Source organism: Mytilus trossulus, unplaced genomic scaffold (assembly GCF_036588685.1).
Source record: "Mytilus trossulus isolate FHL-02 unplaced genomic scaffold, PNRI_Mtr1.1.1.hap1 h1tg000164l___fragment_2___debris__unscaffolded, whole genome shotgun sequence".
Taxonomy (NCBI): domain Eukaryota; kingdom Metazoa; phylum Mollusca; class Bivalvia; order Mytilida; family Mytilidae; genus Mytilus; species Mytilus trossulus.
This window is the reverse complement of record NW_026963305.1, coordinates 1,122,035-1,250,000: the sequence shown is the minus strand read 5'-3', so window position 1 is coordinate 1,250,000 and position 127,966 is coordinate 1,122,035. Positions and strand designations below refer to the sequence as shown.

The 127,966-nt window shown below is 35.1% G+C and overlaps 4 protein-coding genes and 1 long non-coding RNA gene across 5 annotated transcripts; 2 read left to right on the top strand and 3 right to left on the bottom strand.

The window, feature by feature from the left end:
• Positions 1–6,362: 6,362 nt before the first annotated feature.
• Positions 6,363–56,438, top strand: LOC134700604 (glucose dehydrogenase [FAD, quinone]-like; the record flags this gene model as incomplete). The annotated part of the gene is given in 14 exon segments (XM_063561979.1): positions 6,363–6,552; positions 7,655–7,783; positions 8,340–8,461; positions 9,468–9,635; positions 10,209–10,359; positions 11,254–11,402; positions 12,719–12,893; positions 13,801–14,023; positions 14,189–14,201; positions 49,360–49,510; positions 50,152–50,207; positions 51,362–51,446; positions 52,662–52,824; positions 56,149–56,438. Coding segments are annotated over 14 exon segments (1,992 nt in total), but the record flags the coding sequence as incomplete, so codon positions are not given.
• A 1,451-nt stretch (positions 56,439–57,889) lies between these two features.
• LOC134700612 (WAP four-disulfide core domain protein 1-like) lies at positions 57,890–74,579 on the top strand. The gene is made up of 8 exons (XM_063561982.1): positions 57,890–58,205; positions 67,900–68,113; positions 68,576–68,617; positions 69,527–69,568; positions 70,057–70,194; positions 71,968–72,076; positions 72,660–72,708; positions 74,317–74,579. Exons 1-7 carry the CDS (start codon positions 58,074–58,076, stop codon positions 72,697–72,699), a joined length of 717 nt encoding a protein of 238 aa, XP_063418052.1. The 5' UTR covers positions 57,890–58,073; the 3' UTR covers positions 72,700–72,708; positions 74,317–74,579.
• Positions 74,580–85,180: 10,601 nt separating this feature from the next.
• LOC134700603 (uncharacterized) lies at positions 85,181–86,941 on the bottom strand. Its single transcript, XM_063561978.1, has one exon. It carries the CDS (start codon positions 86,939–86,941, stop codon positions 85,181–85,183), a length of 1,761 nt encoding a protein of 586 aa, XP_063418048.1.
• Positions 86,942–90,161: 3,220 nt separating this feature from the next.
• LOC134700621 (carbohydrate sulfotransferase 9-like) lies at positions 90,162–94,548 on the bottom strand. The gene is made up of 2 exons (XM_063561991.1): positions 94,512–94,548; positions 90,162–91,327 (listed from the first exon to the last, which is right to left on the bottom strand). Exon 2 carries the CDS (start codon positions 91,241–91,243, stop codon positions 90,242–90,244), a length of 1,002 nt encoding a protein of 333 aa, XP_063418061.1. The 5' UTR covers positions 91,244–91,327; positions 94,512–94,548; the 3' UTR covers positions 90,162–90,241.
• Positions 94,549–96,986: 2,438 nt separating this feature from the next.
• On the bottom strand, positions 96,987–99,964 carry LOC134700614 (uncharacterized). The gene is made up of 4 exons (XR_010103941.1): positions 99,866–99,964; positions 99,601–99,649; positions 97,773–97,835; positions 96,987–97,094 (listed from the first exon to the last, which is right to left on the bottom strand). It is a non-coding gene; the product is annotated as an uncharacterized LOC134700614 (long non-coding RNA).
• Between the last annotated feature and the right edge of the window lie 28,002 nt (positions 99,965–127,966).

Genomic DNA, 127,966 nt, shown 5'->3' with positions numbered 1-127,966 from the left:
CAAATCTGACCGCCACAAAAAAAGCCCAATACGCGGTGTTTAAAAGTGGCGTCAAACACAATAATTGTAATCAAATTAAATAGTTAAAGCCGTCATAGGTCATGTTTACTGTAAATCAAAGTAATTGGAATTTTGTTATGAATAACTATAAAGTGCTCAACAGAAAATGTAAGACCTGTATCAATAAATCATGTTAATGGTGAATCGCTGATTGTCAAACCAAATATTTTGAAATTCGTAGCCAACATTACAAGATCAAGAGCGAATGGAATCATATGCGTGCGCATTGAATGACCATACGGTATTACTTGTCTTCGAAGCTAAGATGTTTAAATTCTCTAAGATCATTTATAAGACAACCATAGTGTAGAGAAAATTCCACGAAAGCTGTTACAACAAACAAAATATACCATTAGAAAGTATGCAGATAATTATATAAGATTTCCAATTAGAAAGAAATATTAAAGAACAGAAAACAGATGAGTAAAACAAACAAGATAAATAATAATAATATTTTTTTATTCGAAAGCAATACAGCTTATAGAATATTAAGGCAACAGTACTATACCGCTGTTTAAAAAATCGTAAATCTATGAACAAAAAACAAAATAGGGCTAACAAACTTAAACTGATGGAAACGCATTAAATATAAAAGGAGAACAACGACACAACATTGAAATGTAACACACACAGAAACGGACTAAGCATTAGACAAAATCCGATGAGAATAACAAATATAACATCAAAACCAAATACATGAATTTGGGATTGACAAGTACCGTGACACGTCTTATAGAAATGTGAATATCTCAAATATAAGTGAACATAAACGACACAATGGAAACACAGTGTTACAGTGTAACACACATAGAAACGAACTATAATATAACAATGACCATATTCCTCACTTGGTACAGGACATTTTTAAAGAAAAAAATTGTGGGTTGAACCTGGTTTTGTACCTCGCACTTTAATGCCAATGTTAAAAGCATGCAACATATTGAGAAAAAAAAACGACAAAAATAACTAAACGGCATATATTGGGAAGCATAGCATTTTCAACAAAGTGTTGGTCCATTAGTGTAAACGTCCAGAATCTAGCAAAGTTATTAAACATTTAACAAAAACAATAAACGTCTCATCAAACTATAAAAATATCTGACAATGACCGTCAAACAATAATTACCGACAAAGGCCGGACATGGAATTCGAATAGTCGCAGGAAAAATCGGCGGAGTTAAACATGACTTGAAGGAACAATACCAACACTATCCCCTATCATTAGCTACGAAACCTAAATACGTTTGAACAGTCTACGAAGTATGGTCACAAAACGGCTACCTTGGGTTATATATTCACAACTAGGAAAATTATGCGATTGTAGTAGTATGAATATGTCATATTATTTACTACTTATGAGAAATAATATCCCTTTAGTATCACCTCGCTTTTGCATTCTTTTTAGTTCACCTGGCCCATAGGGGCTTCGCGTTTAACTTAACTTTTATAAAAATCTCCTCCTCTGAAACTACTGGGCCAACTTTAACCAAACTTGGCCACAGTCATCATGTGGGTATTTAGATTAAAAAATGTATCCGGTGATCCGGCCAACCATCCAAGATGGCCGTCATGGCTAAAAATAGAACAAAGGGGTAACATGTAGATTCTGGCTTATATCTCTGAAACCAAAGCATTTAGAGCAAATATAAAAGGTAAAATTATTCATCAGTTCAGGATCTATCTAACCTGAAATTTTCAGATTATTCGGACAACTAGTGGTTGGGTGACTGTCATTGAATAAGTAATGTTAAAGAAATTTTGCCGTTTTTAGTTATCATTATTATAGATAGTGATAAACTGTAAACAGCAATAATGTTTAACAAAGTAAGATCTATAAAAATCAAAGTCAGTTGATTGTAAATAGTTATCAAAAGTACCAGGATTATAATTTAGTACGCCAGACTCGCGTTTCATCTACATACGACTCATCAGTGACGCTCATATCAAAATATTTATAAAGCCAAACAAATACTAAGTTGAAGAGCATTGAGGATCCTGTAAGGACTTAGTGCCCTTTACAGTCAATTTTTTTTACAACTTTCATAAATTTTGTAAATTTTTGTAATTGTTTACAAAATATTTACCGTTATCACTACTGGACCAAATTCATTATAGATAGAGATATTCATTAGCAGCAATAATTTTCAGTAAAGTAAGATCTACAATCACACTACCATCACCAAAACACAAATTTGTCATGAATCCATCTGTGTCCTTTGTTTAATATGCACAAAGACCAAGGTGAGCGACACATGCTCTTTAGATCGTCTAGTTTAAATATTAAAATAAATCTTGTTGAGGTACCTAGTATACTATTTCTTGTATAAAGTAAAATCACAAAAATACTGAACTTAGAGGAAAATCAATTCGAAACCATATAAATCACATGGCAAAATCAAATAACAAAACGCATCAAAAACGAATGGACAAGAACTGTCCTATTCCTGACTTGGCACAGGCATTTTCAAATGTAGAAAATGGTGGATTAAACCTGGTCTTAAAGCGCTTACCTCCTCACGTTATTCGTTTCATTTGTAAAAATGGAAATAAAACTCTCATAACCATTACATATATGCACACAGCTATCAGCCGCTGCTGATATAAACAGAAACGAATATATACAATGATAGCAATACTATTGATATAAAACAATGATTCTTACTTATCTTATCAAAAATAACCCAAGTACTTCTTCGATTTAATCTTTTCATTAGGTTTAATCATATCGCACACGTCAGATAAATGTATACGTTCGAAGGGCGTTACATTTTTTGCACAAAACAACGCCACTATAATTGTCGTTTATTAAACTATCACGTGTTGATATAAAAAAAGAAATACAAATGTTATTATGTTACCCATTTCGCCTCAATTGCAAATTCCTCAATAGTCATCCACATCTATATATTTTCATATTTGCGGATTTTTTCTCTCACCTCGATCACAATTTTAAAGAATAGGATCATGCAAACTTCTCATACCAAGCCGGCAGTCAAACAAATGCTGTAATGATATCCGTTAATATATATCATGATGTATAAATCCTGTCGGTTGGAATGGGGTCTTTTAAATCTAATGGAACTTGTTTGGAGAATATCATGATCTTTGTCGTTTGAGAACCATATACATAAACGTTGTCGTTGTATAACCATATACATACACGTTGTTGTTTTATAACCATATACATAAACGTTGTCGTTTTATAACCACATTATTACATAACGTTGTCGTTTTATAACCATATACATAAACGTTGTCGTTTTATAACCATATACATAAACCTTGTCGTTTTATAACCATTTACATAAACGTTGTCGTTTTATAACCATATACTGATATACATAAACGTTGTCGTTTTAGAACCATATACATAAATGTTGTCGTTTTAGAACCATATACATAAACGTTGTCGTTTTAGAACCATATACATAAACGTTGTCGTTTTAGAACCACATACATAAACGTCGTCGTTTATGAACCACATACATAAACGTTGTCGTTTTATAACCATAAACATGAACGTTGTCGTTTTAGAACCACGTAAATAAACGTCGTCGTTTTAGAACCACATACATAAACGTTGTCGTTTTATAACCATATACATGAACGTTGCCGTTTTATAACCATATACATAAACTTTGTCGTTTTATAACCATATACATAAACGTTGTCGTTTTAGAATCATATACATAAACGTTGTCGTTTTAGAACCATATACATAAACGTTGTCGTTTTAGAACCATATATATAAACGTTGTCGTTTTATAACCAAATACATAAACGTTGTCGTTTTAGAATCATATACTTAAACGTTGTCGTTTTAGAACCATATACATAAACATTGTCGTTTTATAACCATATACATAAACGTTGTCGTTTTAGAACCATATAGATAAACGTTGTCGTTTTAGAACCATTTACATAAACGTTGTCGTTTGAGAACCATATACATAAACGTTGTCGTTTTAGAACCATATACATAAACGTTGTCGTTTTAGAATCATATACATAAACGTTGTCGTTTTAGAACCATATACATAAACGTTGTCGTTTTAGAACCATATATATAAACGTTGTCGTTTTATAACCATATACATAAACGTTGTCGTTTTAGAATCATATACATAAACGTGGTCGTTTTAGAACCATTTACATAAACATTGTCGTTTTAGAACCATATACATAAACGTTGTCGTTTAAGAACCATATACATAAACGTTGTCGTTTTAGAATCATATACATAAACGTTGTCGTTTTAGAACCATATACATAAACGTTGTCGTTTTAGAACCATATACATAAACGTTGTCGTTTTAGAACCATATACATAAAAGTTGTCGTTTTAGAACCATTTACATAAACGTTGTCGTTTTAGAACCATATACATAAACGTTGTCGTTTTAGAACCATATACATAAACGTTGTCGTTTTAGAACCATATACATAAATGTTGTCGTTTTAGAACCATATACATAAACGTTGTCGTTTTAGAACCATATACATAAACGTTGTCGTTTTATAACCATATACATAAACGTTGTCGTTTTAGAATCATATACATAAACGTGGTCGTTTTAGAACCATTTACATAAACATTGTCGTTTTAGAACCATATACATAAACGTTGTCGTTTAAGAACCATATACATAAACGTTGTCGTTTTAGAACCATGTACATAAACGTTGTCGTTTTAGAACCATATACATAAACGTTGTCGTTTTAGAACCATATACATAAACCTTGTCGTTTTAGAACCATATACATAAATGTTGTCGTTTTAGAACCATATACATAAACGTTGTCGTTTTAGAACCATATACATAAACGTTGTCGTTTTATAACCATATACATAAACGTTGTCGTTTTATTGCCATATACATAAACGTTGAATGACAAGCTGGTGGCTGTCTGTATGCGAATTGTCATTTTTGTTCAGGGACGATTAAACATTTCCACCTTCATTACAATTTACCAATTATACAGAACTTATGTTTATTTGTGTTCATCCTGATATGCATGAACGATTGCACTAGGACATTTAGCAAGCACAGACAATAACTAAGTTAAAATATATCCATGATATATTTGCTACTGGAAATTAAGCAACAGTCCTGCAGAATAAATTTCTTTCAACAAGAGCAAAGTCAATTCTGACCCTCAAGTAATAACATTTTTTTCGTTAATCCATTTCTGAGACGTTGATATTGATATAAAGTATTAATCTTGACAACACTATAGATAAACAATATGTCTATGCCTACTACTTGTTTTTTCCCCTTCATAATTTCTGTGTTCTGACGTACAAGTTAACATAACTACGATTATCTTGGATTTACGTTATCTGATTCAGTATATCCGCTTGTTTAAAGTTGCACATGAAATAACAACATGGTTGTGTAATGTGAAAAGTAAAATAACAAAAATACCGAGCTCCGAGAAAATTCTAAACTGAAATTCTTAAGCAAATCGCAAAATATAAAGCTCAAACACATCAAACAAACGGATAACAATATTGTCATATTCCTGACTTTGTACAGGCATTTTCTTATGTAGAGAATGATGGATTGAATCTAGTTTTACAGCTAGCTAAACTCTCACTTGTATGTCAGTTGCATCAAATTCCTTTATACTGACAACGATGTGTGAATAAAACAAACAATCATAATAGGTAAAAAATGTCAAAAAAAAAAAAGGGGAGCAGCAGTGGAGTGTTGTGTTATTTGCAATCAAATCGCATTTTCCTGGGGTTTTTTTAAAACAATATCAATCCTGTCAATCTTAGTGTAGATTGAATAATTAGAATATTCACTTTCACTACCATGCATAATAGAAAATTGAAAGGATTATTTTCTTTCTGCAAAATTTGTTGCAAACACTAGTAACGGTTTTTACAACTGCAACGGTCATTTTAATCTGAACAACTTTTAAATGTCTGAGCGTACTGCAAGAAAATATCAAGATCTTTTTGAGTTGTCCAGCACACTTACTATTGCGATTTAGCACCAATCGGTATTTGTTTGTTCAGGTAATTCAGGAAGAAAAGGCTAGCGTGCAATGCAGTACTGTTAAGTACATTTTTGTTTACGTCATTTCACCGATAAAATAGTTGTTTGAGCATTTTCAGTAGCGTTCAGAGCTAAGTACATTTATTAATTTGGACATTAAACAGTTTGTGCACATTCAAAACGGTTGTCTCCCTTTATGCAAGGTTCTTTATGCTCCTTGAACATTTTTTGCTTTGAAAAAAAAACCGCCAATAGATTATCGATTTTTAAACCATATTTCATTACTTTGTCTTTCAGAAATGTCACTTGCCTCAAGGGCGTGTGATAGGAGGATCCAGTACATTAAACAGAATGTTATATTTAAGAGGTAGCCCTGCAGTATATAATAACTGGGCAGAACATGGAGGGTTTGGTTGGAGCTACAAAGACGTTATTCCATATTTTCTAAAGTCTGAGGATCTACAGATTGAGGACTTGAAACTAAGTGGTATATTTTAAACATTTGATGTAGATATAGATTTCATATGATGCTGGCAATATCATGATTGTGCATTCTTGCAATGTGAATTACACACTAACACTCAAAATTATTCGACATGACCAAATTCAATTAATCTACTTTGAAAAAAAAGATTGGTGTGTACTGTTTAGAACCAAAACGTTGTTTTGAGGGTTACATTAAGTTTTTCGTGGTTGTTTTGACAATTTGAAATATAAGATATTGTTTTTCTTTTAAACTTCAAGGATGTGTATTTCTTTGAGTGTAATTATCGTTTTAGTTTCCAATTGAAAGATTTAGAGTTTTATTTTACTTCAGTTTCGATAAATGAAAGTAAGATATCGAAAAACCTTTTTTAAATCATTGCAAAAATAAATAAAAAAAATAAAATGATGGTAAACGAAATTAGCTAAATTTAATGCAATAATAGGAAGACATGTATGTTTGTTTAAATAGTGAGAAACCGTGTGAAATTTAATAATTGAAGATTGAAGTGATTACATATAAGAAAATCTATTTAGAGATGTTTCAAGTTTTGTACCATTTCCAGAAATATGATTATTATTCAGCCCTAAAAATGTTTTTTTTCTGAAAATCTTCTTTACAAAGAACACACAACACATGGTTACGCTTTTAACATAGTTTTGGTAGTATATTTAGAAGGGAAAAAAAGTAAAATCACGAAAGTACTGAAGTCGGTGGAAAATTCAAAACGGAAAGTCCCTTATCAAATGGCAAAATCAAAAGCTCAAAAACATCAAACGAATGGATAACAATTGTTGTATTCCTGACTTGAAGGCCGTACGGTGACATATAATTGTTAATGTTTGTGTCATTTTGGTCTTTTTTGGATAGTTGTCTCATTGGCAATCATACTACATTTCTTTTTTATATTGGTAAAGGCATTTTCGTATGTAGAAAATGGTGGATTGAACCTGATTTTATATCTAGCTAAACCTCTCACTCGTAAGAATTTCGCATCAAATTCCACTATATTGACAAAGATCCGTAAACAAAACTTACAGACATAATAGGTAACAATGTCAAATATACAGCAGTCAGCATTGTTTTCTTTCGATTCATTTATTAGCCTATCATTCCACTGGTGGTCCTCTGACAGTAACAGATGGATCTCATCCACAGCTAACTTCTATAATGCAAATTGGAGCAGCACAGCTAGGGTATAAATACACAGACTGCAATGGAAAAGATCCTGTTGGTAAAATACAATATTCCAGTTTTTAATAAATTATTATATATATATACAAATGTACATGTAAACAAGCTTGCACATGAATCGGCTGTGAAATAGAGTCAAATTCCATAGAAGAAACAAGACCGCTCAAATGCGTTTACAAGACGACATCTTTGCTAGACAATGGATATAATCCATGATGATCTGGTATTTTTCTTTTTAGCGAATATTACCAGTCAAAAGTATAACCAAAATACAGAACAAGTACCTGTCGTAACGAAAATACGCAACGTAAAATTTTAAAAGCTAAAAAAAAAAAAAAAAAAATTAAAAGAAAAGAGAATTTCTCAATGTTACTTTTAGAAAAGTGCAACAAAGTACAATCATTTATTGTTATTTAAAATTTTGAAAAAGCACAAACAAACAGTTGATCTATCGTGCATTATTTTTATTTTTTAATTCACGAACAATTTAAACGACACAACTATTTGAAAGATGATTGAAAAAACAAAAATTTAAAAAATGATTGAAAAAAATACATTTACGATAAACGTCAGATTACAAAACTACAATTTTACAGGTTTTTGTAAAAACCAAGTGACGATTAATAGAGGAGAGAGGCTTCATACAGCATCAGCTTACATACGGCCAAGTATGAAGCGTAAAAACTTACACATAGCTCTTTACTCTCACGTAATCAAGGTAAATATGTCATTTACACCTGTTACTGTTTATATGTTGGAAAAAGACAAGGAGCAGCTTTACTCAATAAATACTAATTTTAAAACCAAGTATATGTTAACATCTGTTTTATTACTTTTAGTTGCACCAATTGTTTGACAATAATTGTTTTATCAACCGATTTGTGATATATTTTGTTTGTACCGATAAAAGCAGTTAGGTTTTTTTTTTATTTAATGTTTTGAATAGTTATCAAGGTACTCGGTTTATAATTTAATACGCTATACGCACGTTTCGTTTACATAAGACTCATCAGTGACGCTTAGATAGAAATAAGTGTAAAGCCAAATAAGTACAAAGTTGAAAAGCAATGAGGACCTAAAACTCCAAAAACCTGTGCCAAATACGGCTTAGGTAACCTTTCCCTGGGATAAAAAAAATCATAAGTGATTCGAAAAATTCATACTTTTGTAAGCAAGAAATTTATACAAATGACCATATTATAATTGATATTCATTTCATCACCCAAGTGCTAACTACTGGGCTGGAGATACCCTTGGGAAAGAAACGTCCACCAGCAATGGCATCGACCCAACGGCGTAATTAGTTATCAAAGGTACCAGGTTTATAATGTAATACGCTGGACATTGAAACTGCATTTCTACTGTAGAAATCATTCGAGGTTGCGCGACACATTTACACTTCTACTTCTTTTCTCTTCTCTGTTGAACACTATTCTTCTACTATTCATTTCTCTCTAGTATAGATATATTGATCGCTAGTTTTTTTTTCTAAAACGTCATATATACTATACATGACTGTAATACAAGTGATCGAGATGTTAAGCTAAACCAGGTTTAATCCGGTATTTTTACATAAGGAAATGCCTGTACTAAGTTATGAATATGCCAGTTATTTTCAAATCTTTTGATACGTTTGAGCTTTTAATTTTGGCATTTGATAAGGGAATTTTCCCTAGAGTTCGGTGTTTCGATAATTTCTTTTCATATATACTCCAATTAAACAGATACTTATTTCGAATGGTAAAGCTGTGGGAGTCGAATATTTACGCAATGGTAGAAAAGCAACAGTTGGTGCGACAAGGGAGGTTATTTTATCAGCAGGTCCGATATCATCGCCACATATACTTATCATGTCTGGAATAGGACCGGAAAAGCAGCTACTTGATTTGAAAGTAAGTATTAAATTCAAAACTGTCAGCTAATATCGAACAACCTGAAATCAAATGATTGTCTAGATAAAGAAATATGTCTGGACTACGTTAAAAACACAACACACCATAAAATACTTATTAAATGGCAAATGAAATTATTCAATGATATTAATTAAAGAAAAGAAAAATTATATTGATTTTATAACAAAAAAAACAATCGTTTTCACCAATAGTTTTTTTACATAAACAAAGGAAGCAAAATTGAGCATCAGGCAAAACCAGGAAAAGAACGTGAAATTAACATATACAAACATAATAAAGACAAGTAGTATGAGATTGTAGGAACCATGAAGTAGATACATGGTTTTCTTAAATAAGAAGATTAAAACTGAAAATAAAAGTTTTCAATGCCATGATCGCATCATTTGATTTTTTTATAGAAACATACGCTTCTAAATACATAATATCATAATGAAATTAAAACACAAATATAGGGAAAAAAACAAGTAGCATAGCCAATAACAAATTTCGAATTATACAAAAAACAAAATATTTTATACACTCTTATACTATTTTAATTTTATTTTAATGCAGATTCCTCCAAAAGCTATATTACCTGTTGGCGAAAATTTACAAGATCAGATAATATTTCCATTAACATTCCATATGAACGAAACATATACAATAACACCTGCCAGATCTACAAGTATTATTAATAGATTGAAGTATAAACTTACAGCCAAAGGTAAGATTAGAAAGTTCAACTTTAGTATAAAGGAGAACAATGATAGTTGTAGCTGGACGCATGAACAGAGTTGCCAGAATAGTGGTAAACGTCATTGATAATCAATTTACACATCGAAATACCGAAAACAGTACCAAGAATCAGTACTAGTAACAATAAACAGTAACAGAATCACGCACCCATAAGCGATTTTAAAAATGTTCGATTAATACCAAAAAGAAGGTTCAACATATTTTACTCCTGCCCCACGGACGAAAGTTAACGATTTTTTGGGGTATTTGTTTTTAATTGAAGCCTTGACATTATTTTAATGTTTCGCATCTATGACTTATGGTCTGAAGTGTAGTTAATGAAAGTTTCAAGTATTTTAAGTATTGATGAGTCTATTGTAGAAAAAAAAACGTGTCTGTCGTTTCTCAATTTTGATACTGGTACACACCATGTATCTATGAAGAGTTTACTTTACATTTTTAAATATATATCTCTGATGGACATTTTTTGACAATGACTACAGCTTGTTAAATAAGTCTGTGACATAAACTTTTTGCAATTTCCTAAAATATTTGAATACCTATTTGAGTGCTATATATCCAGTTAAAGGACAAACATAAAACCTCGCATAAATAAATCGGGATTTTCTTCCTTTTTTGAAGATCCTTATAGTCAATAGAACGCAAGCGGTAATTTACGTACTACAAAGTCACCTTATGCTCTTAGATAAACGAATTATGATCTCTAAATCTATTTCTATATCTACTAGTATATCTATATTTTGTTTAACAAAACATAACTTTGACTAATACTTTAATTTTCAAATAATTATTGCCGCAGTTTTATGATTCACAACTTTGGCCAGTATTCAATTCCTTACAAATAAATATTTGATTTTAATAGGTATGTTGGCATCAAACGGTGGTATTCTTGGTCATCTGCTACTGGACACCACGAATTCATCTTCAGCTAACAAACAGGCGGACGTCATGATAAGTATGGCCGCCATTTTATCACAAAACTGGGAAAGTTCAGAAACAACTGAACGAATGGTATGTATGATATGTACATATTCGAATATACTGAAGAGTATATAAAAAAGAAGACAATAAAACTACTAGATAGCTGCCAACATAACAATCAATAGAAAACAAAATTTGAGCAATTCGAACTCAAAAACACAACCCCCCTAACTAAAGTAAAAAGATGCTTCTATACCAGCTTCGATACGATGATTCAAAAACTGGCTCAAACACCAATCAATAAGTTTCTAATACAACACTTGCCTGGTCAATAAAAATACAGCTTTATTATATCTTTTCGTGTTTGATTATAAGAATTTGACATTTTATATAGAATATTTATTTCAATCAAAGTTTGGAAAGGTTCAGGAGTTTCTAAAATTTCAGAGCCCCGGGTGTATTATTGGTTCTCTGTCTGGTTTAATAGTGTAGATACTCAACTGCATTGTGATAATTTCTCTTTTCGAAAAATTAAACCTAATACTTACATTAGAGAGCTGATAAAAAAAAGAACTAGAGGCTCTCAAGAGCATGTGTTGCTCACCTCATTCAACTTTGTGAATATCATATAGAATAGATTAAAATTATAAAAAATAATCACAAGCAGAAGAATTTTGAAAAATTTACAGAAATTACCAATAAATTCATTGGAATTGTAGAAAATTACTTAAAAATAAATAAAAATAAATAACTCCAACAAGATAGCAATTGCCAATTGCTCCTGTTGTCTTGTGTGTTTATTTTCTTTTTTTGAATTTTTAGCAATTATCAGTATATCTCAATCTATAAGATACATTTATTAAAATTTTCATCAGCATCTTATAAGGACTATTTATGTAATGGTTGGCTTCATTTCATTCTGTGTTTCTTCATGAAGAAGAATGTGTATATATTTCCCATAGAGTTTTGTGTCAAACTAAGTCCTTCTTTGTTGGCTATCTTGGTAGTCAGCACCTTATATCGAACAAACATGTCATACATTCATAGGTTTTCTCACAAAATGCCGTTGCATGTTTTGTCTGTAATGTCCTGTATTAAACCAAGACCCACGCTGGCGGCCATCTCATATGATGGATAAGCTATATACACTTGGTCAACACCGCATCAGGAACATTCATGCCATACTTGAATTCATTCCATTCGGTGGGTCTATAGCTAAAAGGGGTTCAAAATGTAAAAGGTTAACTACAACGACGACGGATGCCAAGTGATGAAAAGCTAAAAAGTACTCAAAGGAAAGCCATATGCTTCGTCTGTGGTCTCTAAGAATATGATTTTTATTGTTTTATTGTGAACTAATAAAAGTATTAACAGATTTTAGTTGTTAAACATTTCGTTTGTTTTAGATGCAAAATGGACAAGGTAATGGAAAAGTAACAGAAGGATTTACATTGTATATACAGTTACTATCGCCTGCTAGTAGGGGCAATATGTCAATTACAAGTACCAATCCATTTGATCAACCAATCATAGATCCACAATATCTAACAGATGAACAGGACATCAAAGCAATCATATATGGTATGTTGTATAGTTCAATATAGTAATAAGGTTACATGGAATCAGTTTATTGACGCGTAAACTTAGCCGACTTACTCACTTTTCTCCGCAATTTTTGTTAAAGTATGAGGTATCTTTGATGATAAGGACATCAAAGCAATAATGTATGGTATGTTGTTTTAGTGCAATATAGTAATAAGGTCATCTTAATTGATTTTAATGATGTGTAATCTTGCATACTCACAAGCTGAAAAAATCCTCTGCAATTTATGTTATGGTATAAGTTAAAAGAGCTGGGAATCTGATGATTTTTTTCCAAATCCTTCTTCTGGTAAGAGGGATAGAACCCACACTTGAAAAGTTTTTTAATTTCTCAGTTTAAATGTATAAAAAGTAGACATATACTCAAATACAATCTCAAAGGATCAATGATGATAGAAATATGGTTATCCCGTTCCGGAGCAAACTTTTTTTTAAAGTTAGACATCTCGTGTAGGAGTAAAAAATTTCGAAAGTATGGTATTTTTTCTGCTAAGTGGGATGTATGAATACGCTGCCACGTTCGCACGGAACATGGGCACGATACTGTTACCCCGTTTTGCGACCTCTGCAAGTACAATCCAGCCAATTCAATAACAGAAGTAAATATAATTTATTTAACTATTCGGACGTTTCTCTGTTAGAAATATTTGTCCTTTATTTACCGGTAAAGAAAAATGCATTCAAAAGGAAGCTTTATAAACATGTTGTAAAGAATCTCATGAAATTAATACTACGGCTAAGTTCATTATCAGGCAAAACGTATTTAAGATGACAAATCTTAACGTGACCAGAGTTAGCCACTTAACCCAAAAGATTTTTGTTTTATTATTTAGACATCTGGGCATTGTTGGATAAAGTAATGATCTTTGTTTATTTGTATTTGCAGGTATAAGAACTAGTATTAAGTTGACGAAAACAAAAGCTTTTAAAAAGATTATACCAAGATTTCCACCTCATTTATATAAAAAATGTAGTGGCCACAAACCAAACAGCGATGCCTACTTTGAATGTGTAATTAGATATACTGCAATACCAGCAAGTAACATTGTAGGGACTAACAGAATGGGAGGTAACAATGATAACACATCCGTAGTTGATCATCAGCTCAGGTAATAAGATAACTCTTAAAAGGCCCAATATATTCTCGGACACTGCCGTTACATCTCTGCTAACTGTAAGACTTCCTCCCTTATTTTTTTTTAAGTTAATGCATTCAGATTCTATAAGGGTATTACTCAAGTCATTTATACTTAGATGCCCAATAATTTTTTTAGATTCTCACGTATCGTATATATACTTTAATAAGAGCGAGTAACACAACAAACACTAGACGGATCTCTATCAGATAAGATGATAGTGATTGGTTTCGCCTTAGATCTTTATGACGTCAAGGCTGGTCTTGAAAAATCGTAATGCCCGAACTTCGTCGATCCCATAGCGAATTCCATGTTAATAGATATAGGAAGATGTGGTGTGAGTGCCAATGAGACAACTCTCCATCCAAATAACAATTTAAAAAGTAAACCATTATAGGTTAAAGTACGGCCTTCAACACGGAGCCTAAGCTGTTTGTTCGTTTGGTTGTGTTTAATTTATTTATACAAAGAACGGCAGGGCAGACATAAGACTTCATTGTCGATGCCTTATCTTGTACGATTGCTTTGCTCTACACGTTACATACAACCTTTACACCTAATCTTTTAACTATAGGTGGTCCATCGAAAGGCAAAATACCTGCTACTTTCCAACATTCTGCAACACTCCAAGGGCAGTCCTTTCATTTCGATCGGCTAACATTGCAGACTATATTTACTCATGTTACTGGATGTACTGAATTGTTAATTTGTTCTCGTCTGAAAATAAATATGCATGAAACAGTTTCTCTCTTACTATTGTTAACAAAAACCAATAATTCTTCACGAACGGTCGAAGAGTCAACTAAAAATATGAAGAGTGGCGTGTTTTTACTGCTCCGCAAAGCAGAATGTTTTTCTTGATACGGGCCACCTTTGGATTGTCAAAGAGTTGTTTTAAAAGCTATAGATATACTAAGATGTGGTATGAGTGCTAATGAGACCACTCTCCATCCAAGTGACAAGTTGTAAAAGTAAACCATTATAAGTCAAAGTAAGCTCTTTAACACGGCGCCTTAGCTCACACCGAACTACAAGCTATAAAGGACCACTAAATAATTAGTGGTCTAATCTATATACAAAACGAGAAACGAGAAACACTTATGAACCCCATCATCAAACTTTCATCCATCCATTTATTCATTATTCAACGTTCAAACCATTAGAATTTATCACCAGACTCAAGCTGGCAGCCACTTTTATCGGCCAATCAAGATAGCAGCCACTTTTTTCCAGCAGCCAATTTTGACAATATGTCTAAAAACCAAAAAATTGCATAAGACTCAAACGTTCCAAAAATCGCTAAATCTTAGTTAAATATAATTTAACAGCGGAATTCGACAATTTCGCGGCTTGTACTTCATATAAAAGCATTTCATTATGTTTAAAATATGTATGTGAAGTGAGCTGCCGGTTTGTTATTCGATATTCAATATCCGACGGTTGGTAGCAGTCGGTTCAATATTAAAATTTAGTTGAAAATCATTAAAACGTATAATTTTCATTGTTAACAGGAATGAAAAATTACGCCGCAAATAGTTTATGACCCCTTCAAGCTGTCCTAAATTCTCGTTGTCCTCGAATATAAACCCTTATATAAACTGCATATTTGTCTTTATGTAATATCGATTTTTATCAATAAAACGACATCAAAGATTCATCAAAGATTTAATTTAATATATAATATATAAAACTAAAACTAAAGCCGGCCACTATAAAAAACATTCAGAAATATAAATAGAAATATCTATGGAAAGCCAAAAAAGAATAAATATACTAGTATAGTGAAACCTACGGGAGACCACTCAGGTGACAGTGAGAACCCTGGTGTTTCAATATTCCAAAATGCAACGATATTATAGACTCTATAGTATATAACATTGGGTGTACATATAAACGTGACTAAAAAATCTTTCGTTATGGGTAAATGGGCAACTTTGAACCTCTGTGGTGGCCAGACGGGCCCGGATCCCAGAAAAATATTTAAGTGGGGAATAGCTTGGGTCAATACCTTTAAAATGAGCTAGGTCCGGTTCGGAACTTTGCCGTAGGGATATACCGAAGAGTACCGAATGTGTGATTGATATGAAACATACGTAAATGGGCAACTTTGAACCTCTGTGGTGTCCAGACAGGCCCGGATCCCAGAAAAATATTTAAGTGGGGAATAGCTTGGGTCAATACCTTTAAAATGAGCTAGGTCCGGTTCGGAACTTTGCCGTAGGGATATACCGAAGAGTACCGAATGTGTGATTGATATGAAAAATACGTAAATGGGCAACTTTGAACCTCTGTGGTGGCCAGACGGGCCCGGATCCCAGAAAAATATTTATTTGGGGAATAGCTTGGGTCAATACCTTTAAAATGAGCTAGGTCCGGTTCGGAACTTTGCCGTAGGGATATACCGAAGAGTACCGAATGTGTGATTGATATGAAAAATACGTAAATGGGCAACTTTGAACCTCTGTGGTGGCCAGACGGGCCCGGATCCCAGAAAAATATTTATGTGGGGAATAGCTTGGGTCAATACCTTTAAAATGAGCTAGGTCCGGTTCGGAACTTTGCCGTAGGGATATACCGAAGAGTACCGAATGTGTGATTGATATGAAACATACGTAAATGGGCAACTTTGAACCTCTGTGGTGTCCAGACAGGCCCGGATCCCAGAAAAATATTTAAGTGGGGAATAGCTTGGGTCAATACCTTTAAAATGAGCTAGGTCCGGTTCGGAACTTTGCCGTAGGGATATACCGAAGAGTACCGAATGTGTGATTGATATGAAAAATACGTAAATGGGCAACTTTGAACCTCTGTGGTGGCCAGACGGGCCCGGATCCCAGAAAAATATTTATGTGGGGAATAGCTTGGGTCAATACCTTTAAAATGAGCTAGGTCCGGTTCGGAACTTTGCCGTAGGGATATACCGAAGAGTACCGAATGTGTGATTGATATGAAAAATACGTAAATGGGCAACTTTGAACCTCTGTGGTGGCCAGACGGGCCCGGATCCCAGAAAAATATGTATGTGGGGAATAGCTTGGGTCAATACCTTTAAAATGAGCTAGGTCCGGTTCGGAACTTTGCCGTAGGGATATACCGAAGAGTACCGAATGTGTGATTGATATGAAAAATACGTAAATGGGCAACTTTGAACCTCTGTGGTGGCCAGACGGGCCCGGATCCCAGAAAAATATTTAAGTGGGGAATAGCTTGGGTCAATACCTTTAAAATGAGCTAGGTCCGGTTCGGAACTTTGCCGTAGGGATATACCGAAGAGTACCGAATGTGTGATTGATATGAAACATACGTAAATGGGCAACTTTGAACCTCTGTGGTGTCCAGACGGGCCCGGATCCCAGAAAAATATTTAAGTGGGGAATAGCTTGGGTCAATACCTTTAAAATGAGCTAGGTCCGGTTCGGAACTTTGCCGTAGGGATATACCGAAGAGTACCGAATGTGTGATTGATATGAAAAATACGTAAATGGGCAACTTTGAACCTCTGTGGTGGCCAGACGGGCCCGGATCCCAGAAAAATATTTATGTGGGGAATAGCTTGGGTCAATACCTTTAAAATGAGCTAGGTCCGGTTCGGAACTTTGCCGTAGGGATATACCGAAGAGTACCGAATGTGTGATTGATATGAAAAATACGTAAATGGGCAACTTTGAACCTCTGTGGTGGCCAGACGGGCCCGGATCCCAGAAAAATATTTAAGTGGGGAATAGCTTGGGTCAATACCTTTAAAATGAGCTAGGTCCGGTTCGGAACTTTGCCGTAGGGATATACCGAAGAGTACCGAATGTGTGATTGATATGAAAAATACGTAAATGGGCAACTTTGAACCTCTGTGGTGGCCAGACGGGCCCGGATCCCAGAAAAATATTTAAGTGGGGAATAGCTTGGGTCAATACCTTTAAAATGAGCTAGGTCCGGTTCGGAACTTTGCCGTAGGGATATACCGAAGAGTACCGAATGTGTGATTGATATGAAAAATACGTAAATGGGCAACTTTGAACCTCTGTGGTGGCCAGACGGGCCCGGATCCCAGAAAAATATTTATGTGGGGAATAGCTTGGGTCAATACCTTTAAAATGAGCTAGGTCCGGTTCGGAACTTTGCCGTAGGGATATACCGAAGAGTACCGAATGTTTGATTGATATGAAAAATACGTAAATGGGCAACTTTGAACCTCTGTGGTGGCCAGACGGGCCCGGATCCCAGAAAAATATTTAAGTCGGGAATAGCTTAGGTTAATACCTTTGAAATGAGTTAGGTCCGCTTCGGAACTTTGCCGTGGGGATATGCCGAAGAGTACCGAATATGTAGTTAATATGAAAAATACCTAGTAAGTGGGCAACTTTGAACCTCTGTGGTTGCCAGACGGGCCCGGATCCCAGAAAAATATTTAAGTGGGGAATAGCTTAGGTCAATACCTTTTAAATGAGCTAGGTCCGTTCGGAAATTTGTCCCAGGGATATGCCGAAAAGTAGCGAGTGTGTGGTTTATATGGAAAATGCACTATAAAGGCGACTTTGAACCTCTGTGGTGGCTAGACGAGTCGGGATCCCAGAAAAATATTTATGTTGGGAATAGCCTGGGTAAATACCCTTAAAATCCATAGAATATAAATGTGTCTGTTATTGACAGGTTTACCTTCAGACAATTTTTTCCACACATACAAACAAAAGTGTCCACAAACATTTGGTGCTTTTATCTCAAGTTAATCTGAGTTGTAGTAGATCTTAGGTTTCAAGAAATTTGCCATTATGTATGGACGGAAGGAAGTGTTATGGTCGGATTGTTGTCTCTTTGACACATTCCCTATTTTCATTCTCAACTTTATTTGCTAGTTGTCGTCCAATGGGTTACATGTCCCATCATGGTAGGATTAAAAGGTTTGGAAGGTAGGGTAGCCCGCATTAACAAACTTCTTAAATTTGAAGAGTTTTAACTGTTTTCTACAATTTCCCGTTGAGAGTGTCTTGTTTGGAAGTAGTATGTTGTGTACACGTAACATTTATTTTAAGTTTTAGAGCCTCCAAACGGGCGCGAAGTTGCAATAATCTTTCAATATCACCCGTAGGTTTCATAATGAATGTTGTACATTAAAATCTTTGATATGTCTAAGATGCATGCTCCCAAGTACATAGGCTTGTCAAATTTGCGTTTGTTTTTTCTTCATGTGTACTATTACCATGGACTCGTTAAAAATAACGCAACGGTCACAGTTGGATTGGGCTATTAATTTCAACGATTGTTTCACAGTAGTCTCTTATTTCATATTCATCCGTTAAAGTATTTTTACCAAGGTATTTCCAAACTTCATCATTTTAAAAGAAATATCTTTTCAGGTGGATATGGTTCAGGTAAATGATCATTTTAAGCCAACATGATTGCTTTAATTTTAACACACGATACACTTTTGTTAATACCAACTCATTGGAATAACTCTGTTTCAAATTTCTATTATAAAGAACATACTTTACACTTTACACGAATTTAAATACGGTACAAACTTATGAAACTTGTTCATTTCTGTTTCCATGTAAAAAAGATAAATCGTTATGATTATCGAAAAGGTCGACTGGGTAACCAAATCCCATTCAATTATGTACCCAACCTCATCCTCCTTTTTCCACATGTCAATGAATTCAAAGGCGTCCACCAATTTTAAACCATAGTTGGCCACGGTTCAGACATGGCCAACACATACAAATAGTTAGTACCTAAGTATTCCAAGAAAGTCGTTGGGAAGGTTTCGGAGGGTCGCATTCACTCATTTTTTTGTTGTTGGCCACCCAATGTCGATGGCTTATTTAAGCACAACCCCCTCTCGTGTTGCTTATTCAAACAGAAGTACCATGTCTGGGTCGTGTAACAATTGTGATCTAACTTTGCTTATTTTTAACGCCAAATCGCAAGCTATCCCTGATGACGTGTAATAATGAAATACGTCAAGGCCCGTAAGCTTTTAAACAAAGATAACTAGTTTTCAAATATATCATCCAGTTGTACAACGTTTCCTTTCAAGTACAAATCATGGTAGTCTTGTAATGTTTTACAATTAAATCTAGTTAACACATGTTTCGCATGAGCATATTCAGCCACACTAATGTGTTCATTGTTAAGTCGGTTGTAAAACTGGTCAGCAGATGGTAGTTGAATTTTCTTCTTTTTATGAGGACCCTTCGTCAAATCGTAAGGGTAAACGTTTTATCGTTCATTCAAAATGCTCATAAAACAAGACTTCAATACCTTACATTGGTTCAGCTTTAAATTGCTAAATATATAAGGTGTCTTACGAATTTAACAGAAACCTACACTAATCAAGAATGGAATTTCGTACCCATCTACTTTTTTAGAAAGACTAATGTTCTTTTCATCGGTACTTAGAATACAGTTCACGTCAAAAGCAGTAAACCCCAATGCCTTTACGAACAAGTGTGCGTCATACCTTTTTAAGTTGTGAAATATAATGGAAACATAGATAAGTACTAGTAACTTTAAGTTACATTAATTATCTGTGCTGCATCACGACACTTACGACCAAGTGGTCGTGATCACGTAATTTGCCTTGAAGTTCCCCTAATTCATCATCGCACATGTGACAACTTGAACTCGCTTTAAAACACTGGGGATCATTTTCAGCCATCACCAGGTCTTTTTATCCATGTACATGTCTTCAATGTCCTTCATCTCCTCTCCCTTACAAGCCACACATATATAACCATGTCACCCCCTGGGTACATTTTTGTTTCTTTGTTTTTTCCACCATCATACCTGATGCGGTAGTAAAAAACCTGAAGGTGTATCTTGTTGGTAAGCATTTTGTTTGCATGTGTATATATGTTCTAAGTAACATTAAACGCCAGCAAATTAACATAAGGAAATCGCATTTACGTTTACATCTGTATATCTTATAAAGGTATCTTCTTCAGTATCTTGATTTTCACGCCAGTCCTCTAATCCCAATACTATAAATGTTCGTCTAAAATGTCTTCTATCGAACAGTGTTTCATACACTTTCGACAAAAAAAACACTACTTTAACATTGTAGATGACACTTGGGCTCTGAACAAATGTGATAAACTTTTTTTTTTTTATCTAACAGTAATGTTGTTTAGTTACATGTCTGCGTGGGTTCTGCCCTTTCCGATGTTCTTTGAAATCTTTATCGATTTTTTTTTAATCGTTGTTGTTTATTGCAACACCATCATACCCAAACACGTTCATAGAAAAGGTAGTTCTAGTATTAAGCCTTTAAAATTGGTCAATGTGTTTCAAACACATGGGGAAAACTAAACCCTTAGGGATCAACTCGTTTTCACGTTTTTTTTGTATTGACGCTCTTTGTGTGTACTTTTCTGATTCACCTCTTTATATTGTACTTTTGATAACACAGCTCACGTAAATAATGGCCTTCTTTTGTGCTAGTTTTAGTGAAAGGCGTATGCAAGACTTACCCTTCAGGGTACAATTTATCCATATGAAGGTGTAATTCTACAATATGACTTAACCGTCAACCCCTTCAATCACGCATGCAATATGCTATATTTTCATTATTGTTAACGTTAGTTAAGTGTCTTAGTAGGTTGATTCAGTAAAAATAACTTGAGTTGACCAAAAAAATGGGACCACTTTCACCTATTGCGGGGTTTGTTTTTACCAAATCTACTCGAAGCATCTACTGTACCTTCGATGCCGTCTTCACTTTTGTGCTTCTGACATTTTACTAATCAAATGTATGCACAGCACTTTAACTTGCCCTAAAAAATGGTGTAATGGTCACTGTGGTACTTTGATATCATCTTTCACCTTAATAACAGATTCCTTTGATATGTCTTGTTGAAGTCGTATTTCCTTAATCTAGATGTATAAAGTATACCACGTTTTTGTTGCTTGTAGTATAAATTCATTTTTAGGAAACACTTCTATACGGGTTAACACATGATGCGTTATGACTTCAATAAAAGAGGGACGAAAGATACCAAAGGGACAGTCAAACTCATAAATCTAAAACAAACTGACAACGCCATTGCTAAAAATGAAAAAGACAAACAAACAAATAATAATACACATGACACAACATAGAAATCTAAAGAATAAACAACACGAACCCCACCAAAAACTAGGGGTGATCTTAGGTGCTCCACATGTGGCACCCGTCGTGTTGCTTATGTGATAACAAATCCGGTAAAGTCTAATTCGGTAGGTCACATTCATGAAAGGGAAGGGGATTGTAGTTACGATGAAGGGACATATCCGAAATCATTTGTGAAACGGTTATTCCATAACGGTCAATCAACTTGTGATGGCGTCAGTAAAATTTACGAAGGGATGATTTAAAGTTCACCATTTGGAACTCTTGGTTTAATAGTTTCCTTTTGAGCAGCAACCCTCTATCAAGAAAATCATGATAGGAAATGCAAGCACGGGAATATCGTATCAATTGGGAGATATATAACCCGTATGCAGGTGCTGCTGGAATGTTGCTCCTTAGAAACTGAAAGTTCACAATTGGAAAGCTGTAATCATCTCTTTTGTCGTAAAGTTTTGTTTTCAATTGACCCTCATTGTCAATTTCTAGATATGAAGCCGACTTAACTGTATCTGTAGTATCCTTTATCTCTAGTTCAATGGGATAGATGCGTTCCACATAGTCACCAAATTTTGAATTCTTTAGTGAAAGAACATCATCTATATACCGGAAAGTAGAGTTAAAGGATATTGCTATCTTTCGTCCTAAGAAGTTCCTGTATAATAATAAAGGAATAAGTCAGCAATTTGAGGGGCACAGTTTGTTCACATTGGAATGCCGACAGTCTGTTGAACAACACGTCCTCCGAACGTAACATATATGTTGTCAATCAAGAAATCCAGCATCTTCATAAAATCAGTTTCAGAGAATATATTGTTTGAATCAGAATGGTCCTTTACAAAAAAGGATTTATTCCTCCCTAAGACAAGATACTGGTATCTACGTTGGCCATTTTTTTTTATGAAGCAAAGCAATACCAACTCTTTCAATTTGTCTTTTAGTTTAGAATGTGGAATACTTGTGTAAAGAGTAGAAACGTCAAATGTTTTAATACTGTCACAATATAAAAGATAGTTAGATTGTTTGTACTCTAAAAGATCCTTGGAATTTTTAAGTATCAACATCTGATTCACGCCACCTCTAGAATAGGCAGTTTCACAAAAAATATGAAGCCCGTCTTTGATTGCTGATAAAATAGATGCTAATAAATTAGAAAGATGTTTCGTGGAGCACTTGGAAGACCCAGCAATATACCGTTGTTTGTAAGGACAATTATGTAGTTTAGGTATCCAATACAGTGATGGAAGATCCAGTTTTTCATCTTTGGTTGAAATTCCAAAGGAACAAAGAACAGAATTATGATTATATATGATTTCCTCTTTGGTAAGTGTCTTGAGGGTATATGTTGAGTTTCCAAGTGAATTGTCAATACCTAATTCGTTTATCAAGCAGTTTATGTAATGACGTTTACATACAAAAACGGTGTTATTTGGGGCTTTGTCTTCGGGGACAACAACATATTTGTCATGTAGGTCGGATAGGTATTTTGCAACGTTTGGGTCTTTAAAGATTGACGTAGCATGGGCATTTATAGACCCATTCAGTTTCTTAATTCTGATTTGTATAAACGACCTCACTGCCTTTATCCATTCGGAAAGTGTGTCTACGTCTTCCTTCTCGCGCTCACCAACACGTCTTTTGGTTTTCTACTTTATCCTTTTAACCCAAAATCCTTTGCAAAGAGGGTATCCGTTTTAAGTAATAAACTTCTAACCTGTAGGGAATCACTAGCCCTTATGAGACGTTGGGAATGATTTTCTATATGATTTTGTGGTGAATACCTACTCCAGAAAATATTTATTTTCTTTATATTATTTTCATGCAAAATGTGACTAGTATACCCAACTCAAGGTGGTCTTTGAAAAGTTTATCTTATACATATTCCTGCAAATTCAAAAACATTCCGAATTGTTTTTTTTTAAATGATTATACCCTTTTGACTTGGTATTCAAGCAGTCTGCAAAGTACTCGCTGTCATACCGTATCTAATGCAAGTTTTTTTTTCTCAAAAGTTTGTTTATTTCTTCAACCCAACATACACTTGTATATTCTTTACAGAAAAAAAAATACAATAATTTCAATTGTAAATTCTCTTGAAAGGGTTCTATAAAAAATATGACTGTTTTATTAGCTAGGTATGACATCAGTTTGAATCGAGATTTTGTCATTTTATCTATTTTTTTATATCCTGTATTGATGCAATAAACTTACAGAACTTAGTGTAAAACAACAGCAGTCAGAATGTAACGTTGAATATTATCCTTGAAGTTTAAAGTTACATCTTAGCAAACGTGCAATATTTACAACACATTCGGCTCATTTCAATGGTATAGACCTGGACTACTCTAAGCTTAAATATTTTTCTGGGATTCGGGCACGTCGGGCCATCATAGGGATTCAAAGTTGTATTTTAATTTCAACCACAAAATTTGTACTCAACGACATATATATACTGCAAAGTTCCGAAACGAATCTAGCTCATTTCGAAGGTATTGACCCAGGCTATTCCCCACTTTAATATTTTTCTGGGATCCGGGCCCGTCTAGCCACCACAGAGGTTCAAAGTCGCCCATTTACGTATTTTCTATACCAGACACACATTCGGTACTTTTCGGCATATACCTACGGCAAAGTTCCGAACTGGACCTAGCTCATTTCAAATTTATTGACCCAGGCTATTCCCCACTTTAATATTTTTCTGGGATCCGGGCCCGTCTAGCCACCACAGAGGTTCAAAGTTGCCCTTATGGCAAATTTTCATTATTAATCCCACACTCGGTACATTTCGGAATATCCCTACGGCAAAGTTCCGAACCAGACCTAGCTCATTTTAAAGGTCTTGACCCAGGCTATTCCCCACTTAAATATTTTTCTGGGATCCGGGCCCGTCTACCCACCATAGAGGTTCAAAGTCGCCCATTTACGTATTTTCCATACCAGACACACATTCGGTACTTTTCGGCATATACCTACGGCAAAGTTCCGAACTGGACCTAGCTCATTTCAACGGTATTGACCCAGGCTATTCCCCACTTTAATATTTTTCTGGGATCCGGGCCCGTCTAGCCACCACAGAGGTTCAAAGTTGCCCTTATGGCAAATTTTCATTATTAATCCCACACTCGGTACATTTCGGAATATCCCTACGGCAAAGTTCCGAACCAGACCTAGCTCATTTTAAAGGTCTTGACCCAGGCTATTCCCCACTTAAATATTTTTCTGGGATCCGGGCCCGTCTACCCACCATAGAGGTTCAAAGTCGCCCATTTACGTATTTTCCATACCAGACACACATTCGGTACTTTTCGGCATATACCTACGGCAAAGTTCCGAACTGGACCTAGCTCATTTCAAAGGTATTGACCCAGGCTATTCCCCACTTTAATATTTTTCTGGGATCCGGGCCCGTCTAGCCACCACAGAGGTTCAAAGTCGCCCATTTACGTATTTTCTATACCAGACACACATTCGGTACTTTTCGGCATATACCTACGGCAAAGTTCCGAACTGGACCTAGCTCATTTCAAATTTATTGACCCAGGCTATTCCCCACTTTAATATTTTTCTGGGATCCGGGCCCGTCTAGCCACCACAGAGGTTCAAAGTTGCCCTTATGGCAAATTTTCATTATTAATCCCACACTCGGTACATTTCGGAATATCCCTACGGCAAAGTTCCGAACCAGACCTAGCTCATTTTAAAGGTCTTGACCCAGGCTATTCCCCACTTAAATATTTTTCCGGGATCCGGGCCCGTCTACCCACCATAGAGGTTCAAAGTCGCCCATTTACGTATTTTCCATACCAGACACACATTCGGTACTTTTCGGCATATACCTACGGCAAAGTTCCGAACTGGACCTAGCTCATTTCAAAGGTATTGACCCAGGCTATTCCCCACTTTAATATTTTTCTGGGATCCGGGCCCGTCTAGCCACCACAGAGGTTCAAAGTCGCCCATTTACGTATTTTCTATACCAGACACACATTCGGTACTTTTCGGCATATACCTACGGCAAAAATCCGAACTGGACCTAGCTCATTTCAAATTTATTGACCCAGGCTATTCCCCACTTTAATATTTTTCTGGGATCCGGGCCCGTCTAGCCACCACAGAGGTTCAAAGTTGCCCTTATGGCAAATTTTCATTATTAATCCCACACTCGGTACATTTCGGAATATCCCTACGGCAAAGTTCCGAACCAGACCTAGCTCATTTTAAAGGTCTTGACCCAGGCTATTCCCCACTTAAATATTTTTCTGGGATCCGGGCCCGTCTACCCACCATAGAGGTTCAAAGTCGCCCATTTACGTATTTTCCATACCAGACACACATTCGGTACTTTTCGGCATATACCTACGGCAAAGTTCCGAACTGGACCTAGCTCATTTCAAAGGTATTGACCCAGGCTATTCCCCACTTTAATATTTTTCTGGGATCCGGGCCCGTCTAGCCACCACAGAGGTTCAAAGTCGCCCATTTACGTATTTTCTATACCAGACACACATTCGGTACTTTTCGGCATATACCTACGGCAAAGTTCCGAACTGGACCTAGCTCATTTCAAATTTATTGACCCAGGCTATTCCCCACTTTAATATTTTTCTGGGATCCGGGCCCGTCTAGCCACCACAGAGGTTCAAAGTTGCCCTTATGGCAAATTTTCATTATTAATCCCACACTCGGTACATTTCGGAATATCCCTACGGCAAAGTTCCGAACCAGACCTAGCTCATTTTAAAGGTCTTGACCCAGGCTATTCCCCACTTAAATATTTTTCTGGGATCCGGGCCCGTCTACCCACCATAGAGGTTCAAAGTCGCCCATTTACGTATTTTCCATACCAGACACACATTCGGTACTTTTCGGCATATACCTACGGCAAAGTTCCGAACTGGACCTAGCTCATTTCAAAGGTATTGACCCAGGCTATTCCCCACTTTAATATTTTTCTGGGATCCGGGCCCGTCTAGCCACCACAGAGGTTCAAAGTCGCCCATTTACGTATTTTCTATACCAGACACACATTCGGTACTTTTCGGCATATACCTACGGCAAAGTTCCGAACTGGACCTAGCTCATTTCAAATTTATTGACCCAGGCTATTCCCCACTTTAATATTTTTCTGGGATCCGGGCCCGTCTAGCCACCACAGAGGTTCAAAGTTGCCCTTATGGCAAATTTTAATTATTAATCCCACACTCGGTACATTTCGGAATATCCCTACGGCAAAGTTCCGAACCAGACCTAGCTCATTTTAAAGGTCTTGACCCAGGCTATTCCCCACTTAAATATTTTTCTGGGATCCGGGCCCGTCTACCCACCATAGAGGTTCAAAGTCGCCCATTTACGTATTTTCCATACCAGACACACATTCGGTACTTTTCGGCATATACCTACGGCAAAGTTCCGAACTGGACCTAGCTCATTTCAAAGGTATTGACCCAGGCTATTCCCCACTTTAATATTTTTCTGGGATCCGGGCCCGTCTAGCCACCACAGAGGTTCAAAGTCGCCCATTTACGTATTTTCTATACCAGACACACATTCGGTACTTTTCGGCATATACCTACGGCAAAGTTCCGAACTGGACCTAGCTCATTTCAAATTTATTGACCCAGGCTATTCCCCACTTTAATATTTTTCTGGGATCCGGGCCCGTCTAGCCACCACAGAGGTTCAAAGTTGCCCTTATGGCAAATTTTCATTATTAATCCCACACTCGGTACATTTCGGAATATCCCTACGGCAAAGTTCCGAACCAGACCTAGCTCATTTTAAAGGTCTTGACCCAGGCTATTCCCCACTTAAATATTTTTCTGGGATCCGGGCCCGTCTACCCACCATAGAGGTTCAAAGTCGCCCATTTACGTATTTTCCATACCAGACACACATTCGGTACTTTTCGGCATATACCTACGGCAAAGTTCCGAACTGGACCTAGCTCATTTCAAAGGTATTGACCCAGGCTATTCCCCACTTTAATATTTTTCTGGGATCCGGGCCCGTCTAGCCACCACAGAGGTTCAAAGTCGCCCATTTACGTATTTTCTATACCAGACACACATTCGGTACTTTTCGGCATATACCTACGGCAAAGTTCCGAACTGGACCTAGCTCATTTCAAATTTATTGACCCAGGCTATTCCCCACTTTAATATTTTTCTGGGATCCGGGCCCGTCTAGCCACCACAGAGGTTCAAAGTTGCCCTTATGGCAAATTTTCATTATTAATCCAACACTCGGTACATTTCGGAATATCCCTACGGCAAAGTTCCGAACCAGACCTAGCTCATTTTAAAGGTCTTGACCCAGGCTATTCCCCACTTAAATATTTTTCTGGGATCCGGGCCCGTCTACCCACCATAGAGGTTCAAAGTCGCCCATTTACGTATTTTCCATACCAGACACACATTCGGTACTTTTCGGCATATACCTACGGCAAAGTTCCGAACTGGACCTAGCTCATTTCAAAGGTATTGACCCAGGCTATTCCCCACTTTAATATTTTTCTGGGATCCGGGCCCGTCTAGCCACCACAGAGGTTCAAAGTCGCCCATTTACGTATTTTCTATACCAGACACACATTCGGTACTTTTCGGCATATACCTACGGCAAAGTTCCGAACTGGACCTAGCTCATTTCAAATTTATTGACCCAGGCTATTCCCCACTTTAATATTTTTCTGGGATCCGGGCCCGTCTAGCCACCACAGAGGTTCAAAGTTGCCCTTATGGCAAATTTTCATTATTAATCCCACACTCGGTACATTTCGGAATATCCCTACGGCAAAGTTCCGAACCAGACCTAGCTCATTTTAAAGGTCTTGACCCAGGCTATTCCCCACTTAAATATTTTTCTGGGATCCGGGCCCGTCTACCCACCATAGAGGTTCAAAGTCGCCCATTTACGTATTTTCCATACCAGACACACATTCGGTACTTTTCGGCATATACCTACGGCAAAGTTCCGAACTGGACCTAGCTCATTTCAAAGGTATTGACCCAGGCTATTCCCCACTTTAATATTTTTCTGGGATCCGGGCCCGTCTAGCCACCACAGAGGTTCAAAGTCGCCCATTTACGTATTTTCTATACCAGACACACATTCGGTACTTTTCGGCATATACCTACGGCAAAGTTCCGAACTGGACCTAGCTCATTTCAAATTTATTGACCCAGGCTATTCCCCACTTTAATATTTTTCTGGGATCCGGGCCCGTCTAGCCACCACAGAGGTTCAAAGTTGCCCTTATGGCAAATTTTCATTATTAATCCCACACTCGGTACATTTCGGAATATCCCTACGGCAAAGTTCCGAACCAGACCTAGCTCATTTTAAAGGTCTTGACCCAGGCTATTCCCCACTTAAATATTTTTCTGGGATCCGGGCCCGTCTACCCACCATAGAGGTTCAAAGTCGCCCATTTACGTATTTTCCATACCAGACACACATTCGGTACTTTTCGGCATATACCTACGGCAAAGTTCCGAACTGGACCTAGCTCATTTCAAAGGTATTGACCCAGGCTATTCCCCACTTTAATATTTTTCTGGGATCCGGGCCCGTCTAGCCACCACAGAGGTTCAAAGTCGCCCATTTACGTATTTTCTATACCAGACACACATTCGGTACTTTTCGGCATATACCTACGGCAAAGTTCCGAACTGGACCTAGCTCATTTCAAATTTATTGACCCAGGCTATTCCCCACTTTAATATTTTTCTGGGATCCGGGCCCGTCTAGCCACCACAGAGGTTCAAAGTTGCCCTTATGGCAAATTTTCATTATTAATCCCACACTCGGTACATTTCGGAATATCCCTACGGCAAAGTTCCGAACCAGACCTAGCTCATTTTAAAGGTCTTGACCCAGGCTATTCCCCACTTAAATATTTTTCTGGGATCCGGGCCCGTCTACCCACCATAGAGGTTCAAAGTCGCCCATTTACGTATTTTCCATACCAGACACACATTCGGTACTTTTCGGCATATACCTACGGCAAAGTTCCGAACTGGACCTAGCTCATTTCAAAGGTATTGACCCAGGCTATTCCCCACTTTAATATTTTTCTGGGATCCGGGCCCGCCTAGCCACCACAGAGGTTCAAAGTCGCCCATTTACGTATTTTCTATACCAGACACACATTCGGTACTTTTCGGCATATACCTACGGCAAAGTTCCGAACTGGACCTAGCTCATTTCAAATTTATTGACCCAGGCTATTCCCCACTTTAATATTTTTCTGGGATCCGGGCCCGTCTAGCCACCACAGAGGTTCAAAGTTGCCCTTATGGCAAATTTTCATTATTAATCCCACACTCGGTACATTTCGGAATATCCCTACGGCAAAGTTCCGAACCAGACCTAGCTCATTTTAAAGGTCTTGACCCAGGCTATTCCCCACTTAAATATTTTTCTGGGATCCGGGCCCGTCTACCCACCATAGAGGTTCAAAGTCGCCCATTTACGTATTTTCCATACCAGACACACATTCGGTACTTTTCGGCATATACCTACGGCAAAGTTCCGAACTGGACCTAGCTCATTTCAAAGGTATTGACCCAGGCTATTCCCCACTTTAATATTTTTCTGGGATCCGGGCCCGTCTAGCCACCACAGAGGTTCAAAGTCGCCCATTTACGTATTTTCTATACCAGACACACATTCGGTACTTTTCGGCATATACCTACGGCAAAGTTCCGAACTGGACCTAGCTCATTTCAAATTTATTGACCCAGGCTATTCCCCACTTTAATATTTTTCTGGGATCCGGGCCCGTCTAGCCACCACAGAGGTTCAAAGTTGCCCTTATGGCAAATTTTCATTATTAATCCCACACTCGGTACATTTCGGAATATCCCTACGGCAAAGTTCCGAACCAGACCTAGCTCATTTTAAAGGTCTTGACCCAGGCTATTCCCCACTTAAATATTTTTCTGGGATCCGGGCCCGTCTACCCACCATAGAGGTTCAAAGTCGCCCATTTACGTATTTTCCATACCAGACACACATTCGGTACTTTTCGGCATATACCTACGGCAAAGTTCCGAACTGGACCTAGCTCATTTCAAAGGTATTGACCCAGGCTATTCCCCACTTTAATATTTTTCTGGGATCCGGGCCCGTCTAGCCACCACAGAGGTTCAAAGTCGCCCATTTACGTATTTTCTATACCAGACACACATTCGGTACTTTTCGGCATATACCTACGGCAAAGTTCCGAACTGGACCTAGCTCATTTCAAATTTATTGACCCAGGCTATTCCCCACTTTAATATTTTTCTGGGATCCGGGCCCGTCTAGCCACCACAGAGGTTCAAAGTTGCCCTTATGGCAAATTTTCATTATTAATCCCACACTCGGTACATTTCGGAATATCCCTACGGCAAAGTTCCGAACCAGACCTAGCTCATTTTAAAGGTCTTGACCCAGGCTATTCCCCACTTAAATATTTTTCTGGGATCCGGGCCCGTCTACCCACCATAGAGGTTCAAAGTCGCCCATTTACGTATTTTCCATACCAGACACACATTCGGTACTTTTCGGCATATACCTACGGCAAAGTTCCGAACTGGACCTAGCTCATTTCAAAGGTATTGACCCAGGCTATTCCCCACTTTAATATTTTTCTGGGATCCGGGCCCGTCTAGCCACCACAGAGGTTCAAAGTCGCCCATTTACGTATTTTCTATACCAGACACACATTCGGTACTTTTCGGCATATACCTACGGCAAAGTTCCGAACTGGACCTAGCTCATTTCAAATTTATTGACCCAGGCTATTCCCCACTTTAATATTTTTCTGGGATCCGGGCCCGTCTAGCCACCACAGAGGTTCAAAGTTGCCCTTATGGCAAATTTTCATTATTAATCCCACACTCGGTACATTTCGGAATATCCCTACGGCAAAGTTCCGAACCAGACCTAGCTCATTTTAAAGGTCTTGACCCAGGCTATTCCCCACTTAAATATTTTTCTGGGATCCGGGCCCGTCTACCCACCATAGAGGTTCAAAGTCGCCCATTTACGTATTTTCCATACCAGACACACATTCGGTACTTTTCGGCATATACCTACGGCAAAGTTCCGAACTGGACCTAGCTCATTTCAAAGGTATTGACCCAGGCTATTCCCCACTTTAATATTTTTCTGGGATCCGGGCCCGTCTAGCCACCACAGAGGTTCAAAGTCGCCCATTTACGTATTTTCTATACCAGACACACATTCGGTACTTTTCGGCATATACCTACGGCAAAGTTCCGAACTGGACCTAGCTCATTTCAAATTTATTGACCCAGGCTATTCCCCACTTTAATATTTTTCTGGGATCCGGGCCCGTCTAGCCACCACAGAGGTTCAAAGTTGCCCTTATGGCAAATTTTCATTATTAATCCCACACTCGGTACATTTCGGAATATCCCTACGGCAAAGTTCCGAACCGGACCTAGCTCATTTTAAAGGTCTTGACCCAGGCTATTCCCCACTTAAATATTTTTCTGGGATCCGGGCCCGTCTACCCACCATAGAGGTTCAAAGTCGCCCATTTACGTATTTTCCATACCAGACACACATTCGGTACTTTTCGGCATATACCTACGGCAAAGTTCCGAACTGGACCTAGCTCATTTCAAAGGTATTGACCCAGGCTATTCCCCACTTTAATATTTTTCTGGGATCCGGGCCCGTCTAGCCACCACAGAGGTTCAAAGTCGCCCATTTACGTATTTTCTATACCAGACACACATTCGGTACTTTTCGGCATATACCTACGGCAAAGTTCCGAACTGGACCTAGCTCATTTCAAATTTATTGACCCAGGCTATTCCCCACTTTAATATTTTTCTGGGATCCGGGCCCGTCTAGCCACCACAGAGGTTCAAAGTTGCCCTTATGGCAAATTTTCATTATTAATCCCACACTCGGTACATTTCGGAATATCCCTACGGCAAAGTTCCGAACCAGACCTAGCTCATTTTAAAGGTCTTGACCCAGGCTATTCCCCACTTAAATATTTTTCTGGGATCCGGGCCCGTCTACCCACCATAGAGGTTCAAAGTCGCCCATTTACGTATTTTCCATACCAGACACACATTCGGTACTTTTCGGCATATACCTACGGCAAAGTTCCGAACTGGACCTAGCTCATTTCAAAGGTATTGACCCAGGCTATTCCCCACTTTAATATTTTTCTGGGATCCGGGCCCGTCTAGCCACCACAGAGGTTCAAAGTCGCCCATTTACGTATTTTCTATACCAGACACACATTCGGTACTTTTCGGCATATACCTACGGCAAAGTTCCGAACTGGACCTAGCTCATTTCAAATTTATTGACCCAGGCTATTCCCCACTTTAATATTTTTCTGGGATCCGGGCCCGTCTAGCCACCACAGAGGTTCAAAGTTGCCCTTATGGCAAATTTTCATTATTAATCCCACACTCGGTACATTTCGGAATATCCCTACGGCAAAGTTCCGAACCAGACCTAGCTCATTTTAAAGGTCTTGACCCAGGCTATTCCCCACTTAAATATTTTTCTGGGATCCGGGCCCGTCTACCCACCATAGAGGTTCAAAGTCGCCCATTTACGTATTTTCCATACCAGACACACATTCGGTACTTTTCGGCATATACCTACGGCAAAGTTCCGAACTGGACCTAGCTCATTTCAAAGGTATTGACCCAGGCTATTCCCCACTTTAATATTTTTCTGGGATCCGGGCCCGTCTAGCCACCACAGAGGTTCAAAGTCGCCCATTTACGTATTTTCTATACCAGACACACATTCGGTACTTTTCGGCATATACCTACGGCAAAGTTCCGAACTGGACCTAGCTCATTTCAAATTTATTGACCCAGGCTATTCCCCACTTTAATATTTTTCTGGGATCCGGGCCCGTCTAGCCACCACAGAGGTTCAAAGTTGCCCTTATGGCAAATTTTCATTATTAATCCCACACTCGGTACATTTCGGAATATCCCTACGGCAAAGTTCCGAACCAGACCTAGCTCATTTTAAAGGTCTTGACCCAGGCTATTCCCCACTTAAATATTTTTCTGGGATCCGGGCCCGTCTACCCACCATAGAGGTTCAAAGTCGCCCATTTACGTATTTTCCATACCAGACACACATTCGGTACTTTTCGGCATATACCTACGGCAAAGTTCCGAACTGGACCTAGCTCATTTCAAAGGTATTGACCCAGGCTATTCCCCACTTTAATATTTTTCTGGGATCCGGGCCCGTCTAGCCACCACAGAGGTTCAAAGTCGCCCATTTACGTATTTTCTATACCAGACACACATTCGGTACTTTTCGGCATATACCTACGGCAAAGTTCCGAACTGGACCTAGCTCATTTCAAATTTATTGACCCAGGCTATTCCCCACTTTAATATTTTTCTGGGATCCGGGCCCGTCTAGCCACCACAGAGGTTCAAAGTTGCCCTTATGGCAAATTTTCATTATTAATCCCACACTCGGTACATTTCGGAATATCCCTACGGCAAAGTTCCGAACCGGACCTAGCTCATTTTAAAGGTCTTGACCCAGGCTATTCCCCACTTAAATATTTTTCTGGGATCCGGGCCCGTCTACCCACCATAGAGGTTCAAAGTCGCCCATTTACGTATTTTCCATACCAGACACACATTCGGTACTTTTCGGCATATACCTACGGCAAAGTTCCGAACTGGACCTAGCTCATTTCAAAGGTATTGACCCAGGCTATTCCCCACTTTAATATTTTTCTGGGATCCGGGCCCGTCTAGCCACCACAGAGGTTCAAAGTCGCCCATTTACGTATTTTCTATACCAGACACACATTCGGTACTTTTCGGCATATACCTACGGCAAAGTTCCGAACTGGACCTAGCTCATTTCAAATTTATTGACCCAGGCTATTCCCCACTTTAATATTTTTCTGGGATCCGGGCCCGTCTAGCCACCACAGAGGTTCAAAGTTGCCCTTATGGCAAATTTTCATTATTAATCCCACACTCGGTACATTTCGGAATATCCCTACGGCAAAGTTCCGAACCAGACCTAGCTCATTTTAAAGGTCTTGACCCAGGCTATTCCCCACTTAAATATTTTTCTGGGATCCGGGCCCGTCTACCCACCATAGAGGTTCAAAGTCGCCCATTTACGTATTTTCCATACCAGACACACATTCGGTACTTTTCGGCATATACCTACGGCAAAGTTCCGAACTGGACCTAGCTCATTTCAAAGGTATTGACCCAGGCTATTCCCCACTTTAATATTTTTCTGGGATCCGGGCCCGTCTAGCCACCACAGAGGTTCAAAGTCGCCCATTTACGTATTTTCTATACCAGACACACATTCGGTACTTTTCGGCATATACCTACGGCAAAGTTCCGAACTGGACCTAGCTCATTTCAAATTTATTGACCCAGGCTATTCCCCACTTTAATATTTTTCTGGGATCCGGGCCCGTCTAGCCACCACAGAGGTTCAAAGTTGCCCTTATGGCAAATTTTCATTATTAATCCCACACTCGGTACATTTCGGAATATCCCTACGGCAAAGTTCCGAACCAGACCTAGCTCATTTTAAAGGTCTTGACCCAGGCTATTCCCCACTTAAATATTTTTCTGGGATCCGGGCCCGTCTACCCACCATAGAGGTTCAAAGTCGCCCATTTACGTATTTTCCATACCAGACACACATTCGGTACTTTTCGGCATATACCTACGGCAAAGTTCCGAACTGGACCTAGCTCATTTCAAAGGTATTGACCCAGGCTATTCCCCACTTTAATATTTTTCTGGGATCCGGGCCCGTCTAGCCACTACAGAGGTTCAAAGTCGCCCATTTACGTATTTTCTATACCAGACACACATTCGGTACTTTTCGGCATATACCTACGGCAAAGTTCCGAACTGGACCTAGCTCATTTCAAATTTATTGACCCAGGCTATTCCCCACTTTAATATTTTTCTGGGATCCGGGCCCGTCTAGCCACCACAGAGGTTCAAAGTTGCCCTTATGGCAAATTTTCATTATTAATCCCACACTCGGTACATTTCGGAATATCCCTACGGCAAAGTTCCGAACCAGACCTAGCTCATTTTAAAGGTCTTGACCCAGGCTATTCCCCACTTAAATATTTTTCTGGGATCCGGGCCCGTCTACCCACCATAGAGGTTCAAAGTCGCCCATTTACGTATTTTCCATACCAGACACACATTCGGTACTTTTCGGCATATACCTACGGCAAAGTTCCGAACTGGACCTAGCTCATTTCAAAGGTATTGACCCAGGCTATTCCCCACTTTAATATTTTTCTGGGATCCGGGCCCGTCTAGCCACCACAGAGGTTCAAAGTCGCCCATTTACGTATTTTCTATACCAGACACACATTCGGTACTTTTCGGCATATACCTACGGCAAAGTTCCGAACTGGACCTAGCTCATTTCAAATTTATTGACCCAGGCTATTCCCCACTTTAATATTTTTCTGGGATCCGGGCCCGTCTAGCCACCACAGAGGTTCAAAGTTGCCCTTATGGCAAATTTTCATTATTAATCCCACACTCGGTACATTTCGGAATATCCCTACGGCAAAGTTCCGAACCAGACCTAGCTCATTTTAAAGGTCTTGACCCAGGCTATTCCCCACTTAAATATTTTTCTGGGATCCGGGCCCGTCTACCCACCATAGAGGTTCAAAGTCGCCCATTTACGTATTTTCCATACCAGACACACATTCGGTACTTTTCGGCATATACCTACGGCAAAGTTCCGAACTGGACCTAGCTCATTTCAAAGGTATTGACCCAGGCTATTCCCCACTTTAATATTTTTCTGGGATCCGGGCCCGTCTAGCCACCACAGAGGTTCAAAGTCGCCCATTTACGTATTTTCTATACCAGACACACATTCGGTACTTTTCGGCATATACCTACGGCAAAGTTCCGAACTGGACCTAGCTCATTTCAAATTTATTGACCCAGGCTATTCCCCACTTTAATATTTTTCTGGGATCCGGGCCCGTCTAGCCACCACAGAGGTTCAAAGTTGCCCTTATGGCAAATTTTCATTATTAATCCCACACTCGGTACATTTCGGAATATCCCTACGGCAAAGTTCCGAACCAGACCTAGCTCATTTTAAAGGTCTTGACCCAGGCTATTCCCCACTTAAATATTTTTCTGGGATCCGGGCCCGTCTACCCACCATAGAGGTTCAAAGTCGCCCATTTACGTATTTTCCATACCAGACACACATTCGGTACTTTTCGGCATATACCTACGGCAAAGTTCCGAACTGGACCTAGCTCATTTCAAAGGTATTGACCCAGGCTATTCCCCACTTTAATATTTTTCTGGGATCCGGGCCCGTCTAGCCACCACAGAGGTTCAAAGTCGCCCATTTACGTATTTTCTATACCAGACACACATTCGGTACTTTTCGGCATATACCTACGGCAAAGTTCCGAACTGGACCTAGCTCATTTCAAATTTATTGACCCAGGCTATTCCCCACTTTAATATTTTTCTGGGATCCGGGCCCGTCTAGCCACCACAGAGGTTCAAAGTTGCCCTTATGGCAAATTTTCATTATTAATCCCACACTCGGTACATTTCGGAATATCCCTACGGCAAAGTTCCGAACCGGACCTAGCTCATTTTAAAGGTCTTGACCCAGGCTATTCCCCACTTAAATATTTTTCTGGGATCCGGGCCCGTCTACCCACCATAGAGGTTCAAAGTCGCCCATTTACGTATTTTCCATACCAGACACACATTCGGTACTTTTCGGCATATACCTACGGCAAAGTTCCGAACTGGACCTAGCTCATTTCAAAGGTATTGACCCAGGCTATTCCCCACTTTAATATTTTTCTGGGATCCGGGCCCGTCTAGCCACCACAGAGGTTCAAAGTCGCCCATTTACGTATTTTCTATACCAGACACACATTCGGTACTTTTCGGCATATACCTACGGCAAAGTTCCGAACTGGACCTAGCTCATTTCAAATTTATTGACCCAGGCTATTCCCCACTTTAATATTTTTCTGGGATCCGGGCCCGTCTAGCCACCACAGAGGTTCAAAGTTGCCCTTATGGCAAATTTTCATTATTAATCCCACACTCGGTACATTTCGGAATATCCCTACGGCAAAGTTCCGAACCAGACCTAGCTCATTTTAAAGGTCTTGACCCAGGCTATTCCCCACTTAAATATTTTTCTGGGATCCGGGCCCGTCTACCCACCATAGAGGTTCAAAGTCGCCCATTTACGTATTTTCCATACCAGACACACATTCGGTACTTTTCGGCATATACCTACGGCAAAGTTCCGAACTGGACCTAGCTCATTTCAAAGGTATTGACCCAGGCTATTCCCCACTTTAATATTTTTCTGGGATCCGGGCCCGTCTAGCCACCACAGAGGTTCAAAGTCGCCCATTTACGTATTTTCTATACCAGACACACATTCGGTACTTTTCGGCATATACCTACGGCAAAGTTCCGAACTGGACCTAGCTCATTTCAAATTTATTGACCCAGGCTATTCCCCACTTTAATATTTTTCTGGGATCCGGGCCCGTCTAGCCACCACAGAGGTTCAAAGTTGCCCTTATGGCAAATTTTCATTATTAATCCCACACTCGGTACATTTCGGAATATCCCTACGGCAAAGTTCCGAACCAGACCTAGCTCATTTTAAAGGTCTTGACCCAGGCTATTCCCCACTTAAATATTTTTCTGGGATCCGGGCCCGTCTACCCACCATAGAGGTTCAAAGTCGCCCATTTACGTATTTTCCATACCAGACACACATTCGGTACTTTTCGGCATATACCTACGGCAAAGTTCCGAACTGGACCTAGCTCATTTCAAAGGTATTGACCCAGGCTATTCCCCACTTTAATATTTTTCTGGGATCCGGGCCCGTCTAGCCACCACAGAGGTTCAAAGTCGCCCATTTACGTATTTTCTATACCAGACACACATTCGGTACTTTTCGGCATATACCTACGGCAAAGTTCCGAACTGGACCTAGCTCATTTCAAATTTATTGACCCAGGCTATTCCCCACTTTAATATTTTTCTGGGATCCGGGCCCGTCTAGCCACCACAGAGGTTCAAAGTTGCCCTTATGGCAAATTTTCATTATTAATCCCACACTCGGTACATTTCGGAATATCCCTACGGCAAAGTTCCGAACCAGACCTAGCTCATTTTAAAGGTCTTGACCCAGGCTATTCCCCACTTAAATATTTTTCTGGGATCCGGGCCCGTCTACCCACCATAGAGGTTCAAAGTCGCCCATTTACGTATTTTCCATACCAGACACACATTCGGTACTTTTCGGCATATACCTACGGCAAAGTTCCGAACTGGACCTAGCTCATTTCAAAGGTATTGACCCAGGCTATTCCCCACTTTAATATTTTTCTGGGATCCGGGCCCGTCTAGCCACCACAGAGGTTCAAAGTCGCCCATTTACGTATTTTCTATACCAGACACACATTCGGTACTTTTCGGCATATACCTACGGCAAAGTTCCGAACTGGACCTAGCTCATTTCAAATTTATTGACCCAGGCTATTCCCCACTTTAATATTTTTCTGGGATCCGGGCCCGTCTAGCCACCACAGAGGTTCAAAGTTGCCCTTATGGCAAATTTTCATTATTAATCCCACACTCGGTACATTTCGGAATATCCCTACGGCAAAGTTCCGAACCAGACCTAGCTCATTTTAAAGGTCTTGACCCAGGCTATTCCCCACTTAAATATTTTTCTGGGATCCGGGCCCGTCTACCCACCATAGAGGTTCAAAGTCGCCCATTTACGTATTTTCCATACCAGACACACATTCGGTACTTTTCGGCATATACCTACGGCAAAGTTCCGAACTGGACCTAGCTCATTTCAAAGGTATTGACCCAGGCTATTCCCCACTTTAATATTTTTCTGGGATCCGGGCCCGTCTAGCCACCACAGAGGTTCAAAGTCGCCCATTTACGTATTTTCTATACCAGACACACATTCGGTACTTTTCGGCATATACCTACGGCAAAGTTCCGAACTGGACCTAGCTCATTTCAAATTTATTGACCCAGGCTATTCCCCACTTTAATATTTTTCTGGGATCCGGGCCCGTCTAGCCACCACAGAGGTTCAAAGTTGCCCTTATGGCAAATTTTCATTATTAATCCCACACTCGGTACATTTCGGAATATCCCTACGGCAAAGTTCCGAACCAGACCTAGCTCATTTTAAAGGTCTTGACCCAGGCTATTCCCCACTTAAATATTTTTCTGGGATCCGGGCCCGTCTACCCACCATAGAGGTTCAAAGTCGCCCATTTACGTATTTTCCATACCAGACACACATTCGGTACTTTTCGGCATATACCTACGGCAAAGTTCCGAACTGGACCTAGCTCATTTCAAAGGTATTGACCCAGGCTATTCCCCACTTTAATATTTTTCTGGGATCCGGGCCCGTCTAGCCACCACAGAGGTTCAAAGTCGCCCATTTACGTATTTTCTATACCAGACACACATTCGGTACTTTTCGGCATATACCTACGGCAAAGTTCCGAACTGGACCTAGCTCATTTCAAATTTATTGACCCAGGCTATTCCCCACTTTAATATTTTTCTGGGATCCGGGCCCGTCTAGCCACCACAGAGGTTCAAAGTTGCCCTTATGGCAAATTTTCATTATTAATCCCACACTCGGTACATTTCGGAATATCCCTACGGCAAAGTTCCGAACCAGACCTAGCTCATTTTAAAGGTCTTGACCCAGGCTATTCCCCACTTAAATATTTTTCTGGGATCCGGGCCCGTCTACCCACCATAGAGGTTCAAAGTCGCCCATTTACGTATTTTCCATACCAGACACACATTCGGTACTTTTCGGCATATACCTACGGCAAAGTTCCGAACTGGACCTAGCTCATTTCAAAGGTATTGACCCAGGCTATTCCCCACTTTAATATTTTTCTGGGATCCGGGCCCGTCTAGCCACCACAGAGGTTCAAAGTCGCCCATTTACGTATTTTCTATACCAGACACACATTCGGTACTTTTCGGCATATACCTACGGCAAAGTTCCGAACTGGACCTAGCTCATTTCAAATTTATTGACCCAGGCTATTCCCCACTTTAATATTTTTCTGGGATCCGGGCCCGTCTAGCCACCACAGAGGTTCAAAGTTGCCCTTATGGCAAATTTTCATTATTAATCCCACACTCGGTACATTTCGGAATATCCCTACGGCAAAGTTCCGAACCAGACCTAGCTCATTTTAAAGGTCTTGACCCAGGCTATTCCCCACTTAAATATTTTTCTGGGATCCGGGCCCGTCTACCCACCATAGAGGTTCAAAGTCGCCCATTTACGTATTTTCCATACCAGACACACATTCGGTACTTTTCGGCATATACCTACGGCAAAGTTCCGAACTGGACCTAGCTCATTTCAAAGGTATTGACCCAGGCTATTCCCCACTTTAATATTTTTCTGGGATCCGGGCCCGTCTAGCCACCACAGAGGTTCAAAGTCGCCCATTTACGTATTTTCTATACCAGACACACATTCGGTACTTTTCGGCATATACCTACGGCAAAGTTCCGAACTGGACCTAGCTCATTTCAAATTTATTGACCCAGGCTATTCCCCACTTTAATATTTTTCTGGGATCCGGGCCCGTCTAGCCACCACAGAGGTTCAAAGTTGCCCTTATGGCAAATTTTCATTATTAATCCCACACTCGGTACATTTCGGAATATCCCTACGGCAAAGTTCCGAACCGGACCTAGCTCATTTTAAAGGTCTTGACCCAGGCTATTCCCCACTTAAATATTTTTCTGGGATCCGGGCCCGTCTACCCACCATAGAGGTTCAAAGTCGCCCATTTACGTATTTTCCATACCAGACACACATTCGGTACTTTTCGGCATATACCTACGGCAAAGTTCCGAACTGGACCTAGCTCATTTCAAAGGTATTGACCCAGGCTATTCCCCACTTTAATATTTTTCTGGGATCCGGGCCCGTCTAGCCACCACAGAGGTTCAAAGTCGCCCATTTACGTATTTTCTATACCAGACACACATTCGGTACTTTTCGGCATATACCTACGGCAAAGTTCCGAACTGGACCTAGCTCATTTCAAATTTATTGACCCAGGCTATTCCCCACTTTAATATTTTTCTGGGATCCGGGCCCGTCTAGCCACCACAGAGGTTCAAAGTTGCCCTTATGGCAAATTTTCATTATTAATCCCACACTCGGTACATTTCGGAATATCCCTACGGCAAAGTTCCGAACCAGACCTAGCTCATTTTAAAGGTCTTGACCCAGGCTATTCCCCACTTAAATATTTTTCTGGGATCCGGGCCCGTCTACCCACCATAGAGGTTCAAAGTCGCCCATTTACGTATTTTCCATACCAGACACACATTCGGTACTTTTCGGCATATACCTACGGCAAAGTTCCGAACTGGACCTAGCTCATTTCAAAGGTATTGACCCAGGCTATTCCCCACTTTAATATTTTTCTGGGATCCGGGCCCGTCTAGCCACCACAGAGGTTCAAAGTCGCCCATTTACGTATTTTCTATACCAGACACACATTCGGTACTTTTCGGCATATACCTACGGCAAAGTTCCGAACTGGACCTAGCTCATTTCAAATTTATTGACCCAGGCTATTCCCCACTTTAATATTTTTCTGGGATCCGGGCCCGTCTAGCCACCACAGAGGTTCAAAGTTGCCCTTATGGCAAATTTTCATTATTAATCCCACACTCGGTACATTTCGGAATATCCCTACGGCAAAGTTCCGAACCAGACCTAGCTCATTTTAAAGGTCTTGACCCAGGCTATTCCCCACTTAAATATTTTTCTGGGATCCGGGCCCGTCTACCCACCATAGAGGTTCAAAGTCGCCCATTTACGTATTTTCCATACCAGACACACATTCGGTACTTTTCGGCATATACCTACGGCAAAGTTCCGAACTGGACCTAGCTCATTTCAAAGGTATTGACCCAGGCTATTCCCCACTTTAATATTTTTCTGGGATCCGGGCCCGTCTAGCCACCACAGAGGTTCAAAGTCGCCCATTTACGTATTTTCTATACCAGACACACATTCGGTACTTTTCGGCATATACCTACGGCAAAGTTCCGAACTGGACCTAGCTCATTTCAAATTTATTGACCCAGGCTATTCCCCACTTTAATATTTTTCTGGGATCCGGGCCCGTCTAGCCACCACAGAGGTTCAAAGTTGCCCTTATGGCAAATTTTCATTATTAATCCCACACTCGGTACATTTCGGAATATCCCTACGGCAAAGTTCCGAACCAGACCTAGCTCATTTTAAAGGTCTTGACCCAGGCTATTCCCCACTTAAATATTTTTCTGGGATCCGGGCCCGTCTACCCACCATAGAGGTTCAAAGTCGCCCATTTACGTATTTTCCATACCAGACACACATTCGGTACTTTTCGGCATATACCTACGGCAAAGTTCCGAACTGGACCTAGCTCATTTCAAAGGTATTGACCCAGGCTATTCCCCACTTTAATATTTTTCTGGGATCCGGGCCCGTCTAGCCACCACAGAGGTTCAAAGTCGCCCATTTACGTATTTTCTATACCAGACACACATTCGGTACTTTTCGGCATATACCTACGGCAAAGTTCCGAACTGGACCTAGCTCATTTCAAATTTATTGACCCAGGCTATTCCCCACTTTAATATTTTTCTGGGATCCGGGCCCGTCTAGCCACCACAGAGGTTCAAAGTTGCCCTTATGGCAAATTTTCATTATTAATCCCACACTCGGTACATTTCGGAATATCCCTACGGCAAAGTTCCGAACCAGACCTAGCTCATTTTAAAGGTCTTGACCCAGGCTATTCCCCACTTAAATATTTTTCTGGGATCCGGGCCCGTCTACCCACCATAGAGGTTCAAAGTCGCCCATTTACGTATTTTCCATACCAGACACACATTCGGTACTTTTCGGCATATACCTACGGCAAAGTTCCGAACTGGACCTAGCTCATTTCAAAGGTATTGACCCAGGCTATTCCCCACTTTAATATTTTTCTGGGATCCGGGCCCGTCTAGCCACCACAGAGGTTCAAAGTCGCCCATTTACGTATTTTCTATACCAGACACACATTCGGTACTTTTCGGCATATACCTACGGCAAAGTTCCGAACTGGACCTAGCTCATTTCAAATTTATTGACCCAGGCTATTCCCCACTTTAATATTTTTCTGGGATCCGGGCCCGTCTAGCCACCACAGAGGTTCAAAGTTGCCCTTATGGCAAATTTTCATTATTAATCCCACACTCGGTACATTTCGGAATATCCCTACGGCAAAGTTCCGAACCAGACCTAGCTCATTTTAAAGGTCTTGACCCAGGCTATTCCCCACTTAAATATTTTTCTGGGATCCGGGCCCGTCTACCCACCATAGAGGTTCAAAGTCGCCCATTTACGTATTTTCCATACCAGACACACATTCGGTACTTTTCGGCATATACCTACGGCAAAGTTCCGAACTGGACCTAGCTCATTTCAAAGGTATTGACCCAGGCTATTCCCCACTTTAATATTTTTCTGGGATCCGGGCCCGTCTAGCCACCACAGAGGTTCAAAGTCGCCCATTTACGTATTTTCTATACCAGACACACATTCGGTACTTTTCGGCATATACCTACGGCAAAGTTCCGAACTGGACCTAGCTCATTTCAAATTTATTGACCCAGGCTATTCCCCACTTTAATATTTTTCTGGGATCCGGGCCCGTCTAGCCACCACAGAGGTTCAAAGTTGCCCTTATGGCAAATTTTCATTATTAATCCCACACTCGGTACATTTCGGAATATCCCTACGGCAAAGTTCCGAACCAGACCTAGCTCATTTTAAAGGTCTTGACCCAGGCTATTCCCCACTTAAATATTTTTCTGGGATCCGGGCCCGTCTACCCACCATAGAGGTTCAAAGTCGCCCATTTACGTATTTTCCATACCAGACACACATTCGGTACTTTTCGGCATATACCTACGGCAAAGTTCCGAACTGGACCTAGCTCATTTCAAAGGTATTGACCCAGGCTATTCCCCACTTTAATATTTTTCTGGGATCCGGGCCCGTCTAGCCACCACAGAGGTTCAAAGTCGCCCATTTACGTATTTTCTATACCAGACACACATTCGGTACTTTTCGGCATATACCTACGGCAAAGTTCCGAACTGGACCTAGCTCATTTCAAATTTATTGACCCAGGCTATTCCCCACTTTAATATTTTTCTGGGATCCGGGCCCGTCTAGCCACCACAGAGGTTCAAAGTTGCCCTTATGGCAAATTTTCATTATTAATCCCACACTCGGTACATTTCGGAATATCCCTACGGCAAAGTTCCGAACCAGACCTAGCTCATTTTAAAGGTCTTGACCCAGGCTATTCCCCACTTAAATATTTTTCTGGGATCCGGGCCCGTCTACCCACCATAGAGGTTCAAAGTCGCCCATTTACGTATTTTCCATACCAGACACACATTCGGTACTTTTCGGCATATACCTACGGCAAAGTTCCGAACTGGACCTAGCTCATTTCAAAGGTATTGACCCAGGCTATTCCCCACTTTAATATTTTTCTGGGATCCGGGCCCGTCTAGCCACCACAGAGGTTCAAAGTCGCCCATTTACGTATTTTCTATACCAGACACACATTCGGTACTTTTCGGCATATACCTACGGCAAAGTTCCGAACTGGACCTAGCTCATTTCAAATTTATTGACCCAGGCTATTCCCCACTTTAATATTTTTCTGGGATCCGGGCCCGTCTAGCCACCACAGAGGTTCAAAGTTGCCCTTATGGCAAATTTTCATTATTAATCCCACACTCGGTACATTTCGGAATATCCCTACGGCAAAGTTCCGAACCAGACCTAGCTCATTTTAAAGGTCTTGACCCAGGCTATTCCCCACTTAAATATTTTTCTGGGATCCGGGCCCGTCTACCCACCATAGAGGTTCAAAGTCGCCCATTTACGTATTTTCCATACCAGACACACATTCGGTACTTTTCGGCATATACCTACGGCAAAGTTCCGAACTGGACCTAGCTCATTTCAAAGGTATTGACCCAGGCTATTCCCCACTTTAATATTTTTCTGGGATCCGGGCCCGTCTAGCCACCACAGAGGTTCAAAGTCGCCCATTTACGTATTTTCTATACCAGACACACATTCGGTACTTTTCGGCATATACCTACGGCAAAGTTCCGAACTGGACCTAGCTCATTTCAAATTTATTGACCCAGGCTATTCCCCACTTTAATATTTTTCTGGGATCCGGGCCCGTCTAGCCACCACAGAGGTTCAAAGTTGCCCTTATGGCAAATTTTCATTATTAATCCCACACTCGGTACATTTCGGAATATCCCTACGGCAAAGTTCCGAACCAGACCTAGCTCATTTTAAAGGTCTTGACCCAGGCTATTCCCCACTTAAATATTTTTCTGGGATCCGGGCCCGTCTACCCACCATAGAGGTTCAAAGTCGCCCATTTACGTATTTTCCATACCAGACACACATTCGGTACTTTTCGGCATATACCTACGGCAAAGTTCCGAACTGGACCTAGCTCATTTCAAAGGTATTGACCCAGGCTATTCCCCACTTTAATATTTTTCTGGGATCCGGGCCCGTCTAGCCACCACAGAGGTTCAAAGTCGCCCATTTACGTATTTTCTATACCAGACACACATTCGGTACTTTTCGGCATATACCTACGGCAAAGTTCCGAACTGGACCTAGCTCATTTCAAATTTATTGACCCAGGCTATTCCCCACTTTAATATTTTTCTGGGATCCGGGCCCGTCTAGCCACCACAGAGGTTCAAAGTTGCCCTTATGGCAAATTTTCATTATTAATCCCACACTCGGTACATTTCGGAATATCCCTACGGCAAAGTTCCGAACCAGACCTAGCTCATTTTAAAGGTCTTGACCCAGGCTATTCCCCACTTAAATATTTTTCTGGGATCCGGGCCCGTCTACCCACCATAGAGGTTCAAAGTCGCCCATTTACGTATTTTCCATACCAGACACACATTCGGTACTTTTCGGCATATACCTACGGCAAAGTTCCGAACTGGACCTAGCTCATTTCAAAGGTATTGACCCAGGCTATTCCCCACTTTAATATTTTTCTGGGATCCGGGCCCGTCTAGCCACCACAGAGGTTCAAAGTCGCCCATTTACGTATTTTCTATACCAGACACACATTCGGTACTTTTCGGCATATACCTACGGCAAAGTTCCGAACTGGACCTAGCTCATTTCAAATTTATTGACCCAGGCTATTCCCCACTTTAATATTTTTCTGGGATCCGGGCCCGTCTAGCCACCACAGAGGTTCAAAGTTGCCCTTATGGCAAATTTTCATTATTAATCCCACACTCGGTACATTTCGGAATATCCCTACGGCAAAGTTCCGAACCAGACCTAGCTCATTTTAAAGGTCTTGACCCAGGCTATTCCCCACTTAAATATTTTTCTGGGATCCGGGCCCGTCTACCCACCATAGAGGTTCAAAGTCGCCCATTTACGTATTTTCCATACCAGACACACATTCGGTACTTTTCGGCATATACCTACGGCAAAGTTCCGAACTGGACCTAGCTCATTTCAAAGGTATTGACCCAGGCTATTCCCCACTTTAATATTTTTCTGGGATCCGGGCCCGTCTAGCCACCACAGAGGTTCAAAGTCGCCCATTTACGTATTTTCTATACCAGACACACATTCGGTACTTTTCGGCATATACCTACGGCAAAGTTCCGAACTGGACCTAGCTCATTTCAAATTTATTGACCCAGGCTATTCCCCACTTTAATATTTTTCTGGGATCCGGGCCCGTCTAGCCACCACAGAGGTTCAAAGTTGCCCTTATGGCAAATTTTCATTATTAATCCCACACTCGGTACATTTCGGAATATCCCTACGGCAAAGTTCCGAACCAGACCTAGCTCATTTTAAAGGTCTTGACCCAGGCTATTCCCCACTTAAATATTTTTCTGGGATCCGGGCCCGTCTACCCACCATAGAGGTTCAAAGTCGCCCATTTACGTATTTTCCATACCAGACACACATTCGGTACTTTTCGGCATATACCTACGGCAAAGTTCCGAACTGGACCTAGCTCATTTCAAAGGTATTGACCCAGGCTATTCCCCACTTTAATATTTTTCTGGGATCCGGGCCCGTCTAGCCACCACAGAGGTTCAAAGTCGCCCATTTACGTATTTTCTATACCAGACACACATTCGGTACTTTTCGGCATATACCTACGGCAAAGTTCCGAACTGGACCTAGCTCATTTCAAATATTGACCCAGGCTATTCCCAATTTAATATTTTTCTGGGATCCGGGCCCGTCTAGCCACCACAGAGGTTCAAAATCGCCCGGGTTTAACCTTATTTAAGCAGTCCTCGGTAGGTTTTTACTATACATTTCTGTTTTTTGTATTTTTGGCTTTCCAGACATATTTATTATTTTTATTTTTAAATGTTTCTTGAGTGATGGTTTTTGTTTTTGTTTGTTATATAATATATTAAATTACATCTTTGGTGTCGATTTATTGATAAAAATCTATATAAAATAAAGACAAATATGCAACTTATATAATGGTTTATATTCGAGGACAACGAAAATTTACGACAGCTTGAAGGGGTCATAAAACAATTTCCGGCGAAGCCTTCCCTCATGCTTTTTAATGATTTTCAACTAAATTTGAATATTTAACCGACTGCTAGCGGCCGATTGGACATTGAATATCAATTATCGAATAACAAATAATGAACGGACTGCTAGCTTCACATACATATTTTAAACGGAATGAAATGCTTTTAGAACCAGTACAATCCGTGAAATTGTCGATTTCCGGTGTTAGATAGCATTTAACTAATATTTAGCGATTTTTGGAACGTTTGAGTCTCATTCAGTTTTTTGGTTTTTAGACATATCCCCAAAATTGGCTGCTGGAAAAAAGTGGCTGCTATCTTGATTGGCCGATAAAAGTGGCTGCCAGCTTGAGTCTAGTAATAATGAAACATATTTCTTACATATTACAAAATACGATGAATATGTGAAGATAGGTAATGGACGATACATTTTTTTTTATTTCTAGCCAGAAGGTCCTAATTCCACCATCTTGGATCGCCTGGATTATCCCGTTGTACATGTTAGTTACCATGATGCCAAAGCTTTCTGTGAACATTATAAGAAACGTATACCATTGGAAGTTGAATGGGAGTATGCAGCACGTGGAGGCTATTATGGTATACATTCATTTTACTTACTAAGGATGAGGACATTAAAAAATAAAATCTAGAATTTAAAAATGGTAATGTAAGTCAGAAGAACATAAGATGAGGAACGAAATAAACTTCAGGGGCGGATCCAGCCATTTTAAAAAGCGGGGTTTCCCAAATCTGGATTAAGGGGGATTCCAACTATATGTCCCCATTCAAATGCATTGATCGGCCATAAAAAAGGGGGGCTTTAACCCCCTCCCCGCCATGGATCCGCCAATGAGCTTAACATATTGATGGGTTTTTACATTCCTTTTTCAGATTTTGATTTATACAGTTTGAGGAGAGTGACGCGAAACACCAGATACTTCTCGCTCACACTTAAAGATCGTTATCTTAATCAAAACGCAATTCGTTCATTCAATATTTCATAATATTGTGTTTAACATTTGATGAAGCACTTAGGTGTAGTTGAATCTTGTAACAAATGATGCATTTTATAACAGCTGCAAACTTTTAAAGGAAGAAAGTTTGGATATAATTAAAGCATTGGGTGTGAAAATGCGTCCGTTGTGAAACCCATTTGTGTAAACTCTTTAACGTATACATAACAAGTATCATCACTTGAAAGAAAAGTTGACTAAGGGACCTATGCATTTGTTTTTCAGCAAAAGATTATCCCTGGGGAGACAGATATCAAAAGAACAGAGCAAATTTGTGGCAGGTAAAATATAATTTCATATTAACACATCATGAGGATAGACATTGCATACTAATCTCAGAAAAACGGGCGTTCTAGTCTATTACGGATTTTGATACTGGGCGAGAGAATTCCAGGCATACCAATATGAATCATGATTGAATCATGAACGATTACAACAGATAGGGATAAAACAGCTACAATACATCTAAACCCATCTGTGATTTGAGAGAGCTCTTTAAAGCTGATCAAATCATTACTTGTCTTGTCTCTGTATGAGCCTTCTTTAAATAGGAGCACCACCATGAGTTATGGCGTATAAAGAAGGACATTTGGAGCCTGTATCGGTACAGATTAATGTGAGCATTTGCCTACCCAATTCCCCAGCCAGGCCGTGACTGGTCTCATTACCAGAAAGTTCACCTCCCCAAACATAATACAATGCAATAAAATAAAACATACGAAACTCACATATGATCCCAGTTAGGATTTCGGTTTTTATTTTAATTTAAGGATTTAAACGATACCCTAAATTTTGCAATACTTTTTATGTCAAAACGCACACAAATTTTAGTAATAGGAAATGGGAAATAACTCGAAAAAGAAACAGAAGAATAATTATGCTGAAATAAAGATTAAATAAACAGTATTTTGCTTATTCTTTTCTCCGGTATATTGTAACAATGATATAAAAAGAAAGAATGACTTATCTTTGATCAATAGTCTACAGCCAAGGTATCAAAAAAGGCACCAATGGATTGCTTTTAATTAGAAGCGTAATTTGAATTGAAAATAAGAGGCACTAGCTAATATAAAAAAAGAAAATGTGGTATGATTGCCAATGAGACTACTGTCCACAAGAGACCAAAATGACACAGACATTAACAACTATAGGTCACCGTACGGCCTTCAACAATGAGCAAAGCTCATACCGCATAGTCAGATATAAAAGGCCCCGATAAAACAATGTAAAACAATTCAAACGAGAAAACTAACGGCCTTAATGATATAAAAAAAAGAACAAAAAACAAATATGTAACACATAAAACAAACGCCAACCACTGAATTACAGGCTCCTGACTTGGGACAGGCACATATTTAAATACTAGTATGTCTTTTGAACAGACATCTATATTCCACGTACATGTTTTAATATATGCTGTTCGTTAATGTTGCAGGGAAAGTTTCCAAATGGAAATACTAAAGCAGACAAGTGGGAAGGATTGAGTCCTGTTCATGCATTTTCTGCACAAAATGATTTTGGTAGGTATGCCAAAAAAAGTCAAATAAAATTGAGAATGGAAATGAGGAATGTGTCAAAGCAACAACAACCCGAACATAGAGCAGACAAGCACCGAAGGCCACCAAAGGGTCTTCAATGTAGCAGGAAACTCCCTCACCCGGATGATTCTTTCAGCTGGCCCCTAAACATATTTGCATACTAGTGCAGTGATAATGGACGTCATACTAAACTCCGAATTATACACAAGAATCAAAGCTAACTTTATAGACTTCGTAACTTCTTACAAGCTTAGAAAAAGGAAAAAATAGGCAAAAAAACAACAACAATACTTTATATTATATTATAAAAACAAATACAGTGTATTAGAAATACACGATACAGCTCAATGTGATATTTGTGAAGCTCCCCAAAAAAAAACCGGAAGAAAAGTTGGGCGAAAGTTTTCACCCTAGGTCTTTTTGACGTATTAACGGGAAATATTTTCTACCCAATTTTTTTTTGACAGAATGACGTGCAAAATTTTTCTCACCAAGGTCTTTTTGACGTTTTGAAGGCAAACATTTTCTATATACCTAAGGACTTTTTGACGTTGTGGTGAGCAAACGATTTCAACCCAAGGTCTTTTTGACGGAATGATGGGCACCCGTTTGTTTACCTAAGGTCTTTTTGACGGAATGGCAAATAATTCAAGCGGGAACCTTACACACTTTAACACAGGTTTAAATGCCCAAAGAAAATACAAGTGATCTTTTTGACATATTGACGGGCAAAGTTTTCTACCCAAAGCCATTTGATGGAATGACGTGCAATTTTTTTCTCCTAAAGGCCCTTTGGCATATTTAAAAGGGGCATTATTTTCTACCTTATAAATGTCTTTTTGACGTATTACGGGGAAAACTTTTCTACCCAAGGTCCTTTTTAGACTGAATGACGGGCAAAAGTTTTCTACCCAATGTCTTTTTGAAGGAATGCCGGGCACATCATTTTTACTCAAGGTCTTTTTGACGGAATAACAGATTCAGGCGGTTATCTAACACACTTTAATCGTTGACGACACAAGTTAAAATGCCCAAAGAAAATACAAGACTTTAGTGATCTATAACAATACAAATTTCAATAATTGAAGAAAAGTACTTCACAAAATTGCAGAATGTTTCTTGAACGGTTCTTTTGATAACTTTCATTTCACGTTTATATGCACGATGAAAGCATATTTAACTTAATGTATTTTTCAGGATTATATGATATGCAAGGCAATGTATGGGAGTGGACAGACACTAGATATTATGAACGAGTAGTACCCAGACACGTACAAGATAGGATGTATGTTGTCAAAGGTTGCTCCTTTGTGGATACTAGAGATGGTAGATCTAACAGCATAGTTAGAGTTGCCCAAAGGTAAAATCTACGATACAAATCCATTGAACATGTTTCATTCTTATTGAATGTGCTTTAAGCCCCGGTCACACCTTTATACGTTTTGAAAGCGTGGAGAAACGGGAATATACGTAACAAAGCGTATCGAAATGTTGTGATCCTTTGTTCAAAATTCAACAACAAACGTAGCGAAAATTGAAACGAAGTAGAAACCTAGTAAATACGTATCAAAGTCTGGTGGAACGTAACAAAACGTGCTAACTAAATGCAGCATTTTAAATTCACGCAACATTCCCCCTAGTCTCTTTTAATTCTAGTGTGTAGAGGTCCAGTAAGATCGGGAGGCATCAATCATTATTGGATATTGCTGTTTCTATTACAAACAAGCACTCAAACCACAATGCAAGCTGTAAATGATGTTTGATATGCGTCAACGATAAATATAATGAAAAGACAATCTGGACTTTTCATGAAGAAATCAGCAGTACTACATAAAAAACCAAAAGAAATGACACACATCAACCAACGCTTACCAGTAGATAACATTTTCCTGGAATGGGACCAAAACACATACCTCATATTCCTTTTATTTAAATGTGTTCCAAACATGCATGTTCGTCCATCTCATGAGTAAAGCGTTTTTCAACTGATTTTTATAGTTCGTTGTTAACTTATGTTGTACTATTATACAACTGTCCCAGGTTGGGATCCCGCTAACATGTTAAACCCCGCCACATTATTTATAGATGTGCCTGTCCCAAGTCAGGAACTTGTAATTCAGTGGTTGTCGTTTGTTTATGTGTTACATATTTGTTTTTCGTTCATTTTTTTTAATATAAATAAGACCGTTAGTTTTCTCGTTTAAATTGTTTTACATTGTCATATTGAGGCCTTTTATAGCTGATTATGTTGTATGGGTTTGCTCATTGTTGAAGGCCGTAAGGTGGCCTATAGTTGTTAATGCCTTTGTCATTTTGGCCTTGTGGATAGTTGTCTCATTGGCAACCATATCAACCTCTTTTTTCAGAGGTGTTTTTGTTTGCAATTATGCCTGAACTTTACGTTCGTAATTTTGTTCATCCCATTAAAAAAATCACCAAAACTTAAGCCACGGTCACACCTTACTGGATAGCTCGAACGGACGCCTAACGGATAAAATGTCCGTTGAACGTCCGTTTGGCGTCCGTTTTGTATGGTACTCGTCCGTTTTGTTTCCGTTTTGTATCCGTTACGTTATACATCCATTGGAGATCTGGGAAGATAAATTCACAAGCAGACTTTTACCGGACGTTTAACGGATGAGAAACGGACTTCTACCGGACGTGTAACGGATAAAACGGATGATGAACGGATCTGAAACGGATAAATGCCAATTGAAAATTTCACATTAGAAATGCCAATTTTTGGTATGTCAGATTTCTTAAGGTTCATGAATTCTTATTATTCATATTAGATCTTAGAATATAGGCACGTCTTCACAATCAAGTAGTTCTTATTCAGGCCAGACACTGTCCTATGGTGGAATTTTGAAGAACACGTCAAAACCAGTTACACAGAAACATTTTGAATAATTTTGCGATTAACATGTATTATTATTGTCGCCTTTGATTTTTCCGTTATTCCGTATATCCGTATGTTCATCCGTTTTATCCGGTACGCTTCCGTCAGGTGTCCGTTTTATGCGTTACTCGTCCGTTGGATGTACGTTAGACGACCGTTCTGTCTGGTACGTGTCCGTTTCTCGTACGTTGCATATCCGGTGTGTGTCCTTTATGCATCCGTTACATGTCCGTTTTATTCGGCCAGTACATCAACGGACTCGCAACGGATAACAATTTTGTCAACGGACAACTTTTATTTTCGTCCGTTAGGCGTCCGTTCGTGACCAAGGCTTTACATCAAGAATTGTTATAGTATAAATGGATAAATTGAATAAATGAATTATTAATGTACACTTCAATCTTTTTGTTGAAATTTTCATCTTTAATACCAATACTGAATGTGATAGTATCAGATTATAACATGGCAATTTTCATATCGCATGTATTATCAGCCCTAGGTTCAATATCAGACCAAGAGCCGCATGGCTCGCGGGCTGATATTTACCGAGGGCTGATAATACATGCGATATGAAAAATGACATGTTATGATCTTTTTATCATATGCTTCAACAATGGAGAAAAATAACTGCTTCGTATATTGATCATTTTACGTGGTTCTGTTATAGAAGTTCAAAGATTGAAAGGTTCACGGACGTCGGACCTCAAATTCAGTACATTTGATATGATTTTTTTCTATCATTTGCCTCAACAGAGAAGAAACACAATTTCATATGGACGAATCGACAAAAACAAACAAAAATTAACAATACCAAAATGAAGACGGTTTGGCAACTTTTTTAAAGTAACTTTCTAAATTATGTTAACTTTGAACTTTTAAACAAGGCATTTATTTAATAATTAGTTTTTTTTTTTTTTTTTTTGTTTTTTTTTTATATATATATTTATTATTTCACAAAATATACTGTCCAGTATCCATTGGGCAAATGATAGTTTTGTACACTTCTTTGTAATGGTTTTCACTAAAAACGTAGCATTGATGTGTATTTTCCGGAATTTGCCGAGTATCACCGGAATGCCATGTGATAACGTAGCGGCATGTGATAACAATCGAAGCATGTGATAAACTTTTCATATCAGCCCGCTAAGGACCGATTCGAAAAATATGGAATTTACGTTAATTTAAGGGTATTATCATACAGTAAAAATCATAATTATGTTATTTAGTCTAAGTATATGATAGTTGTATTTATCATATACTTAGACTAAATAACATATGATTTTTATCGTATGATAATAGCATTAAATTATAGTATTTTCCATATTTTTCGAATTGGTGCTTAGCGGGCTGATATAAAAAGTTTATCACATGCTTCGAATGTTATCACATGCCTTTCCGTAACGTTATCACATGGCATTCCGGTGATACTCGGCAAATTCCTGAAAATACACATCAATGCTACGTTTTCAGTGAAAAACATTATAAAGTAGTGTACAACACAATTATTTGAATACTGGAAAGTATATTGTGTAAAATGATTAAATTGAATTAAAAAAATATTAAATAAATGCATTTTTCAAGTTTTTCTGAAACATAATTTAGAAAGTTACATGTGTACATTAATAAAGTTGACTTTTCCAAACAATGTTCATTATGTATATTGTTCAATCATGCGGCTCTTGGGCTGATATTGAACCTAGGGCTGATAATACATGCGATATGAAAAATGCCATGTAATAATCTGATATTATCTTATTACACTAAGAAAACTTGTATATATTACAGAATGGGTCTTGTACCGAGCTATACAGCACAAAACGTAGGGTTTAGATGTGCCAAAAGTGCAAAGCATTATTGGAAACCACCAGTCGCTCCACCGAAGAAGGTCCTACCAATGGATAGACCATCAGGACCGAGACATCATCTAAGATCGGAAATGGCGGACCCGGATTTAGCAGAAAAATTAAAACAACAAAGATTGAAAAGGAAAGAAGAATTATGATGAAATGAGATACTTATAGACACTTAAAATTACTTAATTCATATTCAATGCATACTTAATAAGAACATTGCAGTCTTGCTCGTTTAGATTTTTTATATTAAAAGCATTTCTGAAAAAAAATTAGTGTCGTCTCATCTTCGTGTTTGTCATTTAATTAATAGAAAATATTTACTTTGTATACCCCCACTCTTATAATTATTGCACACACCATGTGTATAAACGACCATGCGTCCAAAAAATATTATCATTATTTTTTTTAATAAACTACTAGACACGGATAGCATAAATTCATATTAATTACCAGCTGAACAATGACGAGTTGCTCTTGTTTCTCTGAAACTTTCGAATGTTGAATGAAGTCAAAATTGTCACCACACCTGTCTCAGAATAATGTGAACAGACGGAAGTCATATTTTGTCAGCAGGTTTACAACTTAGTGATTTGTCGGAATGTGTGCTTTTAGAATCTGCTAGACATGCCTTTTCTATTTTTCAATACTTTGAATGACGATTGTGGTATGTTCAGAGCGACAACGCGTGCATTCCTGTAGTCTATATAGGGAATTGATTTGATATTTCTCTGTTTCCTCGTGCCATTTATTATTGATATGATTAACAGCAATAAAATAAAAATCGACGAACTTGGTCTTTTTAAGCATTATGCTTTCATAAATGACCGTAATCAGTTGTAGTTAGTCTTATTTCATAATGAAATAATTTCATTTTGTAAGTTTAAAAGAGGGGTAAAAGATGCAAGAGAACCATTTAAACTTAAAAGATAGAAAATAAAATGACAACGCCATGGCTTAAAAGCAGATCCAACATACTAACGTACGACCTTCACTGAGCAAAACTCATACTGCATAGTAAGTTATAAAAGGCTCCCGTATGACATAATGTGAAAGAATTCAAAGAGAGAAAAACAACTGCCAGATCCATAACAATAATGCAAGAAGAACCAAAACAAATGGCACACATCAACCAACGATAAGAAATAGAATACATTTTCCTGGCGGGAAAACAAGACATTTACATGAACTGCACAAGTCGTTTCATTTATCTTAAGTTTTTTAAAGTTATTTTCAGAGGGCTTTTTTGGTTTGAAAAATGTGTGTTTTTTAATTTATTTGTTTCATTCAAAGATCACCAGTAAGAACTAAGTTACTTGATATCAGATTATTTATAAAATCTGAAGTTTGAATAATTGCATTCAATTCCATTTATTTAGATTTTCAGTTTTTCCAATCTCTAATTCGTGAAGTTTCTTCCCATGAAACAAATTACGACCAAAAAAACTCAGCAGTTTTCAGATAAATTTGTCATTTAATCAAATTCACGTTTTAAAAAACATCAGAAAAATCAAAGAAAGATAAAAAAAAAAAAAATGATTTATTAATGTTTCAATTCTACTATGTATAACCCATTATAAATAGTTCAGGTAAATTAAAGAATTTCATTATCTCCCACGTGTAATGCACGTGTAGAGAATATTACAAGACTTGTTAACAGGTTGTTGTATATTGACATTAATAAATCGAATGTATACCAATAGTTTAAGATGATTAGCTGCATGCTTGGCCCCTATACGAATTGACCCATCAATTAAAACAGATATGTGATGAAAGATGTATCTAGTGAAGAGAGTTATTCTTAGTAAACTACTGTCTGGGAGCATATTGACATATAGATCATTTTAACAATTAAGGAGCATGGCTTCTATTATTATCAAAATGTTGACATTCAATGTAGTTGCAGTATTTTTATTCGGAGTTTCTCTAGGGAAAGTTATTTATGATGTCGATTTTGACGATGATGACGGAAAGTGGCTGTCTGATGATGAGGTAAGATTGAACTTTGTAAAAAAACAAAAAAACAACATTTAATTTTCAAAGGCAGTAGTTTTTGAACATGTCTAAATGAATACAGCATTAAGAAGCGAAGAAGATTCAAATGAGGTAATACAGGCATTTAGATGGAAGCTTTTAAAATATTTTTTTTCAACCAAAAATGAGTGTTAAGGGAGTGTTTTTTGATGTTTTGTATTTTTTGTGTACAATTATCCATATACTTATGAAAATTTGGGCCCACGGTTTTTAATCGTCACTTCAAAAAGTGTATTTTTAATAGAAATAACAGCCCTGTATAAGCATACCTACGAAACCCAAAAAGTTATTTAAAGAATTCTACAAACAGCGCACAAAGTGCATGACAAGAGGTATCGGATTAAAAGTTTCCGTTCCAACTGAACGTTATCGTGTATCTTGCTTGTTGAGTGGTTTCCTCCCATGGTATAATTAGGACCATTCCTATATCTCGGAGCACCTGCCAAAATTATTTCTTTAATGACAATTATAATAGAATGTAATTTAAAAAAAAATGGTTGACATGAATGCATCGTATTTAGAAAAGTTTTGACCATAAAATAATTGCTGTAAACTAAACGACCATCACTATTGTCAATAACTATTATATTTAGAAACCAATGAAATATACATGTTCTGAATTTATAGAAAGAAAACTGTGAAATTCGTATCTATTCATTACAAAAGAAGATTCCAACTTTTAAACAATTCCGGCATGAAATAGTTAAATTAATTAAGACATTTCCGTACGATTGTGTGTTCGTTTATTCATTTGTGTTGGCAATTAACTAATTTAGTATGAATAATTGAAAGTCTGCAATAACATTTTACAATGTTTTATAATTCAATCATGTTTATTTAGTCGACATTGGTTTGGCTCAGTTACAATATACATATTAAAAGACGTCTTTAAATACGACGTAGACTATACAAATAATTCTTAAATTAGAATGTTGAGATGCACAAAACATAATTGGTTTTAATGGTAATTAGATTTAAATATAATCTTTATAACTTCCCAGTTATGTAATAGCGCTTATTTAAGTATGTGAAATATTAAAGAAAATAAGGCTATTAATAACAAATGTTTATTGTTTGTCTTGAAATCCTTCAACTCATACAAAATCAAGATATTTATTGGTTTAGATTGAAAATGGAATAATCATACAATTTGCAAATTCTAATTTTTTTTTAAATCGCTCACTTCGATGAAAAATACAATTTCAAATAAAAATGAGCTCATTTGTTACAAATGAAAACAAAAAAGAGATTCAGATAACATGACATGTGTCCCTAATGAAGCAGGATCTAGATTAATCCTGATGCGTTCGTTTGTGAAATAAACCGTAGTTTCTCCTTTCGTCTGATTAGCATTGACCATGGATTAACCATAGATGTGATATGAGTGCCGATGAGACAACTCTCCATTCAATTATCAATTTATAAAAGTAAACCATTGATGGTTCAGGTACGGTTTTCAACACAGAGCTTTGGCTCACACCGAACAGCAAGCTATCAGGGCCCCAAAAAATACAAGTGTAAAACCGTTCAAATGCATGGAAAACCAACGGTCTAATCTATATAGAAACGATAAACGTGAACCACATAAACAGATAACAACCATTGGACAATTGAGATGTCAGCTTATATTTTGTTTTCCTGCTTGTCCACTTTTGAATGTTTAATTGAGGTCACAATATACATTATGACCTTTTACGGTTTCCAATTCTTTAGAATTGAGGAGTTATTTAGACTCATAAAATAAGGCTAGATTAGGTACAACATAAAAACATAAAAACATACATAATCCATATAACATTTGCTAATAAAAGACGCGTTCTTCTGTTCTTGCACTTTGAACATGTATAAGCTCACAAATCATTTTCGACAATTCATAGAACGTGCTAGAAAAAAGTGATAGGATAGTGTTTCATGACTATATAAAAAAGAAGATGTGGTATGATTGCCAATGAGACAACTATCCACAAAATACCAAAATGACACAGACATTTAAAATAACTATAGGTCACCGTACGACCGTCAACAATGAGCAAAGCCCATACCGCATAGTTAGCTATAAAAGGCCCCGATAAGACAATGTAAAACAATTCAAACGAGAAAACTAACGGCCTTATTTATGTAAAAAATGAACGAGAAACAAATATGTAACACATAAACAAACGACAACCACTGAAAGACGTTGAAAAACGTGACGGCTTACACTCGTTGCTACTGCTTCGTTTTGTATGGTCACGTGTAGATCTTCAACCGTTTTATATCTTTAAGAAATTTACCAAGTAATTCCTGATTAAAAATGGCTGTAATATTGTTTACTGGGCATAATATCATATTAATTAATGAAGATGGTGTACGGATAGCTGAAATACATTGAAAACACGCATGTCTGGGTTTATCATTTTGCATATCACAGAAGATTCGTAAAATTCAAACCGACGGCCAAATCCATAGATTTAGTAATATCCATACAGGACTGAGGCCGAATTGCCTATGGATATGGATAACTCTCTCTACGTCCAAATTGGTCAGTGATGAACTATATAATGAATTTGTCGCACACAGGACTTTTTCTGCCAAGATTTATATAAAATAAACTTTGAAATACAAAATCAATAATATAAGATGTGTTATGAAATCTGCTGACCCTCCAAGAATTCACTGGATCACTACGTGACGGCTTTAAACCATGCAATCACCTCGCCGCAACAGTATAGTTTATAATTAACTGAGGTGCGATTTAATCTGATAGTAAATCTTTTCTAAAGAAGAGCGTAGAACATTTGACTATGTTGGATACCACACCATGTCTTATTGGAATTAAATGCGATGATTTCTATCTATCCAAGCAGCCTTTGTCTTGCAATCTTATTCTGCAACTATTTTACTTAATATTTTGTATAACTTTCGCATCTATATAAAATTAAGCATAAAATGTGTAAAACTTATAATTATGTGCATATGCAGGTAAAAAGACCAACTTAAGAAAAACCCATAAATATCGATGCCTATCCTGAATTAGTCCGAGATTACTCTGACGTCTGACGGCTGTTTAGCAAGACAAGCTGGGGCCGTGGGACGTCAGAGCTTGTCCCATATCAAAAAGTGGATATTTGCCCACCCAAAATAGATGGGCTACTTCCTCGCTTCTGGAGCCGACTGAGGGCCTTGGAATTATATAAATCGGGCATCAATCTCTTCAGTTTTCATTTATCTCTTCATTTATGTAAGTTTCACCTACCTGCCAAACCTTTAATTTTCTATATTTCAACATTTTTCACAGAGACCCATGATTTCTCCATGTTGCCTTTCATTTTCAAAGATTATCACGTGACCACGAGAAAACAGTGCAAATGACCATAATGTAAAACCTCGTTCATTTAGGCTGTAAGTTACCTAAATGTCCGAGAGCTGCCGATTGTTATCGTGGTCGGAACTAAATGCTAGTTACCGATCTCCTGTAATGGAGGTGAAAAAACGTGGTTGCTTCTAAATGTTATTCATCGATCTCCTATAAAGGAGGTAACAAAATATAAATATTTTCATATTTGAGTCTCGAGGCCACGAAATCTCTCGTAACTTGACATCCATTTGAAAGTGAAAGTCAAAAATGCAGAAATCATGGGTCTCTGTGAAAAATGTTAAAATATAGAAAATTAAAGGTTTGGCAGGTAGGTGAAACTTACATAAATGGAGAGATAAATGAAAACTGAAGAGATTGATGCCCGATTTATATAATTCCAAGGCCCTCAGTCGGCTCCAGAAGCGAGGAAGTAGCGCATCTATTTTGGGTGGGCAAATATCCACTTTTTGATATGGGACAAGCTCTGACGTCCCACGGCCCCAGCTTGTCTGGCTAAACAGCCGTCAGACGTTAGAGTAATCTCTGACTAATCCTGAATAAACAGTGCAACGCGAAAAGGATTTCTTGCAACAATGTATTCTGAGGGATGCGTTACGGTAGGTGGCATGACTACAGGGACACTCTTTTCTCTTCTACCCAAAATATAATCCTTCTTAATTTTTAATCTTTTATCCAAGTCGATCATCTTTATCGGATCTCCCTTTTTTTAACTTGTTTTTCGTCTTCAATAAACATGAAATACTTGCAACTTGACTTTATGCATTAACTTAATCGTTTCCCTTGTTTAATTCGTGCAATGATCGTTTTATTATTTGCTTCCATTTTAAATTATCTGTTTTATTCCGATCCTCTATATTTTAAACCACAAGAATTCATGTTTCTATGTAATCTATCGTTATCTTTTAAACTATGACATAACGCATTAACTTCAAAGAAATCCGTTTTTCATGTCAGCACTTTTTATTCAGTCTTTGCATCATTTTTTCGTTAATTTCACAGCGCGATCAGATCATTATTTTACAATGAGAGATATAAAAATAAATCTAAACACATTTTTCCTGATTAATTTCAACATTTCATTTCATTTGTAGATAACATCAAAGCTACTAAATTCATTTCTTTTCTAATGATCTACCTCCTACCTATATCGCCCAACCTCTAACATCATCACGGAGATACAGACATAGTTTTTTGTTTGATAGTTGATTAAGTATCTAGCATTTTGTGCGATCTTTGTTTTTAACTTTTCGAGCAGTTTCAATTAATCCTCATTATTTAGTCAAGGACAACCCCTAAGGTGGTACCCAACACTTACACTAATTAAAATTAATTTGGCTCGTTTAAATTTCATAAAATTTTGTCAAAGTACTTACTTTGACCCTTTTATCAAAATATAACAATTTCAAAAATTTTGAACCAACCTTTTTGTCAGAAAAATTACACAAGTTATATAGCAGTTTGACAAACACTTATTTTGATCATTTAGAAGCTTAATATTCCAATTACAACACAACGTCATTAAAACGTTTAGCTGATTTTACAGAGTTATCTCCATGTAGTGTAAGGCACAACCTTGAAATAAGTCTACCTACATGTAATCGTCACACGTACGTGATTTTTTTTTATTAAAGGAGGCTCTTTTTTTTATTTCGATATTACCGCTTTTTCTCCTATTATATAGTTCAACAGATAACAAAAACATTTACAAAAATGTATGCTGCTTTCGAAGGCGTATTGTAAGCGTAAATGAACGGTGAACCCATTTTTTTAAATCACTTTTCTGTTAAGTATAATTAAGATAAAGTTAATTTATAGTAAAATATAGAGAAATCCTATATTAAATTAAAAAAAATGATTTAGACACGCGAGCCCCCTCAACTCTCATTTGTGATTCCAAAGTCTTAAACGACTCACTATGAACATAATTAAAGCATAATGGTATAAAATTCAAATACAAGGTAGGCTAAACATGGATCACATTGAACATTTGGCAGTAATCACATAGTCACAAATAGTTACCCAATAAAATCACATAATCGTTAATTATTCTTTTAAACCAGATTATCTATATATATCATTATTCTGACAAACCTTCGTCAATACAATGTACAGAAGTTACATGTAATAAATAACACAGTTATAAATTAGAGAAAACATAATATGTACACTATTTACAAATATAAGTTGGGTTTAGCCAGGAGAACACACACATGAATTAATATGCCTTATAAATGTACATAGCTTTTTTAGATATGATTGTTTTTTTCATATTCATTATTTCCTTAAATTTAATTATATTTGGATAATCAATATACTTTTTAACAATATACTTTTGTCTTTCTATAGCCATAAATTTACACTTCATTACATAGTGGAATTCATCTCCAAGATCTTTTAAGTCACATAGTTCGCATATTCTTTTATCTCTCTGATTTTTTTTCCATCTTCCACTTTCTATAGGTAACCTGTGGTTAATGAGTCTAAATTGACACAAAGTATAAATATCACGGGGTTCCAAAATGTCTAAATACTTTTCGAATCCGAAAAGTTCCTTAAAAAGGCGATAATTTAATGTTTTTGAGTTCATATTCATTATTTCCTTAAATTTAATTATATTTGGATAATCAATATACTTTTTAACAATATACTTTTGTCTTTCTATAGCCATAAATTTACACTTCATTACATAGTGGAATTCATCTCCAAGATCTTTTAAGTCACATAGTTCGCATATTCTTTTATCTCTCTGATTTTTTTTCCATCTTCCACTTTCTATAGGTAATCTGTGGTTAATGAGTCTAAATTGACACAAAGTATAAATATCACGGGGTTCCAAAATGTCTAAATACTTTTCGAATCCGAAAAGTTCCTTAAAAAGGCGATAATTTAATGTTTTTGAGTTCGTTTGAATATCTGACTACCAAGTTTGTTTAAATTGATCTTGCAGAGATGTTCTTACAATTGACATTAACCATATTTCATTTATACAAGTTTGAGATAACCATACATAAGATAAACCAGTTTCATTAAGGATAAATTCTATACATTGCATCCAATAAAGTTTAACATTATTTCTATGATATAAACTAAACATTAATTTGTATGCAATTGCTGATAATTTACTGGGTTTGCTAAAAATCAGTTTCGCCCAGTATGAAATCATGCGAACTTTGATATCTAAACTAATAATATAACGACCTAATTCTCAATACATAACACAATTCGGGGTAGAAGATTTAAGATGGAGTAGAAGTTTACAAAATTTCAAATGAACCCTTTCTAGTATATCACTATTTCCAAATCCCCAAATTTCACAGCCGTAAAGTAAAACAGGTTTAACCAATTTATCAAATAAATCTAATTGACAGCTTATGGATAAGCCATGCTTTCTCCCCTTTTTGATAACTTCATACATGGCTCTCGTCGCCTTTTCTGCGAGATGCTTCTTGTTTGCTTTAAATGAGCCATTTTTTGAAAAATAAATCCCAAGATAATTAAACTCATTTACAATTTATAAATCAGAATTACCAAAAATAAATTTAAGATCAGCAGGTTGTCTACCACTGCAAAAAATCATGATTTTAGTCTTATCTGCATTGACTTTCATTTTCCAAACATTACAATATGATTCGAATTTTTCTAATAACAAATTAAGTTCTGTGGCTGATTCAGCCAATAATACAGTATCGTCTGCGTAAAGAATTGCAAACAGTTAAACATATATACCTAGTTCGTCTTCTAGGGCATCTGATATAGTTTTTTAAGCCTATCAAATTCCCTTTACAAAAGATATCTTCCAAATCGTTAAAAAAAAGCGAAAAAAAGGGGATAAATTCTCCCCTTGGCGTAGACCAATGTTACTTGGAAAATAATCAGATTTTTCACAATTGTATGACAGGCATGATTTTATATCAGCATACATGTTATGAATAATTTTATACATATAACCATTAATATTATTTACTAGCATCTTATACCATAAAGCATCTCTAGTCACTGTGTCAAATGCTTTCTCAAAATCGACAAAATCACAGAACATTTTATCACAGAATCATAAAACATTTTGGTCTATAACTATAAAAACGGTCAATTAATCACACGATCAAAAAACCAATGGAGAAGCTCATTTGGCTGAAACCAGCTTCTATACTCTTGATCATATGCACTGGATAAAATTGCGAATCCAGTATTTTCACACAGTTAAAAACATTTTAAACTTATCAAATAAGAAAGCTAAAGAAAAGTATGCCCATATACTATTTCACATTTTTTTGGTTAATTAGGCTTCATTTAGATAGTTTGTATCTATCAACAGATATATTATAAAGCAAACAAAAACCTTCAAGTTTACTTTCGGAGGAAAACGTTATTCATGATCGATTAGACTAAGGTATACAACCGTTCAAGTCGGAGAATTAAATTTGAAACGAATGAATTCAAAACAGAGTTTGACCATACTTTTTTTCTCTAAAGTTTAAATCCAGTTTTTGCATTGGTTGATAATCATACTCAAAATTTCTATGACACAAAAACCTGATAAAATTAAAATATGGATCGTAGTAAAAATAAACATTTGCAGCAGTATCTCATAAACCCTTTACGCTTTGTTATTGAACAGTTATAAAGAATACATAAAACCAGACATCAGTAAACATTTTCAATTCATAAAGACATGAAAATATTATTCTTGGAAAGATTCTGTGTTGATATTCTCCACGATATTTGGTTCAACCTGATACAAACATCTACTATCAGAATGGATTGTTTATACTGGAAGGTCAGACTGTCTATATTTTCTTTAATTGATAGGATCTTTATTTATGCCGCAAAATGCATGTCTCCTCACGGTCAGGATCCTCTTGTGATACCATAGTTAAAGATGTGTTTCCTGTAAATGTGCGATATACTAGTATTCAAAACCTTGATAATCCTCATTCAAATGCGTTGATACAAACTAATCTGGCATTGTATAGAGATATTATACATATTTCTGTGACCCTAAAGAACAAGTTACAAAACTAGATTACATGGTTTTTGGTTTTGAATATATCTGATCATTTTATTTATTTTGGCTGAAACAGTTTTGCACAAGGTCATGTTTTTCTGTGGCTGTTTATGGCGTCTTTACACTAAATCCATTGTATGTTGGATGCTTAGTCTTAGAGGCATGATTTTTTTATTAGTTGTTAATGGCTTTGAACTACAATGTAGCTGTCAGATAACTGCCAGTACTCTCAGATCTGTTCATTGTGTCTTTTTGTGTCAGGATGTATAAGTACCTGGCCACGTCCACTTTCATTTTTTGTCTATCTGATGAGTTAAGCCTTCTACTGATTTTTATAATTCGTTCTTATGTTGTACTGTTATACCACTGTCCCAGGTAAGGGTGAGGGTTGGGATCCCGCTAACATGTTTAGCCCGCCACATTATTTATGTATGTGCCTGTCCCAAGTCAGGAGCCTGTAATTCAGTGGTTGTCGTTTTTTTTATGTGTTACATATTTGTTTTTCGTTCATACCACATCTTCTTTTTTATATTGACGTTCAAATTTTACAAATTTTACAAACATGAGAACATTAATTTATTCTAATCTTTTTGACGAAACGTTTCAATCTCGTTTAAATTCAACCAACTGAAGGTTCGAAGATAGGTTACATCTGCATTATTTATCTACATGTGAGGGAAAAAAACAGAATTTAACTGCACGACGAGTTATGAAAAGTAATGATAGTTAACCATAACATCAAAATGTAACCAAAAGATAACATCTGAGCTAATTATTTTACATTGTCTTATCGGGGCTTTTATAGCTGACTATGCGGTATGGGTTTTGCTCATTGTTGAAGGCCGTACGGTGACCTATAGTTGTTAATGTCTGTGTCATTTTGGTCTTTTGTGGATAGTTGTCTCATTTGCAATCATACCACATCTTCTTTTTTATATTAGTATAGCAATTTATACTTCTTTTCATCATATATTCTTTTCCAATTATAGTCTGCATTACTCGTTTTTGATCCTACAAGACCAACTTTGTATAAAATAATTTGCTCCTGTTCTGAAAATGCCACTATATGTTGAGCGAACACAACTCAATTTATCAAATGGTCAAACGCTTATTGCTAGAAGCCGTACAATGACAATGAGAACTTCAGTCTTACAATCCTTGGTAGGTGGTTTCTTATATGTAGCTTATTGCAAGTAGCATATTAAATGATTGCTATCTCAAGCCAAACTGATTAATATATCAGTAAGCATTTCGCATATTATATACATGACCTATTTTTTTCTATTCAGAATTACGAGACATCAAAAGATTATTTAGGGGATTCTGTTGCAGGATTAGTACTCCAAGACAATGAAAAATGTCCGCCATTACCGGAAGTTATATCATCGTCTGCTTGCATGGCCACACCTTGTTTTCATGACAAAGATTGTGGGACATCGGAAGGTCGTTGCTGTAATAATGGTTGTGTGTTTACATGCTTTTCATACCCGATAGGACCAACATGTACGTATATAACGGTACTCCATACTTTAAAGATTTGAAAGTACAAACAAGAAGTCGATTCATATTCCATATTTTGGTTTCAGAGGTGATTTAGTACTATGATCAGATTTCCTCGTTTGTCCAGTATTTAAGCCATTCCCTTTCTTGTATCATTTGATTAAATTTGTGTCGCATAACCTTGTATTGTATTAAAGAAGGCTAAGGAGGGGGACAAACAATCATATGTTTAACCACTTATGTAGTAGAAAAACCGGATTTAATCTGTTAAATGCACGCTATTTTTAAAAGCACACACACATGGCTTTCAATATGAAAATTGAAGTACGCACAAACTCAAAAAAAGGGATAGCTTCGACATTGCTCAAAATCTCAAATAATAATAATCATATAAACAAAAGTAATGAGAATTTTTAGAGTCCCAATTTCGTAATAATCATTATTTTTGTTAACATACGATTTCAGATATTGACTGGGTTCGTGAACCAAGGCGACAACAAGTAAATGGTAAGATCGTCATACAAATTCATATTAATAGATTTACAAAATATCAATCGACCAGAACTTATTCATACATCTACTTGCCGAACCCAAACAGAACTGTTCATGTATTGGTTACTAGAATGTTTAAGTGTTAGATAAGACACATTTATCTTTTCGTTGATTATTTGTGGTTTATCCGCACATTTGATCAACATATACTTGTATAATAAAAGAAGTAACACTGCGGATGTCATTATGAGTGGATCGATATATTTTGTAAGAAATGATTGCTACAACTATAGTATTTATAATGATTTTCAAATATGGTTCATTATAAGACTTTTCACCAGTTTCCTTGGTAATGGCGAAACAGTGGTGAAGTTGCTTCGCTCAACTATTAAAGTCAACGTAGCGTAGTAAAGATGACGTAACCGCTGTTTCGGAGTTTGAGGAAACAGTTCCACAAAGTTCGATAAAAACAAGCACAAGACCAAGAATTATCTAAAGATCCAAATTTTCGCAATTTCCATGAAAACGGTGGCTGTCTTACACATTCTAATGTCTAATATATGGTATACTTCCATTGACATTGTTCCATACATATTCGAAAACTAAAGTGGACAAAAAGAGTGAAAGAAAAATAGAATAAAAAAGGAACGAGCAATAACAAGATGTCGTCAGAACTCCGTTCAGGGTGTCATAGTAATGTTGATAATCCTGATTTAAAATTGAGCAAATAAAAAAAACCCAGCAAAATATTGTACATTCAATACATTGATTTTTTTGGATCCTCAATGCTCTTCAACTTCGTATTTGTTTGGCTTTATAAATATTTTGATATGAGCGTCACTGATGAGTCTTATGTAGACTAGCGTACTTAATTATAATCCTGGTACATTTGATAACTATTGAATACATTTTTAACTTTAACAGGAATATCATGGTTGATGAAAGGACCAACTTTAGCTGAGGAATGTGAGTAACTAAATTTTACTATTTATTCGTGTTCAAGAATGTGTATTACTAAAGTTCTTGGGCACACTGTTTAATACAATTAGCGTCTGGTCGAGGAAACTATACAGCATTACATAAGCATACTTATCGAAATGGTATATTGGTGATAAAAAGATGTCACTGAATTATTATGGAATTTGCGGGGGGATGAAAATAAACGCGTTTCAGCAATATGGACATACTCCTGTAAGAGGAGAAAATGTTTTGGGTTCGGCACGTATGAAAGTTTTGCCTATTAATTACAATTATATCTTCTGTGTGCATTACAATGAAAATACATTGAACTAAATGGAAATCAATGGAAAAACACTGCTCAAATATATATAGAAATATCTCTTCTTTAGTTTTAACAATGTGTTCGAGTAAGTCGTTCGTAAAAACGTATCCCGAAAAGTTAATTATACCAGTTAGAAACAAGTATATATTTGAATAACATTTTTAAATTCCAGTAGAGCCCTGTAGTACTACATATCACGAAGATGAAGATCCTCTCTTGTGTCCGACAGGATATATTTGTCACGTGGAGAGGCTGGGAAATTCGAAAAAGGACGTACCTAATTTAGGTCACTGTATTCCCGAAAAAGACGGTGGGTGAATTAATTATGTACATTAATTTTATATTATCAGTTGCTGCATCGAGGCTTCTTATGACTATAGCTTATTTTCTATTTTGAATTTATAAATAATTGTAATTTTACTTTTGTGGAAAATCACAGTAGCAGTTATGAATGGGGAAAATCACACAGTTATCGGATAAATGCGTGGTATTGGAAATTGCTATATTCTCTAACGTTTTTGTGTACAAATGATCATTAGTAAACGTTAAATGTTTCCTTGTGGTCAGAGTTGTACTTTGATAACTGTTTGCAGTTGCTACATGTACGATTTCTGTTATTGTTGGCTCTGAGTCTGTTTTGACGCGTCTAGCAGATGTTCATAAAACCAATAAATTAAAGAACAATTTCATTGCATGTTATTTCCATGCCAATGAGTACAATTGTGAATTATGGATGCGTATTGTAATAATAACCTACTGTTGATTACTTCCTACTAATATGCAACATGTGAAAACATTTGAGACAAAAACAACATTCAGTGCTTTTCTTTAGGAGGCTATTTTAGGAAATTTATCAGTTTTTGTCTTATATTTAACACTAAATATTATTTTATTCCATTATAAATTGTGCTCGTTATTGAGGTCGCATGAATAAACATTCTGGAAAAATATACATTCTTTTCAACTTATCAAAAATACTGATTTCAGAATGATATCTCATATAGATAAACTGTGTCCCTTATATTAAAACATACATACATTTAACGTCCAGTGGCATCTTTAACATGCATATCAGAACAAAAAAAATCAAGCCAAAGACTTGAAGAAAATTAAAATTGGCTGCTTCTTCTTTAGATACGGTTGAAAAACAGAGTAAAGATTTATTGTTGATTGCTTAACATCCAGTGGCAAATATTTCATTTATTACTTATAACCTAGTAGAAGTAGAAAACGCATAGTAATGCCCTGTAGACATATCCATAGTGCAAATGTATAATTCAAAAGTAACTTACAATAGACAAAATGATTGTTAATGCTCTAAAATCATATCCCTGGTTCAAAGAAAGTGCGAAGGTCTCTGCACGTGAGTGAGTTCCCAGTCAAAAAAAGTCCTATCATTTCAACTAAAATCGATATTTTTCAAAAAAATATTACAAAGTAACTGTATGAGCGATTTTTCATAATATAGATACCAAAAGATGTAGAAATGTCCTAAAGTTTTATTGTTTATTTGGTTATAATATTATTCATGCTCATTTTTATTTTTTGACGAGATGAAAACAAAGAAAAATATTTCTTGAAAAGTTTTCTATTATTCTAACCAAATTAAAATCGTAAAAATTTGCATTTGTGTTTAACTCATCAGATGATGAAAACGAAACTCAAGAAAATTATGACTAAATACACAATGAAACTTCAGACATTTTTACATATTTTGGTATCTGTGTTATAAAAATCGCTCATACAGTTACTTGGTAATATATTTTTGAAAAATATCGATTTTATTTGAAATGATAGGACTTGTTTTGAGTGATAACTCACTTTTAGTTGGTGTAGAAAAAGAGGGGGTGCAAAATGATTTATATCAAATATTATCTCTCAGCCCTGGATATGCATGTAATAGTTGCCACTGACCATCAATCGATCATTATTGCCATATACATCTACCCTATACTTTTCATTTAGATAATAAAGGAAGCAACCAGTTAACATACATATCTATCTACCAAAATTGATGAACTAATTTACAGATAGAAAACTGTTGTTAGAATACATATGCATAACCCGTGGCTATATTTTGTAGTGTATCCAACAGTTGACCCAAATCCCAGCAGACACTTAGAAACCGACTGCTATTTAGAGAAATATTTAATGGCAGATGGCGCCAAAATAAAAGTTAGAAATAGGACTTGGTAAATATTATTTCTTACAACATGTCACTTAAAACATACAATACACTATTACTTGGACATTTCTTATTATCCCCTTGGTTTATAAATATGAAACAATATTTTTCTGAGGAATTTCACTTGTGAAACATTTCCTGTAGTTTCAGTCCTCTGAATATCATAATGCTTTATACACACAGAATTTAGAACGCGTAAAGAAAACCAACAAAATACACGACAAATAACAAAGTCGTTCCCGAACAGTACACCACTCGCTTTCGTGAATCAATGAGTTGTTCGGTTACTGGTTTAATTACATCATTCGAAAATGTTCGATTATTTCAAAGCAGAACACTCAGACATGTTTGCAGATTTGGATTTGATGGAGCGAAAAAAAAAGAAAAGAAAAGAATGAAAACACAACTGTATGCTTTACGGTTTAAAAGTGGTCCGGCAATACAAGTAGACTTACTTTTGTCGTTAGCAATCATATCATATCTTCTTGTTTTTTATACTTAACCGAATGTACAGAGAGCCATATATAGAGTAAAGGAATGCTCGGGTATGTGTTTTTCTTCGTCAATAGCAACATATATTTTTATTTCAGTTACTGTAAACAGGGTTTCTTGAGTTGTTTAAAAGACTAACTATAGAAGGTATGTAAATTTATGTAGTTGCACTGATATTTAAAAGAAACCTGTGTGCATTGTTACTACGCACTAATTGGCATCAAACTGAAGTAAAAATTTAGTGAAGACACGATATATGATTTTGAAAGAATTGGACAGAATTGAATTGTACCAAGTCAGGAAAATGGCAGTTGTTTTTGTTTGTTTACTTAATTTCTGTGTGTATTGCATTGTCCTTTTTTTTTGTTTACGTCAATGTTTCTACCGATTGGTTGTTTTCCTCTTTTAGTTGATGTCATTCCCTTGCTTTTAGTATGTAACCCGGATTTGTTTTTGTTTCAATCGATTTATGACTTTCGAAAAGCAGTATACTACTGTTGCCTTTACCTAAACAGTATAGTTATTATTTTGTAATCTGCAGGAATGTTTAACTGAATAAACATTGTATATTTTTTTATTTTGAAAACATTTAATTCGTTCTAAAATAATTTATTACCTCCCCTTTCATATGATTTTGGTGTTCTTCGGACTCAGGTGGCAGAAACCAGTTATTTTACAATAAATCTTTAGAATTTCATGGATTTATGATTTTATTTTCTTGAAAATTCATTCAAGCTTATATACAAATAAAATGTATGGTTTCAAGGAACCAAGATGTGTGTGTGCTTATGTAAATATATAGAAAACCTTTAAATGTGGGTGTCTGTCCAGCATGGAGATTTAAAAATTTATAAATGCATTGTAAATAAGGCAAAAAATGTGATGCTCTGATACCAATCTATTGCTCACCTGCAGAATCCTGCTAAAAGCCGACAATAATTTTAGGCAAAATTCAAGAGATAAAGGATATTTAGTGAATTAGAGCCTTGTCCGAACCTATCCTTACCATCAAAATCTCAAGATATTTTTGTTTACAAAAAAATGAATATTTTCACTACTTTGATTGGATGCCGTCAAGTGAGGAGACCACAATTTTGACATCTGATTGGACCCATGTGTGAAGGAAATCCCCAACCTGTGTATGCAACTACTTACTTGTGTAGTATACTAGCCTAGAATTTACATTCAATTATTTTTTTAGTCCACATGATGCAATTATATACCTCAATGCTTTACTATAACAAAATTTCTGCGTGGGACACATGTTCTGGTACACCAAAACTGGTACCTGCTACCTCAGCAAGATTATTTGAAACGATATTGATTGGAAGGTCCGGTAAAAAAGATGTGAATCAAAATTTCAAAAAGGCAAATTGAAAAGTAAGACCAGTTAAAAGGTATGGCAATTTTTTAACTTTTTTTTGGAAGGAAAGGGGGGGGGGGATATGTCCATATTGATAAAAACAAACTTGATGAAGCCTCTTCTGTTTTACATGTTTGAAAAAAAAAATATGTGTATAGGAAGTATCTGCATGCATATTTAAATTCAATTTGCTTCAATACTTTCTTTTTAATAAATATTATCAATAATGCTTCAATAGATATATTGAACACATGGACGGATCCAGCCTGATTAAAAGGGAGGTCCCAACCAATGATACAGGGTGGAGGTTCAACCACGTAAACCCTTTCAAAGGCATTCCAATCAATTGCCTCCACTAGAACCATTAGTTCAAATTGATTTTTATATTTCAGACGCGTCTTATTTTATATACATTCCAAAAGAAAACAACTCCTTACAGAGGTAACGAACCAAGAGACGACACAAATCCATAGGACTAAACTGTGTTTAAGGACCAACAGACGACACAAAGTCATAGGACTAAACTGTGTTTAAGGACCAACAGAAAAGACAACTTATTGACTTTCAAAAATGGGTATTGATGTACGCAAACTTTTTGATGCATTCGAAAACAAACTTATCTCTCCTTCTTTGCCAAATTGATAGCTTGACATAATATTATGTAATGTATTAATGTATTAATTGGTTGATATATAGTGTATGCATATTTATTATTTAATAGTTATTTGTATGTATATTTAACTATGATAGTTTGTTTTCAAACACAATTAAATCTCATTGCTGTAAATAGTTTTTAGTCCAACGATGGTAGAAAATTATCTATTTGTCAATGAAAAGTAAAAACACAAAAACACTGAACTCCGAAGAAAATTCAAAAAGGAAAGTCCAGATCAAAAGGCAAAATCAAAAGTCCAAACACATCAAACGAATGGATAACAACTGTCATATTCCTGACTTGGTACAGGCATTTTCTAATGTAGAAAATGGTGGATTGAACCTGGTTTTAAAGCTAGCTAAATCGCTCACTTGTATGACAGTCGCATATAATTCCATTATATTGACAATGATGTGTGAACAAAACAAACAAAAACAAAAATGTAAAAACTACCATTCAACAGACAAGCTAAAGGAACCAGATTTAATGATTTATACAAACATATTTCAAATAAATTATATACCTTTATTAACTATGGGAATAAAAAATAAATACTTATTATACATTGAAACAAATATATGTCATATATCACAATTTCAAATAAAAAAATATTCACATTGTTTTGCATTGACGCAGTATTATAGTTTTGCTTTGGCGCGGTTTTTATTCTGGGTCATCCTCTTCATCTATATCTTGTAATCTAGAAGAACAAAAATCATAATTGTATTAATAGCCAAAGAATTATTATAGACTACTTCAACATCATTTTGTTGTGGTCTATAAGTACATAGAGTTGGAAAGGTACTCTTGTGACCAAAAATTAACAAAAACAAAACGTTGTGTCCAATCACACAAATAAAGCCAAAATGCATAATAAAAGTTTTTGTTTGCATCTTAATCAAGTCGTTATTTCGTCTTTATTGGAAACTATCTCATTGGCATTCTTATATAGTGTTTGCCATTCGTCGCTTTTTAGGCTCTGATTGTTTTTTCGTTTGTTGTCTTAGCAAAAATCAGACCGTTGGTTTTCTCTTCTGAATCATTCCCCTAGGCCTTTTTATCTTACTATATGGTATTGGTTTTTACTCGTCTCGTTTGTTTACACAACCCGTCTCTTTATCACTGGATGATAGTTGTCTCAATGGCAATCATAAAACATTCCCTTATTATAGATATTACATTCTATTCTGAAGATGCATATATGGTAAAAAAAACATGTTTATTCAGCTTAATATTTGTTCAATATAAATAATATGTGGATTCATTTATTTCCGTGGATATCATTTTTTCGTGGATTGCAGAAAAAAAACTTGCATATTCGTGGATATTTAATATCGTGGTTTTTCCTACCTTTGTATACAAAGGCTACACAAAATACGTTATTCGTTGAAACTTGGAATTCGTGGATCACCTGTACCCACGAACACAACGAAAATGTGTGTCCAACGAAAAATAATGAATTAACAGTATTCTGAATTTGTTTTGTAAGTGACCTAAACTTACTCAGTCTGACTTTCATACCCACATTCCTTTCTCCATTGGTCCAGGGCTGCATGAATTGTACTTACTTAGTTTGACTATCATACCCACAGTCCTTTCACCATTGGTCCAGGGCTGCATGAATTGTACTTACTCAGTCTGACTATCATACCCACATTCCTATCTCCATTGGTCCAGGGCTGCATGATTGTACTTACTCAGTTTGACTATTATACCCACAGTCCTTTCACCATTGGTCCAGGGCGCATGAATTGTACTTACTCAGTCTGACTATCATACCCACAGTCCTCTTTCCGTTGGTCCGGGGCTGCATGATTGTACTTACTCAGTCTGACTATCATACCCACAGTCCTCTTTCCGTTGGTCCAGGGCTATATGAATTGTACTTACTCAGTCTGACTATCATACCTACAGTCCTCTCTCCTTTGGCCCAGGGCTGCATGAATTGTACTTACTCAGTCTGACTATCATACCCACAGTCCTCTTTCCGTTGGTCCAGGGCTGCATGAATTGTACTTACTCAGTTTGACTATCATACCCACAGTCCTTTCTCCTTTGATCCAGGGCTGCATGAATTGTACTTACTCAGTCTGACTATCATACCTACAGTCCTCTTTCCGTTGGTCCAGGGCTGTATGAATTGTACTTACTCAGTTTGACTATCATACCTACAGTCCTCTCTCCTTTGGTCCAGGGCTGCATGAATTGTACTTACTCAGTCTGACTATCATACCCACAGTCCTTTATCAATTGGTCCAGGGCTGCATGAATTGTATTTACTCAGTCTGACTATCATACCCACAGTCCTTTCTCCATTGGTCCAGGGCTGCATGAATTGTCCTTACTCAGTATGACTATCATACCGCAGTCCTTTCTCTATTGGTCCAGGGCTGCACGAATTGTACTAACTCAGTTTGACTATCATACCCACAGTTCTTTATCAATTGGTTCAGGGCTGCATGAATTTTACCTACTGAGTCTGACTATCATACTCACAGTCCTTTATCAATTGGTCCAGGGCTGTATAAATTGTACTTACTCAGTTTGACTATCATAGCCACAGTCCTTTCTCCATTGGTCCAGGGCTGCATGAATTGTGTCTTGTACGTACTTTTCTATAAAAGCTGAAACGTTATTAAGGTAGGTTAGATAAAGGAAAGAGTAAAAGGAGTAGGCCAAGTAAGACCCCTTTTTAGCACCAAAACATAGCAGTTTTACAACATTGTTAAAATGTAAACTTTAAGCTATTTATTGGAAATAAGAATACTTTTGTAACATAAACATATACATGTATCAGATAATATCATCATTAAGTCATGCTAAATAACTAAACTCGTCACACTATTTGAGCATTTGAGTGGACTTTTATACAGCTTCCGTCTTAAATGGAAGTGGTCGCATTAGTATTTCAAGTATTCTTAAGGTCATTTTTATAAATTTTCTGTTTACAAAACTTTGAATTTTTCGAAAAACTAAGGATTTTCTTACCCCAGGAGTAGATTACCTTAGCCGTATTTGGCACAACTGTTTGGAATTTTGGATCCTCAATGCTCTTCAACTTTGTATTTATTTGGCTTTTTAACTATTTTGATCTGAGCGTCACTGATGAGTCTTATGTAGACGAAACACGCGTCTGGCGTATACAATTATAATCCTGGTACTTTTGATAACTTAATATTTAACTGTAAGTTGTATTTGATGAAAATAAATAACTTATATAAAGGTTGAAACTGAACACGGATGCGGTCACTTTCATTTTTAACCCAAACTTATCGGACCTATTCCTTTGACCAAACGAGACTACGTATACATAGTGTAACATCTCGCCAACTCAAATGAATGATCATCTTTATCAGTACGTGAACGGCTGACCACAATTTTATCACACAAGACGACCCATATGACATAGAATATAAAAGATTGAGTAAATCGTTTAAACTGGAAACTTAAACCCCGAGATCTACATTTTGTAACTATCTACAGCAATTTCAGACGAAGTATATTTCATTTGTGTTTAGTCCTGAATAAATGAATGCCTCTGGATGTATGAATTTCTCGCTGTGTTGAAGATCCCTTTGGATGACTTCATACTGTTTTCTGGTCCTTGGTCGGGTTGTTAAATCTTTGACACATGCCCCGTTTCCATTCTCGATTTTACCCGATGGTCAATTTCATAATGGCCGTATTTAGATGTGGTAAAAACATTTTAACGATTTGTTGACGAGTCACAAAGATTAATGAAATGCTATATATACAAGGTTTTTGTAAACGAAACGCGCGTCTGACGTATCACAATATAAGCCTGGCACTATGATATATTTTACAATAGTCATTTTTCGAGCCTTTAAATAACGCTTGCTGTTCGGTGTGAGTCAGGGCTTCGTGTTGTAGGCCTTTCGATAACCTATAATGGTTTTCTTTTTACACATTGTGACTTGGGTTGAGAGTTTTTTGATTGGCATTCATACCACATCTACTTTTTTCTATTTGTTAGTTATATATTTGCTTTGCCTTGAATGTATCCCAAATTGTAGTGCAAAATGTTATATTTGTAAAAACGATTTTAACTACACAACGTCATGTATATAATCCACGGTTTACCTGTTTGTAACTAAATGAAGCTTCCATTTTGAATTCCGGCATTTATTGGTCTGTTATTGATTCAATAAAAAAATAATATATTCAACAAATAGATGTGGTGTGAGTGCCAATGAGACAACTCTCCATCCAAATAAAGTTCACTTTAATATTTCTAATAATTTTTTTAAACGAACCAAGAAAAAGGATATTAACGTAAAAATTGTATTGTTTTTATTTATATTCTTGCAATTTTTCCCATGATCTTTAAACTGGTTGTTTGTAGACTAATATATATATTTTTACGTTTTAATTTTAACCATGGTGTCTGGGTTTTTCCCCGTGTAAGAATGCTAGAATTCTTTCATCACTTCGAACGTTTTGCTCTTTTGAAAACACTAAAACTGACAATTAGTTGATAATTCTAAAGCTTTTGTCTATTATCTTCAAAGTTTAAAATGAAAAAGGAATAAACACTAAACGGATCACTTAGCTGATTGACAGTTTGTAGAAGAATAATTTTTAAGAAGATGATTGAGTATGAACAGTTCTATCATGTGTGCCTATTATCTTGAAAACTTTAGTTTATCATAGACAGAAACTGTAAAAACAGAACTGATTGCTAAGCCAAGATATATAAATAAGTCATACATACAGTATGACTGAAACTCTCACTAAATGGGCAGAATCGATTTGCGCCAATTACAGTTTTGAAAAAGTATCAATTGTACCACTCTCTATTTTTCTGATGGTATTAATTGCGCCAATAAATGGAGTCAAATAAGTTGTTGAGCAAATGAGTTCAATTTTGGAGCAAAAAGATATATTCACGCTAAATAAAACTATTGCCTTAATCTGATTTGACACGTTTACAAATACCTTTTTAGCCTGAACTTAACGTTAATGATCGTTAATGAATAATACATATAGAATAATACATGGCAAACTTTTGCCATGTATTATTCTGTTTATCATATATTTAATAGAATCAGATTCATTGGATATCCATATTTTTTTTAAATCGTCCGACAAAAACCCTTGGGCTGATATTGATGTCTCGGGATGATACGACATATGAGACGGATTTTGCCATGTATTATTCTCTATATAATAGAACTAAACTTAGTGGTCATAAAATGAGATCTCCCCTAGTTTTTGGGTGGGGTTCGTGTTGCGTATTCTTTAGTTTTCTATGTTGTGTCATGTGTTCTATTGTTTGTCTGTTTTTCATTTTTAGCCAGGCGTTGCCAGTTTATTTACGATTTATCAGTTTGACTGCCCCTCTGGTATTTTTCGTCCCTCTTTTATTTGAATGGACTCAAAATATATACACACTTTATGTAAAAATAATAATGTATAAAAGAAAACGAATTTTTGATCGCAAAATCAGTGCAAATTGTAATAATTTTTGATTCTTAATTTGTTAGGCAGCACCCATTTAATATTCGGGGGGGGGGGGGGGGGGGGGGGGGGGGGGGGGTATTGATTTTTTTTCTTGACAAGCTTTTTTTTTCGCCTTCGGCATATAGTGGCAGCTGAGGGTGAAATTATTTTTTTCTCAGGGTCAAAAACAAATTATTTTTTCCTCCAAAAACTGGAAACACACTTTTTAAAAAAAAAAAAACCATAGCCCACCCCCCCCCCCCCCCGAAAATCAGATGGTTGCTGCCTTAATATACCTTCAACTGTTAAAACCTCTCCTTCCTCGTATTCCGATTCAGATGATGATTTATCTGAAAACCGTTCATCTAGTAAGGCTGTGGTTGAAGAGTTTTCTTCGGAGGCTTTTTCTTCACTGGCCTTCAGTCGATCGTCGTATGTGGTCCCATGATCGCTATTGTCGTCTGAGCATGTTTCATCTAATGACTCCTGATGTACAAATAGTGGCTCCACCTTGTTTACTTTTGCTGCAAATGTCTGGAAAAAATACAGTCACTAAAATAATCGAATTCTGAAATGCAATACAGTACCGAAACTGCAAGTGCTCTGAAAGTGTAACAACAAAAACACAAATTGTTTGTGTCTGCCTTAAATATATTGAGGATGTTTTGGAGGCTCTCTGGAAGATAAGCCTTAGCTAATGAATTTATAAATTTATCCTGATATACAAATTATATGTACAAAAAATGTATGTTTATTTGTACATTTACTTATTTATATACATATTAACTATTGAACTCCAGTGCAACTGATGTAAAGTCTAGATGTGCAGATACATAAAATTATTAGGGCTGACGGTGTTAAGTTCTGTGCTGCTTGAGATAGTGATATAATGTTGAGCGCAGAAGTGCAGTATTGGGTTGCACTGAAGACAAAGTATATACTATGGAGAAAACATCCAGTACTCAAGATGTAAAAAATAGCGTTAAACGTTCGGGATTTGATATCGACATTTTAATATGTTTGCGGATTGCAGACAGTGACGCTACTAAGCTTGTTCTATGTAAGAATGCAACCTTTAAGTCCCTAACAAAACATTCGCTATGGGCACTCGATTTTCTAAAATTCGTGTTTCACAACTACGATATAAATATTAACATTCTTCAAAAGTTGAACTGTTATACCACTGTCCCAGATTTAGGAAGGGGGTGACGCCTTCAATACAAATAAGAAGATGTGATATGGGTGCCATTAGGACTCGGCATCAAAGTCAAACTGTATCAAAATGTAACAATAATAGATCGAAGTACGGCCTTGAAGCTTCAACATGGAGCCTTGGCTAAGCCTTGACACCGAACATAAAGCTACATAATAAGGGCGCTTTATTGCCCAGTGTAACACTATTCAAACAGGAAAACCAATGGTCTTATCTAAAAAAAACGATAAAAGAGCACACCTATGATTCACACCAACAAACGACAACCACTGACCTAATATATGTCCGAAGCCAGGAGCCTGTTGTGTAGAGGTTGTCCTCAGTTGGTTCGTATCTATAATAGTTGTTTATTTTTGCGCAAGGCGTTTTATTATGAGTTAGGCCGTTAGTTTTCGCGTTTGAATTATTTCATAATTTTCATGTCGGAGCCTTTTATAGCCGAAAATACGGTATGGAGTTCTTTCATTGTTGAAGGCCGTACGGTTGCCTAATACTTTCATACATCAAATTCATTTGAAGTTTGGTGATACGTTGTTTCATTGGCACTCATACCACATCTCCTTATTTTTATATGTACATTTTTTGTACGTATACGGTTCCAGCGCTGCATGTACCTTCTTCTATAGCAATGGATTTTGACTTTAAAAAATATTTTGTTAATCTGCATCATACCAAAAGAGCTCAATAAAAAATCAACAGTTGTGTTATTTATATTTTACGTCAAAGAATAATTTTCCTCTTTATCTACTTACAACACGGCTCCTCTCTCGTCGAACTTTTGGTTTCCTTTGGTTGATTGGATTCCATTGTCTTTTTCGTCTACAGCAAAAATATTGTCGCAACTAACAGTAAAAAAATCATTATAAGTATAATGAGCAGAGCTGAAAACCCTAGATAGACATGTGTACATGTGCTTGAGGTACAAGACATTATTACTTTACCATGTCCAAATTTTCCAAAATCTTTTATTTTGTTTGTCTTTAAATTTATTTTTTCTTTCTGTCTTTCTGTTAAGACTTTATAGGTATATGTACAATTGTTGAAAATATTTCTAGTATATAGTTATGAATCCAAGCCTTTCAAAATTTGTATATATTCAAATATAGTCAAAAATTGTATGTTTTTTTTTCTGTTTTGACTATGCGAGTGAAACCGGTAGAAAGGGACATGTTTTTTTTTGTTTGTTAGAAGTAAAGTATTCGTACTCAACGAAAATGTTACTGGTTCAGTCTAAAAAATATGTTTGTGTGTAAATTATAGTATTAATACTTGTATAAATCAACTGAACATTTGGAACAGTTAAAAACGTACCACTAATCCATATTTCGGGTATTCTGGTCAATCGTGAAAAAAACCCAAAATGGGTGGCTATTTGTTGGACCCTGAATAGTCAGTTGTACCATAAACAAAACCAATACGTATAGTCTAGATCATGTTAAACCCTTTTGAAATAAGACATTTTGTATTGAATATTTTAGTTAAATCAAATTGGTTTGTAGAGTTTAAAAAAAGAGAGAGATTGAAAATCGCACATTTATTGCATATGTTATAAGAATTGTTATAAGAATTGGATATACATGTTTTAAGATATTGAGAAAGTTGTGTTTTTGATAAAACGTCCAACATGGAATTTTTGATTCAAAAGTTTTATCGAACTAGTTATGAACTGTTTATAATACTAGCTCAAATCATAGTTGATCATTGTTTCAGAAAAAAAAACTCGAATAATAGTCCCAATGAAGGCAGTAAATTTAATTAAAAAATGCTACTTACGAATAAACAAATATTGTCCGGAAGCGGCTGTGTTCTGACCTCCATCTTGAGGACTTAATAATAAATGTAGACACAAGCAGAATTTAATGAATGAAATATTCGTTGCTGAGCTTATTTCTATGCGTAAAATATGCCGAGGCCTTTGTGTAAAGGGATACAGAAATTAGCATGCTTTTATAACGTAAATTTCAAACTCCTTAAATGGTAAATTATCTGTCTGATTTATCATTATTATTTTCTTAATTGATATAAAGTAATTAAATGTAATGACGGATTTTTTGCCAAACTAATTTCATAATTTCAGATAATGATTTTATAAGTTCCCGCTTTTAGCACCTCCCTCATGTTGTAAAATTCCCCGACTTACCATTTTATTACTGATCACTATTTTTAAACATTTTAATAAACGTTTTATGTATGGCTTTAAATTTATAAGTTTGAATTGAAAAGTTATGGGTGAAATGTCGAACTTGACAATGTAATAATTCATTTGTATCTGATCACGAGGGTCTTTACCACAAACATTTCATTGCTAAATCTTTCTTTTCGGAATAAAATAGTTATAAAACGAATAAAATACTGTATTTCATGACAAAACTTTTCTACCATATAAAATATACGTATCAACTTAATTTCATTTTTTTTTTTACAATTATTTTGTTTATTTTGAATGAATCCTAATGCGAATTCCGGATCACAGATTACATCCGTTAAAACTTGTTTGACAATAATTAAGTTAAAAAGAACTTAAAATCTTTTTTATAAATCTTGAAGACATATCATGATAATAATTTCGAGATCATAATTTTGTTATTATTTTGAAAAAGTCTTAGCGTAGACAGTAAAATGCGAGAAAAATCACACCGAGTTCAGGTATGAAAACTGTTTATTGGCAGTAAATATGTCATTAAAAGAAGGATGGCGGTATCACAGACATAAAATGATGATATTGTGTATGTAAATCCAACGATTGATAAATTAAAAGTAGTGTTATAAAAACACATTGGATCCTGGGAAAAAAGTGACCTTGCAAATATTTCAAGGTTACATGTATTTAAGTAATGACATTATTTAATATCAGACAGTTTGTTATAGGCTTAACACATTACTTGTTATTTAATGTTATATCTAATTTTGTTTAATTTTATTTCATTTATTGAAACCCATAGAAACTGTAGTAATAGTGATTTGTGTATATCAATTTGTCACTCATGCCAAAAGTGTGTACGACTTTAATGTTTATTGACTTGGATAACTAGTTTTCCTGACGAATGTCGATGCATATGGTTCTCTCCGGAATACCATTTATGAAATAATTAAAACATACCAACAGGATATCATAACAAACTACCGAATTATACCACTTACCAGGTTTTGTTATAACATGAGCAACACGACGAGTGCCACATGTGAATCAGGATCTGATTACCCTTCCGGAGCACCTGAGATTACCCCTAGTTTTTTTGTGGGGTTCTTGTTCCTTAGTCTTTAGTTTTCTATGTTTTGTCTTGTGTACTTTTTTTTGTCATTTTCTTTTTTAGCCATGGCGGTGTCACTTTATTTTCGATCTACGTTTTTGAATGTCCCTTTGGTACCTTTCGTCCCTCCTTTCAAACAAATACAAACGACAAGCCTCTGTAGATGCCGATAATCTGTCGATGTATGCTGTACAGTAGTTGTCGTTTGTTTATGTAATATATACGTGTTTCTCGTTTCTCGTTTTGTTTATATAGATTAGACCGTTGGTTTTCCCGTTTGAATGGTTTTACACAAGTAATTTTGGGGCCCTTTATAGCTTGTTGTTCGGTGTGAGCCAAGGCTCCGTGTTGAAGGCCGTACTTTAACCTATAATGGTTTACTTTTTAAATTGTTATTTGGATGGAGAGTTGTCTCATTGGCACTCACACCACATCTTCCTATATCTATGAATGAAACAATTATGGATTATATAATTTGTGAAAAGTGCATCTTACAATGTTTTGCAATACACATGAGTCTAATAGTAACATTTCAAAAGTATTTTCGAACACGCCTTGAAGATTTACAAATTCATGCATTTTCTATTATTATCTTGGTATCTGCAATGAATGTATTGTGTTTGAACGCACTATGTCCAAATTTCTTTGAAATTATTTCCAAAGCACATACATCTAAGTTATCGATACACAATTTTATACATAGCAGCAAATTTTCCGTTCCGATTGCTGACGAGTAGAACGGAGTTTTCTTTGTCAATATAAATAGTTTGAGGACGTTCTAGTCCAACACTTTTCCCAAGAAGTATCCGAATCTTATTTCTATCAGGGGAAATAACTACAATACAATGATTATCACTGCACGCGACGTAAATATTACCGTATTTGTCTGTTGTTACGCTCTGCGGTCCTCGCATGTACTCATTTTGGTACGTCCATATCAATGCACCCGTTAACGAAACGCAAAATAAAATATGTTTTTTATTGTCTGCGTAATAAATGCTGTCTGTACCGATATGGAAGTTTTCAAGCCTCGATTTGATAGTTGTACTCTTAATCCTGTTTCCAAAGTAGTCTAATTCAAGTAACTCGTTGCCTTTCATGCCAACAAAAATAGCGTAGTCGTCACTACAAAGTCCCCACCCTGACTTTTGTAATGGAATCGTGTCTATAATATCCCCGTTCATACAGTTAATAAGTTTCACCTCGTTTTGGTCGGGATATGATACTGCGATGGTTGTTCCATCTAACTGGGTTACGTCCCATGGGTCGCCAGTTATTTTTATTTCTTTTAGATATTTTCCTAAAGCGCTGAATACATATAGATGGCCATTTTTATAGGAAGACTCAGCCACTATTATTTTTTTGTCGATTAACCTAATAATACTAGAGATGATACCAAGTTGTCCAACAGGAATTGATATTTTCCTATGAAAAAGCAGTGATATTTTCCTTACATCTATTTCGTGTCGATTTTTTTCAGGGATTTGAGTAAGTGACGTTTTACCGCTTTTTAACGTAATTTCTCTTGATGATCTAGGCGTTGTAAGAGATCTAGATCGAACCACTGGATGTAAAGCAGATGTATGCGCAGTCACTACGTTTATTTTACCGAATGATGTAATTTTACCCATGATCAGTTTGACACTTGGGGACGTTTCAAATGAAATATCAATGTCTACAGTCGTATCACTAGTCTGCAAATACTGCAAATAACTTCTGCTCGATTCTAGTTGGGATTCTGTATGTCTAATGCCATTAAATGCTTGTATATCAGTGGCGTGTAGTTTGATGCCTTTCAGATCTCTTTGTAGTGAAACCAAGTTATCGCGTCTCTCGTTTACTTCTCGAAGAACTGTACCAATCTTTGAGTGCTCGCGAGATTTAACGTCGTGTAATTCGTTCGATAATTGTTCTTCCAGTTTGTCTAAATGCTCGTTAAAATGTGTTCTTAACGTGAAAATTTCGCTTTTTATTCGTGTTTCTTCCTCTGTGATTCTATTCAAATTGTTAGACCTACTTCTGGCTAATTTATCCAAGTCTCCAACTACACATTCGATGTCTCTGTCTAGTTCCTGAAAAGCAGCCGACGACTTGACTGACGCAGCCACACTTTCCAATGGCGTAACATCGATACATTTATGATGGTCAGTAAGGATACACTGCATACAGCATGATACCTTGTGAGATGGACAGTATAATTCTAATTTCCGGTTGTGTTCGGTACAGTCGGGATTAATCGTGTGAATAAAAGACGGCAGTTTTTCATACTGATTGGCGTCTATTGTTGTATGACCACGTGACATTTTCATCCGTTTGTGGTGGTCAACACAATCATCACAAAGTCCTTCCTCACACTCTAAACACCATCTAGTTGATTTTGACTTTTTACGACTAATTGAACAGGGACCACAGAAAAGTTCTATGTTTTCAGTTGCCATTTTAATGAGAACATTTATATTTTACATTTTTTTTTTGTATTTCGAAATCTGTCAAAAAAAAGAAAACATTGTTATTCACAATCAAACCAATAAAAAAAGACATAGTCTCATCGGTAAAGTCCCGCTCCATCTAATTTCCTTAATTATAAAACATAAATGACAAATAATCGGATTCGCTTTATTACATTTTTAAAATTTTGTAGTGTATTATAAAATGTAACCTCTGATATTTCAATTCAGAATTTTTTACTTTATTAATTTAAAAGTTTATATTTCGTCTCAAAATTAAAAAAAAACATATTAGCAAGCTTAATACTAGGTTACGGATTGACCTTGGTCAGCTACTAGTCGGATATTTTGTCCATAATTCCAATAATATAATATTACTAATTCGGTCAACATAAGGTGGAAATAGTTGCGAAAATTAATATACAATAACAATACAATACAATAATATTTTATTAATAGTTGCGAAAATTAATATAGAAAACAGTTCGTTTGTGCTCCAAAATTAATTGAAAGGTAGAATTTTAATTAAAATAACTTCTTATGCATGATTTCATAAAAAAGAATAAATGGCTAATTAAACAATGTAAACACAATATCTTAATTAAACCTACCTTGATTTTAACAGCAAGGAAACACTATCGATCTTGTAATTAATTTTTTTAAACTAAATATTTTTTGTTATAGATCTGCGTGTGTGCAACGACATTTGTGAAAAGAACGTAATCAAATCGTGAATGTTTTTGTCTTTAAACTTGATTGATTGAAATAGATACGTTCAGTTGAAAAGAACAAGTGAAATGCAAAACAACATATGAAAGTTTTTTGTATAGCGTTACTGTAAAACTTTACACAAAAGTAACAATGTAAAACATTTCAACCGAGCAATTGCAGCGATCGAATGATGTAAAGCGTACGATAACGTTGGTTTTGTCGAAAAGCTCACACTAGAGTTTTCTATATTCAGAATATTAATGTTTTTATTTACTCATATATATACGCATATGTTTGAAAAAAATAAAAATGGTACTGGGAACCTATGATATACTATCTCATTGTTCTCTTGTCATGCGATACAAAAAATAAAGATCCTTTAATCATGTTGTTTACTAAGCCTCTCAAGCTGTCAAGTCAGGAATATTCTGCTAAATTAACTTTGGAAATAAAAAAAAACCAAAAAGCAATTAAACTGTCACTCACCAGTGACCTATTATCTTACATAGAACAACGATAAACGATACATTAAACGGAAATGTATGTACATGTATCAAGAAAATGTAGATTTAAAAGAAAAATCTATGTACTTGAAATTAGGGAATTGATTATTTTAAGAACGTTTTTCGTCGTTTTTATGTGCTTCCTATAAAATGGTTCACCTTTTTATGAAAGAATTCAAACGATCACATTTCAGAAAATAAAAGAGGTAAATGCATTATTTTTTTTAATTTTATTTATAGTTGAACGAGCTTAAGCTGTATGCCATATTTTATCAAAATCTTTTATAGCCCATTTATTATACCTTGACCCTAATTCGTGCGTCCGAAGCGCTTTGATAGCTTTCTCGGCATTAGAACGTTCAAATCTGCAAAATTGAAAACAAAAGATGATGAATACTTGGACACGTCAGCAAGGAGCTATGTGATAAAAGACAGAAATTGATTGTCAAATCAATCCATGGTTAACTTTGCCTGAGTGAATAGTTTCTTTAACTCAGTTTAACGCTTTTTTGTTTGCTGATTTTTTCACAAATACTTCAGATTTTAATTAAATTTCATGATAGGATTTGATGAAACCCGTTACGAGTAATTTTCTGGTTTATTTAGCCACATGGTTTTACCATGATAACCCGTATTTTACTAAGCTACATGTAACTTCTTTGAAAGCGACCAACTTTTGACCCTGCTTTCGAAATTATGTTTTATTTATTTTTATTTCCTTTTCCAAATTCCAAGTTAACTGTCATCCTGTTGGTAACTGTACTAGGCAGGTTCCATAATAAATGTTAAAAATAGTTTTAACGACATGTATTTCTAGAAAGGCAAAGGGGTGTTTTGCAAGCACGTCAATATTGTTTAACAACCAAAATTGTGTCCATATATCAAGTCAGTTTGTTCGTAGTGTTTATCTCTTTTTAGGATGAGCCGATAGTTGATTAGTGATGTGGTCTGTTGTACTGTGCAGCATTCTTGACTGTCCGTTTTTATATATTGTAACTAATTTATTGCAGAATATGATATCAAGAAATTATACAGGATTTTGCATATTGAATAAATAATCAATTTCATCATGTACATGTCCGAGATTTAAAAATAGAATATATTTTCTAAATTCATTCTAAATATTTTTAGGGAAGAAAACATGTCCAATAGACAAATCAAAGTTTGTTTTATAACGCACTGATGCAATCGTTCAATTTTATTACGTCACACACTATATATCAAGGTTAACATTGTCTACGCAAGCCACGCGTTTCGTGAACCAACAAGTGACGCTCGAATAAACTAACAAACATAGAAAGGCCAAATAGAGTACAAAGATGAGGAACATTGAGGATTCAAAATGTTGAAAGGTTTGCCCATTTCATCTAAGGTTTTATACTACTGAGGTAGACAATCAGTAGTATTTATATGACACCATTAGTTAATTGTTTATTTGTGTTATAAGTTTTCTGTCTCGTTGACGTATTCATCGTTAATATTTTTCTCACATTTTAGCTGTAAGTTACAACATTATAAATATGTAGTATTATCAACTTCACTGTATCTGTTTCATAGATATCGGAAGATTTGGTATGAGTGCCAACGAGACTCTTCATCCAAGTCAAAGTTTTATAAAAGTTAACCATTATAGGTCGAAGTAAAACAACATTATACTATGTGTTTACACTGAAACGACTCTTACCTGGATCAGAAATTTAAATGGGACACATTTCATTTCTTTTAAACTAAAATTTGATATCGGAAGGTTTGCTTCATACCAGTAATTTTTAATCTGAAAGTGCACTCGGACAAACACTGAGTTAAAACGTTGAGCACCATAACATTCTAATATTATATACTGTAAAACAAAATAAATCGTTTAAGATAATAAATTATAAATATTGTATCATGGATAATGATCCATAAGGTGAAATTTTCACCCAACAAAAAGTATACACAAATGCATTTCGGCAATCTTGGGTAAAATTAGAAAAAATATAATAAAAATATTTTTACCCAATATGTTTGTGTTGTACAATTGTAATAAAGCAAAACCTTATCAAATAAACTGTATTTCTTTCAACTTCTATCGTCATTATACTAGAAACATATCAGGCATTTTGTTGGCTCTATTTCCGAATAAAGATTTTGGAAAAGGATCATATCCAAACAATCTGAAGTCATCTTGATATACACTCTGTAATTTGTACATTAAGGGAAGCGGAATACTTTTATACGCTTGTATAAAAAGGTTCCGTCTTTGTTCTGAAAGATTATCCTTTTTAGATAGTTCGTGTGTGGTTGAAACGATATTTAGTAATTTTGATAACACTATGTTTTGCGATTCTTTTTTATCTAAGGGAAGAGATTGATTCTCAGAAATTATTCCCCTAGACTGCAGCTTCTTCCAAATTCGTAGCAAACCAGTATACGGACTCATGCATTTTTTAGAATCGTGTCTAAAAGCAACAAAAGCATGTACCGTATCATAAATCGCATCCTTTGTATACTCATCTCTGAAATTTTCTGTTATGTAAGGGCTTGAGTTTATTTGAAATTTATCAAATATATTGAGTGTATCATTTAGAAAAGTTTCCATTTTACCAATATAGTGGTAATTGACTTTGCATGGTCTACATATAGCATTGATTGGTATAAAATGATCGTCTAGTTTCTCTATCGGGGTTTGAATGATGTATTCCACAAGGTCTCTAAAAGTAACAGCACTACCACACGAGCGTTTTTTACCAACAGTTTTCATAATAACTACACCAAGAGTTTTCCAAAAATATGGATTAGGTGAATATAATTTATCGATATACCCTGACAAAATACGGGAATAAGGATTTCTGGTAAACATGAAATTTCTGGTCTCTGTTAACATGTCATACGTCCAATTCAAACTATTCTTTGCACACGAAACACTATATTTGTTCTTTTCATCTTGTGGTTTTATATGAAATGGGGATAATTTAATGTTCCTGTGTAAATAGGCGAGAAGACGCCTCCAAAATGTCGATCCTCCTTTATAAACTCTACAATAAGCAAGTTGCTTCCTCAGTAATGGCATGATACTGTTCTTAAAAACATCATCCATTTTAGTTTCATTGACACGCTCTGCATTGCAAAGATCTATATGAAAATGGTAGCCATCTTTCCAAGACCCATTTCTTAGAATTTTCTAAAAAGAAAAAAGGACTTTGAGAGTTGTATCAGCTATATAATATTATTACTAAATTACTAAATTGAACATTATAATGAATAGAAGGCGTATTTTGTTTTAAACATCTTTTCTCTATAAAAATACAATTTTTTGTTTTCACAGTTCCAAACTTGTTCAGGACTTCATAAAACGTCACCAGTGTCTGACATGTCAGAGTAGAAAGTTAATAAATTGGATTGAACCATGTCTCGTCCTTTTGACAAATATTCCGTACGAAATTTACCCTTTTTGGAAATTTTAAAATTGTACCAGCGTCTGTGATGTTTGCCTACATTGTATAAACTTTTAAAATTTTGATAGTGTCTCAATTTGAATATATTGACATCATTCATTTGACATTGTGCTATTACAGAAGAAGGATAACTGATATCTGAAATATCTAATATTTGTTTATTTTATAGTTATTCAATGGTGATGTTGTACCCTTTTTGACTTGTTATATATTATATTTTGTAGTGTACATAATTGTATTACATGACCCATCGCCCTGTAAGATTAATCGTTGACTTCTTATTCAGTCATTTAATATTCATATATATATATATTAAATATACTTTTTCACCTTTTTGGTCTTTTGGAAAATGTTGTTTGTGCTGTTTTTAGACCCTTCTACAACGAAATTTGTTTGACATGCACACGTATAAAAATTGCGGTTTTTATCCAACACAATCATAGGTTTGAACGTAGTTTTCAATTTAGACTCGTATATATATAATATATATATATAAACGAGTCTAAATTGAAAACTACGTTCAAACCTATGACTGCGTTGGATAAAAACCGCAATTTTTATACGTGTGCATGTCAAACAAATTTCGTTGTAGAAGGGTCTAAAAACAGCACAAACAACATTTTTCAAAAGACCAAAAGAGTGAAAAAGTATATTTAAACAAAACGCATTTGACTAACAGGTCGAACAACTGATGTTCTTTAACCCTGCTGACTGCCATTGGCGATTGCCAAATCAAATTGATCACAGGTTGTAACAAAATGGATCTTATAATAAATTTAATACGTCACAGAAAGAAAAAAAATTGTTAACTTGTGGACAGGATGTTGTGCCACAAACATTCGGTGTCAATATTTCTTTAGTACACCATATCCGGATTTCGACAATAAATGTCTCTTCAGTGATGTTAGGGATCGAAACGGTATTTGGAAGGCCATATAAAAAGCACCCTCGTTTTTAGAGAAAGTACCCTCATTTTTAGATTAACTCTTGAATTTTAAGAGTCAATATATAGGATGAACGGATTATATAAACCGGAGGGAAAATATGATACATGCCCAAACAAAAAATATAAACGAGTCTAAATTGAAAACTACGTTCAAACCTATGACTGCGTTGGATAAAAACCGCAATTTTTATACGTGTGCATGTCAAACAAATTTCGTTGTAGAAGGGTCTAAAAACAGAACAAACAACATTTTTCAAAAGACCAAAAGAGTGAAAAAGTATATTTAAACAAAACGCATTTGACTAACAGGTCGAACAACTGATGTTCTTTAACCCTGCTGACTGCCATTGGCGATTGCCAAATCAAATTGATCACAGGTTGTAACAAAATGGATCTTATAATAAATTTAATACGTCACAGAAAAAAAAAATGTTAACTTGTGGACAGGATGTTGTGCCACAAACATTCGGTGTCAATATTTCTTTAGTACACCATATCCGGATTTCGACAATAAATGTCTCTTCAGTGATGTTAGGGATCGAAACGGTATTTGGAAGGCCATATAAAATGCATCCTCATTTTTAGAGAAAGTACCCTCATTTTTAGATTAACTCTTGAATTTTAAGAGTCAATATATAGGATGAACGGATCATATAAACCGGAGGGAAAATATGATACATGCCCAAACAAAAAATATAAACGAGTCTAAATTGAAAACTACGTTCAAACCTATGACTGCGTTGGATAAAAACCGCAATTTTTATACGTGTGCATGTCAAACAAATTTCGTTGTAGAAGGGTCTAAAAACAGCACAAACAACATTTTTCAAAAGACCAAAAGAGTGAAAAAGTATATTTAAACAAAACGCATTTGACTAACAGGTCGAACAACTGATGTTCGTTAACCCTGCTGACTGCCATTGGCGATTGCCAAATAAAATTGATCACAGGTTGAAACAAAATGGATCTTATAATAAATTTAATACGTCACAGAAAAAATATAGAATCTAGGTATATACGTAGTTACTATCTTAATTACGTGATAAATTGTTCTTTTATTGGTCATTGTATATTAATAACCCTAAATATATAGTCGTCCATGTTTGTTAATATACTTTTGGCATGGCTCAGTAATAATACAGCGCGTCATTGATTATTGTGCTATTATCATTTTTTATATTCTTGTCCTTCATTTTTAATGATCATGATGCTTTGTCTATATGACATTTTGTTTTTCTTTGCTGTCATATTTGTTTGCTTTTATAATAAGTTTTTAACAGCAAATCTACAGTTAACTCTACTTTTTTGAAACTCTTCACCTTTTGGTTTGAGACAACACTATTAAAACATCATTTATATTGGTTCATTACCAAAGATATGATCTAATGACAACGGTAACCTTATTACTGAAAGAATGTATAATGTATTGTTATACGATGATGAATGATGTATCCATATTTTGACTATTTTATTTATTGTGTCTGTTTATTTAACGCATCAATGAAAATATAACGGAATTTGACGAGACTGTCATTAAAGTAAGAGGGTTAGCTCTATAGAACCAGGTTTAATCCCTCATTTTGTACATTTGAAAATGCCTGTACAAATTCAGGAATGTGACAGTTCTTGTCGTGTCGTTTTTGATGCGTTTTGTTATTTCATTTTGCCATGTGATTATGGACTTTCCGAATTGATTTTCCTCCGGGTTCATTATTTTTGTGATTTTACTTTTTATATTTTTGTTTTAAGTAACATTCATGTGAATTGTTGTTTGGAATTGGTTTTAAATACATTCGTTTAGTCCGGGTATATCCTCAGCGCATTAAGTACCAGATATATTGTGATGAATGTATCAGACTGACTGAGTGGGAGGGCTTTACTTGTCAATATATTTATTGTAATCCGTTCCAATAGTGCTCATTTATTCAAAATTAGATTTACTAAATCCAGTTAATGCTTCTAACCTCTGATGTATGTCGTTCATAATTCAATGTGATAGAGGTGTCGCGTTCAGTGAATATGGGTTGATCGTCATACGACGTTAAATACTCCTTTGCACCTTGTTTACCTAAAAAAAAATTAGAAAGCATTAACACAAAATATGTTATGGGTCAAGCCAGTAAACTAAATTTTGTGACAAGAATATGAAGAAGACAAAAAGTAAAATATTCTGAAAATTGGAATTTTCCATTGAATTAGAACAATGCATATTTTAATTAACAATGTCATTTTTTTTTATCTTATAATAACATTCTGCTGTATGCAATTTGTCGTTTTCATTTTATAACCAAGTTTTTGGTTGGGTTCGTGTTGTTTATTCTTTAGTTTTCTATGTTGGGTCATGTGTACTATTGTTTATCTATTTGTCTGTTTTCATGTTTAACCATGGCGTTGTTAGTTTATTTTCGATTTACGAGTTTGACTGTCCCTCTGGTATCTTTCGTCCCTCTTTTATACCTAGCAAAACAAATTTAAATTTCATTGCGATGCCATAAAGTAATAAATTTCATTGCGATGCCATAAAGTAATAAATTTCATTGCGATGCCATAAAGTAATAAATTTCATTGCGATGCCATAAAGTAATAAATTTCATTGCGATGCCATAAAGTAATAAATTTCATTGCGATGCCATAAAGTAATAAATTTCATTGCGATGCCATAAAGTAATAAATTTCATTGCGATGCCATAAAGTAGTAAATTAGTTTTGGATACGAATGAAACGTTCGTTTACTTATACACAAGTCCCTTATGATCATATCTATGCCTCCACCTATATAGTATGTTCAATTATATTGCAGCTATTGGCAATTAAGTTTTTACCCTTAAAAGATAACAAGTTGCCTTATATCGACTAAAACCATAAATATTAAGTAACAAATGATGTAAATTCATTTGGATGTTAGTATAATCAGTGTGCGATGTACATTCCGATCTCTGTATAAGTAAACTTCCATATTTTCGTCTACGTATACGAAGGGAGCAAAGACAATTCAACTGATTTTGTAATCCATGTGTATCGAAAATTATTTTAATCTTTCAAATAGGAGTACAATTGAAAATAGTATCATGTATATTTCATACACCGTGGTGAAAAATCCCCGAGGAAACGAATGTTTACAATATAGAAGCCTTATACAGTAACGAGTACGCAATACGAACCCCAAATAAAACAGCAGGTGCTCTGGAGAGTTAAGTAGTCCCTTGCAACACTGGTGCCTTCCGAATATTTACTTATTGTAAGTTAAAATGTAATGGAGCTAACGGTTTTGTCAAGAACAGAGGACAGAATAGTGGTTACCATAAGTTGAAAATATTCGTGGAGATCTCTTATATCCATATATTTTGTAAAGCTCCCATTCACATTGCATATGCAATAAACGTCACACGGTTTACAAATTACAAAAATAAAGAAAGGCAAACATGAAGCCAGCGTTCCTGATTTATTCAGTGGTAACGAAGAAGAAGACAAAATATGAGTAAAACAAGTGTGTTTACTCAAATATCAGTACGCTGCAAGTGTTTATAACTTAATGTTTAAAAAAAAAGATTCACAAATCACAAATTGAGTGCAAAATTTTAATCATATTTTTTTCTTCTTCAACTTTACCCTCAGGCAAAGTTGGCCCTAGATGAATTTGGCTGTTCATTTTAGTTTTTTTTGACATAAAGCTCTTCAACGATTTTCAGTAATTATACATCTACGTATTTCAAATGTTTGGCTTTGAGCGTTCCTAATGAAGGTAAATCCAGAAAAGCGATTCGGACGCGAGAAATAATTAAACGTGTTGTTTTCCATTTTTTACCACTGAATAAATCATAAACGCTGCATTCGTGTTTGCAATAAAGGTGACCGTTGCACCCCAGTATTTGACATTTGTACCTATTTTTGTATCTTTTACTCAAACATTGTTGTCAACATAATGAGAAAGTCACAGTGCGAGTAGTTAGCTATACAATCAGTTACATCCACCATTTTCAACATAAGGAAATGCCTGTACCAAGTTAGGAATCTGACAGTTGTTTTCTAATAGTTAACTGTTTTGATTTTGCTATTTGATAGAGACTTTCTGTTTGAATTTTCGTTTAATTTTTAATTTTTTTTAATTTGATTTTTTAGGATTCAAAGAGCATTTTTAGATTGAATTTTATCAGTAACCGTTAAACGCAAATTTTTAAAATGTCGGACTGTACGAATGATTTAGAACATGATGAACTAGTTTGCCACTAGTCACTGAAATAGCAAAATTTCTACAGGGTATACTTGCCCGAGGGAGTTGAATGTTGAATCAGCTAAGAAATAAATTTAGTCTACAACTTTATAAGAACTAGCAAGTAATTCATGTGTAGTAATGACGTTTACAATTTCTATTGGTATACATATCATTCAACTCTTTTCTTTGATACAAAAGATTTTGATCAAATAAAAGTTACCTCGAAACAATAGCAGTGTATTCAACGAGGTTAAAATACCACACCAAACTAAAAGCAATACAAACAAACGGGAAAAGTTTCGAGCCATCAATCCATTTACAATCATTATGAAATCTGGAATGCAAAAACATAGCATAATACACTAAATCAAAATAAAGACATTTAACTAGTGAGATAAGATATTTTAAGGTGGTACAAATGTACCCAACACTTTCACTGAAATTTGTTTGGCTCGTTTAATTTTAATAAAATTAAAATGTATTTACTTTGACCCTTTAACAAAAATATAAAAATTTCAAAAATTTTGAACCAACCGTTTTGTCAGAAAAATTACAGCAGAAAAAATATAGCAGTTTGACAAACACTAATTTTGATCATTGATAAGCTTAATATTCCCTTTACAACACAACGTAATTAAAACGTTTAGCTGACTTTACAGAGTTAACTCCCTGTAGTGTAAGGTACCACTTTAATCGACACATCCAATACATTTGCAAGTAAGTTATCAATTTAAATAAAACAAAACTCGGCAATATTTTTTCATATTATGTTAGTCAAGAAAACTCATCAAGTGCACAACTATTGATAAATTATTATTTACTGTAGACTAGAGTGATCAATTGGAATTTGTATGCATTTTATGCTAACATAATTTGCTTTCTGTATGTACATTTGCAAAAAACTAAAAAAGTAAAAAAAAAAAAAAAATAATACCGAACTTTCGTTAAAAAATTAACGGTTTTAATTAGCTGTGCTGATTAAAAAGGAAAGCCAAATGCGTGAACTGCTTACCATGATAATATAACCATCACTTTGCTTTACGTATATCAGAAAGGTAGCTCTCCTTTATTACATCTACAAATTGACAAACTAAAGAGAATGATTGAAGTCAATAAAGACAACTGACCTACATATATAAAACATATATATAAGTTTTTTTTAATAATCGTGATGTGTAATTTTAATTACTATGACCCATATACAAAGAAAAAAATATACGTTAATTATCTGTCCTTTAGCGTGACTAATTGAAATCCACACGGTTTGTTAAAAATAATACAAGTCAACCTAATTAGTACATATGAATATAATTGTAACAGTTGCATATATAGTTCAGTAGTCTTTTGAAATAGGATCTTTATTAGTGCAACTAATATGCGCAATGTATTTTATAGCGGATCCACATTCCCGAATATATAAATTGTTTGGTTTTTAAAGAAAAAATATTCTAACACGTTTAAATAGTTCATGATTTTTTTCTTTCCTTGATTATTAAATTTAGTTTTTAGTGTGACTAATTGAAACCCACATGGTTCTTCTTCTTCTTCTTGTCGCCGTATAAGCATCCCTCATAAGGATAACCACCATAACTTATGGCGTATAAAGGAAGCATTTGGAGCCTGTATCGGTACAGATTAATATGAGCATTTGCCTACCCAATTCCCCAGCCAGGCCGTGACGGGTTTTATTACCATAAAGTTAACCATCCCTAAACATAATACAATATAACAAAATAAAACATACCAACTCGCACACTCACCTGATTCGCTCAGTCCTAAAAGTTTAAAAAATGTATTTTTTTCTTTTTGTTTGAATGTAGTTTTTTTTATGGGATCTTTATAATCGATTTGCGCAATGTAGCTGATCCACATTCCAGATAATATAATTTGTTTGGTGTTGTAAAGAAAAAAGTATTTTAACAAATCATGAAGTTTTCGTTGATTTCTGAATTCTGCAATGCATGTCAATATATTTTATCAAACTCTTTATGTATTTAAAATGATTTTTATGATTTGTCAATCAAATTATCCCTTAACTGTGTTGTTATATTTTTTGCAAACATTTTAATATAAGTAAAACTTCTGTCAATTCTCTGGAGAATTTCGGTAAAAATAAGAAAGACATAAGACTATTTACCGGATTTGTAGTAACATAAGCAACACGACGGGTGCAACCTGTGGAGCAGGATCTGCCTACCATGCCGGTGCACCTGAGATCACCCCCAGTTTTTGGTGAGGTTCGTGTTGCTAAGTCTTTAGTTTTCTATGTTGTGTTTTCTGTACCATTATTTGTCTGTTTGCCTTTTTATTTGTAGCCATGACATTATCAGTTTATTTTCTATCTATGAGTTTGACTCTCCCTCTGGTATCTTTCGTCCTCTTTTTCACATGTTTAAAAACTTGTTTTAAGAGAAAAAATGTGAAATTAAATCTTGATGCTGAACATGGCGAGCAGAAAATGAGAAACTTTGAGTTACTTTAGTTCTCACGGTTAATAAGTCAATAACATCCCCAAAAAGAAGACAATGACTATAAGATCCTTTTAAAATAATTCATTAAAAGGATAAAAAAAAAAATCAAATATTCTTAACAAAAATTCTAACTTCCATGATAAACTTACTGCCATTGAATCAGAAACAAACTACCTTAAACATGTCATAATGGAGAGGAACATTATTCATAGACATATTAAACAAGCAAATATCGGATGTATTATATTCAAATTCATACATATTCCTCGGCAGCAGTAAAATTTAAATGATTAATATGTGTTTAAAATGCATAGATTTACTCAATACCTCGTTTATTTCAAATATTCTCATGAAAGGTACTAGGCTTACCATTGTAGGCCAGACGTGCGTTTTCTGTACAAATGTCACATCAGTGTCACTGGAATGAAACAAAAGAAATCACAGAGCTTTGTGGTCAAATGCTATATACCCGATCTTTTAATGAAACGTTTGATAACAAATATTACAGTAACACCAATTTGCCTTATCCGTAAGGTTCCTGTCGCTTATCCTAAAGCGATTTCTACTTCACTCACTTCTTTAACTATAATTTTGTGCTGATTTGAATGGAGCGAAAACTGTCTAAACTGCTTACCATGCAAGATGATCCATTAACAATCTGTCAGAACGTTTGCCTTTTTAAAATTATATCGCAAAACTTAGAGAGAAAAGCGAAAGATTGAAGTCGGTAACGGGAACTTTAAAAATCAATGAAGAGAACTGACATTTTAATATAAATATATATTCTTTAAATAATCGTGATTTGTAATTTTAATTGCATAACCCAATTACAATAAAGAACGTGACTGATTGCCATCTTTGTTGTTTGTTTACAAGAAGTAGACCTTATAACCACATATGAATATGAATATAATTGTAATAGCTACGTATATATGTCAATAGTCGTTTGGACATAGAATCTTTATTTGAACATTATTTATTGACAGGTTAAACATGCATATATCTGACGTTCCATTCATACTCTATATAATTTGACAGAATATATACTAATTGACTACTGTGTGATTTTTCCTAGTAAAAGTATGTCTTGATTATGTCGATTTACTCTATTCCTTTTTTTTTTATTTCAAGTAAACCCATGACTAATACTACCCTTAAATGTGTTATAGCCATTCGCGTGTTTTATCTACAAAAGTCTCCTCAGTGACGCTAGAATAACAAATGGAAAACACACAGTTTTGTAGTCAAATGCTATTTACCCGATCTTTTCAACCGCAATTATATTGTTTGATCGTACATTGCATGGTGACCACTAAAGGCCGTTTTGCCTTTTCGCCTTTCATATTCTATAGGTCGAAAACGCGAAAATGCCTGAACCGACCACTATAGGAAACACATTCAACCATTACATGAATTTTCCATAAATCAAGGTTACTTTTTGTTTAAATTAAATGAACATGCGACAGGTTTAGCTTATGATTGCTAAGGTCAACCTACGACAGTTTTAAGGAGAGGTCCTGGATATTCATAAGAGGATCATAACACATTTCATAAGATATTACAGTATCTTATAACAGGTCTTATGATAGCTTCGCGAAACCGTCCCAAGTTTTATTTGACATAAGACTTATCTACACAATGTATTCAATTTTAAACTTTTTTCACACAAGCTAATTTGAATATTAAATTTTTATAATCACAACAAAAGCATAAAATGAAAGATTATGTATTTTTAAGTAACCATGGCGATAAAAATGATTATTTTCATTTATTTTCAAATAAACTATAACTTCCAGCAAATTGTATATTCAAAGACATTTTTATACAAATGAATCTGTTTTTGAATTTGTTCAGTAATTGTCAACAAAGAATGTAAAAAAATTTTCTAATTTATGAAAATATTTGAAATACGTCACAGATATGAAATTTATGTGACAATCATTTGAATGACTTATACTTTGTAGTCTTGTCTCCAATTATATTCAAAATGTGATGTTATAATAACATGTATATCGTAAAAATGCAAAAAGACGAAAAGAAGAAATCGCGAAAACGCAAAAACTCGAAAAAGCGAAATCGCACTGCATTGTCTATCCGTTGCGTTGATTTTTATGGAGCGACAAATGTCTTTGCAACTAAATCTCGCATCCTGGTGCGGGATTTTCTCTTTTTGTTTAAGAACTATTGGTGGCCGTCGGCTATTTTCTTTGGATGGGTTGTTGTGTCTTTGACACATTCCCAATTGTCATTTCTGAATTTTTATACCATGCTATGAGATCCATTTACAGATAGTTTGCTTTCTTTAACTACATCTAGTAAGTTAGACAGTAAAGATAATGATTGAAGTCAGTAATGAGAACTATTGAAGTCAATAAAGGGAACTGATATCTATTTTTTTGTAAATAATCGTGATTCGGAATTTTAATTGCATAACCCAAATACAAAGAAAAGTGTACAACGTTAATAATATGTCTTTCAGCATAACTGATTGCAATCTTTAATTTTTTGTTTGACGCACACATCTTGAACCCGATAATCGCATATGGATTTAAATGTTATAGTTGTGTACATATGTATCAGTAGTCTTTTGTTTTTACATGTGATCTTCAAAAAGGCAACAAACATAAGAAATGTGGTTTGTTGGTGATTTCCGATAAACTTTTTTTTTTTACCCAACGACACTTTCTAAGGGGAAATTCTGGATAATCGCAGAGTTATGGAGTTGATATTGATGTGCACAAAAAACAATACCTGTCGAAATGTGCATATGCTGCAGGAACATTTGTATCGTTTATTGTACTATATACGTTTGTCATGTTTTTAGATTGTTGTAAAAATACTCATTTCAGATATACTGCTTTATTTTATACACGCCAAAAATATGAAAAAGACGATGTAGTATGATTGTAAATGTGGCAACAAGTACCGAAACCCGAGGAAATCTCAAGACAGAAAGTCCGTAATCAAATGACAAAATGAAAAGCTCAAATACATCAAACGAAAGGATAACAACTGTCATATTCCTGACTTGGTTCAGGCATGTTTTACAAAGAAAATGGTGGATAATACCTGGTTTTATAGCTAGCCAAACCTCGCACTAACATGACAGTCGCATAAAATAAACAACGACATGTGAATAAAACAAACATGCATATTAGGTAAAATTTACACAAAAATGTTTGCTTTTTTGTGATATGGCGAATGTAAGAAAAAATACCAGCACGAAATCAACAGCAAGAAAAAAGAGAATAATCAGTTTATTGATTTAATTGGCATTTTATTGCAACACGCGCAATGAAGGTATGCTGGATTTCTACATTGGTTGTCGCCGAGGAAATCAGTAGTACTGTCGACGGGGATATTGGTAAGAATGTCGACGAGAGTATCGGTTGGATTGTCGCCTAAGAAATCGGTACGATTGTCGAGGATATTGGTAAGACTGTCGGCTAGGTAGTCTGTAGGACGGTTGTAATGGAGATCCTGTGCTACCCGGACATTCCTGTGGTATGTTTCCCTCTGTGTAGCAAACAGAACACAGTGTACAGTTATGACAGCATGTACATTGAGGTGGTGCTGTACATTCAAACTCTTTGTTTGCAGGACCTGAAATACGTATTTATGTTATTGATATCTTATTGTGTCTATATTTGTTTCATTTGTTGTGTATTTTTATTTGACAATTATACAGGAATTCTTAATATACGGTCTGATGATATTCGATTTTTTTGTTAAAATGAATACACGTATTGTTATGAAAACAGTTATTAATAATAAAATACACCAAACATTTTTAAATGTATGCTTTAAAATTTGTATACGTCGACTGGAAATCTTTAACATTGAAAAACGCACAATAATGATGATATATACATGATATACGTATACATATTCTAACATTGATACAAGTGGATTTTCGGATTGATCAAATCGAGAAAGTTTAAATTATCAAAATGTTCGAGCGTCGGCGAACACTTTAAAATTCATATTTTCTCTCTCTGGATTGGATAAATCCGATAATCCACTAAATAACTATGTGAACAACTGTTTTTCTAATGATTTAAAAATAATATATAATTTTTTTTAAAACAAAAATCCCCGTCGAGTGCCTTCCACTTTCCATAAAGTTTTCAATTTTATTAAGGATTATATACTCTTGTGTTGATTCAATGTTTACCATATGGAAATGTTATAGAAAATCCACAGCCGTTCTAGTTGTTCTCTCAATTTTGGCAATTCGGTACTTGATATATTAGAGGAGAATTACAAGAAGTGCTAGCAATGATATCCTTATAACACGTGCATAATTTTAACCTTGGTTAAAACAAAAATATCTATATGTACCGAATCAAATACATCAGTTCTATAGGGTGCACTCAGCACAATTTTTTTTTAATTTAAAGATTATTTAGCACTTTTTGTAAACAAAAATGAACGGTAGCACATCACAGAACAACAAGTGAATAATCTAAGTTAAATGTTTAATAAAGTCTGTTGATTTTTCTACAAAATTCCTTTTTCTAATAAATGCAATGAAACAATAAATTATAATGATTTGCACGAAGTTTCCCGTTGATAAATGTGCAAAATGGCTAATCTCTATTATCTATGTTGTTTTTACAATTGCAGTTAAAAAAAATGTAATTCACATGGCTGCAGATGGGGTTATGAATCTTAATACCTAGTAGCATTTTTTAATTCATCTAGTGACCTGACGACGGTTATGACTCAACCAATCATCTTCTGAGAACACCGACAACCACATGTTGATTGATTTTTGTTATACATTGGAAGCGGAAAGGTATAAATAACCACATTATTAGTAGCATTTTGAAAAAAAAAAGTTTTATGAAGTTCATAACTCTATTTCTATACTAGACTTAAAATTTTGCATTTTGATTTTAAACGTTTTGTTACTATGGGGATATTTAACATTGATTATCCCTGATAGTAATCTAAAGCAGGTTTTGATTAAGATGGTTCATGGAGATATCAACGCTACAACTGATTTTTATGGCCGCCATTATTTTCACCAGACGACATCAGCGAAGGTCAAAAAGCAGTTAGTTATTTTTTCAACATGCTATCACCGTCTCATTTTAATTGCTATTTTAACTAGTTGCATATTATTAAAGCAGCGACGAGGCATCAATTATCAAATCTAAAAAACAATTGGGTTGACCCTGTCGTTGTTTTAAACTCATTGCACCCTCTACTCGAAGCGACTACGCTACCATGAGATCATCAGCGGCAGTACCCCTTTATAAATAAATATAATATTACTTACGTGGATTTCCAGATTCTGCAAAATATCGTAAAACATGTATTTGAAGTACATTTATTTTTTTTATCAAAGGCGAAAACATGATTTGGTAACATATTTTAAAATTCAAGAAGTTCACGAATATAGTAAAATTACATAAATGTGAACGCATAGACGGTGTAATGTTAATTTAAGACCGAACCAAATATTCAAGGTTCACCATTTACTTGCCACTTAACATCAGGTTATGTACTACACACTTAAATAAAGCCCACGAAAAATGACATCTATCGATAAAAACTCGGAAAATCAACATTTTGTAGTAATCCATCATCTAAATCATACAGGTGAACACAACCTGTAGCAACTGTGAGTTTCACCAAGGGTGACTGGGTAAAGAAGTGTGGTCACTCGGTCTTCCTCCGACGACCGGCAGTAAAATGCTTGCCAAAGTGGGGCGTCCGTTCGGCTGTGCGGGATGCAGAAGTTTGCAGCCACGTCCGGTCAGAATAGTAACATTAAATCCAATCCCTTGTGTAAGTGTAAAGAGATTGCAACGCTCTTTCAACGTAACAAATTGTTGCAAAAACTCTTTGAGGGGTCCGTATGTGACCTGTTTCAAGGCAAAATTTCAGTCCCTATCCAATATATCCTCATTTTCTAGTAGCAGTCCAAATTTCCACGACCGTCATATCTATTACAAGACCTACCTATTCTATTTATTGTAAATGTGTCCTCTTCATGACCATGCATTGAATATTAGCCACTGGACGTTAATATAACAGTGTTTTCTACCTGTAGAAAATATTGATCGTTTTTTAAAAGAAGTGTTCTTACCCACAACAACAAATTTGAAATCTGGAAATCCACAAATGTCGCATATATCCTTGAAAGGTTCAGTTTTGTTTGGAATTATCTGAACTTCTGCAAAATATCAAAGTTTAATGTTAAATATATAGCAGGTTTAATCATAAAACCAATTTAAATACATTCACTATTGTTCATACACATGCAACTGATATATCTCTTAAACTCGATTTTGAATTCAAAATAGAATAACAAAAAATATCCAACTCTGAGGAAAATTCGAAAAGGAAAGTCTGTGATCAAGTGGCAAAATCAAAAGCTCAAACATTCATATTCCTCACATGGTACAGGCATTTTCTTATGACGAAAATGGTGGATTATACCTCTCACTTGTTTCATAATAATCTTTAATTCAAAATATCTCTATATCAATAATTATAGTTACATTTAAACTCTGTTTGTAAATTGAGATTTTGAGATCTTCAATGACGGGTTTAAAATAAACATTATTAAATAAAGTAATTAACGTGCTCATATTAGCATATTGGTCAGGTTATAAAATGCAACAGTAGTTAAACAGGTTAAACATGCATATATCTGACGTTCCATTCATACTCTATATAATTTGACAGAATATATACTAATTGACTACTGTGTGATTTTTCCTAGTAAAAGTATGTCTTGATTATGTCGATTTACTCTATTCCTTTTTTTTTTATTTCAAGTAAACCCATGACTAATACTACCCTTAAATGTGTTATAGCCATTCGCGTGTTTTATCTACAAAAGTCTCCTCAGTGACGCTAGAATAACAAATGGAAAACACACAGTTTTGTAGTCAAATGCTATTTACCCGATCTTTTCAACCGCAATTATATTGTTTGATCGTACATTGCATGGTGACCACTAAAGGCCGTTTTGCCTTTTCGCCTTTCATATTCTATAGGTCGAAAACGCGAAAATGCCTGAACCGACCACTATAGGAAACACATTCAACCATTACATGAATTTTCCATAAATCAAGGTTACTTTTTGTTTAAATTAAATGAACATGCGACAGGTTTAGCTTATGATTGCTAAGGTCAACCTACGACAGTTTTAAGGAGAGGTCCTGGATATTCATAAGAGGATCATAACACATTTCATAAGATATTACAGTATCTTATAACAGGTCTTATGATAGCTTCGCGAAACCGTCCCAAGTTTTATTTGACATAAGACTTATCTACACAATGTATTCAATTTTAAACTTTTTTCACACAAGCTAATTTGAATATTAAATTTTTATAATCACAACAAAAGCATAAAATGAAAGATTATGTATTTTTAAGTAACCATGGCGATAAAAATGATTATTTTCATTTATTTTCAAATAAACTATAACTTCCAGCAAATTGTATATTCAAAGACATTTTTATACAAATGAATCTGTTTTTGAATTTGTTCAGTAATTGTCAACAAAGAATGTAAAAAAATTTTCTAATTTATGAAAATATTTGAAATACGTCACAGATATGAAATTTATGTGACAATCATTTGAATGACTTATACTTTGTAGTCTTGTCTCCAATTATATTCAAAATGTGATGTTATAATAACATGTATATCGTAAAAATGCAAAAAGACGAAAAGAAGAAATCGCGAAAACGCAAAAACTCGAAAAAGCGAAATCGCACTGCATTGTCTATCCGTTGCGTTGATTTTTATGGAGCGACAAATGTCTTTGCAACTAAATCTCGCATCCTGGTGCGGGATTTTCTCTTTTTGTTTAAGAACTATTGGTGGCCGTCGGCTATTTTCTTTGGATGGGTTGTTGTGTCTTTGACACATTCCCAATTGTCATTTCTGAATTTTTATACCATGCTATGAGATCCATTTACAGATAGTTTGCTTTCTTTAACTACATCTAGTAAGTTAGACAGTAAAGATAATGATTGAAGTCAGTAATGAGAACTATTGAAGTCAATAAAGGGAACTGATATCTATTTTTTTGTAAATAATCGTGATTCGGAATTTTAATTGCATAACCCAAATACAAAGAAAAGTGTACAACGTTAATAATATGTCTTTCAGCATAACTGATTGCAATCTTTAATTTTTTGTTTGACGCACACATCTTGAACCCGATAATCGCATATGGATTTAAATGTTATAGTTGTGTACATATGTATCAGTAGTCTTTTGTTTTTACATGTGATCTTCAAAAAGGCAACAAACATAAGAAATGTGGTTTGTTGGTGATTTCCGATAAACTTTTTTTTTTTACCCAACGACACTTTCTAAGGGGAAATTCTGGATAATCGCAGAGTTATGGAGTTGATATTGATGTGCACAAAAAACAATACCTGTCGAAATGTGCATATGCTGCAGGAACATTTGTATCGTTTATTGTACTATATACGTTTGTCATGTTTTTAGATTGTTGTAAAAATACTCATTTCAGATATACTGCTTCATTTTATACACGCCAAAAATATGAAAAAGACGATGTAGTATGATTGTAAATGTGGCAACAAGTACCGAAACCCGAGGAAATCTCAAGACAGAAAGTCCGTAATCAAATGACAAAATGAAAAGCTCAAATACATCAAACGAAAGGATAACAACTGTCATATTCCTGACTTGGTTCAGGCATGTTTTACAAAGAAAATGGTGGATAATACCTGGTTTTATAGCTAGCCAAACCTCGCACTAACATGACAGTCGCATAAAATAAACAACGACATGTGAATAAAACAAACATGCATATTAGGTAAAATTTACACAAAAATGTTTGCTTTTTTGTGATATGGCGAATGTAAGAAAAAATACCAGCACGAAATCAACAGCAAGAAAAAAGAGAATAATCAGTTTATTGATTTAATTGGCATTTTATTGCAACACGCGCAATGAAGGTATGCTGGATTTCTACATTGGTTGTCGCCGAGGAAATCAGTAGTACTGTCGACGGGGATATTGGTAAGAATGTCGACGAGAGTATCGGTTGGATTGTCGCCTAAGAAATCGGTACGATTGTCGAGGATATTGGTAAGACTGTCGGCTAGGTAGTCTGTAGGACGGTTGTAATGGAGATCCTGTGCTACCCGGACATTCCTGTGGTATGTTTCCCTCTGTGTAGCAAACAGAACACAGTGTACAGTTATGACAGCATGTACATTGAGGTGGTGCTGTACATTCAAACTCTTTGTTTGCAGGACCTGAAATACGTATTTATGTTATTGATATCTTATTGTGTCTATATTTGTTTCATTTGTTGTGTATTTTTATTTGACAATTATACAGGAATTCTTAATATACGGTCTGATGATATTCGATTTTTTTGTTAAAATGAATACACGTATTGTTATGAAAACAGTTATTAATAATAAAATACACCAAACATTTTTAAATGTATGCTTTAAAATTTGTATACGTCGACTGGAAATCTTTAACATTGAAAAACGCACAATAATGATGATATATACATGATATACGTATACATATTCTAACATTGATACAAGTGGATTTTCGGATTGATCAAATCGAGAAAGTTTAAATTATCAAAATGTTCGAGCGTCGGCGAACACTTTAAAATTCATATTTTCTCTCTCTGGATTGGATAAATCCGATAATCCACTAAATAACTATGTGAACAACTGTTTTTCTAATGATTTAAAAATAATATATAATTTTTTTTAAAACAAAAATCCCCGTCGAGTGCCTTCCACTTTCCATAAAGTTTTCAATTTTATTAAGGATTATATACTCTTGTGTTGATTCAATGTTTACCATATGGAAATGTTATAGAAAATCCACAGCCGTTCTAGTTGTTCTCTCAATTTTGGCAATTCGGTACTTGATATATTAGAGGAGAATTACAAGAAGTGCTAGCAATGATATCCTTATAACACGTGCATAATTTTAACCTTGGTTAAAACAAAAATATCTATATGTACCGAATCAAATACATCAGTTCTATAGGGTGCACTCAGCACAATTTTTTTTTAATTTAAAGATTATTTAGCACTTTTTGTAAACAAAAATGAACGGTAGCACATCACAGAACAACAAGTGAATAATCTAAGTTAAATGTTTAATAAAGTCTGTTGATTTTTCTACAAAATTCCTTTTTCTAATAAATGCAATGAAACAATAAATTATAATGATTTGCACGAAGTTTCCCGTTGATAAATGTGCAAAATGGCTAATCTCTATTATCTATGTTGTTTTTACAATTGCAGTTAAAAAAAATGTAATTCACATGGCTGCAGATGGGGTTATGAATCTTAATACCTAGTAGCATTTTTTAATTCATCTAGTGACCTGACGACGGTTATGACTCAACCAATCATCTTCTGAGAACACCGACAACCACATGTTGATTGATTTTTGTTATACATTGGAAGCGGAAAGGTATAAATAACCACATTATTAGTAGCATTTTGAAAAAAAAAAGTTTTATGAAGTTCATAACTCTATTTCTATACTAGACTTAAAATTTTGCATTTTGATTTTAAACGTTTTGTTACTATGGGGATATTTAACATTGATTATCCCTGATAGTAATCTAAAGCAGGTTTTGATTAAGATGGTTCATGGAGATATCAACGCTACAACTGATTTTTATGGCCGCCATTATTTTCACCAGACGACATCAGCGAAGGTCAAAAAGCAGTTAGTTATTTTTTCAACATGCTATCACCGTCTCATTTTAATTGCTATTTTAACTAGTTGCATATTATTAAAGCAGCGACGAGGCATCAATTATCAAATCTAAAAAACAATTGGGTTGACCCTGTCGTTGTTTTAAACTCATTGCACCCTCTACTCGAAGCGACTACGCTACCATGAGATCATCAGCGGCAGTACCCCTTTATAAATAAATATAATATTACTTACGTGGATTTCCAGATTCTGCAAAATATCGTAAAACATGTATTTGAAGTACATTTATTTTTTTTATCAAAGGCGAAAACATGATTTGGTAACATATTTTAAAATTCAAGAAGTTCACGAATATAGTAAAATTACATAAATGTGAACGCATAGACGGTGTAATGTTAATTTAAGACCGAACCAAATATTCAAGGTTCACCATTTACTTGCCACTTAACATCAGGTTATGTACTACACACTTAAATAAAGCCCACGAAAAATGACATCTATCGATAAAAACTCGGAAAATCAACATTTTGTAGTAATCCATCATCTAAATCATACAGGTGAACACAACCTGTAGCAACTGTGAGTTTCACCAAGGGTGACTGGGTAAAGAAGTGTGGTCACTCGGTCTTCCTCCGACGACCGGCAGTAAAATGCTTGCCAAAGTGGGGCGTCCGTTCGGCTGTGCGGGATGCAGAAGTTTGCAGCCACGTCCGGTCAGAATAGTAACATTAAATCCAATCCCTTGTGTAAGTGTAAAGAGATTGCAACGCTCTTTCAACGTAACAAATTGTTGCAAAAACTCTTTGAGGGGTCCGTATGTGACCTGTTTCAAGGCAAAATTTCAGTCCCTATCCAATATATCCTCATTTTCTAGTAGCAGTCCAAATTTCCACGACCGTCATATCTATTACAAGACCTACCTATTCTATTTATTGTAAATGTGTCCTCTTCATGACCATGCATTGAATATTAGCCACTGGACGTTAATATAACAGTGTTTTCTACCTGTAGAAAATATTGATCGTTTTTTAAAAGAAGTGTTCTTACCCACAACAACAAATTTGAAATCTGGAAATCCACAAATGTCGCATATATCCTTGAAAGGTTCAGTTTTGTTTGGAATTATCTGAACTTCTGCAAAATATCAAAGTTTAATGTTAAATATATAGCAGGTTTAATCATAAAACCAATTTAAATACATTCACTATTGTTCATACACATGCAACTGATATATCTCTTAAACTCGATTTTGAATTCAAAATAGAATAACAAAAAATATCCAACTCTGAGGAAAATTCGAAAAGGAAAGTCTGTGATCAAGTGGCAAAATCAAAAGCTCAAACATTCATATTCCTCACATGGTACAGGCATTTTCTTATGACGAAAATGGTGGATTATACCTCTCACTTGTTTCATAATAATCTTTAATTCAAAATATCTCTATATCAATAATTATAGTTACATTTAAACTCTGTTTGTAAATTGAGATTTTGAGATCTTCAATGACGGGTTTAAAATAAACATTATTAAATAAAGTAATTAACGTGCTCATATTAGCATATTGGTCAGGTTATAAAATGCAACAGTAGTTCACCGCTGTTCAATAGTTATAGTCAATAGATTTAGCGAAGACAAATTCGGATCACAAACCAAAACCGATGGAAATAAATCAACTATAAGTTAGAGAAAAACAACGTAACAACAGAAACACGAAAATGCTTCAAAAGCAAACGCCAACATAGATAAAAACGGACTTTTTGAAGAAAAAAACCGGCCATATTCCTTACTTGTTACAGGAAATTGTAAATCATATGCAGCATTTTGAATAAGAATGCAATATAGTATACATACACCAGTCTTTACGGCCAGCGTTAAACATTTATGTTGCCCAATAACTATCTTTTGACAGATAATTCATATTTATCAGATATATATATCTAACCATAACACCATTGCATGTAGATTTAAAACAGTTGTCGACCTTTTAACGTTCATTGTAGGTGTATATTGACTTAACACTGGGCATGTATTACAACATGTATCATTTATGCATTCTTCCGTAGTCAATTTTTTTTAGATTCAATGCTCACTTCGTAACATTTTCATTTTGTCTCAAACCAATGAATAAAAAAATAATTAATTGCAGGTAAAAAAGGAAACTGCCTGTTTGTAAATACTATGTTTGATAGTTTTGAATGAAAGAATATTTCGACTTCCATACATGTACGTTATATAGAATGTGTGTACCTAAGATAGCATGAATTTGTTCCCCAAAATATTCATTAACTTAGCACCTCAAACTACAGAACTACAACCCATTTAAAACGATTATTGGATAAATAAATGTTAATTTCAACTTATTATTGAATTGATATATAAACTCACCGCCATCATGAAAGAACATCTTTACAGGATTATCTCTGGGGTTGTACGAAACAACAACACAAAAGAAGGCATTAAATTCCAAAACCCTAAAAAAAATCAATTTTCAAATATTGAACATGATCTTACATTTCATGAGGAAGACCAGAAACAAGTAAATATTTTCTTTATAAAGATCATGAATTTGCTATTTTCTCTATAACGTTAAAATACATTGATATATATCAAGTTTGAAAAGAGAATTTAAGAGTTAGCACATAGTTTTCTAATCTTAACTAGAATCTATATTAAACTAGATAATTTAGAATTTCAAGTAGTCATCTTCCCATTTCCCAGCAGTGTCAAGTCCTCTGCTCCATAGTGTGTTTTTCTATATATCTAAATCAGGTATGGAGTACATTTTCCCAAGTCATTGCATGTACTGTATAAAGCAGCAATTTTTACATCACACATGTTACATGTTATTGTAATTTTATCAATTACTTGAGGAAAAAAAGTTGTGTAATTTCATGCATTATATTGCATCACATTGCATTACATTGCATTACATTGCATTACATTGCATTACATTGCATTACATTGCATTACATTGCATTACATTGCATTACATTGCATTACATTGCATTACATTGCATTACATTGCATGACATTGCATTACATTGCATGACATTGCATGACATTGCATTACATTGCATTACATTGCATTACATTGCATTACTTTTTTCACATACTATTTATCTTTCACAGATTGTTGGAGATTAAGCTAGAGCAGAATTAAAGATTTCTGGATTAATCAATTATTATTATTATTATTATTATTATTATTATTATTATTATTATTATTATTATTATTATTATTATTATTATTATTATTATAATTAGTAGTAGTAGTAGTAGTAGTAGTAGTAGTAGTAGTAGTTTCAATATCATTATACAAATATTTTATCATATTCTATAAAAAAAAAAGAGACTAATGTTCGACGTTTTCAACACTCATGTTGCTGCATTACTTGTTTCCATATGTATAACGATAAACACTTACGAACCACTCAATAAACGACAACCACTGACAATCAGGCTCCTGACTTGGGACAGGAGCAATCAAAGGCATTAGGTTTAAACGTTAGAAAGGTACAAAACCCCCATTCCCCACACAATAGTATAGCATCACAGCATAGAAGAACACACTATAAAATATCAATTGAAATGTCTTAATTCAATCAAAAGACATTTCAACAGAAACAAGTAAACATACCATGCGGTATGGGCTTTGCTCAATGTTGAAGGCCGTACTGTGACCTATAGTTGGTAATGTCTGTGACATTTGGTCTCTTGTGGAGAGTTATCTCATTGGCAATCATACCACATCTTCTTTTTTGTACACACTGAATAAATAGATTTGATCTATGATAAAACGTTTATCCATAAAATATGGGGTAAGATGTTAAACAATATAAAAAGCCAACGGTTACATTGAACAACATGCTGTCAAATGAAACAATGTACACATGTAAATGAAAATGAGTTTGTTGTAATAACATACACGAGTGATGCTCGCGGCCAAAATATTTATAAATCCAAAACTTATAAAGTGGTGAAGAGCTATAATCCAAAAGGTCAAAAAAGTATAGCCAAATCCGTGAAAGTAATCAGAGCTTTGCCTGAGGGAGATAAATTGTAAGGATTTTCTTATCCCAGAAGTAGATTACCTTAGCCATGTTAGCGGTGTTTGGCAGATTTGTTTTTGAAATTTTGGGTACTCAATGCTATCCGACTTTGTACTTGTTTGGATTTTTAAATGTTTTGATCTGAGTATCACTGATGAGACTTATGTTGACGAAACAAGCGTCTGGCATATTAAATTATAATCCTTGTAGTACCTTTGATAACTATTTCAACGTTTGTTCATGAGTGTATTTTTTTTTTAATGATCCATTGCCCCGTAAGATTTATTATTAGCTATTATCGAGACACACACACAACTTCACACAAATACATTATTCTTATGACAAACAAAAATCTTTATAAAATAAAACAAACCTACTTCATAACAATAAACCGTCCTTCTGATTGAAAGCATTGGAACGTGTTGTTAAAATTCCCTAAAGTCGAAGTTTTTCCATCAGCAAAAAAAGTCCATTTTAAATTAGACGTAGTGTTTCCAAAATCGTACACATCGAATATTTTGTTCCTCCATGGACACGGAAATGTACAGGGAGAGTGAGTTGTTCCTATAAATGTAAAATATAAAGAGAATGATAAGTGCACTTTAGAATTTTTCGTTATTAATTATATCAAAGAAATAATTAAATAAATGATAAAGTTGGAAATCTGGTTTAAGTGCTAGTGACACAATGACATGTATTCATCAAAGACAGCAATACGTCATTGATACTGATATCGTTTTCGTAATCATCATAACAAACTATATGTCAAATTGAATTCATAAACATGTCAAACATGCATGCGCACTGTTGAAATTACAGGAATCTTAAGGTTTCATTTGTTCGTCTTTTAATACAGAAAACATACATCAATGAAGCTATAAAACTATGAGTTAATTTGAAATCATCTCTACATAAGTTTCACGGACGCCATCAGTACTTGATTGTCGGAATTAGAATATCTGTTTCACAGATGATTTCAAATATGTTCCTTATTTAGTTACTGCAAACCTATATTTACCTCCTATACATTTCTAGGAATGTGATTGGTTAAAAGAGCCCTTGTGGAGACAGTGTATAGGATATGTTAGGTTAGTAGGGAAGCGGGGCTTATCTCACACACAAGACTTATGTCCGGGTTTTAACTAACATAAGCAATCTGAAATGTGCCACACTTGGATCAGGTTAAAACACACTATTCCTGAACACCTGAGATAAGCCCTTCCTTCTCTAGGTAGAATTCTTGTTGCCCAGTATTTAGTTATATATTATCAATATCTTATCCTCTTATGGATTTTATGTGAAGTCCTGTACAACAAATAAGTGTACTAGTGCTGCGATCAATTCTTACTAGGAAGTTTAACAAACTACCTTTGGACACATTGTAAAAGGATCATACAAGAGAAAAGCATTAATTTTTAACTAAATGTGACAAGTTTAAAATACGTCTACTTTGTTAAAAGACAGCACTTATAAAAAGTGGTAATTAAATAGGTAGAATAATAGAGTCACCATACACTCGTTCCAGCTATATAAAATGACAAAATAATGTAATAGTATACATTTTAAAACTAGATGTAATAGAAAGTTTTAATATCAATACTGTTAACAAGTTTTACCTTGAAGCAACAAGTTTTACCTGAAGCATCTTTTTTTTTAATAAATATTAACTATTTTAGCTTCAATATAACAAAAACACCATGGTATGTACAAAAACGAAATTAATAGTGGTTGGCACTTAGTAATTTTCAGAGAGAAACCTCTGTAAAAATTGGTGATGAAGGTCACCAGGTTTTACACAAACTTTTCGAAATCACCGCCTTATTTCATCTCCCAATTAAATAATATATTTTAGAAATTAGACGTGGTACCATATGTTAAGCAACATTGAGCAAAGACTATGTCGCATAGTTAGCTATTAAAGACTCGAAATGACAAATGTTCAACAATTTAATCGAGAAAGCCAGAGGTATAATTCATGTAAAAAAAATAATAAACGAAAAACAAATATGTAACACAGAAACTAACGACAACAACCATATAACTTGCTCCTGAGAGACACAAGTAGAACAATACGGTATTTAAGATATTAGCAGGCACACAACCCCAATCCTTACCTTTTTCAATATCCTCCAACATTCAACCAAAACAAAGAAAGTTAAAAGATGGCCAGGAAGGTTATTCAGATGGTTTAGATTATAAAAATCTCCTTGTGTAATAAAAGCATTATATCTTACCATGTGCTTCCGTCTTGCATGATTTCCTGTTTCCTGTTCTGTCTGCAAAATGTCGATTTTTGTTATTTAAAAAGACGTAGTTATTGTGTTGCTACACTACAAGTTTTACGATAATGTTTAGTCAGTCACTATGTTAAAATAATGAAAAAGTACTTCTGTGAACAGTCAATACTTCATGCCACAAAACATGTAGAACCCAAACTCACATTGTAATATTATTAATTATTTCATATCGGTTGAGAATAAGATTCTCTGATAGACAAAAAGGGGTCACATGACATTCATTAATCTTCAGTAATAAATTCCATCGGCCATTAACAGAACTGGTTAATGGTAAAATTAAAGAGAACTTAATTAAGAATTTATATACTGAAACGTTGCACAAAAATGAATGGCAGTATTACTACGACTGGTCGTCACTCTTTGCTATAGAAATCATACAACTACTCGAGTTTGCTTTAGGCGTTTTGAATTTATGAGAATTTTCCAAAACATGGTTTCTCAATGAAATAAACATAACAGTTCTTGAAAAACTGGTCATTATCGTGATACATGGACTGCCCCGTAGGACAGTGGTATTGACTGCGACAGCGATAATGACCTCGCCTTCGGCTCAGTCATAATCACTATCTTAGTTAATACCACTGTCCTCTGGGAGGTCCATATATCACGATAATGACCAGTTTTTTAAAGAACTATTATATAATTGATTTTACGAGTTAACTTTTGGTGGAGAAAAACAGTAGTTTTTGTAATATTTTATTTCGCTGTTTTTTCCAAAGTCTGCATATTGATAACAACAGGTGTTTTAAGTTATTTAGATGTAGCTACATTTCACTCCAGTGTAGGCCATTTTTTGACTACTGTTAGCATTTTTGTTTTCATTTTTCAGATACTTGCATTGCAATTAAAACAAAAATAAAAATACATTTATTTTGGTTTGATAAAGTGTTTAATGTCTCTTTCAGCTACCTTTGCTATGTTATGGCGCCTCGTTTTTACCGTCATTATTTAAAACTGCATTCGGCAGGAAAGCCATTAACGAAACATTTTTCATTTTAAATCTATTCATCATTTTTATGTGTGAATTATTCTAGCAAAAGGGGAAAGTCTTTGCTTACGTTTCTTACATACCTTGTTCTTTTAGCGCATAATTCGAATACCTCATGTATCTTGAAATATCCGCTGCAAAACAATATAGATTTTAAAAATTGAGACGTACCAATAAAAATGATCATACGTTTGGTGTCTTAAAGCTTTTTATTCTGCAATTTTTGAGAACTTTTCGTTTTGAATTTACCTGTGCGATGATTTATTTTGTTATTTTTTATTATTTTTATCTCATGAATACCACATCAACTGTTTTATTTGAACTACAAGAAAGTCGTATGAAAGATGCCGGACTATTATTTTTACCTCACACACGTGTTTTATTCATAGTTCAAAGTTGAGAAGAATGGTGGACGTAAAATACCTAAAGGTTTCCTAAATACAGCTGACACAGTTTATCCGTTGTGTAAAAACTCTGCAGTTTGAACAATTAAATATCTTTTAAACAGTTAATAAAAAGTAAAATCATTAAGATACTGATGGCAAAACCAAAAGCTCAAACACATCAAACGAATGAATACTGACTGTCATTTTCTGACTTGGTACAGGCATGCAATGACCATATTAATTATACATTGCATTACAGCACAGTGGTGCTGACTACTGTGTCTATCAGAGAGTTTGTTAAAAAGTAATGACTATAAGTGACAGATTTTCAAATTGATATCCGCCGTTCACAGCATCACTATATTCCTTTAAAGAATATGGATTTAAAATAAGACTGCAATCTAGAACCAGTTTAGTAATTTAAGTTGCATGATTTTAATGAACATGTATTATAGTAATTGGAATATAAGGGTTAAGTAAAATTACAAAGGATCAAAATAATTGTAATAATAAATAATTAATTAATTAATTGTAATTAATAAAAAACAATTATGGCATTGGCAATAAAAACTCAGATCTAACTGTCAGTTGCAGTCTAATCTCATCTAACTTCAACATACATTAACTTGTTTATGTTGTTTTAAAATACTTTTTATATCAGGTCTGATTATAAATGGATAAACCTTAACGCTTGAGAAAAAAAGTGAAATTTATTTTCCAGGTTAGAAGTCTCGTATTCATACTGAAGGAAAAACTCAAAAGATGTTTGACATTGTTGAAAATTGACAATTAACAAGAATCGATGTACGCAAATGTTTTTTTATTGGTAGGGCAGCAAAGACGCATGTCAGGAGAAGTCGACATACAGCAATTTAATCTTGTCAACGCAGAATAGGAAGATAACAGCCGGTGGTGTTTTCGAAAAAAGAATTTAAATCATTGTGACATCATAAAACTATGGTATAGCTGTGGTCAAGATCGATGTAAATGTCACAGTTATTCAAATTTAACTAATTTATACCATAGTTTGCATTCATAAGTATAGTAACAACGGTTTAGGTTAAAGAATAAAAACCAACACCAAAATGTATATTCTATTGTTTTATAAAATGTTAAATTACTCACCAGTTATCGCTTCTATCATTATAAAACTGAACAACAGTATAACATGTTTCATGTTTCACTTCTATTGCAGCAATGCATTTGTTTAAGATTGGAAGAATTTAAATCATTATACAGATGTCGGAAAAAAGTTGTCAACCTCATAAACACCTAAATAAAGTAAACGAATTTACATAAATTTGTCAGAAACAAATGTTGTTTTATAAAGAACACGTTCAACGACCCAAAGTTTTTTGTTAATCAGCATAAATAACATATAGTTTCAGGGTTATAAAAACATCTATGAAAATAAAATCATGTTGAGTCTTTGTGATATTTGAACTTTAAACTTTATATAAAAAGCTGTTTGGTAAGCAGGTTTAACCTATAGCTGTTAATGTCCGTGTCATTTTGTTCACTCAGTTGTCTCATTAACGATCATACCGCATCTTCTTTTTTATAATTATTCTACCTAATGTTGAAATAATATTTTGTTGTTGCAGTCTTTTGTGAACCAAATTAAGATGTTTGAAATCATGAATTTGAATCCATCTAAATAAAGTCTTATTTTAATACTTCATCGTTCGTCTACGATTAAACATCATAAATACACATACTGGTACATAATCCGATACGTATCAAATCCCAAAATACTTCTGTACTGTCTTAACCAAAAATCATTCAGCATTTTATATCGTTAATAAATAAACTCATCAAAGATACCAGGATAAAAGCACGTTGAGATGAAAGCAAAATCTCTCATTTGTACTAAATTTACAAACTGCAATATATTCTCGATATTAAATTAATTCATTGTGTGAAAGTTGTGGATAATGTTTTTTATCGCTATTTTACGAAATTTCCCTTTGATCTTGCTGACTGATAATCTTCTTCTTCAGTGGAGTCAAATGATATGAAAATTATCGCTAGCAATTAAACTAAGGACGCCCGTGCCCGTTGTCATAAAATTAACAACGTCGTCATAGGCAAAATAGCGATTAACAGATTATCATTGGTCATCTCAACTCAATTGCTTTATTAAGAAAACCAATCTCGATGAGATGATCAACGATAATCTATAATGATTGAACATTTCTGTATCTTAAAACATAACAACCGTAATAATTCATGTGTTTTTTCAAAATTTTTAAATCCGGGGGTTGGCAATTACGGTGTAGCGTAAGAAAGTATATGATTACTATGCTAAACATGGTAGATATAGAATAGACTGGTTTACATTAACTGTCAAATATCAATGAGTAATAGAGGGGCGAAAGATACCAGAGGAACATTCAAATTCATATATCGAAAATAAACCTCAAGGCATACACTGGTACTCAAAATACAACAAGAAAACTAAAGACTGAGCAACATGAACCCTGCTAAAAAAAGGGGGGAATCTCATGTAAGTCGTTAAATACACAACACAACACAATAAATAGCTTGCCAAATAAGATATATACACCTTTAGGTCAAGAAGTTTTTATCACGTGTACATTAAGTATTTGATTGCCTCCAGTTTAAGCTGCACATTTATCAACTGTTCTTTCTAAGATATAATTTGCATAAGTACTAACAGGCAATACGGTGAATAACTGCATTTACGAATTCATTTTTTCTATGCGAACGTAAAAGTTTGGATGCTTCATTCTTCACTGGACTATAAGAGACTTACACATTGTACCAAGAAATTTATAAATCTTTATTGTGCTAATATGTTAACTTTCTACGTTTCCTTTGTTTATATTATTTAAGTGTTTCTCTGTATCATTTTTACAGTTGGATACACTTTCCAAAATATGTATAGAAATGCATGTTGGTTCCAAAAATTAAAACGTTGGAATTCTTGTCCGAAAACACATAGATTTTTTTTGCTCACTACATTCGTTGATATTTCTTATTTTGTGGTCATAAAATAAAATTGTTCAATTTGGATTCAGTAGCATTATATCATAATACATGTCTTTATATATTCATAGGACAGAGCACCGGGTAGAAACACATGGTATTATGTATGCAGAATGAGTTCGATATAAACATAGTATATAAAATACAAATACAAATACATATACAGATTTGGTTTTAAAAAAAAAAGTTTATCGACTTATTTGTCTTTATTTCACAACGGCCTATGTTGTTTTGAATGCTTTATAATTTCAAAAAAATAAAGATATGTCTTATGTAGACGGAGCAGGAGATACCAAAGGAACAGTCAAACTCATAGATCGAAAATAAACTGAAAACGCCATGGTTAAACATGAAAAAAGACAAACAGATAGATAGATGATCCAAGTATTACAAGTGAGAGCTGTATCAATTTGTTTTCAACTCGTGATTTTTAAAACTCGTTTGACATCTTTGGTTCCCTTTTTCTCAAATTTATAATAGTGAGTTTACCTCTAATGTATATTAATTTTTTGTCTTTTGGTGGGAAATTATTATGGCCTTGTTTGGCTACTCAATCTGTCTCGGTTTGCTTTTTGCGTTCCCTTTTTGATGAATTAGTCCTCTGATGATTGGTCGATAATACTTTCAGTTAAAATTTGATCAATATACGAGAACATGGAGTATAAAGACTAAAACTGTTTTACTATGACTCTGTTACATCTTCATAGTTGTTCCTAAAAACTATATGGTTATGAGTAAAACATGTTTGGTTCGAAGTATTTCGGACGAAAGAAATCCATGAAGTCTCATTTTTAATAATATTATTAACATACAGTTTCAATATATGAACTTCAGACATATTGTGAACAACCGACAAATAAATGTCGATAGACCGCAGATCGAATAAAGTTTATATAATAACAAAACAAAAACAATATTTTAAGATCGATTTATTAAAAGATTTTTATTGATTTTAGTTATACTGCCGTCTAGGTAATTGAAAAGCCTTTCGCCATTGTAAACGATTATTCTCTCGTCTAGAAAACTTCTTAGCATGTTGTCTTGAAGACTTGTAGGACCTCTGTCTTGGAAAAGTAACAGACTGCCGCTTATAATATTGATGTCTTTTACTACCTGGACATTCCTGTGGAATATATCCTATGTTATCACATACAGAACCAACTGTGCAGTTGTGACAGTGGTGTGGTGAATAGCGTTCAAATTTTTCGTCGTTAGGACCTGCAAAATGTTTTTGTTATTTTGAAATATAATTATTTTTTATTTTTATTTTCATATAACTTTGTCAATTTGTTTAAAATTATGAATGGAAATATGAAATTTGTCAAAGAGAAAACAACCCGACCAAAAAACAGACAACAGCCGCAGGCCAACAATTCCCGCACCCAGAGTTTGTCGTAAGCTGATCCATAAAAACATTGTGTACTAGTTCAGTGAAAATGTCTTCCGCAATCACCTTCTTCATTGACTTTATGATAATAAGAATATTGAAATTCTTATGAAACGCACACTGAACTGAATTCTTTGAATTTTGTATACGCCTAATTCACTAATATGTATATTATTCTAATAACCATTCAATCGTACGTACGTGGTAATCCGGCTTCTCAAAAATTCAAAATGTGAATATGTATCCACTATGTGCATTACGTTTTTAAAATAACAATTCCAGGCTATATCCATTGGACAAAAAAGCCCAAATAAACATAACATGACATTCAATCTTAAATTAGAAAATCTTGAACATTTCTAGAAAAAGAAAACTCCTTCCTTGAATAATTATAGATTCGAACATTGTTGAGTTGCACATGAATAGACATTATGAACAAGATAATTTTATTACATTTAAGTAAAATCATTCATTTTACATTTTTGCAGTGGTTAAGAAAATTCAAACACGACTGATGCATTCGAAGATATATGTGAATTATGGGGAACTCCTGATTTTAGAATAGTAGCCATAGGTAAGAATAGGATCATACTATTAAACAGGACTTATATTTTTGCGGTAGAGAGAATTCTGCAAAAAACAAGAGTTCACATCAGGATAACATATTGTATTTTAAAGTATATTCGACCGACAATACATTTGGCACAGTGTGCTAAAAAGTTTACCTTTTTTTTTTACCGTATTGGTTAATTAATACAGTTTGTTAATTTGATAAACTGGTGCAGTCTATAAACATGATAAATTTAACCATATTCTCATATTATGGAACATTGTAGCGTGTAATGGCAAACCATACCTGGTAGTTCCGACTCTCGGGAGTACGGCATTTTACATGTGATCTTAAACTATACGTTTGAATTTGCATATCACTTACATTATGCAGGTAATTGTACTATTGTTGGAATTCAATTGATTCGTTTTGACATTTCTATCAGCTTTTCGTAGGAACTATTTATAGTTAGATCTAAGAGATCTTTCTTGAGTTATTTATCATTTTCAAAGATTTTTGTTCGCTACAGTACTGCACAGTTACTGCACAATATTTAAATTTCCAAATAACGAATGAATAGTATCGTTTTAACCTACCTATTAGAAAGAAGATGTGGCATGATTGTCATAAAGGACTAAATGACACAGAAATGAACATCTATAAGTCAGCGTACAGGCTTCTACAATGAAATCCGTACCGTAAAGGCAGCAATAAAATGCCGAAAAATGACAAATGTAGAACGATTAAAACGAGAAAACTAATGGCCTACTGTATGTAAAAAAATAAGGAATAACAATTAAATATGTAACAGAGAAACTACCGACAGCTGATGAATTACAGGCCCCTGACGTGAGAAGGCATATGCATAATATGGCGGGGTTAAACATGTTAGCAGGCGGCCAACCCTCCCCTAACAAGAAACAGTGGTTTAACAGTTCAACATAAGAACAAACAATAAAATTCAGTTGAAAAAGGCTTAGGTGAATAGAAATTATCATTACCCATTCGTTTTAGAATATTCAATTAGATAAAAGAAGATGTTGTATGAGTGCCAATGAGACAACTCTCCATTCCTAGTCACAATTTGTGAAAAGAAAAACCATTATAGGTCAAAGTACGGTCTTCAACAAGGAGCCTTTGCTCACACCGAACAGTAAGCTATAAAGGTATTCTTTTTACATATTGAAGACATTTCAGATACTATATGATTGATAAAGTGTAAGTTCGAATCTTATAGTTATTCAAAGGAGTTTTCTTCTTCTAGAAATGTTCAAGATTTTTTAATTTAAGATTGAATGTCATGTTATGTTTATTTGGGCTTTTTTGTCCAATGGATATAGCCTGGAATTGTTATTTTAAAAACGTAATGCACATAGTGGATACATATTCACATTTTGAATTTTTGAGAAGCCGGATTACCACGTACGTACGATTGAATGGTTATAAGAATAATATATATATTAGTGAATTAGGCGTATACAAAATTCAAAGATTTCAGTTCAGTGTGCGTTTCATAAAAATTACAACATTCTTATTATCATAAAGTCAATGAAGAAGGTGATTGCGGAAGAAATTTTCACTGAACTAGTACACAACGTTTTGAGGGATCAGCTAAGAACCAACTCTGGTTGCGGGATTTGTTGGTCTGCGGCTGTTGTCTGTTTTTTGGTCAGGTTGTTGTCCCTTTGACAAATTTCATATTTCAAAATGGGTAAAAAAGTTACAAATAGGGATAAAGCAGTCATTAAACTCGTATTGCCGACAAGGAAACACAGCAATGATAGTTACATTAGATTAGGAGAGGATCGTGAAATCAATCACAACATACCTCTTTTCACAACTTCATGAAGTTATCAGCCATCAGCATGATATATCAAACACTTAGATCAAACTTGTTTCTTCTTCAAGGGCGGTGTCTTTTCGCGGGAAAAAAATGCCCCCTTTTGGTTCAAAACTCATTTCAAACACGTTATTGAACAGATGCTTCAAACCCGACATCACGTGGAATTAAGGAACAGTAGAGACAATTAAATAATTCCTGTTATGTTTCAAAGTTTTTAATAACAATAAATAAAAAGTGCAAACATCCGTGCATTAGTGATAATCATTTATCATATTAGTTATGGTCAATTGATCTTGGCTGGACAAACAAAAACATGTATATATAAATGACAGGCTTAACCAAGAACTAATTACAAAAGGTTGAATTATTAACTTGATTAAAAATCTATAAGATAGCCATCAAATTATTAACTTGATTAAAAATCTATTAGATAGCTACTGAAATTGATAATACTGCATCAATTATAAACAACACAGTTTTTTTTTACTGAGAACACAAAATCATCCTCTTGAAACTTTTTGATATTAAACACCGACCGTGCAAGGGCTGTATAGCCAGTCCAGGTCATTAAAAACTTCCATTTGTTGATATTAAAATCGTCAGAGTAAGTATCCTATTTAAAATAAAATCAATTTGAATCTGGGCAGGAGTAGTAATGGCATGTACACGTAAGTGTGTCTTTCGATGAAACAATTGTATGTTTTGAAGGTAAATGTGCACACATCTTTTGACATCGGACTCGGACTTCTCTTGAACTGAATTTCAATGTGCGTATTGTTATTCTTTTACTTTTCTACATTGGCTAGAGGTATAGGGGGGAGGGTTGAGATCTCATAAACATGTTTAACCCCGCCGCAATTTTGCGCCTGTCCCAAGTCAGGAGCCTCTGGCCTTTGTTAGTCTGGTATGTTTTAAATTTTAGTTTCTTGTGTATAATTCGGAGTTCAGTATGACGTCCATTTTCACTGTACTATTATGCATATTTTTAGGGGCCAGCTGAAGGACACCTACGGGTGCGGGAATTCTCGCTACATTGAAGACCCATTGGTTGCCTTCGGCTGTTGTTTGCTCTATGGTCGGGTGGTTGTCGCTTTGACATATTCACCATTTCCTTTCTCAATTTTATACTGTATGTCCTTTGTAACTTAGTCGGGGAAATTTCTGTTACTTTAATTACTCATATTCCACTTCATTAGAATATTTGTGGATAGTTGTCTTATTGGCAATCACACAATATTTCCTGTAATTTGTATGTCATGTATTCCCAATCAACCGATCATATAGCTAAAACATAGATCAGGACCTGATCCCCTAAAAAAAGACTCAGTAAAGGGTTATTCAATTATTGAGCGTGACGTACAAGGTAGTATGACAGCAAACCATGAATAGGATTAAGAAATCTCATGGCGATATTAAGCTCCGAGCTAAAGCCCCTGAACGAATAGTATTAGGCGAACCCGCTTCATCAAATAGTGTTTATATCATAGCAATCACTAGAAATATGAGTGATGCATGAAACAAATATGAGAAAAGAGACGCAAAAATGTCAAACGAGTCTTCAAAAATCACAGTTTTGATCTGAGCGTCACTGATGAGTCTTATGTAGACGAAACGCGCGTCTGGCGTATAAAATTATAATCCTGGTACTTTTGATAACTATTAACATGCAATATTTGGAGTATCTATTTACTAAACTCATCGAATATTCCATGTTTCATACCAGAGATGTATTCATTCTAGGGAAAAGGGGTATGTTGTTATGTATGAAGCATTTAAAACTGCAAATGCTAAAAGATTATACCAACATTATGCCTTTCCAAGTAGTTGATAGACGTTATTTTGTTTCAATAAAAAAATCTAAAATCAAATCTGCATAATATATATTTGTATTTAATTTACAATGATTATATTAAACTCATACTGCATACATAACACCATGTTTTTAATACAAGCTTTCTCAAAATAAATGAGCATTGTACACTTTATTGTACAGGCAATAATTTCTTGTAATATAATATGTTCACTTGGAAAAAGTATTGCAACACTTGTAAAATTACATGATTGTAGAATGTGTATAATTTGTGTTTTACCAAATACTTTTAATTCGTTTATGGTTTTAAATTGACAACTAAGGACTAAGAAACCCGAACACCACCAAATAAATAAAATTGATCTTAAACGTCCAATCGAGTGATGCTTCCAGACTTTGACAATACTGAATTCGTAAATGCAGTTAAAAATCACCTTTTAACCTGTTAGTATTGATGCAAATGATATATCATAAAGTCCTGTTGATAAAAGTGCAGCTTAAACTAGAGGCAATCAAATTAAAGGTGTCTATATCTTGTTCGGTAAGATATTTATTGTGTTGCATATTTAACTACTTACATGAGATCACCCCAAGTTTTAGAAGGGTTCGTGTTGCTCAGTCTTTAGCTTTCGATGTTGTTCTTTGTGTTTTTTAGTATACAATGTACCTTGATCTGTCTGTTTATTTTCGAAATATGAATTTCCGTGTCCCTCTGGTATCTTTCGCTCTTCTTTTACTGATTGATACTGGACGATGAATGCTGACAATTGATTCAAACCAGTCTATTCTATATCTAACATTTGTTTGCATATCAATTATCTATTTTCTACGTTTCACCGCAATTGCCAACCCTTGGCATTTAAATGTTTGAAAAAAACATGATTTATTAAAGTATTTATTTTTAAAAATATAAAAATGTTAATTGATTATAGATTATCGTTGATCATCTCAACGAGATTATTTTTATCGCTTGAGTCGGTAGAGCCAAAGCGAGAAAAGCAATTGAGTTGACATGACCAATGGTAATCTGTTAATCGCTATTTTACCTTTGACGACGTTGTTAATTGCACGACAACGGGCACGTGTGTCCTTAGTTTCTAGCGATCATTATAAGTATCATTCGACTCCACTGTGAAAGAAAATTATCAGTCAGCAAGATCAAAGTGAAATTTCCTGAAATAGTGATAAAAACATTATCCACAACTTTCACACAATAAATTAATGTGATATCAATGATACTTTACAGTTTATTAGATAAAATACAAATGAGAGTTTTTGTTTACATCTCAACGTGCTTTTATCCCAATATTTTTCATGAGATAATTTATTAACGATAGGAAATGCGAAAGGATTCTTGGAAAGGCAGTACAAAATCATTTTTGGATTTTATACGTATCGGATCTATGTACTAGTATTTGGATTTATGATTTTTAATCGTAAATGAACGATGAAACAAGTGAGACTTTATTTAGATGGGTTCAAAATCATGATTTAAAACATCTTAACTTGGTTCACAAACTATTTATATAATCTATTGTTCAACATTAGGTAGAATATCAATTAAACCTGCTTACCAAAGCTCTTACATATAAAGTTTAAAGTTCAATTATCAGGAAGTGTCAAAATTTAATTTGTTTTCATGCATGTTTTTATAGCGCTGAAACAACATGTAATTTATGCTGATTAACAAAAAAACATTGGGTCG

What these genes read in the sequence shown, in the direction of transcription:
- LOC134700612 (XM_063561982.1), top strand. Translation starts at nt 58,074, where the DNA reads ATGGCTTCTATTATTATCAAAATGTTGACATTCAATGTAGTTGCAGTA. An exon ending in AAGGCGACAACAAGTAAATG is followed by an intron (nt 68,618 to 69,526) that starts GTAAGATCGTCA and finishes TAACTTTAACAG; the next exon opens with GAATATCATGGTTGATGAAA. An exon ending in AAAGTTAGAAATAGGACTTG is followed by an intron (nt 72,077 to 72,659) that starts GTAAATATTATT and finishes TTTTTATTTCAG; the next exon opens with TTACTGTAAACAGGGTTTCT.
- LOC134700603 (XM_063561978.1), bottom strand. Translation starts at nt 86,941, where the DNA reads ATGGCAACTGAAAACATAGAACTTTTCTGTGGTCCCTGTTCAATTAGT.
- LOC134700621 (XM_063561991.1), bottom strand. Translation starts at nt 91,243, where the DNA reads ATGGATGATGTTTTTAAGAACAGTATCATGCCATTACTGAGGAAGCAA.